The sequence below is a fragment of the Gossypium arboreum genome, chromosome 3, assembly GCF_025698485.1.
Source record: "Gossypium arboreum isolate Shixiya-1 chromosome 3, ASM2569848v2, whole genome shotgun sequence".
In the NCBI taxonomy this organism is placed as follows: Eukaryota; Viridiplantae; Streptophyta; class Magnoliopsida; order Malvales; family Malvaceae; genus Gossypium; species Gossypium arboreum.
The window spans coordinates 802,622-931,886 of record NC_069072.1 but is presented as its reverse complement, the minus strand read 5'-3'; the positions used below and the strand labels follow the sequence as shown (position 1 = coordinate 931,886).

The 129,265-nt window shown below is 33.2% G+C and overlaps 23 protein-coding genes, 1 long non-coding RNA gene and 4 pseudogenes across 25 annotated transcripts; 16 read left to right on the top strand and 12 right to left on the bottom strand.

Moving 5' to 3' along the window:
- The first annotated feature begins 10,503 nt into the window (after positions 1–10,503).
- On the top strand, positions 10,504–13,852 carry LOC108476283 (probable protein phosphatase 2C 60). The gene is made up of 6 exons (XM_017778452.2): positions 10,504–10,874; positions 11,053–11,110; positions 11,247–11,677; positions 11,757–12,124; positions 12,930–13,166; positions 13,349–13,852. Exons 3-6 carry the CDS (start codon positions 11,359–11,361, stop codon positions 13,616–13,618), a joined length of 1,194 nt encoding a protein of 397 aa, XP_017633941.1. The 5' UTR covers positions 10,504–10,874; positions 11,053–11,110; positions 11,247–11,358; the 3' UTR covers positions 13,619–13,852.
- A 769-nt stretch (positions 13,853–14,621) lies between these two features.
- LOC128290486 (transportin-1-like) lies at positions 14,622–16,034 on the top strand. The gene is made up of 3 exons (XM_053026133.1): positions 14,622–15,014; positions 15,510–15,797; positions 15,921–16,034. Exons 1-3 carry the CDS (start codon positions 14,820–14,822, stop codon positions 16,032–16,034), a joined length of 597 nt encoding a protein of 198 aa, XP_052882093.1. The 5' UTR covers positions 14,622–14,819.
- Positions 16,035–16,414: 380 nt separating this feature from the next.
- On the top strand, positions 16,415–25,433 carry LOC108474948 (transportin-1). The gene is made up of 30 exons (XM_053026132.1): positions 16,415–16,686; positions 17,187–17,474; positions 17,598–17,687; positions 17,777–17,854; positions 17,944–18,024; positions 18,370–18,420; positions 18,549–18,634; positions 18,850–18,916; positions 19,023–19,079; positions 19,181–19,210; positions 19,320–19,352; positions 19,485–19,598; positions 19,918–20,031; positions 20,114–20,212; positions 20,439–20,564; positions 20,647–20,721; positions 20,888–20,959; positions 21,361–21,471; positions 22,313–22,402; positions 22,621–22,713; positions 22,971–23,072; positions 23,264–23,326; positions 23,400–23,474; positions 23,548–23,619; positions 23,730–23,854; positions 23,939–23,990; positions 24,075–24,143; positions 24,298–24,357; positions 24,477–24,694; positions 24,783–25,433. The coding sequence occupies exons 1-29, from the start codon at positions 16,492–16,494 to the stop codon at positions 24,558–24,560; spliced, it is 2,652 nt and encodes an 883-aa protein (XP_052882092.1). The 5' UTR covers positions 16,415–16,491; the 3' UTR covers positions 24,561–24,694; positions 24,783–25,433.
- LOC108474428 (uncharacterized) lies at positions 25,151–27,803 on the bottom strand. Of its 2 annotated transcripts, XM_053025352.1 has the most exons (7): positions 27,660–27,803; positions 27,272–27,337; positions 26,544–26,644; positions 26,303–26,442; positions 25,632–25,713; positions 25,403–25,522; positions 25,151–25,285 (listed from the first exon to the last, which is right to left on the bottom strand). In XM_053025352.1, exons 2-6 carry the CDS (start codon positions 27,306–27,308, stop codon positions 25,406–25,408), a joined length of 477 nt encoding a protein of 158 aa, XP_052881312.1. In that variant the 5' UTR covers positions 27,309–27,337; positions 27,660–27,803; the 3' UTR covers positions 25,151–25,285; positions 25,403–25,405. The 2 variants fall into 2 exon arrangements, with proteins under 2 accessions (XP_052881312.1, XP_017631830.1); XM_017776341.2 differs by having other exon boundaries at positions 25,151–25,522.
- A 919-nt stretch (positions 27,804–28,722) lies between these two features.
- LOC108475617 (uncharacterized) lies at positions 28,723–29,791 on the top strand. Its single transcript, XM_017777600.2, has one exon. It carries the CDS (start codon positions 29,020–29,022, stop codon positions 29,527–29,529), a length of 510 nt encoding a protein of 169 aa, XP_017633089.1. The 5' UTR covers positions 28,723–29,019; the 3' UTR covers positions 29,530–29,791.
- A 14,157-nt stretch (positions 29,792–43,948) lies between these two features.
- Positions 43,949–51,778, top strand: LOC108476402 (uncharacterized). Its single transcript, XM_017778616.2, has 14 exons — positions 43,949–44,223; positions 48,502–48,613; positions 49,403–49,515; positions 49,640–49,762; positions 49,836–50,044; positions 50,132–50,207; positions 50,299–50,385; positions 50,457–50,537; positions 50,640–50,672; positions 50,776–50,829; positions 50,922–50,963; positions 51,041–51,119; positions 51,387–51,457; positions 51,560–51,778. The coding sequence occupies exons 1-14, from the start codon at positions 44,056–44,058 to the stop codon at positions 51,644–51,646; spliced, it is 1,335 nt and encodes a 444-aa protein (XP_017634105.1). The 5' UTR covers positions 43,949–44,055; the 3' UTR covers positions 51,647–51,778.
- LOC108476401 (uncharacterized) lies at positions 51,585–55,297 on the bottom strand. Its single transcript, XM_017778615.2, has 5 exons — positions 54,945–55,297; positions 53,984–54,235; positions 53,700–53,840; positions 52,741–53,454; positions 51,585–52,562 (listed from the first exon to the last, which is right to left on the bottom strand). Exons 1-5 carry the CDS (start codon positions 55,056–55,058, stop codon positions 52,020–52,022), a joined length of 1,764 nt encoding a protein of 587 aa, XP_017634104.1. The 5' UTR covers positions 55,059–55,297; the 3' UTR covers positions 51,585–52,019.
- Positions 55,298–56,243: 946 nt separating this feature from the next.
- LOC108474696 (pentatricopeptide repeat-containing protein At2g17033) lies at positions 56,244–58,409 on the top strand. The gene is made up of 2 exons (XM_017776697.2): positions 56,244–56,593; positions 57,088–58,409. The coding sequence occupies exons 1-2, from the start codon at positions 56,294–56,296 to the stop codon at positions 58,162–58,164; spliced, it is 1,377 nt and encodes a 458-aa protein (XP_017632186.1). The 5' UTR covers positions 56,244–56,293; the 3' UTR covers positions 58,165–58,409.
- A 1,433-nt stretch (positions 58,410–59,842) lies between these two features.
- Positions 59,843–61,279, top strand: LOC108475717 (F-box protein SKIP23-like). Its single transcript, XM_017777700.2, has one exon. The coding sequence runs from the start codon at positions 59,935–59,937 to the stop codon at positions 61,114–61,116; it is 1,182 nt and encodes a 393-aa protein (XP_017633189.1). The 5' UTR covers positions 59,843–59,934; the 3' UTR covers positions 61,117–61,279.
- A 427-nt stretch (positions 61,280–61,706) lies between these two features.
- On the bottom strand, positions 61,707–65,927 carry LOC108476323 (rop guanine nucleotide exchange factor 1-like). The gene is made up of 5 exons (XM_017778504.2): positions 64,970–65,927; positions 64,360–64,476; positions 63,714–64,252; positions 62,675–63,028; positions 61,707–62,366 (listed from the first exon to the last, which is right to left on the bottom strand). Exons 1-5 carry the CDS (start codon positions 65,241–65,243, stop codon positions 61,935–61,937), a joined length of 1,716 nt encoding a protein of 571 aa, XP_017633993.1. The 5' UTR covers positions 65,244–65,927; the 3' UTR covers positions 61,707–61,934.
- Positions 65,928–72,419: 6,492 nt separating this feature from the next.
- On the top strand, positions 72,420–73,349 carry LOC128279273 (uncharacterized; annotated as a pseudogene).
- Positions 72,858–76,917, top strand: LOC108476155 (signal recognition particle 43 kDa protein, chloroplastic). The gene is made up of 2 exons (XM_053025351.1): positions 72,858–72,963; positions 73,356–76,917. Exon 2 carries the CDS (start codon positions 75,288–75,290, stop codon positions 76,533–76,535), a length of 1,248 nt encoding a protein of 415 aa, XP_052881311.1. The 5' UTR covers positions 72,858–72,963; positions 73,356–75,287; the 3' UTR covers positions 76,536–76,917.
- Positions 76,918–78,445: 1,528 nt separating this feature from the next.
- LOC108476153 (uncharacterized) lies at positions 78,446–81,052 on the top strand. Its single transcript, XM_017778271.2, has 3 exons — positions 78,446–79,095; positions 79,234–79,419; positions 80,646–81,052. Exons 1-3 carry the CDS (start codon positions 78,640–78,642, stop codon positions 80,931–80,933), a joined length of 930 nt encoding a protein of 309 aa, XP_017633760.1. The 5' UTR covers positions 78,446–78,639; the 3' UTR covers positions 80,934–81,052.
- A 947-nt stretch (positions 81,053–81,999) lies between these two features.
- LOC108474950 (lysine histidine transporter-like 8) lies at positions 82,000–88,650 on the bottom strand (annotated as a pseudogene).
- A 2,161-nt stretch (positions 88,651–90,811) lies between these two features.
- LOC108475820 (auxin-responsive protein SAUR67-like) lies at positions 90,812–91,846 on the top strand. Its single transcript, XM_017777795.2, has 2 exons — positions 90,812–91,070; positions 91,488–91,846. The coding sequence occupies exons 1-2, from the start codon at positions 90,927–90,929 to the stop codon at positions 91,761–91,763; spliced, it is 420 nt and encodes a 139-aa protein (XP_017633284.1). The 5' UTR covers positions 90,812–90,926; the 3' UTR covers positions 91,764–91,846.
- Positions 91,847–93,192: 1,346 nt separating this feature from the next.
- LOC108475802 (auxin-responsive protein SAUR62-like) lies at positions 93,193–93,863 on the top strand (annotated as a pseudogene).
- A 1,053-nt stretch (positions 93,864–94,916) lies between these two features.
- On the top strand, positions 94,917–95,547 carry LOC108475821 (auxin-responsive protein SAUR67-like). Its single transcript, XM_017777796.2, has one exon. It carries the CDS (start codon positions 95,049–95,051, stop codon positions 95,460–95,462), a length of 414 nt encoding a protein of 137 aa, XP_017633285.1. The 5' UTR covers positions 94,917–95,048; the 3' UTR covers positions 95,463–95,547.
- A 4,113-nt stretch (positions 95,548–99,660) lies between these two features.
- Positions 99,661–100,331, top strand: LOC108475789 (auxin-responsive protein SAUR62-like). The gene has a single exon (XM_017777770.2). The coding sequence runs from the start codon at positions 99,797–99,799 to the stop codon at positions 100,238–100,240; it is 444 nt and encodes a 147-aa protein (XP_017633259.1). The 5' UTR covers positions 99,661–99,796; the 3' UTR covers positions 100,241–100,331.
- A 4,907-nt stretch (positions 100,332–105,238) lies between these two features.
- LOC128290272 (uncharacterized) lies at positions 105,239–106,710 on the bottom strand. Its single transcript, XR_008279957.1, has 2 exons — positions 106,390–106,710; positions 105,239–105,980 (listed from the first exon to the last, which is right to left on the bottom strand). It is a non-coding gene; the product is annotated as an uncharacterized LOC128290272 (long non-coding RNA).
- Positions 106,711–106,788: 78 nt separating this feature from the next.
- LOC108475675 (auxin-responsive protein SAUR64-like) lies at positions 106,789–107,470 on the top strand. The gene has a single exon (XM_017777660.2). The coding sequence runs from the start codon at positions 106,964–106,966 to the stop codon at positions 107,384–107,386; it is 423 nt and encodes a 140-aa protein (XP_017633149.2). The 5' UTR covers positions 106,789–106,963; the 3' UTR covers positions 107,387–107,470.
- An 875-nt stretch (positions 107,471–108,345) lies between these two features.
- LOC108475808 (auxin-responsive protein SAUR62-like) lies at positions 108,346–109,148 on the bottom strand. The gene has a single exon (XM_017777782.2). It carries the CDS (start codon positions 109,131–109,133, stop codon positions 108,435–108,437), a length of 699 nt encoding a protein of 232 aa, XP_017633271.2. The 5' UTR covers positions 109,134–109,148; the 3' UTR covers positions 108,346–108,434.
- An 827-nt stretch (positions 109,149–109,975) lies between these two features.
- On the bottom strand, positions 109,976–110,790 carry LOC108475756 (auxin-responsive protein SAUR62-like). The gene has a single exon (XM_017777745.2). The coding sequence runs from the start codon at positions 110,506–110,508 to the stop codon at positions 110,065–110,067; it is 444 nt and encodes a 147-aa protein (XP_017633234.1). The 5' UTR covers positions 110,509–110,790; the 3' UTR covers positions 109,976–110,064.
- Positions 110,791–111,729: 939 nt separating this feature from the next.
- On the bottom strand, positions 111,730–112,632 carry LOC108475775 (auxin-responsive protein SAUR62-like). The gene has a single exon (XM_017777761.2). It carries the CDS (start codon positions 112,361–112,363, stop codon positions 111,920–111,922), a length of 444 nt encoding a protein of 147 aa, XP_017633250.1. The 5' UTR covers positions 112,364–112,632; the 3' UTR covers positions 111,730–111,919.
- A 1,969-nt stretch (positions 112,633–114,601) lies between these two features.
- LOC108474951 (auxin-responsive protein SAUR66-like) lies at positions 114,602–115,039 on the bottom strand. The gene has a single exon (XM_017776977.1). The coding sequence runs from the start codon at positions 115,037–115,039 to the stop codon at positions 114,602–114,604; it is 438 nt and encodes a 145-aa protein (XP_017632466.1).
- A 1,121-nt stretch (positions 115,040–116,160) lies between these two features.
- On the bottom strand, positions 116,161–116,640 carry LOC108474952 (auxin-responsive protein SAUR64-like). Its single transcript, XM_017776978.2, has one exon. The coding sequence runs from the start codon at positions 116,638–116,640 to the stop codon at positions 116,236–116,238; it is 405 nt and encodes a 134-aa protein (XP_017632467.1). The 3' UTR covers positions 116,161–116,235.
- Positions 116,641–118,921: 2,281 nt separating this feature from the next.
- On the bottom strand, positions 118,922–120,036 carry LOC108475758 (auxin-responsive protein SAUR67-like; annotated as a pseudogene).
- Positions 120,037–121,218: 1,182 nt separating this feature from the next.
- On the bottom strand, positions 121,219–122,027 carry LOC108475768 (auxin-responsive protein SAUR67-like). The gene has a single exon (XM_017777756.2). The coding sequence runs from the start codon at positions 121,726–121,728 to the stop codon at positions 121,315–121,317; it is 414 nt and encodes a 137-aa protein (XP_017633245.1). The 5' UTR covers positions 121,729–122,027; the 3' UTR covers positions 121,219–121,314.
- Positions 122,028–125,401: 3,374 nt separating this feature from the next.
- LOC108474953 (uncharacterized) lies at positions 125,402–126,364 on the top strand. Its single transcript, XM_017776980.1, has one exon. The coding sequence runs from the start codon at positions 125,402–125,404 to the stop codon at positions 126,362–126,364; it is 963 nt and encodes a 320-aa protein (XP_017632469.1).
- Positions 126,365–129,265: the final 2,901 nt, after the last annotated feature.

The window sequence follows — 129,265 nt, the reverse complement described above, 5'->3', positions numbered from 1 at the left end:
CAATTTGAATTAAAATGGAACGAGGTGGGGTGGGGATGATTGTATTCAACATCCATAGAGATGGTAGTAATTTTCAATATTATGCATCCATAATGTAATTGGATGAGTGGTGAAGCAAAACGTGCCAATTGGGGAACAATGGTGAATTTAACAATATTTACCCTCGCCCCATTCCATTGTCATCCTTGATTTTGCCAACTAGATATTAGATTAGTGTTAGGAGCAATGTCAGAAAATTGATTTAGGGGCAGAGATCAATCATAATTTTTTTGAGAGCCAAAGTACAAATTTACTATTATTCTAACTTGTAATTTGTTTAAAATTTAAAAAGACTACAGGGTAATTTTATCATTTTGGGAGACAAGGCCACCGCCTCTTGCTTAGTGTAATCATTGATGATGCAAATTTTGAAAATTACGGGTTTGAGTGAACTTAAATGTTTAACAGCTTCCTAATCCAAGCGTATAATACTAATTAGACCCACTTTTGGGAGGGACTCAGGATTAGATTTTTTATTCTTGGCTCGACTAAACCTAGTTCATTTTATTGTTTAAAAACATAATAATTAATATTTATATAAATAAATTTAGATATAGGTTTGTTATTTTTTAAATAAAAATTATTATTATTATTATTAGAATTGATTGAATTAAATTCAAATTTAAATTTTTTTTAAAATTAAATACTCATAGTTCCTCTCCGACTCTTAAATAAAAAGATAATACGTTTCAATATACTCAAACTCATGTCCTCTTAACTATACCAATTAAATTAAAATTCAATCTTACAAATTCTAAAATTATATTAGGTTTTTTCAATCTTCCATATCAAATGTAAAAAAAGACGGTCCAATATGGCATAAATGTTGCATAACATAAACTAAGCACAATATTGTTTTAAGAGACATGACATCGTTCAATGTTGTGATTTAACATTATCTGAATTGTCCCTATCTGTTTTCTAGTGTTTAAGATAAGGCCTCAATGAACACGACTGCATGTTTCAGAATATTATTTTATATATATCTTTGATTATATATGGACCCTTCATTCATGGGATATATCTTCTTATCGTAAGGTTTGTAAGATTTGGCATCTGGTTTTAATAATGACTTGCTACCCTCCGCAACTTTGACCATATATAAGAAGTCGGCCAAACTCTTAAGAGGTGATATTGTTTTTTATTGTGGTTTATTTTTCGATTTTGTGAAGAGTTCGAGTGTTTAATATTACTTGAAAAAGTGACGGATTCAATAGAGTGAGAATGCATGGTTGAAATGAACCATATGTGGTGTACAACCACATACAAAGGAAATGTGAGCAATTACTCTTAGTCGGCTTTGAGTCTTTGTCCTACAACATATAAAGGACACTCGTGGATAGGGGCAAAGCTATTTATTATTGAAAATTTAGCATTTGGAGGGGCTACACTATTATTTTACCATATATTAACTTAAGATTTTATAATTTATTGGAATTTAAAGAAATAAATTTTCAATTTAGGGGTGGCCCCTGCTTGTGAAAGCTCTTCACAGAATTGAGAGACAAAACCTCGAGTAATGATAATACTAATTCATTGAGGTGTTTATTAGCCTTAAATAGACGGAACTTCGAAAACTTATTCCAGAGGAGTCAACCTCCATCCCCCTCTATAATGTGCACATATATTTGGATTAAAGTACTTAAGAGGTCCCTATAACACAGAAATTTATCAAATTAATCCATGTACTATTAAAATTAATTAAATAAATTCAAATTTAATAAAATTAACATTTACTATATAAAAATTCACCCATATCTCAACCTTACTATTTAATGAAATCAGTAGTTATATTATTCATATCTATTTGTACTATTTTGCATTTATGAAGGAAAGAACAAGTTGGGCTTCGTGTAGGACCCCAATTGAATTGAGAGCCTGAATTAAATTCCAAGCTGTTGGGCTTTCATTTTTTGTTTTATTTTTTTCTCACTTCATAATTTCATATTATTATCCAATCTTATTTATTTTCGGGGTACAATTATCCAAAATTTGTGTGCCACTTGTTTAGACAGTGGAGCTAGAAATTTTTTAAAGGATCGGAATTAAATTATATGGTTTTACGATAGTAAAAATTCAGTTTTATTATTTTAGTAGTCTACATCATTATAATAATTAAAGGATTCAGTTAAACTTTTACTATTTTTAGAGGGGTCAAAGTACAATTTTATCATTACTAATCTAAAATTTGATAAATTATAAAGGACCTTGTCCATGCCCTTGGCTCCACCACTGAATTTAAATTTTATTTGATAATTTTTTTTCAAAATCGTTTTATTTTTAAATTTTATTTAAAATTTACATTATTTTAATGGTTTTAATATTTTATGAAAAAAGATTGAAGTTTATAAATACTTAACAATAACATAAGGGTTGGATGTAGTGGTAAAATTAATGATTTTGAATTGGATTGGATTGGTCAATTGAATAAATTATTAAAAAATAAAAATAGAAAAATTAATTCAAATTTCGACTCTTAGTCCAATAGGTTTGTTTGGTTTAATTGAACAAATTATTAAAAAATAAAAATATTAAAATAAAGAAAATCAATTTAACATCCGGCTCAATTAATTCGCAAGTCAACCATCCAATCGTTTATTTCAAACTAATATGTTGATTAATTTCTAATCCGACTAATTCAATCGACCTATCTGATCTAGTTCCGAAAACAATGATTCACATTTAAAATTTTCGATTAAAAAATGAAATAAGCATTAAGAATCAAAATAAATAACATTGACATACTTAGCCCCTATAATTATGATTTTAGGTAAATTGAATAAAGTAAAAAAAAAAAGTGAAATCCATTTTCTAATAAATTACGATACTTAGCAAACAGCTAGATAGACATTGAACAAAATTAGAAACACATCCAATCAAATAGATTGGACCGTCCTTTTTAATGTATTTAATTTTAATTTTATTTTACATGTTAGGTGAAGGGACAAATCTCTTTTCTTTCTTTCTTTCTTTTTTTTTTTTCCTTTTATCCAAACATTGTCTCTATCACTCTCCCAATTTTTTCCTCTCCATGCAATTCACGATACAATTCTGTTATATAAATTCAAAATAAGCAATAAAATAAAATAATTATGAAATATTATTTTCAACATATATTAATAATTTGTAATAATTGGAATGTGACACATTCGGGGAAGGTCTTTTCCAAATGTGATGAATCATCAAATCAGCATTAATTACAACTATAATATAAATATAAATTTGATAGAAACATTTATAATTGAAAAATATATTGCTTTCTTATTTTTAACAATATTCCCACTATTACGATAGTCTATAAGCTAAATTAACTCCTGTTTTACGGTCCAGTTTAGGATTCATAGTTACTCCTCTTAATAATGTCATTTCTAGTATCTGAATTTAAATTTTTTTTTTAAGGGTGTAACGTATCTTACCATTACACTCAACCACTTATTGATTAAATTAAAAGAATTTATCGAGTTTATCTTTTAGTATTATAATTAAAATTTATTTGGAATCATATTATAATAGTTATTGAGAGAACTCATTAGAGATATTCATAGATCAGCAACTTTAACTTTTATATATATATATATATATATATATATTTATCCTAAATCAATTTAGTCCATTTTGTTATTTGAAGACAGTAAAAATATGAAAAGTTTATATTGATATTTATGTAATTTTATAATTAAATTAAATTTTTTTATTTTTCAAATAATAAGACAAGTTATTTTGGCAACCTTAACAAGTAGGGCTCGAGCTCGAATATGATTTTTCTTAATCAAGTCTCAATTCATACATAATGAAATTTGGAATTTAAGATAAAATAATATTAATGACAATCCACATATAATTTATGCAAAGCGATATCAAAGTTCCAAGATTTAACATTGTTACCGAATTTCAGACTTATTGAAGGTTAGTCTTTAAAAATGACTTGCATGAAATAATTTAAGAATGGGTATATCAAAACGCTTTTTATGCAAATTATATTAACTCGTGCAACTAATCGTTAAACTTGGATCTCTCATAACTAGTGAAGTCGATTTTCAATTGGGTTAATTTTGATTAGGTCAATTCGAGTTTATAAATTTTAAAGTCCTTTCTTAGGATTGTGTCAGTTCTTAAGTTCATGTCGTATAAGATCTATTTCATTATAGATTTAGGTCATTCTAATATAAGGTTCAAATCATTACAAAATTAATCATCGACGGTACTTCATGTTAGGATCATTTTAGTTTCAAACTATTTCAAAATTGAATCATTGGATTCGAGCTAAATTCTCGTTCAAATCAATTCAAGTTCATATTAAACAAGTTTAAGTGGTTAACTTCTTCGTAATCAAATCTTAAAATCATTATAATTCACGTTTAACATCATATATCAGCAAAACTCAGAAGAGGTAAATAAATCAATAACAAAGCTCCACAAATTTACCTTCTAACAAGACACAAATACAATAAATGAAAGTTAAATGAACTCGAAATTTAAATTATTAATTTTTATAATCAAATCAGGTTAGATTGGAACTATTATTTTAACACCACAAACCATTATAAAGTTATACAAAGTTCATAAAAACATGACAATTTACCTGCCAACAAGACAAAATACAAGAAATGAAAGTGAAATGACAATATGACTATTTGTTTCCAAGTTTGAAATGTTATTGCATTTGTATTTTTCTTTTGTACTTTGAAATGTAAACATTCTTTATTTTTTAAGCAAATGCAATGAATATACATCATGAACATGGCTTTATCTTCATCCACAAGAAATGGTACGGAATACTTTTCATTTGCCATTTCCTCTAAATTTCTCACATTTTCTAACACAAAAACACAAAAATATTAATAATAAAAAAGCTTTTGCACAATAAAATTTAGCTCGATCGGTATCAATTTTATTGTTAGTGCAAGAGTGTGTAAAATTGAGTGCATTGAAACACGTTATGCTCTTATTTAATAGTTGAGAAGAGCTATGGGTAAACCGATTCATGGGTTTAACTATCCACTCAAGCCCAAATGCCCTGAAATTTGGAAGTGTTTGGGTAAAAATATTAGGTTCAAAAAATGAGTTTAGACAAAAAAAATAGGTTTGTTTAAAATACGGGTCAGACTCGAGCTTGAACTTTCAAGATCCAAGCCTAGCCCGACCTAGACCATTTTTAAGTTTATAATACTTTATGTTGTGTTATAAAAATTATGTAATTTAGAACACATTAAAAAAGCTTGTACTAAATATATAATGTTATTTTAATGTAAACATTAAAATTATGTTAATATGACTATACAAAAATTTCAATAAATAAAAATGTATAAAATTATTAAATATTAAAATAATATAATATAAATAATTTTTAAAAAATTAAAAATAATATGGACTAATCTAAAATAAACTTGAGTTAATTTTTATAAATATGGACGAGTATAGATAAAAATTTAGGCTCATATTTCGGTTTGGGATGGGCTTGAGCAAACATAAAATATATTAATATCATACTTAGACCCGAACCGACCCGATTTATAAATACCTTTACTATGAGTGATTCTAGGCATCGTACAAAAAACAAATACTATAAATCAAGATGCTAAACTCAAATTAAAAAAAAAAGTAAATGAAATATAAATAAATAAAAATACCTTTTTATTTCTCTGTTAGAAACATTTGACGTGCACTTCACCCTACTGTATTAATATGGATGCAGAAATTATTGTCTTGGTCTGGTACTCTTTGTCCTTGCTATTTACTTTTTCCAATGGTTAAATTTAGTTTTAAGTCCCTGTAGTTACACGTAAGTTGCAAATGTAACTAATTTAGTCTCTTTTTTTTTCAAATTTCAAAACTTTAATATTTATTTAAATAATAGAAATTAAATCCATTAAGTTAAATTTTATTATTAATATTATAGTTACGTATAATGAGAAATTTAATTTCTAATATTTGTTTTTTGCCAGTTTAATCATAATTCTTTTTTATCACTTTGATCCTTAATTTTAGAATTAAGTCCATTAAAATTTTAATGGCACTTATGTTGCAATTCGTGTTACCTACATATATTTCATAAAAAAATTAAAAGATAAAAAATTCAAAAAGTTTATAAAAATTAAAAACATATTTCATCAAGAATGTATTATGCATAAACTATCTCTTCAATATCTTTAAAATTTTAATAATTTAACTAACTTTTTTTTATAATGGACTAAATTTAAATGCTGATGAACAAAACGATAAAAAGAAAACTAAAATCGAAATGACAAAAACGAATAAACTTTAAGAGCTAAATCCATGATTCACCCTCTTTTCATATAAAATTATTACTTTATTTTTCATAATAAAAATATTTTAGGAAATTCTCTTTGAAATATGAAAATTTTGGGCTCAAGAGTAAAATAAAGAACCTGTATAAACTATCTTTTAAATTTTTTAATCACATCATTATGAATTTTTTAAAATTTATCACTAAACTAATTAAAATTGTTATTTTTATCTATTTTCGATAATTGCACTAACATAAATGTGACATGACAGTTGAAAAATTAGTTAGTACAATTAATTGAAATGAAAAAAAAAACAGACAAAAAAAACAATCTCCATCGATGCAATTAACGGAAATGGACCGAAAAAATAATTTCAATTAATTGAGGATCAAAATAAAAAAAAAACCCTATTCGTAATTTTGTGTGTTTTTCTTGGGCATTGAAACAAAGACCCAAAAGAACTTGTACGTTTTCAAAACCATGGTTGAAAACGTTACGTAAATTACATGTATTTTGTATTTCAACATTCTCTCAATACTTTCTAAATTGAGACTTAAATCAAAATCAAAACTAGTATATTATTTATTTATCTAAGTAAAAATAAAATATTTTATATAATTTAAAAAATAGTTATTCAACAATGATCATCAATAGAGTAGTAAATAAATTATGTTTAAATCGTGTTAATAGGAGTTCAATATCTGAATATATTAAAATTTAGTTGTTTTATTTAAAATTATATAAAAGTATGAAAATATAAAAACACCGTTATAAGTATATATATGCAATGAAAATAAAAACAATGGGGTAATAATTGAATTATAAATTATTAAAGGATCAAAAAGTAATTTCGTTATTATATTGAATTATAGTATTAAAAATTTTCAAAGGATGATAAAAGCAATTTTACGATTTTGAGGTGAGTAGACGGGGTTTTGTATTTGCTCATATTTCTTTAATTTGCTTGGTGATTGAAAACTTTAATTTTGGGACACAACAATGGAGTGTAATATTTTGAGATAATATAATATTTGAGTTTTGAGTTTTGAGTTTGGTAACTACACTTGCTTTGGTATTTTGAGATATATTTTGGTCTTTAAATTTAGATTTTATCAATATTTAATGATGTGACTAATGTTATCAAACATGATTAGATTGGTAGGTCAGATCGATCAAATCGAGAACTAACCGATATACTAGTTTGAATAAAGGGGTTGAACTGATTGAATTGGAAACAACTCGAAATCGATAAAGATTGAAAATTGAGACAAAAACCAGGTGTTGAATCGATTTAATACTTTTAAAATTTTTATGATTTTTTAATTATTTATTTAATTATTGTTGGTCTAACAGTTGGACTGATCAAACTAATGAATCAGAAATTAGTTGTTTGATCGGTTTAACCACTTGTTCGGTTATTAAAACATTATATGTGACATTCAAATATTGTACCATCTCATCAGCTAGGATTATATATATATATATATATATATATATATATATATTAATTTTAAGTAATGATGTGGCATAATCTCAAAGTGTCATGTTATCAAATATTTATGTTTTTCAAATTCAACGATCAAGATGTATCTAGTTGTCAAGTTTAAGTATCAAAGTGGATTAAAAATAAATAAAATTAAAGGTACCAAATTGGACTTAGTTGCCAAAAATTATATTATCCCTAATATTTTACATCAATATGGTTTTCGTTGAAATAAAGGTTTAATTCTAATTTTAGTCCCTTTACAATATTGGATTTCAAGAATTTAATTTCTCCATTACAATTTTGCATAACTGTATCCCTCTATTTAGTAATGTTATTTGCGGTTCAAATTAATAATATCGTTGTTGCGGTTATAACAATAGGATATATATTTTATTGTTATTTGATCATACAATTATAATCAATTAGCTTTGTTTTGTTTTCTAAATCATGTCATCATTTTAGTAGCAACACCATATGGTATTTTCAATTGATCAAATTATATTAAATTAAAGTAAAGAGATTAAATCTCAATTCCAACGTAATATAAAGATTACAATAAGATTGGACAGTTTACAAATACATTTCGAGTACAATTACAAATGTAAATTATAAGTAATACACATTCGAATAACCATTCTCGAAATTAACTATTACAAAGTACGATTAAAGTGATAAGCATAGGACCTAGACCATAATTAATCTAGAAAGAGCCTAGACATTATGAGACGAACAAAACATTCATGCATAGTCTTTATCAGTTAGGAATCGAACTAAAAGTACTATGAATGTCCTTATATTAAGCATTTTACTCCATTTACTGCAAAATTTGAGTAAATTAATCTATCTACATTAGATCAAAAAGTAAACTGGAACTTTTTATTAAAGATGTCATCCATTTTTACAATTAAAAAATAGCGTGACTGGTGAAATAACTAGATAATACCATGTGTACCTCATATAAACGGATAAAGACATATTTTTAACAGTAAAAAATAATTTAATTTTCAAAGGAAGGATCAAATTACTTATTAATTTAACATACAAATTTTCTAATACTTTAATTTTATCACAAAACCAACACTTATTGACATATTTAAAATAATAATATCATTAAATGTGATAATGGATGATTTTACACATTTTGTTACAAAGTGCTTTCATGACTTAGTTGCATCAATAAAACCATCAAATTAAATTATCAACTACTTCATTTAATGCAAGAGTATTTCTTTCTACAAATAGCATCTTAACTAATGTTATATAGGTATAGTATTAGTTAATAAATTCTTAATAAGGTGAAATTGTTTGTGGAATCCCTTTATTATAGAAATTAAATCAAATTAGTCCATTTATTAGTAAATAAATCAATTTAATCTATGTACTATTAAAAATAACCCAAATAAAAATAGTATTAGCAATTAATGTTTAAAAATATAATTTAAAGAAATTTTAAATAACATAAACAAACTTATTTATGAAGAAATTAATTAAATATAATTGATCTAATTTGAGAAAATACAAATTAACAAATATCAAAATATTAATAAATTATTATTTATTCTAGAATATTTTTCTTTCAAAAGTCCATGAGTGGTTAAACTACCAAAATTATCTAACTCTATCATTATTGTCCCCAATGACGAAAGTGCCCCTAAAATAAGCATCCTATTGGCTACTTCTCGAACCTACGGTAGCCAAACCCGTAGATAAGCAAAACCAGTTTTGGAGAGTTTTAGCAATGAATCAAGCAAGGTTTGACTCTCTTACTCGGTTTCTAACAGCAACCTGTAATAACGACCACCGCCCAGTGCATACAATTTCATACTGCTTTTCATAAACTAACACGTGTAGCGGCATAGTGGACCGAAGATGGAAACCACCTGTAATAATAAGGTTCGTGGCAAACAAATATGATGCCACGTGAGACCCCTATAGATCTTATTTCTTGGGTTACTTTGTTAACGTGGTGATGTCATTTAGCATAAACCCCTAAAATAATAAATCGATTGAATAAAAAAGGCAACAGTGGACTTTTCCATAAGTATTCCAATATTATTATTTGGGTACATTATTAATAAATTTTACTATGTAGTTATTTAATTTTAAAAAATTATAAAATAGTTATTAAATTATTTTAAAGTGTTTGATGGAAGTTCACATTTTTTGAAAAAAATAGCAATGGACTTCTTTTCATAAATATTTGAACAAAATTCATATTTTCGAGTAATTACTTATAGTCTCTTTTTAACTCATAAATAGGAGGATAATACACTTCAACATAGTCAAACCCACCTCTTCATGCATTGAGAACAATACCAATACCAATCGAACTAAGACTCAATAAATTTTTAAGTGATTATTAAATCTCTTATAAAGGGTTATATTAAATGATATTACCATGATAATATATTTATTATATAATATTTTAGAAATAATAAAATTGATTAAATTAGAGTAAAAATCTAATTTACAATTTATGCATAGTATAAATATAATAATAGAAAAAGTTTGATTTTTATACACTTTTGTGATTTTTTAATTAAACAACCATTATATATTTTAAAAATGCAAAAATATATATGTCATGTCACCACATCCCAATAATTCGAAGAGTAAAAAAATTAAATTATAAAAAGAGATTAAAGTACAGGGACTATATATAGAAATTGACATTTTATGGGGTTTTCTCTATGTTTTACCATAGGGGTATGTGGAGCCCAAACTGGACCTTTGCTTTGCTGGCTTCAAGTTCTCCATCGTTGGTCTTTTATGGGTCTTGTCTGCTGAGAAAAACAAGAGATATACAAAAGAAAGATAAGGGAAGCAGAAAAGGAAAGAGTTTTTATGTGTTTTTTTGGGGACCAAAACCAAAAACCTTTTACATAAATGGAACTTTTTTGAAGAAAAAAAAAAGAACTCATCCATTTTCATTTCTATTTTTTCTTCAATTATCTCATCACTTGTTGAAAACCAACCAAATCAAAAAAAAAAAAAAATTCTTTGATTTGATTGATCCATAGATCTACATGAAGTTTCTAGCTTTTTTCAATTCCCGGATCTTCTTTTTTTCAAGTATGAACCAAAGTTGTCAAATTTAAAAGGTAAGTTGCTGCTGCTGCCTTTTTTTTTTTTTTTTTGCTTGAATTATGATGATTAATGGGTTCTGTTTAAGGTTCTCAATGTGAAACATTAGACCTTAGAAAATTAGAAAAAAAAAAGGTCTTTGACTTATTCTCTTGTTTTTCCAAAAACCCTTTGAGTTATTATTGAATTTTTCAGCAAGGAGCAGGTACGGTGGTACGGTTATGACTTTTTAAGACAAGCTGAGAAAAACAAGGTGGTTCCTTGTACCTTGTAATTGATCTTTTATTAGTTATATTTGCAGCTTAAGTTTGCTTGCTTTGAGTTTATTTTTGAGCTGTTATGGTTCATTGAACTGCTGTGCTTTGTGCTTCTTCTTGTTGCTGCTGCAGTGTTTTTAGTGTTGTGTTGAAGCAAAAAAGGAGGATATTCGGTTCGGTTTTCGGTTTTTTAGGGTCTAGTTTTTAAATGAGAATTTGGAGGTTTTTGTGGATGAAATGAGGGATGTTATCAGGGTTAATGAATTTATTGAGGGCTTGTTTTTTACCGAGATCTGATAGACACGTTCACACGAGTTCCGAAAACGGAGGTCGACAAGATGGTCTTTTATGGTACAAAGATTCAGGGCAGCATTTCAATGGTGAGTTCTCAATGGCAGTGGTTCAAGCCAACAATTTGCTTGAAGACCAAAGCCAGCTCGAGTCTGGTTGTTTGAGTTTACACGAGTCAGGTCCGTATGGTACTTTTGTTGGTGTATATGATGGACATGGTGGCCCGGAAACGTCCCGGTACATCAACGATCATCTCTTTCAACATCTCAAACGTAAGCACAACGCCTTGCTCCTAGTCGAAACCGAGAAATATCTTTGTTATTTGTCTGTGCTCACTTTTGTTATGTTCAGGATTCACTTCGGAGCAACAAGGGATGTCGGCTGATGTGATACGTAAAGCATATCAAGCTACAGAAGACGGTTTTTTGTCACTCGTTACCAAACAATGGCCGATGAAACCACAAATTGCAGCTGTTGGATCTTGCTGTCTGGTCGGTGTTATCTGTAACGGAACTCTTTATGTTGCTAACCTTGGTGATTCTCGTGCTGTTTTGGGGAGAGCTGTAAAGGCAACAGGGGAGGTTCTAGCTATTCAGTTGTCGGCCGAGCATAATGTGTGTATAGAGTCTGTAAGACGAGAGATGCAATCATTGCATCCCGATGACTCACAAATTGTAGTATTGAAGCATAACGTATGGCGCGTAAAAGGTCTCATACAGGTATGCTTCACCATGTATATGTTTTTTTTTCCTTTTGTAGTAATTTAACTGCTAAGATGAGTAGGTAACAGCAGCTGTGATAAGTGGTTCGGGAAAAAAACCCGATGTAGGAACTGATGGAGCAGGTGCCACTTTCGTCATCGTGCAGAGCACCATAGAGCATGCTGTTTTTGAAATGTTCGAAAAGTTTGTTTTTAGAATTAAAAACTGAAAGAGGACTTCAATTTTTCCTGAGGCAAGGAGGTGTATCAGCTGCATGACTGTATATTCCGAGTGGGGAATTAATAAGCTCAGGGGTGATCTCGGAGTTGGTTATATTTTAACATAGGCTTTTTAGTTACCCTTGGGTTTACAGTTATGTGGTTTCTGGGTCTTATAGATAGTAAACGGCAAATTCTGGTTGCCTCATCATGACAACTATGGAAGACGGAGAGCTACCCCTTGACAAATATCTATCACCGAAGCATGTAGGGATGTAGTTGATGGCTCGAGATTGTAGAGATAGTTCATTTACCGCTGCCTGTAAAGTACTTATTTAAACATACTTTCCCGGCTTTCTAACTTTGGATTAAGATCTATATCTAGGCTATGAAACCTGACAGGACACTTCTCACTTTGAATTCCTTATTAACTGATGGTTTAAATCATGTTTCCGATGCTCGATCAAATTGGTCAAGCACCTAGAATTACAATTAAGTACATTCCACAAAAGTATGCAGTATGTTACTTTCTCTTGTTTTCTGTGGTTTGTTCTTGTGTCCCTTTTTTTTTTGAGTGTTTGCTGATAGAGTTCTTGATCTTACAGATTTCCAGATCGATCGGTGATGTATATTTGAAAAAGGCGGAGTTCAACAGGGAGCCTTTATATCCAAAATTCCGCCTTTGTGAACCTTTTAGAAAGCCGATATTGAGTGCAGATCCGTCAATATCAATGCACGAGCTGCAGCCACATGATCAGTTTGTGATATTTGCATCTGATGGGCTTTGGGAGCACCTAAGTAACCAAGAAGCTGTCAATATAGTTCAAAATCATCCACGGAGTGTAAGTTTATAACTCGATGTTAAATTTTTTTTGATCTTAATGTATGCATATACATGTCGACAAATGACATACGCTCGTATATCATACGAATACATGCTCATGCAGGTATGAGGGACAATATTAAAAATTAGGGTACCAAAATAACGTCGTATATAACCTTTCGGTTTTGGACTTTCATGCAGGGAAGTGCAAAGCGGCTCGTAAAAACCGCACTACAAGAAGCAGCAAAGAAGAGAGAAATGAGATATTCCGACTTGAAGAAGATTGACCGCGGTGTCCGCCGGCATTTCCACGACGATATCACAGTAATCGTGGTGTTTCTCGACTCAAACCTCATGAGCAGGGCTAGCTCAGCAAAGGGCCCTAATCTATCCATTAGAGGGGGCGGAGTTAACTTCCCTCCGAATATACTAGCCCCGTGTGCCACGCCAACCGAACCCGGCGGCACTTGATCATATATATATCTATGTCCTCGTGTTTTTTTTTTCTTTGTTGTATCATTTTCTTATGTGAATACCAGGTAGCTTCCGAAAAGCGATAAAAACCGGAACAAGCCTTCAATTCTTTGATGTACACCACCGTTACTTTTAACTGCAAAAACTAATACCTGCATTTAGTTTTCGTCTATGTCGAAAAACTCGAAACAAACCTAGAGAAATAGTACAAGGTGTTGATTGTTATAGTTATTTCTGGGATAGTTTTTTCTTGCTCTTTTATATATATATATATATAAATAATTTACACTCTCTTTTGTTCTTCAGTTAATGTAGTTTACTATTTTGCACCAATGTAGATAATATTCCATATAAATTTTATATATTTATTTTAATTTAATTTTATACCATATAAAATTAAAAAAAACTTAAAATTTAATATTCCGATAGCTTTTGAATTGTAATTGGATAATAAATTTCAATTAAATAAAATATAATTTCTCTGAATTTTTATAAGTTCTTTTTCTTAATTTTAATATATTCTTAATGAACATAAAAAATATCAAAATTGAAAAAAAGTTCATCCTACTAGAAGAGCTTCGCTTCTTCTAATCAATCCGATTTAAATTTATTTTGATTTTAATTTTAATTGAAATCTAAAATAATTTTATTTTAATTAGATTGTATTTTACTTTTTTACTTAAAACAATGCGTAAAATAATTATTGTACTTTCTGTTAAAATTTTCATTCAATTCCATTATTAAAATCCAACATTATTAGTAAAATAACTAAATAGTTATATTATGAATATCTTATAATGACGATATAAAAGCAAGTTTTAAACCACAAAAATGAACAGAATTTTTAGCGAAGGACCGTATGTCTCTGATTTAAGATGCAAAGATAAATAAGTAAAAATGTAATCTAACTTTTAATATAAGTGCTTGTACGGTATTTTTACCATTTCCAACTAATCAAGAAAGTTAACAACTTTGAAGTAGTTATTTTGGCCCCGCCAAAATAACAAGATCCCACTAAAAGCTCCTCTGCTTTTTCTTTTTCATGCTCTGCCATTTTCCCACCAAAATTCTCTCAACTTTGTCCATAACTCTGCTGAAACTCCTCAACCCAAAAAACCCCACCAAAACCCCATGGTTGCTACTCTTAAAAGTTAAAAACTTAGAGCCGTCACCAAAGAATTTGGAATCTGTTTAAAGAATGAGAAGGACGATAACTCGGCTTGGGCCATGGCAGCCACACGCAGAGGGGTTGAACCAAATAATTCTCCTGTTGCTGCTAGATAATTTGCCGTTTTCTACGGTTATTAGGACTCAGATTCGGATGCAGCTTCTGCATTTCTCTTTGTTCGGTGATTTCAACAACTATCTTGCTTTTATCCTTTCAAGAGCTAAGGTTTACTTCATTTTTTTACTTCCTTTTTTGCTTACTAATTATTTTAATGGTATCTTTTCTTTTTCTTGGTTGGATTTTAGTGTGTTTTTGAGGAATTGGATTATCGGTATTGATTGGATTATATGTTTGTGGAGAATTATTCTTTTGTGGAAGTCTTTTTCATTGGATTGTGTTTCTTTAGAGAATACTTTAGTCGTGGAGTTGACGAAGTTGATTGTATATTACTTTTGGGGTTAAACAAAGGTTTTAGTGGGAAATATTGGTCATGGCATTGCTTTTAATTTGGGATGTTTTATAAATCAGGTTGTTAGTTAGTGAATGGTAAGGCATATTGACTCCCAAAGTGAGAATTTTGGTTCAAACTTTGGAGTTGACATTATTGGGAAGGGCAGCCATGTAACTGTAGATGTGTAAGAAATTACCTTTAGATGTGTAATAATATATGTTTGCCTTCATATGGTAAGAAAATTGTTTTAATTTCGCAAATTTATGCAGGATGTACCTGTAGAGATTCGAAAAGTTGCTGGTCTGCTGCTGAAAAATGGGCTAATGGCTGTATACAATTTGATAGAGCCTGAACACCAACAATATATAAAATTACAACTGTTATATGGTTTAGGAGAAGCAGATCAACACATTAGGTCAACTTGTGGGACGACTATATCAAATGTTATTCAACAAGGGGGAATTTTGGGATGGCCTGAGCTGTTTCATACTCTTCTACATTTCCTTAACAGTGGTGATCCAAATAGAAATGGAGGTGCTATGGATGCATTGTCAAAGGTATGAAATGAGTAATTTTCTAATTTCTACCATCATTGAATAGAAATCAACCATAAATCATAGATGTTAACTTTGTACTAATTTAGTTACATTTAACGCATCAACCATTCCTTTGTAAAACAGATCTCTGAGAATACACCCGAATTGTTGGATTCTGATGACGCTTGGTCAGGTCAAAGGCCCATCAACATATTCCTTCTTGAATTGTTTGAGGTGAAATGCATTTTCTTGTGTTAAAATTCCTTCATGCATATGTAAATTTGCTAATTATGTTTTCTTCTTCTTCTTTCCCTATGAGCAGTTTTTTCATTCGCCCCATGCTAATTTGAGAAAGCTTTCATTGCGTTTTGTAAACAAATACATTATCTCTATGCCTTCTGTAAGTTGCAAGTTTATATTCTTAATTTTAATGGATGTCATTTTGATACTTTTGGGCTATACTTCATGTTATACCAAGAAAGTTAACAACTTTGAAGTAGTTATTTTGGCCCCGCCAAAATAACAAGATCCCACTAAAAGCTCCTCTGCTTTTTCTTTTCATGCTCTGCCATTTTCCCACCAAAATTCTCTCAACTTTGTCCATAACTCTGCTGAAACTCCTCAACCCAAAAACCCCACCAAAACCCCATGGTTGCTACTCTTAAAAGTTAAAAACTTAGAGCCGTCACCAAAGAATTTGGAATCTGTTTAAAGAATGAGAAGGACGATAACTCGGCTTGGGCCATGGCAGCCACACGCAGAGGGGTTGAACCAAATAATTCTCCTGTTGCTGCTAGATAATTTGCCGTTTTCTACGGTTATTAGGACTCAGATTCGGATGCAGCTTCTGCATTTCTCTTTGTTCGGTGATTTCAACAACTATCTTGCTTTTATCCTTTCAAGAGCTAAGGTTTACTTCATTTTTTTTTACTTCCCTTTTTTTGCTTACTAATTATTTTAATGGTATCTTTTCTTTTTTCTTGGTTGGATTTTAGTGTGTTTTTGAGGAATTGGATTATCGGTATTGATTGGATTATATGTTTGTGGAGAATTATTCTTTTGTGGAAGTCTTTTTCATTGGATTGTGTTTCTTTAGAGAATACTTTAGTCGTGGAGTTGACGAAGTTGATTGTATATTACTTTTGGGGTTAAACAAAGGTTTTAGTGGGAAATATTGGTCATGGCATTGCTTTTAATTTGGGATGTTTTATAAATCAGGTTGTTAGTTAGTGAATGGTAAGGCATATTGACTCCCAAAGTGAGAATTTTGGTTCAAACTTTGGAGTTGACATTATTGGGAAGGGCAGCCATGTAACTGTAGATGTGTAAGAAATTACCTTTAGATGTGTAATAATATATGTTTGCCTTCATATGGTAAGAAAATTGTTTTAATTTCGCAAATTTATGCAGGATGTACCTGTAGAGATTCGAAAAGTTGCTGGTCTGCTGCTGAAAAATGGGCTAATGGCTGTATACAATTTGATAGAGCCTGAACACCAACAATATATAAAATTACAACTGTTATATGGTTTAGGAGAAGCAGATCAACACATTAGGTCAACTTGTGGGACGACTATATCAAATGTTATTCAACAAGGGGGAATTTTGGGATGGCCTGAGCTGTTTCATACTCTTCTACATTTCCTTAACAGTGGTGATCCAAATAGAAATGGAGGTGCTATGGATGCATTGTCAAAGGTATGAAATGAGTAATTTTCTAATTTCTACCATCATTGAATAGAAATCAACCATAAATCATAGATGTTAACTTTGTACTAATTTAGTTACATTTAACGCATCAACCATTCCTTTGTAAAACAGATCTCTGAGAATACACCCGAATTGTTGGATTCTGATGACGCTTGGTCAGGTCAAAGGCCCATCAACATATTCCTTCTTGAATTGTTTGAGGTGAAATGCATTTTCTTGTGTTAAAATTCCTTCATGCATATGTAAATTTGCTAATTATGTTTTTCTTCTTCTTCTTTCCCTATGAGCAGTTTTTTCATTCGCCCCATGCTAATTTGAGAAAGCTTTCATTGCGTTTTGTAAACAAATACATTATCTCTATGCCTTCTGTAAGTTGCAAGTTTATATTCTTAATTTTAATGGATGTCATTTTGATACTTTTGGGCTATACTTCATGTTATACATTATTTTCTTCCAGGGACTATACACATCCAAGAATAAATACCTTGATGGTTTGTTTCTCCTTGCCAACGAGCCAGATGCAGCAGTGCGGAAATTGGTTAATAGTTTCTCTTTTTCTATTGTTTTCTTATTTGTAATTATGATTTAGTCTCTGGCATGGAATACTCAATTGTTTAATAAAATTTTCCTAACCTTCCTTATCATTTACTGTTGATGCAACTATATAGAAGTTTGATATACTCTTTGGACACTGTAAATATATTTATCATGTAACTCGCATACTAAGAGAAAAATTGTTTCTATCTCCTAAAAAATTATTTTATACAGTATTTTCAAAATTTTAGTATTGTAAACTAGTGATGAATTGTAGAAAGCTATCATATTTGTTCCAAACTTGTGCATGTTCAGCTCAATGCTTTTTTTTCCCGGGCCAAATGATCAGGTTTGTACTGCATTGCTTCAGCTAGTTGAATTCCATCCATCTGTTCTAGAGGTGGGTATCAGATATGTTGTTACTTTTTCTTTAGTTTCTTTGTCATGCTCTTATTGCCTATTTAGGCCTTCTCAAAAGTCAAAACCACAGTTCTTTTCTTCCCTGATGCGACTTTCACTATTTCACAGCCCCGTTTGAAGGATGTAATTGAATGTATGTTACAACTCAATAAGGACAACAATGATGTAGTGGCACTTGAAGCGTGTGGATTTTGGTAACTTTCTTTCTGTGGTTTTCTAAAGCAATTGTTTTGATAACTTATGCAGAATGACAAGCTTCAAAATGCAATGTCTTGATTTCTTATATGTATATGTGCCTTCAACTCTATGTGTTATTATGTAGATTCATTTTCTTGCATCTAAGCATGGAGAGGGCCATGCATTTAACTTTACTAGCACTTTATGATTCATTGTAGATCATGATTGGCAGGTCTAAATATTGGGATGCACAGATACCATCTGAGAATTTGAGAGAATATTTGCCACGTTTAACTCTAGTATGCAATTTCAACCGTTTTAATTTTTCATTTTTTGCAGAGCCAGTTACAATATCTTTGTTAGTTTTTCACATATCCTTTTCTTTTTCTTTTTCTTTCTTTAAAGATTTTGTTGTCAAACATGGCTTACCCTAATGATGATGATTTACTTGCTGATGCTGAGGTTATTGATGCTAAGGTTATTTCTTGTCACCTTCTGCTTTCATATTATCTGAATTGCCAACTTTAATTCGTAATTTACTTGGAATTGATTCTATTTTGTAGGAAGACGAGTCTATTCCAGACAGATATCAGGTTAATATAATTTATTTTTGTTCCTAGTTTTCTGTAGTATATTCTAGTCAGTATTCTATTTTGCTGAATTTGGGTTTTGATATATTCTCTTATAACATTTCTTCTTCAGGATCTGAAACCTCAACTTCCTTGTTCTGATGAAGTAAGTAATCTTTTCTTTTTCTGTGTACGTCAATCAGAATCAACTAACATAGGGAAGCTCTATGTTTTTCTTAGTTTTGGAAAGATTGTTTTTTTAGTGGAATTTTTTTCCTAAGTGATCATTTTGGTACAGGATGATGACACTTGTACCATCTGTAACTTACGGAAATGCAGTGCCTCAGCTCTTGATGTTCTATCAAATGTGTTTGGAGCTAAAATTCTTCTTACATTTATGCCTATTATCGAGGTAACTTACCTGTTGGACGATGTCAAATTTGGATCAAGGAAATTGTATCTGTTTTGTTGTTGGTTCGATATGTATTTTGCATTATGAGTTCGTCTTAGCTAAAATATGTCAACTTTGATTGTTTCCACCGAGAACTTGAATCGTTTGCTATAAAATATATATGCTATTTTGGATCATAAAGGTTATTTCTGTTTATGCCAAATTTTTTATTCCCCATGTTCATAAACTTAATGAAAGAAAATTTAGATATTAAAAGTCATTTGAATTTTAATGACATATAATAGGAGTTAGATAAAAAAAGTTATTCGGATTTTTGCAGGCAAACTTATCTGCTACTGGTGATGAAGCCTGGAGGGACAAGGAAGCTGCTGTTTTGGCTCTTGGTGTAATCGCTAGAGGTTGCAACAATGGTCTTTATCCTCGTTTGTCTGAGGTAGTACTCGTTTGTCTGTTTTTGTTAAATCATGTTATGCTCCTAAATTGATCATTGTTGTTAAATATGTTTATGTGGGCAGATTGTGGCATCTCTAATTCCCCTTTTAGATCATAAGTTTACTCTCATAAGGAGTACTTCTTGTTGGACACTTTCTCAATTCAGCAAATACATTGTTCAGGTATGAATGAAAATTAGCCTTCCTTTAAATGCTGTGTGGCTGTCAATACCTTTTTCTAATTTAGTAATGAATGATTAATAACCCCTTTGACCAACAATATAGTTTATGCGTTTGCATCATATACCAATCATTTGTTGTTCTTGGTACATACCGCCGATAAACTTCTTTTATCTGTTTCTTTGGCATTGGATTTTATGTTGAGAATTCTCATGTTTCATCCATTCAGGATAGTGGTAATAAAAAAGGCTATGAGCAATTTGACATAGTTCTTACGGCTCTCCTGCAAAGAATATCGGATACTAACAAGCTGGTACAAGGGGCTGCCTGTTCTGCTCTTGCAATACTTGAAGAGGTTGTAAACTTGCTGTATGTCCAGTTACATTTTTGGGATTTAAATTCTTACAAGTTTCAACCTTTGCCTTATTCATTTACAGGAGGCTGCCGAAAAGTTGGCACCGAGGTTGAAAGAAATATTACAGCATCTTATGCATCCTTTGGGCGAGTATCAGGTTGTTTTTATGCCCTTTACATTGTAATAAGCTCTTTTAGCGTTGCAATTATGACTTACTAGACCTGGAGGTTGTCGGTTCTTACCTTTACTGTTATTTAGTATTCTGCTTCATTTTCATCACTGTATGAACTTTTTTTTTTATCATTTATGTAAAACCATTACAGAAACGGAACCTGAGAATTATTTGTGATGCTATCGGAACTCTAGTAGATGCTGTTGGAGAGGAATTGGATCAGGTATCAGCATGCTAAGGACAATAATATTTCTTACACTTTTGTCTCTTCATTTTTTCGAATACTAGTTTATTGTACCTAAAATTTACCTGTCAATTGGGCCTGTTGGGTTGGTTTTGGATCAAGTCAATCTGGGTTTTAAAAATTTTTGGGTTATTTCAGGTCTGAAACAGTTGGATTTTTCCTATCAGTTCAACTCGGATATGGGTCATTTGGCTTACTTCTTTGAGTCATTTTGGGTTTGGATTATTTTAGGTTGAGATTGGTTTGGATTTAGATGTGTAGAATTGTGTTTTTGGATTTGGGTCAGAATTGACAGGTCTACCGAAAAGCCATTGCACTTGTGTGGTGTGTTTGTTATAATAAAGATGGTTCTCTCCGCTAATTGGTTTTATCATTTGCAGCCTGTTTATGTTGAAATTCTGATTCCACCACTCCTTCAAAAGTGGCAAAATTTTTCAATTTTTGACAAAGATCTCTTAACACTTCTTGAGTGCTTCACATCCATCGTGCAGGTTACTGAATTGTTATTCTTTGACCTTTTTATTTATTTATGGAGGGGGAGATATGGTCATGTTCTGTTTTAACCTTGATCTAGTCATTTATGGACATGCTTTCTATACTATTGACCGAGTGAGGTGTGAAATTCAAAAAAGCCATGTCTGTTCTTTTCTAGTTGCATCTATTGATTAGTTTTATCTGCTCATTTAACATCTTAAACAGGTCTCCCATAAGTAAAAGTACTATAGAGGCTCCTGTACTAGTAGTTGAATTGTATTTTGTCCCCTCTACTCAAAAAATAGTAAAAATTAGATTAAAGAGCGAACCGATCCTTCTATTAAAAATTTATCCATTCAATTCTACTGTTAAAAATTGGTCATTGTACATCAGCATAAGGTACAACTGACACTTTCTAGTTATTCCGTCAATCACGCTAGTTTTTAATAGTACAAATAAATAAAATTTTTAATAGAAACGACAAATTTACCTTTTAATTTAACTTACAAGGGCTAATTTGCCCCTTTTATGAGTAGAGGGGAACTAGGGGACTCCATGGTACTTTTGCTGTCTCCCTTCAGAATGTGGTTATTCGCTGTAATGGATTATTGAAGTGCTCAGAAACAACTATCTCTTATTAACCTCAGAGCTAAGGCAGTCCACATTGCTTAATTTGTTAACTATATGTTTCTTAAACATTTCACTACTAGAATAAATCGATCCAGTTTCGTGCATTTCTGACTTTTATTCATTTCTATCCTCATATTAGTTGTTTGTTCTATATGTTTCGATAAGATGATGCCTGTACACAATTTTAGTAGAGTTACCACGAGGATTAATGTTTTCTTAACTTTTCAGGCATTGGGTAGCATCGAATTCTCTGAGTTTACTGAGCATTTATTCAGTAGGTGCATAACTATCATCGAGGCTCAACAACGGTTGGCCAAGGTTTTGATAGATTCAACTTTTAATTCTCTAGTAATCAACAATTGATCTCTTCGATAAAGCAGTATATAGTATGCTAACGATACTCTTCACTGCTTGATTTTTAATGCAATTTGCTTTCTATTTGTATGCTAATGTTGCTCCATCTACTATCGTTTTTATGACATATAAAGATACATAGTTAAGTTTTTTTGAAGACATTGATGGGAAATTTTTTGCAGGCTCATCCTTTTTCAGATAAGGACTTCATTACATGCTCGCTTGATTTTCTATCTGGACTAACAGGGTGCTTTGATAGTGGAATAGAGAGTTTGGTACTTGCTTTATCTTTTGCTCGAGAGATGTGATCCCAGAGCATTGCTTTTGGCCTCTATGGGATGTTTTTATTTAGTGTAAAATTCATATTCTTAGAAACTTTCTTACACCATGTCATGATACCTAGGTGATGACTTGTCCGTTTTGTTCCGGATATTGGTGCTGTGAACTGGCTATCCCCATTAATTATTAAATTTATGGTTACATAAACATGTTCATAACATTTTGACCTGGCAAATTTTTCTATTATATGTAGGTTTTACAGAGCAATTTGAGGGACATGCTTCTGAAATGTTGCAGGGATGGTGCTCCTGATGTTCGACAAAGTGCCTTTGGTCTTCTAGGGGACCTAGCAAGAGTAAGTCAAAAATGAACTTAAAATTTCACCTTCCCTCTTTCGCCAGTAAGAGGGATTCCGGGGACATGAAGCTTGTAACATGAATAAGCCTCGAGCATGGGCGCTGGTGATATACTCGAAACTTCTTATTGTATTCTTATGGTGTTTGAGTAATTTACTTTTAACTTAATTCGAATGTTGACTTTGATTAGGTTTGTCCTATTTATTTGCATCCTCGTGTACCTGAGTTCCTTTATCTAGCGGTGAAGCAATTGGTACGGACTCATTTTGGTATTCCAGATCTCAGTTTGCCATGTTTATTTTATTACGTGGTATATGTCCATGCAGAAGATTCCCAAGTTAGAGAAAACCATTTCAGTAGCAAACAATGCATGTTGGGCTATCGGAGAGCTAGCTGTTCAGGTATACGAGCTCTTCATTCTGCATTTTGATGAAATAGAATAGTTATACCATTTTATTCATTTGTGAATTTCAGGTTCCTCAAGAAACTTCTCCGTTTGTCACAACAGTGATCTCGTGTTTGATTCCAATCCTTCATCAATCAGAGGTTATTCCATTTTTGTTGGCATGAATTCCCCTATAAGCATTACAATGTGTTAGTACATTACTTCCTGTAAAAGTCATTTTGATGCAAACTCATCTGTGTCTGTACGGCAGGGGGTGGAGAAGTCAATGGTTGAAAATAGTGCCATTACTCTAGGGAGGCTTGCATTTGTCTGTCCAGATCTTGTGTCGCCACACATGGAGAAGTGCATGCAACCATGGTGCATTTCTTTATCTACGTAAGTATAATTTATAGTTAACCCGCCAGAATCGTCAGGTGCATTTTCTTTCTCTGTACTCATCTAACAAACAATTTGTGGCAGTACACGTGACGGTATCGAGAAAGAAGATGCCTTCAAAGGTCTTTGTGCAATGGTATGCATCTGTTTTTGTTATAATCTTTAGTAACACTGAATCATTTATCTAATTTATGCTTTGGATGATACTACACCTTTCCAGGTCAAGGCAAATCCTTCAGTTGCTCAGAGTTCGCTTGTTTACGTATGCAAAGCTATTGCAAGCTGGAAAGTAAGGATGCTGTTATTTATTGTTTCCAAGGGTCGTATATGTTGAAGTTTGAGCTTACGACTTTCTTTTTCCGCGGAAAATATGATGCTGTTATTTATTGTTTCCAAGGGTCGTATATGTTGAAGTTTGAGCTTACGACTTTCTTTTTCCGCAGAAAATATGGAGCACAGAACTGAATACAGAAGTTTGCAAGGTCATGCATGATTATCAACAGGTTAGGCACTAGAGCAGTTGTCCCTCACTGGTTTTTCATCTGTTGAACAATTACCTAAATGATTACAACTCGGAAGCATTTATTATTTTCACTGAGTTAGTCGATAAATGTTCTTGCAGATGCTTACTAACGAGGCATGGGACAAATTTATGTCCGATTTGGATCCACTCGTGAAGGCTAATATTGCGAAGTATCTAGTTTAAGATCTTTGTAATCCATGATTGTCATTGTTCACCAGTATCCATGGTTTCTTCAAAGATATCTTCTATCAGCATCAATACTGTTGTCTATTTCGCGCATCATCCATCGGAGCTGCGATCGATATAAGAAAATGTTGGTATGTGCCAATGATTCTTTTCCCAAGGCAAAGTATCCATTCCTAAAAGCTTGAAACAAGCTAACTTTGTTCCCCATTGTGCATCTAGGAATGCAGCCCTCCAAAGCTTCAAGAGGTTGTTTTTTTTTTTTTTGGCGTTTTAGTTGAAGGATCGGTGAGGTATCGGGTTAAAGCATTGCGGAATTTTCTCTTATTGAGTTTTGGTCTGTTATTTCCATAGATTTTTGTTCAAGTGCTTTAGATGTGGATGACTGATAGCTTTTAGGTGTCACTTATGTAATCATTAAGGTTCATGCCGCAGCAATGAGATTGGGGTTATAAAGGGATAATGTAACTATTAGTCCCTGGAGATTTCATGAATTCATGCAAACCGTGTATCATTTGTTTTCTACATACGCGTTTTACCGTCTATAAAAATTGATTTTTTGAGGTTCATAGCTGCCCCTCCGAAGGATATTATTTTCAAAGTTTGAACCTTATTTCAAAAAGAGAAACTACATTAAACAAGAAAGTTACTGTCGGATCAAAGACAAATTTCCGGTGCAGTTCATCCTTTACCGAGAAAACCTGCTGTTCTTCCACACATGAAACCTGAGGTACATATTATCCGAAAAGTAACTCTAGATAATCTTATGCAACATTCAAGGAATACATATATATATATCCATATATTATATATACATCTAAGGTGTTCTTTTGAGGGTGTACCAATTATGATGGGGTTTTTCTAAGTAACAAAGCTAAAATATAGCAGAGGATGGAGTCAACTGATGACAGTGCAACAATGAGCCCGGCTACGAGAACAAGAGTTAAAATCGCAGTCTTCAGCTACAAAAAAAAACCGAAGATGAAAATGCGTAAGTTTGGGCATACAAATTGGTTATCTGAACAAAAAATTCTTCGACTTCCAAGTGCAACTTAGTTTTTCAATACTTACCGTGCTTACAAAGCTTGGCCATTCTATGTATTTCAGTTGACTAGGTTGCTCAACCAGAAACACAAACAAAGATCTTAAGCCCCTAAAAGCATCAAGCACCAGTTACTCAACAAAGGCAACATATATATGCGCGCGCGCACACGCACACACTTGTACATTGATGATAAAAGTACCATGAAGGCCCCAGAACTAAGAGTCAGATTACATTTTGCCCCTTTTACTTAAAAAATGAGCAAATTAGTCCCTGTATGCTAGATCAAAAAGTAAAATAATCTTTTCAGGTAAAATTTTCGTCAATTTCTACTGCTAAAAAGTAACAGAATAAGTAGACAATTACACGTGGTGTGCCACGTGTACCTTATGCCGACGTACAAGAACCTATTTTTAGCCGTAGAAATAGATGAAAATTTTAAGAAAAAGACCAGTTTTTCCTTTAATCTAATGTACCGAGACTAATTTGCCCATTTTTTGAGTAGAGGGGGCAAAATGCAATCCGACTCTTTGTAAAAGGGCTTCTATGATACTTTTACTTATATCAATCGATTAATATGCTTATATCATCAAGCAGAAGCAGCATTATCGCGAGCCTCTTAAAGTGCAAGATGCTACAAAAACAGGGTAAGGGAGGGAAGCTATAATAAGGAAAAAGAGAGCAGTCTTCGGTGAATTACCATATGGTTTCTCTAACCAGACTTAGCCAGAAAGGTTCCTCGGGTAATTCATCATCAAAACTCAATTGATGCCTGTTACTTCCTACAGACACGACATGCCTGCTCGTACGAGGCTTCCTAAGAGAACTTCCTCTACAAAGCTATAAGAATATAAAGAAGGATTCAAGAATTGAATAAGCAATACTGCCTAACATGGTGATCATATACAGGGATTTGAGACAATATAACAGATAAATATTACCTTTCCATAAAATGGTTGATTAGGATTATAACAATCAAATCTAGTTCTTTGGTACCTGTTAAGCTGAACAGATAGCTTATGATAACTAGGATAAAGCAAACCTACAAAAGTAGAATAGAAAGAAAAAAAATGAAAAGCATAATCCAAAGCATTATAAGATATTAAAAAGGTTAAATTCTACTATTAGCTCCTGTACCATGCAAAGATTGTGAATTTAGTCCTTGTATCTAATTTGATCATTTTTTGTCCTTGTATTTTTCAAATTTTGAATTTTTTAGGCCTAACTAAATGGTAATCATTAAGTTCATTAAGTTTTGCTATTTCTAAAATCTAATATGGCAAACATATTATCACATGTATAATGACATGTTAGCTTGCTATTTTCACAAGATACTAGAAAAAAACTTGTTAATTGATTTAATGCTCGCTGTTTGAGTCAAGATTGAAGTTTTAAAATGCCAACAGTATGGGGACTAAAACCTGACCAAATTGGAGAGCATGGATTAAATTCATGGACTTTTGCAAAGTAGAAAACTAATAGAAGAATTTTAACAAACAAATTTAACTTGCTAATTAAAAAAGTATAGGGATTAAACGTGACTAATTCGAAAGGTATAGGGACTGGAATTGATCAAATTAGAGTGCATGGATGAAATCCATAACTTAGCATACTATAAGGACTAATAGCAGAATTTAACCCCCAAAAAAACTAAGTCCAGAACTAAAACCTGAACAATTTGCTGGCAATCTAGAAGCAATCACCATTGCGCCGTTGGTTGCTATTATAATCTTGCCTATCAAGCACGAAATAGAAGAAACATACAGAAGATAATTTCATATATATTGCTATAAATTAACCTACAAATAACAAATACCCAGATAGCAAAACCATGTTAAATCCACTTCTATCATTTCAATTTCCCTTTCCACACGTGCTAACCGTTCTAGAAAAACTTTAAATTTAATGTAAACTCCCAAATGTAAATCTTTCACCCTACTTTTGTTTTTGTTTTTGTTTTTTGTTTTTTTTTTTTGGTGCAAAGAAAAGAACCAGAAAAGAACAACAAAAGGAAAAAGAAACCCAGAAAGTGAAGCACACAGTGAATTAGATGGTACCGTTTGATTGGAGAGGAAGATCAATGAAGCTCAGCTGTAGGTTGTCTTCAAAAACCCAGTCGCAAAGTGAGAGGTTTTAGCCATTAGAGATGATTTTTCCATGACCAAATCTAAGATATAGCATATTCAGGGCATTGCATTAGGCCCATGAAATGAGCCCATACAACATCTTTGTCTAATCCGAAATGAAAGAAAATAAAACGATAAATTGCATCTAAGGTCACTAAACTATTTGTAAGTTTAATTTTTAGTTACTTAACTTTAAAAATTACAAAATGGTATTTAACTATTTGAAAATTTTCATTTAACTTCAATAAATTGCAAAATAAATTATTAAATATTGAATTAATAACCTTGTAATTAAGCATTCTTGCAATTACTTTATAGTGTCCAAACGAACTCTAAGTAGGTCAACTGAGCAAGTCGAGTTACTTTTCAATTATCTATTTTATAATTAAGTCTATTTTTATCCCTAAATTTAAAAATCATAAAAGTTTGATGATATAGCCACATCATCATTTAAAAATTTAAAAAATTATATAAATTTTGAGGTCATGATGTGATACAATCTTAAAGTGTCACATTCAGTATTTTAATTACTAAACTAATGGTTGGACATGTCAAACCAACAATTCTTGATGAAACTAGTTCGATTGGTCTGAATGCTAAACCAATAATAATTAAATAAAAAATATTAAACAATTCAACCTATTCAACTGTCGATTTTTGTCCTGATTTTAGATTTTTCCCTCAAGCAGTTTCTAAGTCAATTGACTCAACGCCTTTGTTTAGACTGTTATATCATTCAATTCTCTATCCGATCATTATAGTGACATTGGTCACATCATCAAATCTTAATAGTATTCAAGTTCAGGATCAAAATAGATCTAATTGTCAAGTTAAAGAATCAAAGTAGATAAAAAATATATATGAATAGCAAAATGAACCTAATTGTCAAGTTGAGGGACCTTAAATTATATTATCCCTTTTATTTAATCAACTCAACCCACCGGCCCAATCCGTTAAAAATAATACTCTTTATTTTCCCTCAATAATCACTTCTAACAGAGACAACCAACAACCTTAAAAACTGGAGTTCCCTGAAACTTCCTCAAGATCAGTCACTGCACAAGCAAAAGAAATTCTTCTCTCTTTTTCTTTTTTTCTTTTTATGTTAGATCAGTATTAAGCGTGTGTGTGTGTATGTATATACACACACACATATATATATATTAAGCATATGGAAAGACAGCCACTTAAACAAAAACCTCCATTGTTAAAAGCTTGACTTAAAAAATTCCCCTCCAAATATAGAAATTAACGATTTATTTCGATTCAAAAATCATTCCTTTTCTGATTCATGGATATACCCAGTATTGAAAAACCAAAAAAGAATCTCGATCAACCCTCAATAAACTCTCATTCACCGGCTTTTCTCTTACACAACAACGGTTTCAGTTCATGTTTAGACATTGAGATGATCGCCGTGAAATCAGTTTCTTACATCAGTTTGAAAGACTTGATGCCGGCGGCGTCATCTTCATCGCAGTCGTCTCCGCCACAGCAAGCGGCAGCAGCGGTTAGTTCTCCGATAAAGAGTAGTAATTCGAGCTGGAACGAAATACCCATCAAGAACCCGCTGGTGAAACAGGCTGCTTTGGCTTACTTGCAGCCTATGTCGAGCCCATCGCCGGCCGGAGAAAAGGGTTTGTTGGAGAAAATCAAAGACAAGTGTTGCGGTGAATGCGGGTGTGTTTCGTGGATATACGATGTCGTTTGGAGGAACATCAAGGAAGTGTTTTGGGAAAGTAGAGAAGATTTTAATGGCGATTATTATGATGACGATGAAGACGATGATAAAGTTGACTGAAACTGAGATCGCAGGGGTCTTTTTTCCAGGCAGGTTGAGGTTTGACCGGTAGATATTGGTTTAATTTGTAAATAGAGAATTTCTTTTTCTATTTTCATATACTTTTTTGACTTTTTGCATGTGCAAGTATAGTGGAAAAAAATAGAAGAAATTATTGAAAAATTCAATGTTCAAAGCTTCTTGAAGGAGAATCTGTAGGGGTTTTTAATTAAGAACTCAGTCCCTAGTCCCTATTTTAATAAAAATTTGATTTTTGTATCTAGTTATTACTAAACATATAAAATTGAATTGCTTAGTTGATTTTTTGCTAATTAAATGCATACAAATTACTAAAATGTTAAGGCTTAGTGGTGCCAAATTGGACTAATTTGATAAATTAAAGTGGAGGGATTATAGGGGTGAAGTTAGAAATTTTATTTGGGGAGAGATAAAATTATAAAATATTGAAGGGGGAAAAGTTTAAAATTTTGTGTTAAAATGTTTAAATTATATTATAATTTTTTTTGGAGGGTTTAAAATGCAGATTTTCCATTTATTCAAAAGTTGAAGGACTTAATTTGAATAATTTATATTATGGGAGGGGCTTATTGGATATTATTCCATTTAATCCAGAGGGCCAAGGCCCCCTTCGGCTTCGTCGGTAGGGATTTAACTACGTAGGAGAGCCGTAGTTAAAACCCTTTATTGACACCTTAATTAAATTATCAGGGTTCAAATATGCAATTCCTCCACTTTGTACCAAATTCATAAAGTATTTTAGTCTAATTCTTTGAATGGCAGTAATTACAACATAAATCAGTAAACCCCTCAGCAAATGTTCAATATTTGGGTTTAGTCCTATTATTGTTACTTAACTATTAAGTTTGGTGAATTCCATTATATGTCTTGTTTTGCATTTTAAATTAATTATTTCTTGTTACATTTTATATCTTATTATTTAAGAAAGTGAGGGGAATAATATTATTTGCATTATGATATTTTAAACTATTATAACCGCTCCTTATCCACTATTTAAAATAAAAAAATTCACCTTACCCCGCATTCACTTTTCAAACAAAAAATATTTACTCCATTCGGAGCGGAGCAGTTCGGAATCTATGAGATTTGTTCGGGTTTTGTCATCACCAACCTCAATAGTGGCAAGCTTGAGCTTGAATTGAAATTCGAGACTCAATACTCGACTTGAGCTTGAACGAACATCAACTTCTAAGCTGAGACACAACTAAAGACATAAACAAGTTACTCGCAAGTTACTCGAGTTTGATTAAACTTGTTTGTCAAATTTCATACTCAAACTAGAATTCGAGCTTAGTTAAGTTCATTTGTAATCAAACTCGAACTTGTTCACACTTAAGCTTTTTCTACATAATAAAGGTAAATTTTAATTTCACAATATAGAAATGTATTAAAATGAAAAGCTTGATTTGGATAGCGAATCATTTGAATTAAGAAATAAGGTGCTTGAATTCGATTTGTGCGATAGCTCAAGTTGCTCGAGCTTGAGTTCAGCTCGATAATTATTCATAATTTCATTTTAAATTGAGTTAAATTATTTTTTAGGGTTTGAACTTGACAACAATTTTCACATTGGGGTCTAAACTGTTTTTTTATCCAAATTAACTTTTGAACTTAGTAATGGTTCCCATGTTAAGGCTTGAACTAGACAAATGTTCGCATATAAAGGCTTAAACTATTTTTTTGTCTAAGTTAATTTCTGAATTTAACAATTGTTCCCACATTAGGACGTAAACTTAAAGTTTAAAAAAATACCGGAACTAATTGCCAAATTTATGCTCAAAAAGTGAATTAAGTCTTTCAAATTTGTGGAGTTTCTTAAGAGTGGTTAAAGTATGTTGGGGGAAGGAAGGGTTGGTCGACACCAATCCAACCCTTTTGACTGTGACACCAATTTTTTCTCTAACATATAATATTACATGGATCTTTCTACACTATTTGGTCATGGCCAAATTTGCTTCACGTGTGTTAACGTGGCTTGAAACAAAAAAGAAAAAAAATGTGATTAATTTGGATGGATATAGAGATGAATTTAGAAAATTTTTTGAGTCGGAAATTAAATTTTATATTTTTACAATAATAAAATGTAATTCTATTATTTAATGACTTATATTTTATAATTTTTAAAGAATTAAATTAATTTTTATTATTTTTCGAGACCAAAGTATAATTTTAACTATTATTAATTTAAAATTTTATAAATTATAAAATATTTAAATAAACAAAAAATCATTTCAGGGAGTGAGACCTCTGCCATCCCTAGATCAATTTTTGATGGATATAAAATTAAAATTCACCGTCAACTTTTGCATTTTTATTATGAAAAATACAATAATTTAAATTTTTTTTGTTATATCTCACTTTTCGAGATTAATATTTTTATTTACACTTTTTCAAATTTCAGATAAATGTTTGAATTTTAAAAATCAAGGAAGATTTTTTCATTAGTTATCTGTTAGTATAAGAAAATTGATAAAATTTATTTCATTCTTGACAGTGTAATATAATCTTCACTTCGAGTAAAAAGTTTAATATCTTTTAAATAAAATTTCGAACTTTTTTATTCAATATCGTGTAGTATTATGATTTTTTATTTTAGTTTTTGATATAATGTTTAGAATTTCTTATTGTCTCTCCCTGAACTTTAAATAAGAAAATAATACATTTCAGCACACTCGAACCCACATCCTCTTATAAGCAACAGTATCAATGTTAATTGAATTAAAAACTCAATCCAAAAATAAAATTACGAATTTAATAATTATGAATAAAATTCCTCCCAACCTTTGTTTATGGACCCACAAATATAAAATAATTTTTTTGAAAGTTAAGTGGATGAGGTGCATGTGGAATAAAATAACTTGGTTTGGCTTTTGATTTGGTGTTATATAAACCTTTAGCTTTTCTTTTTTTTTTTTTTATGCTTTACCAAAATGTTAAAACGTCATACAAAGGAAAAAGAATGTTCATCATTATTTCGAAGTGAGCTTAGGTGTTTGTCTTTGAAACAAAATTGTGTTCTTTAAAACATCATTGTCTGTGTTTCTTTTGGTAAATTATATTTGAAGTCATTAAATAATTAATAAATTTATATTTTGGTCATTTAATTTTTAAAAATTATAAAATAATCATTGAATCACTTGAAAATTTTCATTTAAGTTATTGAGCTGTTAAAATCGTTGTTATATGGTATTTTTTGTTCGTACCATTAGCAATAATCGAAAGCTCTCATTCCCCTTCTCTTATACAGTTTAATTTTTTTTCATGAAATAGTTTTGAACATCACGAATTTACAAATTAAAATCCAAATATTTTTCTTCTCTGATCTTTGAAACTGATCGTCAAATCAACTTGAATTTAAGGTATGTTCTCCTATTCACTGGCGGGTATTGATTCACTGGACTTATCATTGAATCGTTGCTTGGAGGTACTAGCTAAACCTTTTTTATTATTAAATAATAGCCCAATAACTTAAATAAAAACTTAAGAATAGTTCAGTGATTTAAATGAAAACTTTCGAATAGTTTAATGACTATTTTGTAACTTTTTAAAGTTGAGTGGCCAAAAACTAAACTTACTAATAGTTTAGGGACTTTCAGAACAGTTTAGCCTTTTATAGGAAAAATGAGAGTGACGTAAATGTAGTCGGTTGAAAAATACAAACGCAAAATCATTATCTTAATTTCGCCGCGTAATCGACACTACTTCCTTATTTTAGTATTTTATTACTTATCAGTGGGTTTTATATTATTCATTTTAATAAACCTTAAATTTTATAGAAAATGATGAAGGGTTAATGTACCAATTAGTACTTGAATTTTGTTCTAATATTCAATTTGGTACTTAGATTTTGTTTTGTATGTAAGTTCGGGTTCAATATTCAATTTGGTACCTAGATCAAATAATATCATTTGAACGAATGAATATTTGACACATATGCTTTACTAAAAACAACATAGGTAGTTAATTAGGACAAAAAATTTCAGGTACTAAATTAATCATTGAAGCTAAACTTAGATACTTAATTAAGACAAAATAAATTCAATTATCAAATTGGAAGAACTCAAGCACCAATTTGACTATTGAAGTCAAACTCGGGTACTAAATTGGAACGAAAAACTTAAATACTAAATTGAATATTAAAACTAAACTCAGATACGAAATAGTATATTAACCCTTTTTTCATTAAATTTGCATGCAAGAAAAGCAATTTAGCCTTTTTAAGCCCGTATTTATTTTGCGGGAAAGAAATCACCAACTGCACTATTGTTGGATCTTTGATTCACGTATTAAAAAAAATGCACTATTATTTGAAATTTTCGGGTCTAATGATGGGAATATTTAATCTATTAAGGTAAAATTTGGGATTCATCCTCTACTTTAATCTAGCATAATTTGATATTTTATTTTATTTTTATCATGTTATTAGTGAATACAAATTGATAACATTATTAGTTGATATCGTGAAATTGATAATGTATATTTTAATTTTATTGTTATTTAATCACAAAATTAAATCAAATAATGTCAATAAAAATTTAAACTTGTTTTTTTTTAAAAAATCACACCATGCCACTTTAACAAGTGAGTAAATCTATTTAGATATACTAATAACATTTAAAAATGATAGAAAAAAAATGTCCATTGAATTTTAGTTCGATTGGTATGGATATTGTTATTAATGCAAGCATATTATTCTCCTATTTATGGGTTCGGGAAGGGTTATGCGTAATTCTAACCATTGGGTCAAAAAAAGTAGATCTAATCAAAACTTATAATGAAATTATTTTTGTCGAATGTTTTTTTTATTGCCAACAAATAATTCATTGAATTGGAAATCATTACAATAAGATGAGTCGTAAGATCTTAGAACATCAAAGAGAAAGTCCAAAGAAATACAAATAATAGAAAAATTATGAACGTTTGACTGAAACTTAAGTCATACTAGAAGATTGTCCGACTTTAAAAAAAAAAGTTGACATTATAAATACAAGTCACTTCGTGGGTGCTACATCTTATTTTGAACTTCAATTAATATAAATAACTATCATGAATTGATATGTTATATCTGTGACCGATAATATTGTGATATTTATTTAATCATGTCAAACGTTATAGAACCCTAAATACATCAAAACGAGTCGATTTAAACTTGAGAATCCAAGTTGCCATGAACTCGATCGAGAAGATAGAGTTAGTGCAAACTCGAGAAACTCGAGCTCTTACCCCCTCGAAAAACCTCTCTCCTAGGACTAGAAACCCTAAGCATAATTATTATTCCGTGAAAAACAAGGCCTCTCGATACGGAAAAAAGGAAGGGCGACCGGCGAAAGAAGTGGCAAAGCAAGTGTCGGCGAGGGGGGAGGGCGAAGGAGATGGATGAAAGGAAAGAAGGGTGGGGAGGAAAGACATGAGCTAGGTAACAAAATTAAATCAATAACAAATCAATTTGGGTTTTTAAGAAAAAAATATGATTTTTTTATCACTATTCTTTATGTTTTTTTTTTTTTTTAAAACTAAAATCTTCATTCCTCAGGAATGCTTTGAAGCTCAGGGCTCCAACAATGGCGGCTCTTCTTTTTAATTGCATTAGACCTTAAAAGCTGCTTCTTTCGCAAAAGATTCAAGCGTTCTTCAACAGAAATCGAAGGTGGTGATGATTGGTAATAATAATTATTATTATTCTTACCAGTACCACCATTGATTATCCCCAACATTTGCCTCAAATCTTGCTTCTTCACTACAATCTTCACCCTCAAAGCACCATTTTCGTGGATATGAGAGACGACACCACCTCCACGATTGTTGCTAGCATTCGCAATGGCTTCCAGCAAGTAAGCATTATTACTACTTCTTGTTAGAGATTTCTGGTTTCGACTTTTTGATTGTTTGAAATCTCTCTTCGGTGATGCTTTTCCTTCCATTTCTTTTTTCAATATCGAAGAATTAACGTTTAATGCTTATGGTGTTTATATACTTATCCGCCATGGAAACAAACATGTATAGATGCAAGGTTGGCAAATTAATAAAGACTTTAAAAATTGAGGGTATAAAGTAGTTGATCATTGCTGGTAGAGTACCAAAATTGTCTTATTTTAAAGCTTAGCTGAGGAACATTTGCATGTGCCATTCTATCTCAAAGTCAAAATCAACATACTGGTACTCTCCTTAAATATTCTTTTATATTCTTTTATCATATATAGTATTTTTTTTATGTAATGTTTAAAACTACTCATAGGTTCTCCTAACCTTTAAATAAGATAATAATGAATTTTAGCGCACTTAAACTCACATCCTCCTACACTGACAACAATACCGATACCAATCGAATTAAGACTCAATCGGTCAAATACCCTTTATTTATTAATTTGTTGTGTTAATTGTACCTTATATCTTTAAATTATTATCTGAATTTTGAATTAGACTCAAATTTTATTCGGATTAATATCTATGCATGGTATCAATACCTTGTTGTCCTAATCTTGTCCCGTCTAAAATATTGACCTTAAATTTTACCTAAATATATTCATATTTATAAATGACTAACTCAAACCCATTTAAAATTATTTATGTTATTTTTATTTTTAAGATATAGTTTTTATTTAATATTTATTAATTGTATATATCTTTTACTATAATTATATATTTATTATTTTATTAAAGTTTTTAACATAAACAACTTAATATATATTCTAATATTTTACATTATTTAATGTATATAGCATTTTTTCTTATGATATAACTTACATAGCTTATAAAAATAAAAAAATATTATAAATTTAAAATGATGGGGCTCAGGTTGAATATTTAAACTTGAGCTCGAGCTACATTTTAAATAAGTTCGACCTTTTTTTTTTTTCTTAAGTCTATTTTCTAGGCTTAATATATTTGTCCAAATTAAGGGTAACAATTTGGATTGCAAATTTGAATATATGTGAATGCCTGATTCAGATATCATGGATTAGAATTTTAAAATTACTATCCATTGTAGATTAGGAGCGAACGTAGACAGGTATATTGAATATTTATCATACAAACTTGAATTATTACTTCCTTGGATAAGAGATAAGTATTCATATTCAAATATCTAAATCCACTGATTAATTATCTATACTATTATTTAAACTCTAGACTTAGTTGGTGTCATGAGTCAATTGAGTATCAACTCGATTAGAAATTTACGGGAATGCCCTTTTGTAATTAAAATAAGTAATATTATTTGAGGGTATTTTAGTCTTTTCACTTTAAAAAACAACAAATATATATATATATGACGGGATTCAAACCCACGTCAACTGTATTAGTAAAACATTTGATTTACTACAACTAAAGATTTAGTTTGATATTTTTTACATTTTTATTTTTATTATGTACACTTTATTATCTTCATCAATTGTATATATCTATACTATTATTTAAACTCCTGACTGAGTTAGTGTCACAAGTCAACCGAACACCAACTCGGTTAAGAAATTACAAGAATGCCTTTATATAATTAAAATAAGTGATATTATTTGATTGAGTTGTTGTCATAAGTTAACTCGACATTGACTCAAGATTGATGACAACACCATGATAAACAACTTAATCTATTTTTTAATTTTAATAATGTACATATTTCATATATTATTATTAATTAGTTTCAAACCATAAGTTTCATTAGTTATTGTATGTTATCACACATTTGTATATACATTAAAAAGGGAATTTTAGAAGATTCGATTCATATGTTTGCAAATTTGGATACCAAATGATAATTAAAATTTTTAAATTTTTTTTTTTGCGAATTTAAATATCCGATGGATAGTAATGTTCGGATAATTTACAGATAATAAATGGATTTGGATTTTTAGGCATATTTGGATATTCATATAATTAAAAAAAAAAGAAAAAAAGAAGAAGCAAATATTCGACCGCTATCATTCCTAATTGAAACCCTCCTAATTTTGGGCAGGTTTTTGGCCTAAACAGGTAGCCTTTTGAACAAGTCTAGCTTTAATTAAGTTCTTAAAGATTAGTATTACATCAAGTAAGTCTTTCCATCAACCTAGTCTTTGGCTTGATGTTAAATGTCAATTTAGATCTACGTGAAGCATAACTAAAACATGGATCAAATTATAAATATCTGTATACTTGTTACATGGACACATTAGATTTGATGTGTTAAAAAAATAACTCTCCTAAATTTTAAGGATATTGTTCATCTTTTTAACACATCTTATGCAAGCTATCCATATGGTTGGTAGAGGCGATTCTAAGGGGGCTGGCATGGGCCCTGGCTCCCCTAAAATGAAAAATTATCATTTAGGCCCTCTAATTTTTTTAAAAATTTTAAATTAGTAAATATAAAATTATAAAAAATTAATTTAATCTTTTAAAAATTATAAAGATATAGACTATAAAAAATTAAAATTTCATTGGTCCCCTAAAAAGTTGTTCTAACTTCGCCCTTGATTGTCGGTACAAATTTGTTTACAATTTTATTGATGTGTTCAAATATATCCATATATCATATTCGACTGGACATTTTAATACTTAAATTAACAGATAAACTGATGAAAATACTTGATCGATAAATTGAATATTGATACTTTGATGATTCAATTAAAATATTTTAAAATTTAAAAATCAATTTATAAACTACAAAGTAGCTTACGGGCATTTGGTGCAATTAACCCTTTATTCATTGACAGCTTGACAATAAACGTAGCGAAATGCAGCCGACTGTTTACATGCAAAAATAAATAAAAATAAAACCTTGTTTGTTGAGCTGGAAAATGCTCAACTCGTTTACGTTAAGGGAAGGGGTGCTTAGGCCTTTATAATATAATGAATCACCAATGTTATGAAATAAATATTATTTTGGAATTCTAGAATTCGAATTTCATTATTTTATTTTTGTGCCTTTTTTGGTATTAAAAAAAAAAAAGAGAGTAAAGGTGGGGATGGCATTTTTTAGGACAAAAGATAAGGTGGGTGACCATATTATTTTTCGAAGGAATGTTTAAGATAGGAATTAATATAGGTCATTGAAAATGGTCAAATGGGGTTGAGCTGTATAATAGCTGTGTGTGTGTGGTCAGTTATTCTTATCTCAGCTAACACGATATATATTGAAAATTATAATGTACATGAATTCTTGTTTTTGTCTTAGAAATGGAATGTGATGGAATCTCGTCTGTTGCAATGGTGAGAATGGTGAGAATGTTGATTGTGAGTTCGAGTTATGTTAGTCATGTTGCCATTAAGGTTTTAAATTCTTTTTTTATAATTAAAGAAAATGGAATAAGATGATCACCACTTATAAAATCAATTATCATTCTTTTTTTATTTGAAATTTGGGTTCTTCTTTTTATTGTTTAATTACTACTTTTGAAAATGAATGTTGTTAATAGAGTTGTTGATGGATCAGGTTATCCATCTAAGTTCGAAGAGTCCGTTCAAAAATTTGAAGGATTTAGGTAAAAATATTGAGCTTGAATAATGGATTTGGACAAAAAAATTATACTGATTTAAAATATGAGTCGAGCTCGAGCTTAAATATTCAAGCCCGAGCTCGATTCGACCATTTTTTTTTCAATTTGTAAGGTTTTATATTATGTTTTTCTTTTACATATTATGTAATTTATAACAATAATACTACTATAATGTAAACATTAAAAAAGTTAAGATAACTATATATAAAATATTAATTAATATAATATATAAAATTATTAAATATCAAATTAAAAATAATATATTTTTTTATTTTTTTAAAATGATATGGGCAGGCCTAAAATGGTTTGATTTAGCTATTTACAAATATAGACGGGTTTGGACAAAACTTTGAGCTCATATTTTGGATTAAATTAGGCTTGGGGAAGTATAAAGTGTGTTAATTCATGCATAGACCTAGCCCAAATCTAACCTAGCCCATGAACAGCTTTACTTGCTAATACAAAAATGAAGTTATGGTGTTGGTTCACTCGAAGGGTTCAGAGCGATTGGGAAGATTGAAAAAATATGAGTATTCACGGAGGATTGAAGAGAAAAAAAAAAGGATGAGAGAGAGTTGAAAGTATTAGAGTATAGAGAATGCCATGAGCTTTTAGCTAAATGCTCCTGGGCTTTTAAACAGTTGTCTCTGATCATTCTCAATGTGTCACGTATTCTCACGTATTAATTTTTGACTCCCTAAGGATTTAGCTTACGTATTGATATCTTTCCATTATAGGTATGATCATTTTGAAATGTTTGACCTTTATGCAAGCAATCCTTAAAAGGTTGGGACTTAATTTGAGCATTTAGCATGAAAAATATGTTAAGTTGTCTAAATTTAAAAATTTCTTAGAAAACCATTTTAAATATTAAATTAAAAATAATATGTATTTTTTTTAAATATGGGTGGCCTAAAACGAGTTTGAGTTAATCATTTACAAATACGAAAAATTTTATGCAAAATTTTAGGATAATATTTCACATAAACTTGGCAACTATTCCCATATTGGAGCTTGAACTCTTTTTAGTCCAAGTTAGACCTTGAACTTGATGATTATTGTCACATTGGGCCTTGAAATTTTTTTTCTCCAAGTTAGGCCTAAACTTGACAATTTTTCCCCATTGGGGCTTGAATTTTTTTTCCAAGTTAATTCTTGATATTTTTTTAAAATCCTAAAATTTATGCTCCAATATGAAAATAATTGTTAAGTTTAGAGATTAACCTAAACAAAAAACAAAGTTTAAGCTCCAATGTGAGAACAGTTGTCTAGTTCAGGCCCTAATGTGAAAATAATTATCAAGTTTAAGGCCTAACTTGGATAAAAAAAAGTTCATATCTCAATGTGAGAAAGTTTATCAAATTTAAGCCTCAAATAATAATTTAACCCTAGATAATATAGGTTAATAAATATAGGAAAAGCATTGTGAGCGCAACTTCTACAACATTATTCGATTCCACTATTTATCTAATGACATGCTTGGTGGCGATATGAACAAAAGGTTACGAAGCCCAAAGCAAATAATAAAATTAAAAAGAAAAAGGGGGCATTTTCTAATTTTCTATTCAATCCAACTTCACTTTATTGCCTAACAAAATGTAACCCACAAAACACGTGCACTCCAAACATTCTTCTTACTTATTTTTCACTCACTTTCTCGGGAAAAATGTTGAAAGTAACTGAAACAGAAGTGGAGATGCCATGTAAAAAGGTGGTCATGCTTTGAGTAAGAACTAAGAAAAGCATAATTGGAGTTGCTGTTAGTTTATGTATGTTAATGTATTTTTTTAATAAAAATTGGTAAAAGTATTATGGAGGCCTCTGTATTAAGAATTAGATTATATTTTGTCACTTCTACTCAAAAAATAGATAAATTAGTCTTTATACATTAGATTAAAGAATAAATTAGTCATTCTATAAAAAATTACATCTAGTTTCACTGATAAAAATTGGTCATTGTACGTCAACATAAATTACACGTCTCCTTCTAGTTATTTCGTTAGCTATGTCAATTTTTAACTGTACAAGTGAATGAATTTTTTTAATAAAAATGATCGATTTGCCCTTTAATTTAACGTGAAGAGACTAATTTGTTTATTTTTTTAGTAGAAGAGTAAAATGTAATTTAAATCTTAGTATAGGGTCCTCTATGATACTTTTACCTATAAAAATGATGAATCGTATATAATTGAAATCATCCTAGATAAAATTACATTCGATAAAAGTTTACTTTTGAAAATATGAGGCCTATTGGTCAAGTTAATTTTTTTCAGGAATTGTTTGAGTTTGAATCAGAAGAATGTTGTTCGTATGTAGTGTGTGAGTTGTACAAAAAAATAATTTCAAAAGTAAATCAATTTATGCTATTAGTTTCGGTACAAAAGTTGTTGATTTAGTCAATATATCTTAATTTGATTTTTTAGTCCTTATAATTAATATTTTTGAAAGCAGATTAAACAAAATATTGTTGCTAAAAAGCAACAAATAAAAAGACAATCAAGAAAAAAAATGAAATTTCTATTAAACACAAATTCAGATAAATAAAAATATATATTAATTATTTGTTCAACAATTGATCTCACCTTATGTAAATTTCAAATTTTAATCAACATGTACTTCACTCAAGAAATATTTTTGGGGTCGAATTAAATTATATATTTTTATGATAGTAAAAATATAATTTTATCATTTTAATAATTTATATTTTATAATTTTTAAATAATTAAATCAAATTTTTATTATTTTAATAAATTAATATTTAATTTTATTATTACTAATTTAAAATTTTGTAAATTATAAATAACTTTCTCATTTTAGGTGGCGATGACGCACTGGTTCCTTAGTGGCTCCGCCACTGTCTTCACTCTAAATTAGTTGAAAAATATCTTCCGTTAATTAATTTTATTGACTTATGGGAAGCACACCGATGATTTTGTTGACGTGGTGAAGGTTGAGTAAATTATTTGAAAATAATCTCTTTTAGTTGGGATAACAAATTTTATGGGCCATTAATTCGAATAACAATTAAATTTTTATAAACAATAATTAAACAAATTATAAATAAATGTTTTTACTATTTTTAGATATAAAACAATTAAACATAAATATTAATAAGGTATAATAATAAATTTAGTCTTCAATGTTTATAATTTTATTAATTTGATCATTTTTATGCTAAATTTAACCATTAATTTTTTAAAATAGCCAAAATTGCTATTTATTAACTGAAGTGCTGACTAGAATATTAATTTTAACCTATAAAAGATTAAATTAAATTATTAAAATTATTAAAAGAATGAGAAAATATTAAAATTATTATTTTGAAGGTCAAAGTATAATTTTACTTTTACTAATTTAATTTTTTAAAAATTAAAAGGCCTAAATAGTAATTTTCTATTTTATGGGGCCGAGGCTACTATTAACCCCTCTAGATTCACCTCTGAATAGAATGATAATGTGCTTCGATGCACTTGAAACCAAGTCCTCCTGCATTAGTAACAATATTCATATTAATCGAGTCAAGACTTAATCTACAATAAGTTTTAATGTAATATTTTGTTTTTGTACTAATTATTATAATCTTATTAAACCTATAAATTAATGTTTTTTATTGGGATATTTATCATATGAATGCATATAATTGTTAGTCAAATACAAATATAGTTGGGAGGGAGACCTTTTTTGCATCTTCCGTTAATTGTCAATTTTAAAGAATAAAAAAAAAATCGAAAGAGAAACAAAATATCCAACGTGACGTCATGAATGTCTCTCCCTCTATGCCTTTATTATTTTAAGGTTTAATTTTTCCTTCAGTCCCTATACTTTTAGGATTTCTGAAAATTAGTCAAATCTTTTTTTAATTTTAGGAATTTATTCCATCTATTTTTCTGAGTTAAAATTAATTTCTAATTGATAACATATTAATTGACTCGTGTTAAATTTAAATTTATGTTATCTATTGAATTTTAATTTTAAATCAGAAATATGAATATTAAAACATCACATATTCATATTTAAGAGAAATTCATTGACAGTGTTATTAATTATACTTTAATCTTCAAATCTAACAAGTAGAGAGTAGGGTTGGAGCCAAAAATTTCATGTTGGGGTTCAAGATAAAAAAAAAATTAAGAGGGTCCATTGGTAAAAAATGTTGTTAAAATGGATTAAATTAAAGTATTTATTTTTGGAGGGCCAAATGAAAAATATTGTTTAGCTAAAGTTGGAAAAAGGATTGAATTGAACTATTTATACTTAGTAGGAATTAAAAGTGAAACTATACCATTTAGCTACTGGAAGCCAAGGCCCATCTCTCTCGGCGTGGTCCCTGGTAGGAGGCTAAATTAGTGGAAGAAAAGGATAAACTAATATTTAGTCCCTCAACTTGCTTACCTGAGTGGCAAATTTTTTTTTGGTTCGCATTAATCTTGGAATTTAGTATCTTTTCTCGATTTAGTTCTTGAATTTGGATTTTGCTAAGTATGATAACGTGACACTCTAAGATTATGTCAAGTCATCTCTTGAGTTTTTTTTTTTTAATTTTTAATAGTTTTTGGTATTTTTATAGATTTTAGATATATACAATTTTAATTTCAAGGTGATGACGCGATACAATATCATAGTATTACATCATTATACCATGATAGAATCCAAGTTCAGTGACCAAATTGAAAGAAAATTTCCAAGTTCCGAGACTAATATGGACCAAAAAAAAAGTTTAAAGACCAAGTTGAAGGACTAAATGTTATTTTATCCCTAAAAAGCCTAATTATAAAAGTTTAAAGAATACGAGGATTGATACCATAATTAAACCTTAATTTTAAATATAACATGAAGGACTAAATGTTATTTTATCCCTAAAAAGCCTAATTATAAAAGTTTAAAGAATACGAAGATTGATACCATAATTAAACCTTAATTTTAAATATAACAGTACCAGAGTAGTGTTGCTCAGCACTATATAGGAGACTTCACTTTTTTTCATTAAATCCAAAGAAAGAAAAAGAAACAACGAGAGGAAAAGAGAGAGAGAGAAATGGAGAAGAAGGTGAAAGCTTTAAGTCATCTATACGTGACGGTGTTCTTGTCGGGTTTTGCGAGCTTTATAGTGGTTCCGGCCATAACCGACGTCACCATGTTCGCACTTTGCCCCGGCACCGATGAATGCTCCCTCGCCATTTACCTCTCTGGTTTCCAGCAAGCTGTACGTTTTCTTCTTCGTCTTCGTATTATTTAACCTAATTTTTTAAATTTTCCCTTCAATTTCACACCTCAAATTTCTGCGAAATTGCAGTTTTTTTCTTAAATATATATGTTTTCTGCGTTCATAAGTTTAATCTTCTTCCTCTCGGTAAAATTACAACGAAGATCCCTATATTAGGAGTGAAATTATATTTTGCCTTCCTTACTTAAAAATAGATAACTTATTCTTTGAAAATGGGTAAATTAATCTTTTGTACATTAAATCAATGAGGAAGTTGGTTCTTTCTGTTAAAAATTAGTCCTTACACTAGTTTTTAACAGCAAAAATAGATGTAATTGTTAACCAATGGCCAATTTACTTTCTAATCTAATGTACATAAATTAATTTATCTATTTTTAAGTAAGAGTCTCCTTATTATTTTTACCTCTTCCTCTCTTTTCTTAAAAGCATAAAAACTTCATTACGGTTTAATCGTAAATTTTATCTCTCAACTTTTTAAAATTGAGAAATTAATCCTTTTATATCTAATTTGGTATTATCGTTAAATTAATGATTAATTTCTTTTTCCAATTTTTGTGAAGACTAAATTTTAATAGAAAAATTAATGAATTTTTACAAAAATGGATTAATTTACTTTTTAATTTAAAGTAGGTAAATTATTTTATCTATTTTTAGTAGAATAGACAAAATACATTTGAGTTTTAGTATAAGGACTTTCATGGTATTTTTACCTCTTCCTCCAATAAAAGCATAAAAGGAGATTTAGGTTTAATCATGAATTTCATCTCTCAACTTTTGGAAAAGTAAGAAACTAATCCTTCTATTTTAATTTATCTAATTTTGGTATTATCGTTAAATTGCACATAAAGAAATCAGTAATTTAATAATTTATACGAAGCAAATTGGTTAAAAATAACAGTTCTACACTAGTTTCTTAGTGTTGCAAAAGTATAACAACCAAATTTTAACAAATTAAAATAAAATGGTTAATTTTTAAATTTTTTGTAAAATTAAGGGATGAAACTTCAAAATTAGCCAGTTTTATACATAATCTACAGTTATGCTCGAACATGTGAGGTCGTTGTACACGCCAAGTTCCCACCATAAATCCACGTGTCGCATTCCACTGGTACTAGTTTAAATTTAGCGCCCGGGTTCCTGGATATTTCCATAATCCAGACAAATGATTTTTCAATTTTTTTCTTTTTCTTTTGTAGATATATTTTATTTAACTTCATTTATTTTTAATTATTATGTGATACATTGAAAATGCAATTTTATTAACTTCATAAATTGAATTAAAATTTTTAGGTGCTTCATTTATTTATTATCTTTTAAAATATAAATTAAGGATATACGAGAAATTGATAATTTTCTAATTTTGTTTGTGAAATATTAGTTTTATAGATAAAATGACACAATTTAGTGAATTAAAAATAAATATATTTTTAAAATTTTATTTATAATTATTATTCTAAAATATTGCTTTTCTTTTACTCAAATGGGTTTATGAATTTTAATATTTTAAAAATGTTATTTTACTAATTTTCGCTTATGTAATATTTAAATTTTATGGATTCTAAATTATAATTCATATTTTAAAAGAACGAAAATAAATAAATTTTATATAATATTTCCTTTCAAAGTTTTTTTTAATTTTATTTTATAAAAAACTCAGTTTCGTAAAGTAAATTCCAATCTCTTTAATTTAGTTTGTGTGTTTAGCTAAATTCCAACCTCTTTAAATTTGTTTTATCAAATATTTGACGGGATATTAGTTTTCACGGAATTAATGCTGAAGTTGTCCCTTGTAAACAAACAGATTCCCAATTTTGCAAGGTTCCATTTGGGAAAATTGAAATGTGAGTGCGACTTTTATATATGCAAACAGAGGCATGCATGCATCATTATCACCATCCAACAAAAATCTCTTTTGCTCACTCCACTAGTCCTCCCTCACTATCATACACGCATGTACTTAAAACATATACATTTATTTTTCGCACTTTTATTTCTATAAATTTATTTACTTAATAGATTTTAAAATTTAAGTTAAATTGATAATATAATTAAATTTATTTTACTAAATTTGTTGGTATGACGTTTTGGAAAAATAAAAATTTCACATAGTAGCATTGTAACAAAAGAAATGACATTGGAAAAAATCTGAATTCAATAAAAGAAGTTTAACGCAAGTAGGGGTGAAGTTAGGAAATTGTTTTAGGGGGCAAAATTGATTTTTTCTTGGAGGGGTTAAAGTGAAATTTACCACTATACTACTTTGTGATTTTCTAAAACCTAAAGGACTAGATAAATATATTGTTTTTTTGAGGGACAAGGCCAAAGCTAAAAAATTAAGGGAAAAAATGAATTATAAATTTAGGAGGGATTAAACTGCATTTCTATCATTATACTAACTTGTAATTTAACAAATTTTGAAGAATTAAATGAGAAATTACCATTTTGGGACCTACACCTTTATTACAATTAGACTTAAAGTACAGGGACTTAGAATGTTTGTTGCGTGACATTTGAGAAGCATGGGAACCATCCCGAAAGCTTAATTATTAGATACAAACAACTTGTGACAACTTTGCCAATAGGGACCATTTTCATGTTTTGTCATTTATTGTTTAGTTCAATTTAACAAATTTTGGAGTTTCTTTCAAGCTGAACCAATGAGTCTTTGATTTTGATAAGATACCCTGCTCCACATTTGTGTGTTTGTCGGTAGATACAGTTTATTACAGCATTCTAGTATAAATGTATATGTCAAATTGTGACTTTGGTCCTTTTACTATGTTCAAACTTGGAATTTAGTCATTGTTTTTCTAAGTTTCTACATAATTTAGTCTCTTTGTTTTTAAGTTAAAATATGATCCGAGTCTTCATATTATTTATATATTTGGAATTTGGTGAAGGTACTTGAGAGATCTCTATATTACAGGGACTAGATCAAATTAGTCTCTCTATAATTAAATGGATCAATTTAATCCCTTTACTATTAAAAAGAATCAAATAAGTTCAAATTGGAATTGAGTTAACATATACTGTAAATGAAATCTTCTATTTGTAATTGAACTACAATTGAAAAGAATAATTTTCAAGACATGTTTTTTATATATTAAATGTTAACTTGTTAGAATTTGGACTTATTTGATTTTTTTTTAATTGTATAAGGACTAAGTTGAGCTATTTAATGATAGAGGGATTGATTTGATCCGGTTCTTATGATACAGGGACCTCCCAAAAACTTTAACATTTAGAATTTCTTCTATCTACTTTTCGAATTTAAAATTTAGTCTTTGTTTTTAAGTTTTTGACATAATTTGATCTCTTTTATTTTTATTTTATCATTAGTTTATACAATGTGTCAATACCTTAAGCTATTCTAGCTATATTGATGTGATTTTTTCTTCTTAAAACACATAATGTTGACAATAATTTTTAAAATTGGCAATGGTAATTTTAAGAAAATGAAAGTTAATGGTGTTAATAATGACATTGGAAAAACAAAGTGCTCAAATTATGTAAATTAAAGTATATAAAGATCAAATCTTAAATTTGACTAAAGTAGAGGATCAAAACAAAATAAAACCAAATGGGTCTGAAAAAGATATGTTTTAGAAATGTAAATAATTTACTTTAAAAATAGATATCATACACGTATATATCTAGAAAAATAAAAGTGGTTTAATCAAAAGAATCTATTACCTTGTTTGATCTATTAGAAAAACAAAAATATTAATAGAATTTTTAAATATTTTCATCCAATCTCATCCGATAAAAATATATGAAACAGATATATTATTAATTTCTAATAGTTTTATAAAAAATTATCAATAATTTTTAAAATTAATAAATTATAAAAAATATAAAAACTTTTGTCGCCCACTATCTTTATAAAAACTTTTATTTTTTTTTCCTAAAATTTTATTTATTTATTTTTCAAAATATAGTAATTGATAAATCTAGTATATCACACGTCACATAGAGAGCATGAAATAATTGAGCTCACAACACAAGGTCCTTGTGAGTACATCCACGTTCATATTTGCTCTATAATGGCATCATTAAAAAATAATAATAAATTAAAAATCACTATTCTATTTTAATAAAATATAAAAAAATTATGGTTTATCGAGTTAACTTAGTAAATTAATATTTAATTTTGAGTTTAATCAGAATCAAATAGTTGGAATTAAAAAAAAATTGTCTCGACTTATTTCGCTTAATTGTCATTTTATATGTGATTCTAATGTGATGTGACGCATGCAGGTGATAGGAGTTGGGACCGCTCTAATGATGCCACTTATTGGAAATTTGTCGGATCAATACGGAAGAAAATCACTTCTTACATTACCTATGACTTTGTCAATTATCCCTTATGGTATGTATGCCAAACATGAACACACATTTCATTGCTTTCATTGTCTCAATAGTAACCAATTGCTATTTCATCACCACTTCGTGTGTGTATATATATATATTTTCATATTCATAAACGAATAGGTATTGAATATGAATATTTAGAGTAAAATGGACCCTCTTGATAACGTAATGTCTCGTAAAGTATGCTTAAGTGGGTTGTGCATGTTAGTGCCATTTCTTTTACTATAACCTTATGCCATAAACATTTTTAAGATATTACACTAGCACAAGTGATTTAACAAGGGACATGAGAATTGTCATGTGTAGTCTTATTTAATGATTCCAACTCTTTAATTTTATTAATCTCGAAAGTAATTTCATCTATCCTACTGCTCATGATATAAGGTCAAATTCAACCCACATCTTAAATTTAATCTACGATCCAGCGTGAGAATGGACTATCTCAAACAAGAATTTATCTATAAAAGCCTACAGATAAGAACCACCTGCAAAAACTCTACTTTGACAACCTCTGGAAAACCACCCTTCACCAAGATTAACGACTCTCCACACCTCTGTGGCTAGAACTAAAACTTCTGATATCACCCTTACCTTGCTCTATATGTAAGCTTTCCGCACTTCTCTCCCATGAACTACATCCATCACAACTTCTTTTCACACCCTTTACGATGTAAACTGTCACTACAAGACACCCACATCCTTAAAAATCTAGCAAATCAAAGAGTTCTATTATTTTTAAGACAAAAAGATTGATACGTTATGTAATATGTCTTATTTTTTCATGCAGCTGTATTGGCATGCAGTACAACAACCAATTATTTTTATGCCTATTACACCCTCAGGACACTCACTGCCATGATCTCCGAAGGCAGCATTAACTGCCTTGCTCTTGCTTATCTGGTATTAACCTCTAAATCATCATTAATTGCTTTGTAATTTTGGTACCAATGCACATATTCACAAGCTGTTTAATGATGAAAAGCCAAATATATAATATCTTTAACACGATTACGACGTATTGCAGGCAGATAACATATCCGATACCCAAAGAGCATCTGCATTCGGTATTCTTGCAGGTATAAGCTCAGGTGCATTTGTATTTGCAACACTCGCAGCTCGTTTCCTCTCCGCCGGTTCTACATTTCAGGTTGTTTTTTCCCTTCTCTACAACCTCTAAACTTCACCTTTCCTCATTGTTGAATCTGAAATTTTCTTTTCAGGTTGCTACATTTGTATCAATGCTTGCAGTAGTTTACATGAGAATATTCCTCGAGGAAAGTATACCAGATCGAAACGACGGTATGACACAACCGATCTTGAAAGAAACCGAAGGTGTGATTCAAAAAGATGGCGATGTTGATACAAGAAAGATGCCTGTATTCAAGACCATTCCATCCTTGAAAGACATTATTCGCTTGATAAAGAGCAGGTATCTGTCTTCGAATGAACTCTTGAGATATTGTTTAAATTATATCAATGTCAGCAGAAAATGACCGATCAATGTTTGTAATTTCAGTCCATCATTTTCTCAAGCAGCAATTGTTGCTTTCTTCCAGAGTCTTGCAGAAGGTGGAATGATATGTTCGATAATGGTATATGCCCTTCGTTTTCGGTAATTTGTACCTAAGCTAACATTTCTTGTAAATAAAGACTCATATAGCTCGAAAATTCATGATCCTGCAGTACTATTTAAAGGCTCGTTTCCACTTTAACAAGAATCAGTTTGCTGATTTGATGTTAATTGCCGGAATTATATCGACCGTTTCACAGGTTCGAACGTTGTCAATACATTTCGCATAACTATTTTCGATTCTTATATGTTTTGAATCGTATTTTTGCAGTTGTTTATCATGCCCTTATTGGTATCTCCTATAGGAGATGGAAGATTGCTTTCAATAGGACTCTTAGTTAGCTGTCTAAATGTAAGAGTTGTTGTTTTTTTTTTCAATATTTTATAACATTGTTGTCATTTCTTGGAAGACAAGCAACTAATGAATTTTTACCTGGTTTTTTTTTTCTTGCAGTCCATTCTTAACAGCTTGGCCTGGTCAGCTTGGGTAATTTCAAAACCCGGAGTTTAACTTAATCGGATCATACAGTGATTCCCATTCATCCGTATTTATACATCATTTACTTCGAATGATTCGATATTTGCTGCAGGTTCCTTATGCCGCTACTGCATTATCTATTGTAATGGTCTTTACAACACCATCTGTAAGTTTCTTTTTGCCATTTCATGGTGAAGCTTTTGTTCTATTACTTGAAAGCAATGGCTATTGATTGAATCTTAATCATGAATCATACAGTTACGTAGCATCGTTTCGAAACAAGTCGGCACCACGGAACAGGTAATTGGATCGGATCTGTCCTGTTTCTGAATCCTTTTTCTTCATGCATGAACTTTTAACTGGTTTTTGTAAATCAGGGGAAAGCTCAAGGATGCATATCAGGTGTGACTTCCTTGGCCAACATCATTGCTCCATTAATATTTAGTCCTCTTACAGGTTTGTAAAGAATGGTATTTTCCGAAAAATTTATAGTATTTTCCGAAAAATTTATAGTTTTTTTGGGTTAATATAACTTTTAGTCCCTGAACTAAACAATTAGATCCACTTTGGTATCAACTTAAGGAACCAGAATAGACCTAATTACCAAGTTTAGTATCAAAGTAGACCTAATTGCCAAATTCAAGGACTAAAAGTTTTATTAACCCTTCTTTTAACTGTTGAACCTCAATTAACCATTGAACATTTCCTTTATGTTCATCCCAGCATTGTTCCTATCTGAAGAGGCACCATTTCATTTCCCTGGGTTTAGTATCTTGTGCATTGCCATCACATCGGTATGAACTTTTTTTACTTGGTAAAAAAGTAAATAAAGTGTTTTTTTACCACTGTAAATTTGGTCTTATGTAACTAAAACAACTTTTTTTTTCATTCAACAGATGATTGCCTTCATTCAGAGTTTGACAATAGGGAAGACTCCTTCGAATTCAAGGGATGAAAACTGCAGCAATAGTTTGGAGGTTTAGACAGGAGAAAGCTATAGAAAAATGTATTATTCCTTTACATAAATATGTAAATACACGAGGAAAAAACTCGAATACGAAAACCCTAATGTTGAACGTAAAAGCTGTTTGTTATGTACAAGTATAGTTACGAAACAGGTTGCTACCGCATTATGATTCAACTAAATAAGTCCTCCGGACCGGAGACATTTCCTCCATTGTCCGAAGAAGCATCACTGTTGATGTTGAAAGTCAACATTAGATCCATAAGTTCTTGCCTTTCGGATTGCCATGAAAGTAACTGCAACATCAGGTCTTGGAGTGAAGTTATTCGGTTCACCCGGCCACTAGATTTCGATTTCAACTGGAGACTGAAAATGCAAAATTACAATCATCATTAATCATTAGCATCATTATAACTGGAAAGATTACTTTGTGCATCGTCATTGCTATCATCGCCATCATTGTCATCATCACCGTCATTATCATCATTGGACCAGGTCAGGTTCAAGTTGAGTTTTCGATTTCGGGGCAGAATTGACAACTCTGCCACTGGCGCATCATTGTCCTCATTGTCGTCATCACCATCATCATCAATAGCTTTACAAAGATGATCATCGTCGTCGTCATCATCATCTTCTTCTTCACCGTTCGACCAATCTAAGGAGAACAAACAACAGGAAGCTCGTTTTCGAACCTTTTGCAAAGAAGTAATAGCTGAGAGATCATCAGACCAGGTCAGGGTCGAGTTGACGTTTCGATTTCGGGGCAGAATTGACAACTCTGCAACTGGCGCATCATTGTCCACATTGTCGTCATCACCATCATCATCAATAGCTTTAAAAAGATCATCGTCATCGTCGTCATCATCATCATCATCATCTTCTTCACCGTTTGACCAATCTAAGGAGAACAAACGACGGGAAGCTCGTTTTCGAACCTTTTGCAAAGAAGTAATAGCAGAGAGATCAGCTCCTTTGCTTCTCATACATCTTTAGAATGGAATTGTGGATATTGCCGACAAATCCGTGAGAAAATTAAGCTATCTTATTTATTACTAAAGTAGTAATGCCAGTTATATTATTCTTCTTTCAATAAGAGATAAGGATGAGGCATACCTGTCCGATGTTTGTCGGAAGAACAGCTTTTTCGATGGCCTTCGGAGTCCATATTTTGATATCACGCTCGATTCCACAGCTAGCAAGAACTGTGGTATGAGGATGAGATTCGATACAGTTGACCACATGCTTATCTGCTTCCATAACACGAACTAGCTCTCCGCCTTTCTTCTTCCAAATAAATATTCGGCCACAGTCTGATCCACTAACCACATACTCGGATTTTGGTCCAAAGAAGTTCACACCTTTCACTGTCTGACAGTTTCTATGTCCCTTATAAACTTGCGGATCAGCATCCATAGCAGCAAGTTCTATTTCACTTGCTTCACTACATGCAGACGAAGATGATGGGACTGGATTTTGCTCCAATCCCATATCTCGCATAAAGAGATAGATGAACTCGTTATTGTAGGAAACTAGAAGCTCGCTCTGATCTGAAAAGGCCAAGCCTGTTATTCCAACTTGATACTCACCGATCAAATGCCGAGGACAAAAACGATCAAAAGGTAGACCAAAATCAGTTGAGCCATCCGACTTATATTTACGTAGATCATAAAGGCGAGTATACTCATCGGATCCTCCAACTGCAAAGAGATTTGGGTTCCTTGGATTAATCGTGATAGCATTGAGGTTGATAACTCGCGTGTAAACCCTGCTATCATCAATTGGACAGCATATGAAAAGTTCGGTAGCTGTTGCAGTTCGGAGATCGATCTGAAATGCAAGTGATAGCGTAATAGAGCCATATAAGTTGACTATATTAAAATCCAGACAAAAAAATCAGGCTATTAGAACAAATGTCATCATAGAACAAAAAGGAAAGAGAACAACGACAAGAGAGTGCAGCATTGAAATTATGTTCTTCCATTGAAGAAACCGCTTTATCTGCCGAACAGCCATGGATAAGAAAATAGGTAAAGAAAACATAGGAAATGATTTTGCAGTTAAAAATAACTCACATGCTGCACTAATCCGTCTTCGCCGCAAGTATAAAATATATGAGGGCTTCCTGGTTCGATGGCCAATTTATAAGCTTGTCCCTGATGTTGAGCCAGCACCCTAGTTTCGACTCCACGTTCCAAAATTTGAGCATGTCGAACCTGCAATTAAGTAACAGCTTCATAAATTCACTGTATCAAGGCCTTTGATTAAGCACACGATGCATGTTATCTGCATTGCACCCAAATTTGCGCATAACGGGACAAGATTCAAGTAGCAAATTGATCCTAAATAAGAAATTCACCTCCCCATCTGCAGCACAGGTAACCAAGCTGCGATCATCCGTGTAAGGCATGAATTTTGCTTGCAAAACATCGTTGAGATGACCTGACAGGAAAGAAAGCTTGGTATGCCCGGTTTCCCAATCCCATAAAATAACCTGCGTGTCATCGGAGCCTGAGACTAAAACATTGCCATCAGCATTAAAGCTCACAGTGTTGACACAACCTTGGTGCTTGTCAAGTTTCTTGTAAATGTCAAGCCGGAGCACAAGATCCTGGAGCATAAACCAACTAACAAATCAATACCTAACTTTGCTATGCATTTGCTTGCCGGTCTATTGGACTTGGACTAGTACTATGAACATATTATCAATCCAAAACAATGTAACAAGCAGTAAAAGTACCATTGAAGTCCCTATAGTAGAAATCAAAATGCATTTGCCCCTTCTACTAAAAATATGGGCAAATTAGTCCCTATTTGTTAAATCAAAGAGCAAACTTGTCCTTCTATTAAAAATTCTATATTTTCTGATTATTAAGTTAATCAAACCCGTTTTAAAAATAGATGAAATTTTTAGCATAACAGACCAGCTCATTGATAACGGTGATAAACAACAAATGCAACAAATGACAGTAACAATGCGCATTGAAATGGCCAGTGCAATTACTAAAAGAAAATTTGCTCACTTCCAAGAAAATTTTGAAAGAAAAAGGATAAAAATTTTCTGATACAATCCATGAAAAAGAAGACCATTTTATTACTAATCATCATGATTCGGCAGTCATCATTTACTTTTACAACCCCAAAGCAATAACAGTTTATAAATCAATAAGATCAACTAAAATTTCCCCTAAATTACATTCACACATTATCAGTTACATAAACAAAAATCTCCCCAAATCATTCATTCGTTGAAAACAAAATTGAAAAGACACCACAAAATAAATAAAGAACAAGAAATATGAAAAAGGGGCATATTAGACCTCAGAAGCAGCAAGGCGTTTGACGAAATTCCTAGCCGAGATTTCCCCTACTTCACGTTGCCAAACATCAACCACCGCCTTGTCTAAGCTGATCCTTGCTCTTTTATTGCTCATTATCGATTAAAAGCAAAAGGAAAAAAAGCAATTTTTTGAGGAAATATTTTTTTCTTATTAAAGAAAAGATAATAAAAGTACTAAATTTTATCTACTTTTTTTTTTTCTTTTCTCCAAAAGCCAATTTGTTGATTTTGCTCCCTAGGAAAGTGGCTTAAGATCCAATTGCTTTCTTGGGAAAAGATGCCTTGTATCTTTCTTATAAGAGCAAGGACATTTTCGTGAATAGCTTTAACTGTCTTTAAACTGTTAGATTAAATTACAACCTTGACCTCGCCTCTTCGTTGGATGAATTTTAGGTCGTCAAGAATACCCAAAGTTCCACATTGAGGATCGAGCAATTACCTAGTTATTTGTTGTAGTCTAGGATCCACTCTCCATTTCTATCTAGCAGCACTCCTATTGCAGTTACAGCCCTTGAGTCCACTTGAACGGCGTCATCTATGTTAAGATAAGTCTACTCTCCTGCCAAATGGTTCTCCACGAGTCGATTCGATTTCAACTTCCGCAACTTGTCTACTTGCCAAAGAGAAGTACTTGGCCCAAAACACCGAGGTTTTAATTATCTCTTCCGGACTTCACGGTTTTCCTTTTTCAGTTACAATTCTTCCATAGGCACAAAGCCAATAGTCCTAAGAGGCACGCCCAACTAGTTTCCCCACCATGGGAATTTGGGTTGATCTATAGATTAAAAGAACTATTCGTACAAAGTGTTAGAAAAAAAAGTTAAACTGTTGAGTTCTCGTGATTACATGTTTCGACACTTCTTTAGTAAAAGTGTAGTCTCGGATGACGTATAAGATATCCTCATTCCAATGTCAACAGCTAAAGCACTTTAAAAAATCTTTACTTTTCCTTTTTACTTTATGTGTAATGAATATATACTATCAAGAATCTTAACTTTTATCTTTATAATTATGTAATATGGTGAATTATTAAAATTTACACCGTAACTATTTTTGTTGTTTTCCATCGTCTCCTCTATCTATACAAGGAGATATTTTCTATCTTGCAAAATTATCGAATTTTCTATCTAATAAAATATTATTTTATATATGACTTTCTAAAATTCTCTCACTTTCTCTTTGAATTTCCTTCTACACGAGAATGAATGCTCAATATTAATTATGACGTGTACTGGTTTCAGTTTGACACGTGGTGTTATTTCAATGGTAAAATTTTGGTACTAAAAAGGAAAGCTTTTTACAAGGTGAACGGATTTTGGAGAGGATTAGATGGTCGTAGGAATCTTAACGTTAACTATTCCCTCGTCATGGAACCACCACCGCCGCCACTGCCTCCGCCCAACTCAACCCCTAATCAAATGTGAAAGCGGAGGAGTGCCACTAACAAAGCAAGCTCACCGCTTCTTCTCTTCTTTAACATCCACGGCTGCCGTCGACGACCCCGCCACCGCTAACCGGTTGATAAAGAAATTCGTAGCGTCATCTCCAAAGTCAATAGCTTTGAACGCCCTCTCTCATCTTCTCTCTCCCCGTAATTCTCACCCTCACCTCTCCGCCATTGCCTTCCCTGTAAGTCCGCCGTAAGTTCCACCACTGCAAATTTCATTTTTTTTTCTTAATTCTAACATGGGATCGTTTTTTTTGTGATAAAAAGACCTTTTTGATCTTTCAATTTCGAAATTTAGCAGATTGATACATTTCAGAAAAAATTAAAGCAATTGAGAAGTGAAACAATTAATCACCAAGATATTAATGTTTTGCTTTGTACATTGTTTTTATTGGTATACATATATGTTCACGCTAAATTTGTCGAATTTTTGAATTTATTAGAATTAAGGTTAAAATGATAAAATATGTAAGTATCAAAGGTTAAATTTGATATTATATTAATTAAAATTACGTACTACTGATGGAAAACATTAAGTGCTTAATTGTCCTTAGTTGTTTTCTTTTGAAATAGAAAGATCAAATTGTTTCAATTTTTTTAGAGGGATTAATTTTGCTTAATTTCGAATTTGAGAGATACTAGAAAGGTTCTTTTATCTTTCTTTTCTCTTTAACAGTTGTATACTAAAATAAGTGAAGCATCATGGTACAATTGGAACCCAAAGCTAGTTGCAGATTTAGTTCCATTGCTTGATATACAAGGTAAGCACGATGAATCCCAAGCTTTAAATTCTCAAGTTGTTTCAAAACTCAAGTTTAAAGAGCGAGATCTTGTTCAATTCTATTGCAATTTGATCGAGTCTTGTTCCAAACATGAATCAAAACAAGGGTTTAATGATGCTTATGGTTTCTTGTCTGAGCTTGTTAACAATTCTTCATCAATGTATGTGAAAAAACAAGGTTTTAAATCAATGGTTAGTAGCTTATGTGAAATGGGTCAACCTAATGAAGCTGAGAATGTAGTTGAAGATATGATAAAAAATGGGGTTAAGCCTTCATTGTTTGAACTTAGGTTTGTTTTGTATGGATATGGAAAAATGGGGTTTTTTGAAGATATGGAAAGAATGGTTAAAAAAATGGAGATTGAAGGATTTGGGGTGGATACAATTAGCTCAAATATGATTCTTTCATCATATGGGGCTTATAATGCACTACCAAAGATGGTTCCTTGGTTGCAAAAAATGAAGGCATTGGAGATTCCTTTCTCAATAAGGACTTACAATTGTGTGTTGAACTCATGTCCTATGATCATGTCATTTGTTCGAGGCTCGGGTGGTTTCCCTGTTTCAGTTTCAGAATTGGTTAATGTTTTGGATGAAGCTGAAGCATTGTTGGTAAAGGAATTGGTTGAATCATCTTCAGTGTTGGATGAGGCAATGGAGTGGGATGATTTAGAGTTGAAATTGGACTTGCACGGTATGCATTCAGGTTCGGCTTACTTGATAATGTTACAATGGATTGAGGAGATGAAATCGCGGTTCAGAGTCGAAGAATGTGTGGTTCCAGCACAAATTACGGTTGTTTGTGGAACTGGGAAACATAGTAGTGTTAGAGGAGAATCACCCGTGAAAACATTGATTAAAGCAATGATGGTTCAAATGAAGAGTCCAATGAGAATTGATAGGAAGAACATTGGTCGTTTTATAGCCAAAGGACAAGTTGTTAGGAATTGGTTAATCCAAAGCTTGGATTAATAACATCTGCTATTTGTTTTTAGTTTTTTGGTTGGTTTTGATTTTGTTTTGATCTTTGCTGATGCTGGTTTAGGGTTTAGCACGTTCATGAAAATAAAATGGCATGTGTTAAGATCGGGTAGAAGCACATGGAGTGCCTTGTTTTAGATTGCATTTTGTTTTTTTTTTTATTATTTATTTAAAAAATAAGTAAATTAGTCCCTGTGCGTTAGATCAAAGAATAAACTCGTCTTTTTTGTTAAAAATTTTATTTATTTCTACTGTTAAAAACTAACGTAGCTGATGAAATAATCAGATAGTTACATGTGACGTGCCATGTGTATTTCATGTAAATAGATAGAATTTTTAACGAAATGATCAGTTTGTTCTTTAATCTAACGTGTAGAAAATTAATTTGCTTATTTTTTAAGTAAAGGGTACAAATATAATTCGATTCCTGATCTTTCATGATACTTTTACCGTGTTTCAAATGACACATATGTAAATTCATGAATGAATAACATACATCTAGTAACTTTGAGGCTATACATCCAACATTATAGGTAAATTCTATGCATGAAAACACATACATACAGGTTTCTTTAATGCCAGACATAAAAAATCAACTATCAGAATGGTTAACAAGAATGAGCTGTGTTCGGGTGGTACTTGTTATGAGTTTGGTCTTTATTTGTTTTCTTTGTAACATCTTTAAAGGTTTTTATATGAAATAAAATTTAGGTGAAAATATACCATAAGTCCTTATATTCTTCAAAATTTTGGAATTTAGTTCCTATATTTTATTTTTAAAATTTCGTCTCTCTACTTTTTATATTTCAAAATTCAAATCTAAATGTTAACACTATTAAATTCTTATGTTAAATTTATGTTAATCACAACATTTTTTAATTACATCATTGTCAAGTGAGTTTTTTATTATGATTTCAAAATATCACAGCAATAAATTTACAGTGTTAACAATTAAGCTAGAATTTTGATATCTAAAAAGTAGATCGACTAAATTAGAGAAATAGAAGTATAAGGACTAAATTTCAATTTTTGAAAAAGTAAAAAGACTTCATATCTTAATCTAAATTTTACTTTTACTGAGCTCCAAAAAAATCTATTATCACTTATCTTTATTACAAAAATTAATTTATTTTTTTATACAACACCTAGAATTATTTACACGACAATAATATTAGTATCGATTAGCTAAGATTTAATTGGTATTTCAATATATATATATATATATATATTAGCATATCACATTATTTAATATAATCTTAGAATACACGTATTCTAATGCATTTAAAGCATGAGCCCGACCTAATCTATTTTCTATTTTGTAATATATAGTATGTAATTTATTACACATAAAATTAAATTTACGATAATATATACTATTATAGTGTAAATAATAAAAGCCAAGATACCTATATATAATATTATAATAAATAAAAAATAAATAATAAAAATATTTTGTTAAATTTAGATTTATTATAACATACTTTTTAGTTATATGTGAGTATTTTTAATTTTAAAATGGTACATCATTAAATTTAAAAAAAATAGCAATGTTAATAATTGAACTTAAATCTTAAAATTTATAAAATAGAGGACTAATTTCTAAATTTGTTACGAGTAAGTACTTGTGATATATTTTAAACTTTAATTTATTATAGTCTAACAAGAAGTTTAAAAAGCTAAAGACAATTTTTTTTTATAACAAAAAAGCTAAAGACAATTGTTGTTACTACAAAAGGCACGTCCAACTGTTTGTCCATTTTAATGGCATATTGGTCTGAACTCCCGCCAGAGCTTCTAACTCTAATAGCCCAACGTCTCGAAACCCAGTTCGACGTTCTACGATTCCGATCAATCTGCCGTTCATGGCGTTCTTCTTTTCTACCAAAGCTTTACCCTTTACCCAAACGCCTCCCTTCATCAAAAAAAACCAAAGCTGGATGCCCATTCTCCCTCAATCAAATCACCATAGCCACCTTGTTCCTCGTTAGATTGCCGCCGGCCACTGAGAATCGAAGTAACCAAACCGACCCTTCTTGTTGGCTGATCAAAGTCAGTGATGGGAAACCGTTGAATCCGCTTACAGATTCTGGGTTGAACGCAAATTTACCAAAGGTATTGGATTTGATAAATTTTCAAGTCATTGAATTGGGTCATGGATATGTAGGTCGATATAGTGTTCATATCAATTATCGCTTCCGGGGACTATATCGAAATTACATAGAGAAAGTAGAGATTTTGCGATTAAGTCCCGACAGCGATGATTTCATGGTGGTCGGGTTGTTTAGCCACGGTGTGGAGTACTTGGCTTTGTTGAAATCAGGAGAAAATGAATGGACTGTACTTGAAAATATGCATGGTATTCAAGATATTGTCACATTCAATAATAAATTCTACGCCATTGAACAAAGTGGAAGAACTATCATCGTTGACCAATTTTTCAGCGTTGGTTTCATACAGCATGCTGTTGGCTCTCCCAGTAACAGGAAATTCTTGGTTGAATCTAGTGGGAATTTATTGATTGTGGAAATGATTTTCCTGGAAAATTCAGAATCCAATGCTGGTTTTAGAATTTTCAAGTTAGATGAAGAAAATCAGAAGTGGGATGAGATTAAAAGCTTGGGGGATCAAATTTTAATTCTGGGTTTGCATCAAGTGGTTTCAGTATCAGCTTATGAATTTCACTGGGGTGATCAAGGGAACCTTATATTCTATTCCATAGATGGTAGTGTTGAAGATAGAGTTACGTATGTGTTTGATTTAGAAAAGGGTATTTCAATTCCTTTAGAGAATTGTCCTGTTTATTGTAACTTGTTTTGGCCATTGCCTGTGTGGTTTAATTCTCCAGAATCAGTGGTTTCTTCTTCAATGGAAGCTACACCAGGAACTGAAATTGCAAATTTAGGAATATGTGAAGATGTTGGTAGTAGTTTTTCAAGTTCATAGTGCTGGTTCTGATTTTTGTTGTTTTAAACTTGTGTAGTTCCAAATTCAAAGGCCACTTTTAGAACCGACTTTTTTTTTAAATTGGGTTGATGACGTTTCATTGCAGTGGTTTATTTGTGATAGTTTTTTCTCCTCAGTACAGTAACTTATTTGTGTGGCATAATCATTGGCTAGTTAGGAGTTAGGACAGTTGATGGTCCCTACAGGTGATTCAAACCAGTTGGAAAATTTGGGAACTGGTATATTGGTCTGGATAAAAGAATTGAATCTGCTTTTCAGCGAATAGTTCGACAACAATAAAAAAACAAAAGCTGAGATTAAAAAACTCACGGATGAAGCGGTTTATAATTTTTTAGTAATTTTTATAAATTATTTACTAATTATTGAACTAATGATCAAACTAGTTAAATCAAAATTAATGATATGACCAATTCAACGACTATTTTAATTTTTAAACAGGGTCTTGATTAAACAAATTAGTGATTTAGTAATCCTGTCAATTTAATTAGAACCAAATCTTGAGATGCAAACCAATTTCGGAATTGGGTTAAATGACTTAGTTTGATCGTGTTTTTTATGATCAAATTAAATTAGATCAAATTGAAATTTAAGTTAATTGAATCAAACTTTTAGGTTCGGGATAGAGAGACATGTCAAACCGATCGATACTAGCTTCGACTCCACTCGAAAAATAGGACTAATCTTCCTAATGCAAAGAAATATACAAATACTAGATATACCAATATTTCTTAACCAGTCAGACACCCAACTAAACTGAGTTACTTCCATTTATAGAACTTTATCATGAATCTTTGATTTCAGTCTCTCTCCGGAGCATTTTCTGAAACCCTTCTCGCGCTCAGGCTACCTGTATACGACCACACCTTCTCAAATTCACTCGCGAACGGTTTTTCAAATTTCCGGTCAGGTTCTTCCTTAATATCATTTCTCTTCAAAGAGGAAGCTGCTCGTCGTGGACTTCCGGTGAGTGGGGTTGGAGAACAAAAGGTGGGTGTTGCGAAAGGAGAGGCATAAGGAGTGTGTTGAATTGAGAAGGGACTAGGAGACAATCGCCTTTGGATTGGACGACCACTGAAACCGCTCCTGCTGAAAAGAGAAACTGTTTCTGCCGCAGCACGTTGCTTTATAGCATCATCAACATAAAGAACATCATCTATCCTTGCCATAATGTTGAAAGCCAAACTCTCCATCACCCTCGAGTAGCTTTCAAGAATTGACTGCCCAACATCCTGCAATTATACGGTAAGATCGATTCAAACAACAATGGGAACCACAGTTCAAGAAAGATTGCCATATTTGTAAATTCACTCAATATAGGTCCTATTACCCCCATTAAAAAGCTGTGGTCCCAAAGATCATGGATGGTACAAATTTGTAAAAAGATACAAGGAAGCAACATAAGTTGGCTCTATCCTTCCTAAGGAACTACCAAACCACATTTATTAGGCCACATGGTTAGATAGATACATGCTACCAAATCCATACTGGTGTTTCTTGTTTTGTTTATATTGCCATAAAGAGAATTGGTGCAAAATACCTTATTGTATTGAATTTTGTTCATATCCAATGCTGTTTGTGGAAGGCCGGGGAATCGAACCCTCAAGCTATGTAAAAGGGCCTCGGCTCTTTGTGATAAAAAATTGTTCTTCTCACTGTCGGACACAAGGCCCTTGACCTTTCCTCCCCATGACGAGCGCTTCCCTTTGGTGTGATTTGTGTGTTTCCTCTGATCTTTCTGCTTCCAAACATGTACTGCTGCCTCAATCCTGTTAGCTATTTCCAGAGTTTGATGTTCTGTTGACAGATCAAGGCAATCAAGGAGACATTCCGGCGAGAACTGATCGGCTGTAATGTAGCGGTAAATGATATCACCCAAACAATCTTTTCCATTCTGATGACAAGGAAAATGTGTCAACCATTAAAGCAGATATAAGAAAAGTATGCTAGATTATATCACCCAAACAATCTTTTCCATTCTGATGACAAGGAAAATGTGTCAACCATTAAAGCAGATATAAGAAAAGTAATTGGTACGCAATAACAGTCACTAGTCCATTTTCAACTATCATTCAATGCTACATCAAAATGCACCTCTCTTCTAGACTTCTGCATGAAATTGTCAATCATACTTTAAGCACCTTGCTTAATAAACAGGTTTCTTGATAGAGATGCTCATTAAGAAATTTACTAATACCCGAAATGACATAGAAAATATGTTAACCCTTAAGTAAATGTAAGAAAAGCTATGCTAAATAAACAATAGGTTCGCAACCATCAACAAGCTTATTTTCAACTATTATTCAATGCTACATAAAACGCACCCGTTTTCTAGACTTTTCAATGGGAGAAACCTAATCATGCAAGGACTTTTCAATCATAATTTAAGCAACTTGCTTAATTAACAGGTTTCTTGAGAGTGATGCTCATTAAAAAATATTAACACCCAAATTGACAATAAACTTTGAGTACCTAATACGAACAATCACGAATTCATAAGCAAGGAAAAAATACATGACAGTTGATACGGCTTTCAGCAAGACAGCACAAATGTCACTACTTGAGAAACAGTGACAGACCTTTGGTAATGTTTCCAAGTAAGCAGTAGGAATCTCCATCTCAGCGAGCACGCTGTTATTGATCGCCATGGCAGCCTTTAGTACTTGGTTTGTGCTATCCCTACATTGTTGCAGCTTCTTCCTTGCATCTTCAGACAAACCATTCGGTGGAACTTTCGGACACGGCAACCACCACTTCTCTTCCTGCCTAATTGAGGGTCTCCCTCCAGAAACAGACGATGAATAAGCACCACAGTCACCACCATCACCCACAACTATACCCCGATCAACATACCAAAACTCCGTCTCACTAAAACCATCAAGCATGGTAATCAAAATTGCATCAAGCTTCTTAAGGGCCGGAAGGTTCATATATAAATCTAACCGTGGCCTTGTCACCATGACTTCATAAGTGCCTCCTCCAGGGAATTCTTGTATGGATGGTACAAGCTCAACAATCGAATCACTCACACACAAGAGCCATTCCATTTCCCTCTTCCACATTTCTTTCTTCTGTGGTGCTAATGGTTCTAATCTCCACAATTCACCAAAGACAGTAGCTGGCCGTTACAACAAAGAGTACCCATTTAGCTTAAAAGAAAACTACATAACATACACACACATATATATGCATGGTACAAGAAATTATAAGCAAAATCAAACAAACCAGAGAGATTTGTGATTGCATTCGAAATGGCAAGTGCGGTACACACTCCTTTTCCACCTCCAGACATGTCTTCTCCTAAAAGAAGCTTTGCAAATCTCTCCTTCATCATCTCAATTCCTACATAATATAAAATAATAATAAAAAACAATACAAAACCAGTTAAAAAATCACCATATGATGTATAAAACACCGTAAATAGTAATAAAACCAAGCATATAAGCTCACTGAACACTAAAATGGAACACTTAAAGAGCAAGAACCTGCAGTTTTTTTTTTTGCAAAATGCTATAGCAGAGAACAAAAGATTGAAACAAGAAACCAATCTTCCTCAGTTAAATGCTTAATTAACCAAAAATTCCTTTAAAAAAAAGTAAAATTAATACTTAATTAGATGAAAATAGGAAACAAATCCTTGATTTTGCTTCCATACTTGGATTTTTTTTGTTCTTTTTTCACCTTCATTATATTTTTGCAACAAAAATGGAAACAAGCAAAAACTCGTTGCTCAGAGATATATATATTAGACCGTAAATCTCGTCTCTATCAAATTTCTACCGAAAATTGCGGAAGATTTTATTCTAAATATAATGAAAAAAAAACCGCGAAATACCGGACAAATCGGCGTCGCGTTTCTCAGTCTTCTCATCATCCCAAATCACGACATCCTTCCCTCCGATCACCGGCAACTGAAAACCGAACCCTCCTCCGGCCGCCATTAACCTCGGTGATGACGTCATCGAACTCGAACAACCTTCTCCATCGAAACGCCGACACGAGAAACTACTGCAACTCTCTGACTCGCTGACGTCAGCACTCAAACTGTAGCTCCCGCAGCGCTCGCTCTGCTGATCGGAGCCATCGTCGTCGGAATACACACTCGCCATGTGATCTCTTTATAGATCAAGCAAGAAAAAAAAACAAAAACCCAACGGCCACCTCAGCCGCACATTAGGTAAACAACTAGAACTAAAAAAAAAAAAAAACACAACTGGGTCTCCCTCTCTCTCTCTCTCTCTCCTGTTTGTAGCAGTGAAGTGAAATGTGGGGAATTTGGAATTTAGAATTTAGAAAGAAAAAATCAACGAAGACGAAGAAGAAGACGAAAAATAAAGTGAAAAAGAGATGAGAAGTGCTTCACATTCTATCGTATAACAAGGTATCATTCATTCATTTTTTTTTTTTGGTTCACCTTTTTTTTCTCTCTCTCTCTCTCTCTATAAGTACTGAAACTTTATCTTTGGGTTTTCTCTATCTCTTAACAATGTTTTTACAGTGAATGTGTGTGTGTGTGCAAAAAGCTAAAGTGACGGAGTTTGACAGTGCTTTTATCTTTCCGTCAAAGCTCAGCCATGGCTGTACCCACCCCCCGACAGGTGACCTTTTTCTTTGGAGTTTTGGCCCCCACTCCACCCGGTTTCCTCCTCTCTTTTTTTCTTTTTCCCTCGTTCCTCAAATGCCGTGGTGGAATTTATTGATGATGGGCTAGTTTTCTAGTATTATTTGAATCAGATCAGAACTGGTTGAAGTATTAGTAGATATGCACAAATCAATTAGTAAACTGTTCATCAAACTAAAATTGATTAAACTAATTGTTTTTTTTTTAGGTATTTACTTAATTGACTTTAAAGAACCAATTGAACAAAGAAACTAATAATGTGATCAATTCGATCACTTATCAAACTCTGAAATTTTTAATTTATATTTTCCAAAATAGCAGTTCTTCTACCTAGTTAAGCTCCAATTTTTTGAAATCATTGCATGATTAGTTCTATCAATAAATGTTTCAATTTTCTTGTATAAAATTATATTATGTGATATGCGGATCTATAATATTTTTATGTATTTTTATGTTTGATTATCATGGATATTGTTATACCCCTCACAACACAATGAGCCACTAAAATTAGTCTTTTTTACCCCTAGTCTGATCCTTTTGACCCCTTGCTCACGTGACAAAGCCACTCGCTCAACAAGCCATCTTATTAACCACCCACTTTTTAGAATGACAAGTAGGCCACACTAAAAATTAACAATCTTGTAATGCTTAAGACCACTACATTTGTATCCCACGTACATTGTCAGCACGTATGCCATAATAGTCAGCTACATTACATTACATGAAAAGAGAACTTTGCCTATAAATGTTTTCCTAACAATGAAGAATGGATCGATCTTTCAATTGGATCATTACTTTAAGCAATCAACCTATTCTCCTATATATCTTTGTCTTTCTAGATTAATCGGCCCCTCAACACTACTTTATTCTCTTATTTATCTTTGCCCTATCTCCTTCCCTTATTGTTCAATGTATCAAGATATATTTTATTTTTCAAAATATTAATCAAATACAAGTATTGGTTTTTAACCTCATAAAATTAGAAAGAAAAAATCCACTTCTAATGTATTAAATAAAAGGTGAATATTTAGTATTTAGTATACTTCTAGTGTATTATTTTAGTCCACAAGCAACATTAAAAAATTGACACATCTTTTTTAAATGTATATATTTTATTATCTTGTTATAAGATATTTATCAATTCCCAACCTTGCTTATAGAGTCTAAAACTTTCTTGCTAGTCTATAAATAATTTCCTCAAATATTTTTATTATAATTAAATGTCATAAATCGTATTAAAAACTTTATTTAATTTGCTTTTAAATTTTATAATTTCGTTATCAACATATTTGATAATAACATTTAAAGATAATATTCTATAATAATTATCAACAACAATTTATTTCTTTGTTCTTATCTATATTAATTTTGAACTTTTAATTGTGTTAGTGATACATAAGTTAATCAAATTTCAAAAATATTTAAAAAGCATTTGTTTTACATAATTATATTGTTGTGAAATTAATTTTTATTTTTAAGATATTCTAATATAAATTATATAATATTATACAGAAGGACATTTAAAATTAAGATATCAAAATTTTAAATATTTAATTTTTATATAATTTTAATGATATATTTGTTGCATAATTTTTTTCTCTTTTTGTGAAAACCATTACAATTAGTTTTCTATTTATTTTTAACCTTGAAAAGTGAAAACTATAATAAAAATTTATATAAAATTAAATTATTTACAATATATTGATGAATTAGATGACCTCACCTGCCCACCTTGGCATTCCAGTTTGTAGATGACATGGCGCGAATTTTATTTTCGTGTGAAAAAGACCAAACGGCGGTTAGTTATTTTACCGGAAGGGTGTGAGGGTTTTTAAGCGGACGTTTATACTTTCAATAATATGAGCTCGCATCTCTATGGCGTTCGATTGATTAAGAAAATAATTGACAGAAATGCAATTAATGTGGGTTTGGGAGTTTAAGGGGGTGATGATTAAATGCAATCTGAACCGTTAAAAATAGTGGGACCCCTTTTTTTTTAACGATCAGGATGTGAGGAACGGAAGGAATCTTTAGCGGCTAAAAGCCTGGCTTGTGCGGACGTGAAGTAATTGATGTCGGATATGGTTGCTACGTGTTCAAATATTGACACGTCATATAATAGATTAATTGCATCCTAACACCCATGCTTGTGTAAGCTGGACCAATTAGATTGGAAAGTTGTGGTGAAAAAAGGCATAGTTAATTTAAAATTAATATAAATTGATTGAATCGAAAATTTTTAATTTTAATATTTTTTTATAAATTTTAATAATTTATTTAATTTAATCATATGCAAGATTAATTAGCTTTAATTTTGTTAATTTAACCGATTCGATTATGAAAACTTTAAAACATTCTTAAATTAATGTTTAATTTTTTATAAGATTAGTTTAAAATTTAAATTAATTCATGCATTTTAAAATATATTAATAGAATCTTTTAAAGTATTTAATGTATCAATCAAATCATATATAAGCATAGTTATCAAATTACGTATTTAATGCAATTTGATCAATAAATTTTGAGTGTAATGATGAGTTACACTGTAATTCTAAAGGAATAATTTATATTCGAATCTTGAAAATAACGTTGTTTGAAGGGATAACTACAAATCCTGAAATGATTAGTCTTCATGAATTGTAATATGTACATAAAAGATACATTGGTTGAAAAAAAAAAGCATTTTGAATTTAATATGGAGCATGCTTAAAACATGTATGTATTGACCACATTGATAGCTTAGATACGACATCGTAAAATATCATGCAATATTATTACAATTCAAGAGTCATACAGTAGATATACACGTATTTACAATATAACATGCATATTTTAATATATATCCCACATTAGTTTCAATATGATATTTAACGTTCAATCTCATGACTATACTAATGAAAGGACTTGATTGGTATATTGATATCGTAAAAGCTAAATCAATACGTTTTTAAGGTTAATGATTACTTTAAAATCAATGCGATAATTTGATACACTATTGTTTACAAATTGATCCATGTGGTTAAAATATGCCATATGTGATATATGATCTGCCTTGGCTAATTCTCAATATGATATAATTTTAGTTTAACCTCTTTAAAAGTTTATAATACCAATATTACATGGACTTAAATAAAATAATTTAAAATTTTGAGACCAATTTAAAATCCAAATCATAGTTTGAGGACTATTGATGCAATTTATACACATCAGCATCCGCTACCAACCAAAAATCAGCTGATCTTACTCGTGTGTCTGATTTCGTAGCAGCATATTGTTACTTTTGGCGTTTATTTTAAATGAAACAGATCTGACGGTTGAGATGAGAAGCATCATCAATGTAGGACCCGCGTGATTAAGAACATAGGGTGAAATTATATTGTCCCTTAGTGATTGGGGACCACGTTGATAGCTATAATTAAAAATAAATAATAATAATAACACGCACATATTTATAACGGTAGAGTTTGATGCACGTGATCAGAATTTGTGAGATAAGGGCATAGAAAAAACATCATAGGTCGGCTGGTCGGATATACTATAATGGAATTTGAGCTTTTTGACTACTTAGCTCTAAATATGAAATAAAGCAAACCAATATAGGAAAAAAATATTATTCACTCAAAAATTAAATTGATTTTGAAAAAAAACCAATAATTGTAAGAGTTAATAATAATTATAATTAATTTAGGAAAGTTTGGAATTTTAGTTAGGGAGGATCAAAATGGTAAATTTTTAATTTAAGTTTTTATAATTTATAAAAATTTAAATTAGTAATGGTAAAATTGTACTTTAGCCTCTCAAAATGATAAAATTTTAATTTAAACTTTTAAAATTATAAAGATATAAACTATTATAATAAAGAAATTACATTTTATTATCGTAAAAATATACAATTTAATTATGGCCTCCTAAAAAAAATTAAACTTTGCCACTATCAACAAATATAAACACATCTAAAAATATTAATTCACGTACTTTTTTTTTCTCTCAAGGTATCTACTGAAACGAGTCTAATAATTAATCCTTCATATTCTGTAGGTCTATTAAAGAGAAAAATGTCATCCACAAATTTTAAAATTACTCCATATCTAGGGAATGGTCGAAACCTCGACCATAGAAACCCTTAACATATCAATTTACGTATTTTAAATATACTTATATTAAATTCAAGCTAATATTTAATATTGAAGCTGAATAATGGAGTGATTAAATTAATATAACTCAACCAAACGATTTGAATGGTGCTAACTTAAAATATAGACCATGCTTTAGCAATGTATAGTGACTTTAATCGTTTAAATAATATATGCGTATACCCACCAAACTACAATCATAAGTATAATATATATAAATATATGTTCAAGAGTAATTATAACGTGATAAGTGATAAAAGTATTATAGTAGTGATTATATTAAAGTTTAATTTATATTTTGTTGTATTTATTAAAAAAGATAAATTAATCATTATACGTCATAACAAATAATAAATTAGTTTTTATTAAAAATTAATTTAATTATACTTATTAAAATTTAATTTGAGTAACATATAGATCTAACGTATACTAATTTTTAATAGTATAAACGAAAGAAAATTTTAATAAAATGATCGGTTTGCTATTTCATCTAATATATAGAGATTAAATTGCTCATTTTTTGAGTTTGATTCTTAGTACAAAGGCATCAGTGGTATTTTTATTCAATTAAGCTGATATAAAACACAAATAAGCAAAAAAAAACAGAATATAATTTAAAAAAGAAAGTAATAGAGTGAAGTTAAAACTATAATGATGCATAATAATGGCATATAACGAGATCAAAGACTCGCATATAAAACTGTACATGATAAAACTCAAATATAAATGTTGAATGATAAAAAAATTTAATCTTTATCGATAATATTAGGTTCTCATCGGTGAATAAATGATGATCGTTTTTGATAGGTTAGATGATGGTTGACTTTACCATGTCGAGGCTTTTAATTAAGGGGTAATTAATAAAATGTTAGTTGGGATTATTGGAATGGGGAGTAGGTGGTGCCACTGATTACAATATATTTTATTATGTTAATAAATCCCGATGATACGCGTGGGGATGATGCCCACACATGTTTGCAATTGGTTTGGTGATGACATTTTAAAAAGAAAATTGTAATTTTAGATACTATTTAATACAATGCATTTAGTACGACATTGTAGATTAAGAATAATTATTTTTAAATAAAATTATATTATTTTAGGGATAAATATTAAAATTTTTATATAAATTTTGATTTAATGTGTAATAGTATACGTGAATTTTAATTTTGTATGATTTTATACATAAAATTTTAATTTGATTTAATTTTCACAAATAATTAATAATATTATCGAATTAATATTATTTTATTGTTATATTAAACTTATATAAAAATAAATATATATATTTATTTACTTAAATGTGCACAGTTAAATTAAAATTAAAATTTACGTATATATATAAACTTCAATTTAACTTATATATAATTATATATTAACTCAAAATTCACATATAAATTTAATATTTATGTGGAAACTAAAACATTTAAGATTAATAGCTTTACAAGCATGAAGTCATGCAGGCCCAAGCACGTTAGCGAGCTGAGTCCAACTCGGACAAGACTCGGCTAAAATATTAATGCAAGAACGTTGTATAAGCCCAAACATGTTTTTCCTATAATTTTATTTAACAATATTGAGAAAATTGAGTAATAACTAAATGGTCTAACTTTAAATTTCGTCCCTCAACATTGTAAAACTAAAAATTTAGATCATTTATTTAAATTTGTTACAATTTAATGTTTATATTTTCTGAAAACTAAAAATTAATCCAAACATTGGTAAATACATAAACTTAAATTTCGATTCTTCTATTGACTTTCTGAATGTAAGTTTCAAATTATTCATTTTCTTGACTTATTGTATATATATAATTATTGAATTAATGATTTCTATAGGTAAAAGTATATCATAAGTCCCTATATTTTTCATAAATTTAAAATTTAGTCTTTGTATTTTTATTTTTATGAATTTAGTCTCTCTATTTTTAGATTTTAAAATTCAAGTTCAATTATTAACATTTTTAATTTATTTTGTTAAATTCAAGTTCATAATAGCACTATTTTTAAGTTACATAGTTACCAATTGAGTATTCTTTTTATTTGAAATGTGTCACCAAAAATTTAACAAAAAATTAATGGTGTTAATAATTGGATTTGAATTTTAAAATATAAAAAGTAAAAGAACTAAATTTTTAGAAATAAAAGTATAGGAAGTAAATTTTGAATTTGTGAAGAGTAGAAGGACTTAATTTTGAATTTGTGAAGAGTAGAAGGACTTATATCAGATTTTAACCATTTTAATATAGAGTTGATTTGACATATTATTTAAATGGACTAATTTTTAAACTTTCAATAAAACATAGGATTAAATGGAAAAGATTAATTTTTTAAAATTTTATTAAATAGGAGGATGAAATTTAAGCGCCAACTTTAACCGCTATTTTGACAAGTAAAGCGCTAAATCATATCGAATATTCTCTCTTTTTTCTAACTGACCTTAGGTAGAATTATATTATTATTAATTAATTAAATTTTCAATAACATTTTTTTTTAAAAAAGAAGAAGAATATCAAGGAAATCGACGACAAGATGCCGAAGAAGATGAGCGTATATAGCAAAGCCGAGGCGGCTCGTGCGCGGAAGTGCGCCACTGAAGCCGATCGGAAGGAGCTGGAAGCGCGGGAGAAAGAGGAGCAATACTTTTCACCCAAACAAAAGAGGAGCAGTACTGGCGCGAAGCCGAGGGTACGAAATCCAAAGCCGCGGCTCGCCGTGCTGAGGTGTGTCGCTAGGCCTATATGGAGGAGGAAGAGATCGATAAAGCAATGAAGAAACTATACAAGACGGCGAACTGCGTTGCGGTTCCGGTGACCAAGGTCACGGAAGCGGAGCTGAGGAAGAGGAGGGAGTAGAAGCAAGCAGAGATGGCGACGAAAGCGGAGGAGGTCAAGAAGAGGTAGAGTAAACGGCGGCGGAAGAAGAGGATGAAAGGATGATGTCGATGTCGAACACGAATAGGGATGATTTGGTGATTGAAGCGAGAAGAGCATAGGCAGCAATTGCGCATATGTCCGTGACCGATAACCTTCCCGCCGATAGCCACCCCGAGAGGCGGGTTAAGGCCTCTTTCAAGGTACATTAAACACCTCGTCTTATTGGTTTTTCAGTGATTACCATTGTTTATTGTCTTAATATTTAGCTTAGCGCGTATCATTAGTTGTATTAGTTGGTATTATCAATGTACATAAGCATTTGAAGGAGCTGAGCTTCCCAAGCTTAAAGAAGAAAAGCCTGGTCTTACTCACACTCAATACAAGGATATGATATGGAAGCTATGGAAGAAATCTCCTGGCAATCCTCTAAATCAGCAAAGTTTATAGCCAAGTTTGAACCATTTCTTTGTGTATTTCCCTTTGCTGACTTCGTATGATCTGATGGGTTGATTTGGTTAAGGTTTCTCCTCTACCAATGAACCATTGCTTCTTGTTTTTGATGCATAACTCAATTTTTGTTGTGTGTGTTCAGGTTGCTGCTGAGTGATCACAATATGTTACTATGGGCAGAGATGCATTTGTGGTATATATGAACTTGTGTGGATTTCTGCCCTACTATATGTGCAGAGTCTTCTCAGTGCTTAAAACTGAATGAAAATAGTTTTATTACTGTTCAAGATCCTACCTCTTTTGTTTAGCTTTTAGCTACGGTTCGTTGCCATCCATTCTTTTGATTTCGCTAAGGGTGGAAAAGATTGATGTACACGTAGAGAGATATAACTCATAGTACTTGGTGTGGAAGAACTACGGATTAAGTCGCAAAGATAAGATAGATCTTTTGGAAGGTTTACATTTCTCTACTTGTGGATTGAGGAAGATTGTTACATGATATGCATGTGTGACTAAAACAATAACTTTAGGCTTGCTTTTGAACTCTCTACTGCACGCTATTTAAAGTTTTGAAGTCAATATAATGCCGTTAGACAGATTGTTATTGCTTATTAACGTGAAAGTCTACTAGCCCTGGGATGAAGATAATGGCTTTTGCAGAGAATGTTGTTTCAATGACTGTAAAGGGTCTGAGGAAGCTTGCTTACTGCAATTTCGATGCAGTAAGTTGATGAAATGTATTCATCTTGAAGTGTAGGGATTATATCCTCTTTCATCTATTTAATCTTCTGTGTCTTTTGGTTAAATGCTGAACATCATAAAAGCATGTTGGAATGGGCTTATTTGAAGATGCTTTACTTTGAAATACCATTTGGTTCTGTCAGTTAGAGAATATGGTGCTCATCGAACACCATTGTTTCAGTAGGCTAAGTCCAATTGTGGTTGAATGACCCTCGTTATTTCTTAGTGTGCATTGACTGCTTTCTTTTAATGACGATTCCATGTTGATGGTTAATTTCTTACTTGTGACTGATGGAAAAGTGGGCACGGCTTCCTTTTTTAACTTCTAGGGATGAACTGAACAACAAGGCTCCTTCCATCAGCAAATTGATGTTCTCATGATGTGACATTCAGCAATTCAGTGGATTTTCATATGATGCAATAACTATTGTTTTATGGTACTAGAAATCCGCTCTTCTTTATGATATAATTGACTGATTCTCAGGTCAGGTGGTAAGATATAGTAATTGTTTTAAACATGCATTGTCTTCAAAATTTCAGCGAATCTTGTGACTTCTAGTCAAGCATAATTGCTGGAAGGAATATTGTTCATTGTTGATATTGTGATTTCTTGTACAGGAGGCGAAACCCCAAAGGGATTCTAAGCAGATCAAACCCTAAATCTGACCTTATAGTTTAAGCCCACAGGTAAGTTTGTTTTGAGTTGGATTAATTTATATAAAACTAAATTCAGATTTTAAAATTTTGTGTCATTTTCATTTGGATCAATTTTCGATTCACGTTGTTGAGGGTTCTAAGTGTTTCCAATTTAAGTTGTTTTGAACTCAAGTCATTCGCTTTTGAGTTTTGAAATTTGAGGTTCAAGATTTTAGGATTGTATCATTATAAGTTCAAATCAGGTTCTAGTTATTGTAAGTTTGGATTTATCTTGATAGGTAGTCTTGAGTTTAGTCAGTTGATTTTTTAAAATTACAATTATACTTATCCCTTTTACCATCTGAGATAAATATTAATTAAGTCGAGGTGGTATTTAAGTAAAATCCTCATTAATTTTGAGTTAATTTTATTAATTTATTAGTATAAAATCAAATTTGATTGGATTTAAATTTATATTTATCATGTCGGGTTTCATATTTGGGTCAAAATGGATGAGGCAGTTTGTGAAATTGCCCCTTCATTTGAAACTAGTCTAGTTCTATATTCCTCAGCCAAAAGAAAATAAAAAGACTAATAAAACAATTTTGGTGGACAAGATCAAAGACACCAATATTATTGTCCTAACCCACAAGGCCTAAAAACCACAAAAAAAAAAAACAAAAAAAAAACAAAAAGGATGGCGTTTCTTATCCCAAAATCTCCCATCCTCAAGATTACACTCACTGTGGACCATGCTTGTGCCACTTCACATTTCCTTCAACTCTCCAAACTCACTTCCCTTTCACCACACGGTCTCTCAAACATGGAAACTCTCCTCTTAAACCAAACACTATGCCGTCTCGACCTTTCCCCTAAACCAAAACGCCCACTGTGTATTGCTCCTCAGATCTTCCACTTCAAACCCAACAAAAGCTTTGCCCTCTTTGCTGTCCAAAATCAAGAAAGGGACTTCCAAGAAACAGGGAACACACTCCAAGCGGACGTCAGCGATGAATCCTTCAGTGAAGTCAGTAAAATCATCGGCAGCAGAGCAGTCCCCGGCGGGAAAGCCATGGAGTATTTAATAGAATGGAAAGATGGTCACGCTCCTTCATGGGTTCCACAAGATTTTATAGCTAAAGACGTGGTGGCGGAATACGAAACCCCATGGTGGACAGCGGCCAAAAAAGCCGACGACAAGGCGTTGGCTGAACTTTTAGCAGTGGAGGATGATTGGCGCGACGTGGATGCTGTAGACCCAGATGGTAGAACAGCTCTTCTGTTTGTATCCGGTCTTGGGTCAGAACCGTGTGTTAAGGTCTTAGCTGACGCCGGAGCTGATATTAACCACCGTGATAACGCCGGTGGGTTAACAGCTCTTCATATGGCAGCCGGGTATATAAAACCCGGTGTAGCTAAACTGTTGTTGGATTTCGGGGCGGATCCCGAAATCGAAGACGACAGAGGTTTAACACCTTTAGCTTTAGCTAAAGAGATTCTAAAAGTAACACCCAAAGGAAATCCAATGCAGTTCGCTAGAAGATTGGGGCTTGAAAGTGTGGTAAAAACATTAGAGGAATCGATATTTGAATACGCTGAGGTTGAAGAAATAATGGAGAAGAGAGGGAAAGGTGAGAACTTGGAGTACTTGGTGAAATGGAAAGATGGTGGTGATAATGAATGGGTTAAAGCTAAGTTTGTGGCGGAGGATTTGGTGGCGGATTTCGAGGCGGGGTTGGAGTACGCGGTGGCGGAAGGGGTGGTGGGGAAGAGGATGGGGGATGATGGGAAGAATGAGTATTTGGTTAAATGGATTGATATGGAACAACCTACATGGGAGCCTGAGGAGAATGTGGATCCTGAATTGATAAAGGAATTTGATGATGCAAGTCAAGGGAATGGTGGGGTTGTGAAGAACAATGGGGAATCAAGTGATGTTTCATGAAAATTTCTCATCATATAGTGTTTATATAGCATTTTTGTGTTTGTAATTTTTGTTTTTGTCAATGAGGAGGTTTATTATGTGTTGATTGGAAGTGTAAAAGTTCAAAACTTTGATCACTTGAGCTTAAAATGATTAACTGCATTGGTTCTCACCAAAAAATAGTGACAACATTTGAAATATCATAGTTTGGTCCAGCATCACGAATGATAAAATTGAAGTTTAAATCTTCAACTTTGGGCTGTGAGTAAGTGTTATTTTGTACATCCTCTTTTGTTCATGATGTAGTTTACATCTTGTGTTATTATTGTATCGATTGTTTATATTTGACGAGTTTAAGAGAAGAAAGTAATATTTATATAATAGCTACGTGTTAGATTTAAAATTCTCTTTATATTTAAAATTTAATTTGATTATGTATGAATTTTCAATTTTATTATGTAGAACTACGATGTGCTTATACTGTATATGAGTTTTGTTCAAATTATTTTTGATTTTATCCCCTTTTTTCTGATTCTTTATATGTTGTGTTTTGTATTGATTTGATTTTTCATTATAATTGTTTGAATGTGTATTTGTATGTGTAAACATACTCATTGAGAGGGTTTGACTCTTTTGAAGAAGTTTTTGAAGTGTCATCTATTGGCCAGCTAGTCGTGCCTTTAATAATGTTAGATATTGTCTCATTCGAAAGAGATATTCAAAGTGTCATCTATTGGATAGTTAGTTGGACCTTTAACAATGTTAGGTATTGTCCTCTGATAGAGAATTTGTTCCACATATTTTGTTGAGAGCTAGCTAGGGGTGAATTCAGAAATTTTTAAAGGAACCAGAATTGAATTGAATTTAATTTTTTGTGCGGTTAAAGTGTAACTTTATCTTGTATTCACTTATGATTTTATTACTTAAATAGAAATTTTTTAATTTTAAAGGAGGTCAAAATGTAATTTTATTACATAGTAACTTTTAATTTTATCATTTATTAGGGACTAAAAATAATTTTTCTATTCGAGGGCCAAAACTCTTACTTGTCCCTCTAAATTCTATTTAAGGCTTGATTCATGGTACTATGAATATCTCGATTCATGAAAATATAACTTATAATACTTATAAAATAGATGTTAATATTGTACAAAATAATAATTATATAAATTCCTTAAGCTACGCACGAAAGAAGAGACTTAAAATATCAAGTTAAAACTTATAAGACACTTGTAATTATGGTACAACTTGTGTTAGGTGGTCCATATTTTAACTCAAGATGGCTTTTGGAGAAACAAAATGACTTGCTAAATAGAAGAGGTTTTGGATTGTGCGAGGTTGGCGGTTCTGAAAAATCGGTGATGGGTTGACTCGTCGAATTTATTGCTCGTGGGGCTTCAAATGACGGAAGGTTAATAATTCTTCAAGCTCTTAGTTACTATTCTTTTTGATTGGGTTTATTCGACACTATGATGGTGAAGATATTTTTGTTTTCGTCTCTAGAGTTTTTAAAGGTGACTCATTGTTAATGTTTTTAAATTAGATAAGTAGTTGAGTAATTTATTGGTTTAATAGTTCAATTGATTCAATTAAAAATTAAAAAATTAATTTAATATTGAATTCAATTAATTTTTTACTCAATTTAATTAATCTATTCTAATTCTTAAATTCTACTGTTTAAAATTTCTATTTAAATGATTATCTAATTAATTTTCAATTCAATTAATCCAATCAATCTCCATACCGATTAAAAAAAGATTGTTAATGTGTTTGCGGTTTTCTTTGGTTTTGTACCATTTATTTGTTTGATTGTTTGGTTGTGTTTCCATGACTTAAGAATGACAGTTATTTTGATTAAAAATAATAATAATATTTTCCATTTTTTCTCATTATTTCCATTTTTAAAGAAAAATATTATAGAAAACAGAGACAGAAATGGAACCATCCCTGTATGTCTCGTGACTCGAGAAACAATTTAGAAACTCAAAAAACACAAACAAGGCAACAATTCCTTCACTCTTCTCTTTCCCTTTTTGCTCAGCAAAAAAGATAAAGTCCCAAACTTGATTTCAAAACCCATAAACTTCAATCTTACTGTTGATCTCAGAGCATTAAACCCACAAAAATGCATGCAAAAACTGATTCAGAAGCGACGAGTATCGACACTTCATGGCCACCAAGGTCACCACCACGAAGGCCGGTTTACTATGTTCAGAGTCCTTCAAACCACGACGTTGAGAAAATGTCGTATGGGTCGAGCCCAACTGGTTCACCAACTCACCAGTATTACCATTGCTCCCCTATTCACCATTCCAGGGAGTCTTCCACGTCGAGATTCTCGGCTTCTCTTAAGAACCCGAGGAGTCTTTCGGGTTGGAAGCATGTCAAGGTTGGTCAAGGCGGCGATGATGTGGAAGAAGACGACGACAATGGTGGTGAAATGGACGGTCGTGATGAATGCAAAGCTAATAACTTCAGGCTTTATATTTGTCTTGTTTTATTGTTTTCCTTGCTGTTTACGGTTTTCTCTTTGATCTTGTGGGGTGCTAGTAAGAGTTACAAGCCTAAAGTCTTCATTAAGGTCAGTGTTTTTTTCCTCTCTGCAAATTTGGTTCTTTTGCGACTCAGTTGCGAGTCAACTCAGTGACTCATTTCACGAGTCCCCAAACCCCCTTTTTAAATATAGTATTGTTAATTGTGTAAATTATGATGTGTGCAGCACATTGTGTTCGAGAGCATCTATTACCAGGCAGGAAATGATCAATCAGGGGTGCCTACTGATATGATTTCACTGAATTCAACGGTTCTGATCTCATATAGAAATCCAGCTACTTTCTATGCCGTCCATGTTGCCTCTACTCCATGGGAGCTTCACCATTTCCAGCTCAAAATTGCCTCTGGACAGGTTCCTGTATAACCTTTTTTTTTTTTGCCTTCTGTTTTCTAGTCTTTGTTTCTTGGTTTTCAATTAGTAGTAAAAAATATGGGTCAAAAATGGAGCATTTGGAGTTAGCTGTTAGCACTTAGCAGCCTAGGGAAGTGGGAAAGCTTTAGTATGGGAAAAGACTGCACCTAACATAGTTCAATGGGGGTCCCCCACAAATGAAACCTGAAAGTGAAACCTTATGAATATATAGCCGTTTGCTTTGCAAGCTTTATCAATGTGCCTTTTGGTACAAGACATTAGGATGTTGTTTGCTGTTTAGCTGTCCTTTTTTCCGGGCTTGGGGACAGAACATAGTTCAAAACTTAGCCCCTGGTATACCTATGCAAGAATGTTACAAAGTTTTAAAAACTGAGTGTCTTGCCACTTGTGAGGCTTGATTAAAAGATTTTTGGTTTGGCTAATGGCTACTGTATTGATGTTTATATATACTCAGGGTGTATTTGGCTTTAGCATAGTTTTTGGCTGTCCAAAAGCATTTTTTGACCGCAAAAGCGATGTTAATAAAAACTTTTTTTCCATTAAACTGGTTGGCAATGTTGTCAAGGGTGCAAGGCGTATTATAGGTGCTAGAACCTTTATATTGCCTCTGGTGCAAGGTGCAAAAAAGCACTAGCCTGAGGTAAAGCGCAATAGGTATGTATGAGTTTTTGCAAGTCTGTGTGTATATGTAATATATAAATCTTAAGAGATTACTAAACTCTAAAGTTTGGTCTAGTTTATCTACAAAACATTCAATGTTTTTATTGGTCGATATGCATGATTTCTTATGGTCAATGTCTGTTATTGAATGCTCAATGTTGAAAGTATGGAGGCTGATATGATCCCTTTCTTACTAGTCCGGGTGTATAAAATGAAAACGAAAAATATTAAGGGGAAATTCAATCAAGTGGGCTTTGTTTTTGCCTATCGCCTTACAAAAAAGCATGCCTATGTGCAGGCCTTGACAACACTTCTGGTTGGTAGATACTTTTCAATAACGCTTTTCAATTGTATTTTTTGAAAGCACTTTTCAATAGCAACAAAAATGCCAAACTAGCGCTCGATTTTCTTTCTTTTAACCCAATTGGATTGTCATTGAAGATGAAAAGTTGGTTTTTTCATTGCAAAAGAAGAAGATGCATGGTGTTGAACATAATGGTTTGTGTTTAACTGATATAAGCTCTGCTATTTAATATATGAAATAGATGAAGAAGTTTACACAATCAAGGAAAAGTGGGAGGAAAGTAGTGACAATTGTGAAAGGGTATCAAGTTCCATTATATGGTGGGATACCTGTTCTTGGAAACACAAGAGAGCACAAAGAAAGCATAGCAGTGCCACTGAACCTGACATTTGTAATGAGGTCAAGGGGTTACATTTTGGGCAGATTGGTGAAGACCAAGTTTTATGGGAAAATCAGATGCTTTGTTACTCTCAAGGGAAATAAGCTTGGGAAGCCTCTTAATTTGACAGATTCATGTATTTATCAGTGAATTCTCTCCTCTTTTCTTTATAGTTTTAGGGTATCTGATATGACTGATCTTGATTTAGTAACATAGTTTACTTTTTGGAACCTTCATTTCCCAATGGTTGAAATCTGAGTTAGTGTTCATTGATGGTTTGAGATTTGGTGGTGGAGTATGTTTGGTAAGCTCCATTTTTTCTGCAAGTTGATATTTTCAGGTTTTTCATGGTTGCCGGACATGTTGGATTGGAAATTAGTCAGGGTAATGGTACGGAAGAGGTATTAGATCGGTTGAACTGCCAATTGAGAACTGGTAAAATGTTTTTGGGCTAAAATTCTTGGCCCAAATTGAAAAAACCCAACCCTAAACCATTAACCAATCGGCCCAAATGCAACCCAAATCCCAAAAAAGGGAATGGAAAATGAAAAACCTAAATTAATAAATGTTTAACCTTAAACCTGCAAGCAGATTGTGAACCCGTAAAATGTTTTTGGGTCAAAATTCTTGGCCCAAACAGGCACAGTTTCTCAACTCTAAGCCACTAACTAATTGGGCCAGATGCAGCCTAAATTTAAAAAAAATGAATAAAAAATATTTAATGAGTAAATTTTCTTTTTAATAATTTTATTATGGTTTCTGATCATATCTGACTATTTTTGATATAATGCCTAAAATTAGTCATAGCCTCTCCCCAAATCTTAAATAGGAGGATAATGAGCTTCAACATGTTTGAACCTGCATTCTCCTATACTGACAACAATACTCATGCCAATCGAGTTAAGACTTAATCAACATGAGTAAAAGCAACCTTAAATTCACTAGCCAGTCCAATTTTTTTTTTAAAAAAAACTAGACTTTTTAAATCCACTAAAATATTATTGTTATTTAAATGCATTTATGTTTATTTAAATATTTTTTGCTGAAAATTTAAGACTTTTTTTTCGATTTTTCTCAGTTTTTCCTTTTTTTTAATAGTGAACGACTGAATTAACAATAATATTAATTAAACTTATCAAATTAAAAACTAATGATTTGATCGATTCAATCATTGACTACTTCTGATAAAACATTCAATTGCTTTATTAGTTAATAATTACCGAGGATCGAAGAAACTAACTTCAACACCTGTATCAATAATAACATAAATCCTAGCTGCCACTAAAACCCCACTTAGAGCCATCCCTAAGAGACCCAACACCCAATTTAGGCACCAAATTGGTGTAAAAGCCTTTGGTTTTTTAACCTTAAGCCACATGAAACATGGATAAGCTAAGGTGACTGGTAATGCTATGCCACCAACTAGACCAGCCAAGCTTGCTAAGAATGGGATTGCCACCGCCACGAAGAAGCATCCGTACCCGAACATTGCTCGAAGAATTGCTCGGAACCACCATGGCAATGCCTTCTTCTTCTTCTTAACATATACGGATTCCATGTCGTCGAAAGTTGGCATGCCGTTTATTTGGAATGAGCTTAGCGCATTGATTATGACGAATAAACTTGTTAGTCCTAGGATGAATTGGGAGGTGTCTTTGCCATGAAATACAAACAAGGCTGTTAGCATGCCCCCGTTTTCCGGGATCTGTTCAGTGATGAATAAACGTTTTAAAAATGATTGCATGAACAAACCCGAAATTAAATTCGAAGATATATAGTACCCTTTGACCATAAGCCCAATAGCCTCCGATTGCAAGAGGGAATAAGCACATTGCAACGAGTGTGTACGCAATCTTGACTCCCTTCCACATCAGGACTGATGAGGGATGTTTCTCGTCGGACGGCATTGTTGCCTGCAAAAGAAACAACAACTGCTTAAAAAATTTGGCCATTTTTAATTGCTAATTTAATCATATTTTTCATATGTGAAGTTACTTGGATCTCAAGTATGAGATTGTGGCCTCTGAAAGCAAAAGAAACGATCCCAAGTGTGTTGAAAACATCGAAAATGCGAGTGACTTCGGTGCTTCCTCGTACTGGATTGTACGATACACCTTCTGTTCTTCCCTCAATGACTGAGACAACCCAAATCAGGGTACAGTACCCGAAAGCTGTGATGGCTCCGATTAGTGACACCCCGGCTATCGAGTTCAAGTTAGGCAGCTGAGATAGAAGGACCGCAGCTGTAGTGAATATCAAGAACCATTCCACGATGGTTGGTGGCTGAGCGGTGCACGTTCCGCCACATATGACATCGAAGAACATCTTACAAGTTTGGCCCCCGATGATGATCAAGGCCACGCATGTTCCTCCCGATAGGTACATGATGGGAAATAGAGCCAACCATTTTGCTAACTTCTCACCTACGACATTCATGGATCACAACTCGCATTAACTCGAATCCAAATACGTAATTCATGTCATTTAACTTGATCTTGTTTCATATGGTTTCATTACCGAACGTTGCACTGCAAAGCTGCATGTATCGACTGTAACGCATCCCAGTTTCGGTAGATTCGTGGAGTTGCACCAGTAAGTATAGGGTGTAAAGCTGCCATAAGAAGGCTAAAGTCAAGGTTATGATCCCCCAAGTCCTGTAAAAGAATTGTGACTACTTACCACCCAAGATGTTAGAATTAAGTGACCCAAATTCTTATTTAAATAAAATACGATGGAAAATAAAATAAAAGTAAAATCCATATAGAACTAGACTTCTTTATTTTATTTTAGAATAAGGTTTTAAACCTTATTAAACTCCATCTATTTTATATTGATTAGATAAGGTGTTTCAATCCTACTAGAATATGGCTTTGCAAGCCTATAAATAGACATAGTCTATTCCTCTTGTATTTGAGTAAAATTTTTCGACATAGTGAATTTTCTTCTTCTCTGCCTGTGGTTTTTTTCCGAAAGGGTTTCCACGTAAAATTTATGTGTTCTTTATTTTATTTATTTTATTCTATTTTATTTTTCACAAATTGGTATCGAGCTTCCGGTTATTCATCTCGATCACGGTAATGGCGTCTTTGAAGTATGAAATTTATTGTTGGATCGCAACACCGATTTGCGTTGTGGCAAATTAAGATGCAAGCGCTTCTTGCACAGATGGATCTAGAGGATGCCCTGCTAGGATAGATAAGATGCCTTCGACATTAACAGATGAAGAGAAGAAGCGTAAGGATCGAAAGGCATTAACACAATTACATCTCGCATTTGTCCAACGAAATTTTGCGGGATGTGATGAAAGAGAAAACCGCATTGCATTATGGAAGAGGCTAGAACAAATATGTATGTCGAAAACTCTAACAAGCAAGTTGCATATTAAGCGGCGTCTTTATGCTCATCGTTTGGAGGAAGGTGCGTCAGTACACGAACACTTAACAAAGTGTTTAAAGAAATTCTCTCAAACTTGGAGGCCATGGAGGTTCAAGATGATAAGGAAGATCTAGGGTTGATTCTACTTTGTTCGTTGCCCGTCTTATTCAACCTTTAGAGACACGATTTTATATAGTCGCGAGTCTCTCACAGCTTGATGAGGTTTATGATTCTTTAACCTCGTATGATAAGATGAAGCATCTTGTGGTTAAACCCAACTCTCGGGAGAGGGTCTCATTGTTCGTGGGAGACAAGACCGAATGTTGATGATGATCGTGGTAGAACACGAACGGAATCCTCGTGGTAAATCTAAGGGTAGATCGAAATCTTCAAACAGAGGTAAAACTTGCAACTTCGCAAGAAGAAAGGGCACATTAAATCTGAGTGCTATAAGCTACAAAATAAGATTAAAAGGAGGCTGCGAATCAAAAGGAAAACAACGGAAAATTCGGTGAAGTCGATGTTGTAGAAGACTACGGCGATGGTGAACTTCTAGTTGCTTCATCAATGATTCTAAAGTAAGCGAGGAGTGGATACTTGATTCAGTGCACCTTCCACATGAGTCCCAATCGGGATTGGTTTACAACTTATGAAACAAAGATGTCTGAAGGTGTTGTTTTGATGGGAAATAATGCTTCATGTAAAATCGCAGTGTTGGAACAATTAAAGTTAAGATGTTTGATGGAGTTGTCGAACACTTAGTGACGTGCGGCATGTTCCGAATTGAAAAGAAATTTAATTTCGTTGAGTACTCTTGATTCAAAAGGGCACAGATACACACCGAAAGTGGGGTTTTAAAGATTTCAAAGGGTCCCTTGTTGTGATGAAAGGGCAAAGAAAGATTGCCAAGTTATATGTTTTGAGGGTCTCTTTATCATATCGGTGATGCAAATGTCGCTTCCTCTTCCTTGTCGATGATGATATTACTAAACTTTGGCATATGCGCCTAGGGCATATGAGTGAGAATGGCATGGCGAAATTAAGCAAAGAGGACTTCTTAATGGGCAAGGAATTTGCAAACCGAATTTCGTGAGCACTGTGTTTTGGGAAGCAAAGAGAGTTCGATTCACTAGAGGAATCCATAACACGAAGGAAACGTTGGAGTATATCCATTCGATCGTGGGGCCGTCCGAGTGCCTTCGAGAGGTGGAGCTAATTATATGCTAACCTTTATTGATGATTTTTCCGAAAAGTTTGGGCGTTCTTCCGAAGCGAGAAAAGCGATGTGTTTTCCACATTTAAGTCTTGGAAAATTATGATTGAAAAAGAGACGGAAAAGCAGATAAAATACCTCCGCATGCATAATGGCTTAGAGTTCGCTCGATGAGTTTAATAGATTGTGCAAGTCGAAGGATCATGAGACACTTGACGATTCGTCATACTCCACAAAAAAGCGGCGTTGCGAGCGAATGAACGAACGATCATGGAGAAGGTTCGATGTATGTTGTCAAATGCCAACTTACCAAGTCATTTTGGGCGAAGCGACCTCTCTCGCATGTTTTTGATCAACCGATCTCCATCCGCTGCCATTGAGAAAAGACTCCACAAGAGGTATGGTCCGTAATCCCGCTAATTATTCGATTTAAAGATTTTTGGGTGTCCTGCGTATGCTCATGTTGATAATGGAAAATTGGAACCGAGATCCATTAAATGCGTTTTTCTTGGTTATAAAGCTGGTGTAAAAGGCTATAAGTTATGGTGTCCTGAAAATAGAAAAGTTGTGATTAGCAGAGATGTTGTTTTTGATGAAACTGCTATGCTACCTAACTTATCTCTTAAAGACTCTTCCAATAAAGAAAACCAAAAGCAGGTGGAGCATCAGATTAATACAAAATCAACTCCTCAAGCCAGTACAAAAATTGAGAATAGAGTTGCTTCTTCACCGCAATACTCTATCGCCAAAAACAGGACAAGAAGAGAAATTAAACCTCCAAAGAAGTATGCCGAGGTTGATCTAGTTGCTTATGCTTTAAATGTGGCTGAAGATATAGATGCGAATCAAGAGCCATTTAATTATTCTGAGGCGATTAGCTGTGAAGACTCAGAAAAGTGGATGTTTGCTATGCAAGAGGAGATGGAATCACTCCACAAAAACAGAACATGGGATCTTGTAAAACTTCTTAAAGGTAAAAAGGCTGTTCGTTGTAAATGGGTGTTTAAAAAGAAAGAAGGGACTCCAGGAGTTGAAGAACCCAGATATAAAGCAAGGCTTGTTGCAAAGGGTTACAGTCAAATTCCAGGAGTGGACTTCACAGATGTGTTCTCTCCAGTTGTTAAGCATAGTTCGATTCGAGCTTTGCTTGGTATTGTGGCCATGCATGATTTGGAGCTTGAGCAGTTAGATGTAAAAACTGCATTTTTGCATGGAGAACTTGAGGAAGATATTTACATGCAACAACCAGAGGGTTTTATAGTCTCAGAAAAAGAGGACTATGTTTGCTTGTTGAAAAAGTCCCTTTACGGTTTGAAACAGTCACCAAGACAATGGGTACAAGAGGTTTGATTCCTTTATGACTTCTCATGATTTCAAAAGAAGTAGTTTTGACAGTTGTGTCTACTTTAAGAAAAAGCAGTGATGGTTCTTTTGTGTATCTACTTCTTTATGTTGATGACATGTTGATAGCAAAGAAAAGATAAAGAGAGATAAGAAAGGTTAAAGCCCAACTAAGTGAAGAATTTGAGATGAAAGATTTAGGACCAGCAAAGAAGATACTTGGTATGGAGATTCTCGAGATAGAAAAGCAAGTAAATTGTACCTAAGTCAAAGGGGTACATTGAGAAAGTTCTTTGCGAGTTCAATATGCAGAGTGCTAAGCTGTTAGTACTCCTTTAGCAACCCATTTCAGACTTTCATCGGCCTTATCTCCTCAATCAGATAATGAGATTGAGTACATGTCACATGTTCCATACTCTAGTGCAGTAGGATCTCTCATGTATGCTATGGTTTGTTCACGTCCGATTTATCATATGCGATCGGTGCGATTAGCGGATACATGGCGAATCTCGGTAAAGAACACCGGAAAGCGATTCAATGGATTTTAAGATACTTACGAGGCACTACTAATGTTTGCTTACAGTTTGGAAGAACTAAAGATGGAGTTATAGGGTATGTTGATGCTGATTTTGCTGGAGACCTTGATAGAAGAAGATCTCTCACAGTTACGTCTTTACAATCGGAGGTTGTGCAATTAGTTGGAAAGCCACTTTGCAAACTACATATCGCTTTGTCTACCACTCAAGCTGAGTACATGGCGATTCTTGAGGCTTGTAAAGAAGCTATTTGGTTGAAGGGACTATTTAGTGAACTCAATGAAGACCTTCAAATCAGCACGATATTTTGTGACAATCAGTGCCATCTTTCTTACAAAAGATCAAATGTTTCATGAGAGAACAAAACACATTGATATTCGGTATCATTTTGTTCGTGATATTATTGCTCGTGGTGATATTGTTGTGAGCAAAATTAGCACTCATGAAAATCCTGCAGATATGATGACTAAGTCACTTCCTATAACCAAGTTTGAGCATTGCTTAGACTTGGTTGGTGTTCATTGTTGAAGTTAAACCCTTAAGGGTTTTTTGGAAGAGGTGAAGAACTTGTTTATTGAAAGTTCGCGATGAAGAACTTGTTCATTGAGAATTTGTGTCAAGGTGGAGATTGTTAGAATTAAGTGACCCAAATTCTTATTTAAATAAAATACGATGGAAAATAAAATAAAAGTAAAATCCATATAGAACTAGACTTCTTTTATTTTATTTTAGAATAAGGTTTTAAACCTTATTAAACTCCATCTATTTTATATTGATTAGGATAAGGTGTTTCAATCCTACTAGAATATGGCTTTGCAAGCCTATAAATAGACATAGTCTATTCCTCTTGTATTTGAGTAAAAATTTTTCGACATAGTGAATTTTCTTCTCCTCTGCCCGTGGTTTTTTTCCCGAAAGGGTTTCCACGTAAAATTTATGTGTTCTTTATTTTTATTTATTTTATTCTATTTTATTTTTCACACAAGAAATGCGAAAAATCGAAACAGAAGTGTCATTGATTAGTGAAAAGTGATTACTTACCACCCAAGAATCGTGAAAGCAACAGGGAGCACGAGGGCTTGAATACCGATCCCAGAACAAAGAGTATGAAATGCAGCGTAATATGCATTCCCATTTCTTGACTCGGTGATCGGAAGCCAAGCATCGTGAGGATCGAGCCTAGTAAGCTGTAGAGCCCTCCTAATTGGACTCCCCAAAGGGGTAACAAACCTTGGAGTACTTATTCTAGGTGTTTTATTTGCAGGCTGTATATGATCATCCAAGGCAAGAAGTGGTGATCGAGAAAGAGAAGGAGAGTGAAACTGTGAAGGGGGGGCGATATAGGCGGTGTCGTTGCCACAGAAACCGCCTTGTTGGAACCTATTTCATAAACATCACCCATTTTTGTATACTATGTATGCACTTAAAAACGTTTTGCCTATATATATATATAGAGAGAGAGAGACCTTTGGGTGCAATGCATGGATTGTGCCTCGTGGTTTGGTCTGAAAGCTTTGAATAAAACATAATTTAATATTTGGTAATGGGGACAAGTTGATGTTAGAAATAGGGTATAAAAATGACTTGAAATTGTATTTAAAGCAAGCATTAAAAAAAGACAGTGGTAGCTAACCAGAACAACTTGTTCTTGTAATTGATTGATCTTTTTATACTTTGTGTTTCTTTTTTGGGATTTGACTTGGAATTTTGTGGTTAATGAAAGAATAACTAGCTTTGTTCTGTTGCTTGGCTACTCTCACCAACCAATATTACATGCATACATACATGCATGGCAATTCCATATGAAAATGGTGTAATAAACGCAGCTTATTGGGTATAATGAGTATACCCAAGAATCAAATACAAAGAGTCAAACTCTTGCAAATAAAGAAGTCAACAGAGCAAGGTAAAAAAGAACCTAATATCTTAGAGCAACTTATATTCCCATAGTCAACAAATTTGCTTCTATCATCATGAGTTTCACACTAAGTGGAGTTTCATGTTTATGCATTAGTTTGACTTTGAACATTATTATATTGTTCATATTTATACATAATTTCTTTGAAAATGCTAATTGCATATCTATTTTAATCACATGTGAAAGAATTACTAGAAAGTCATGGGGATTTGGTTGGTGATAATCCAAGTCATAGAGAAAAAAAAGGGTTTGAACCTAATTCCTCAATATCATAAATAACAAAACAAGTTATATTATAAAGGTCTAATTATGGTTTTAGTCCATTTATTATGTTGAAATTTTAGATTTAATCCTCTACTTTAATTTGGTAGAATTTGTTCTCTTTATTTTTATAATATTATTATTAGGTCCAGTTAATTGATAATACGGCTAGTTGCTATCATTAATGTGATGACACCGATTTGTAAAATTATTATTGGTTAAACATGATATTAGATTTCCATGTAACCTTGACTATATGATATAATAACAATAACAACAATTCATATCATCACTTTAACAACAATTTACAATGTTATCAATTTGAACCTACTAATAACATCATAAAAGTAGAAATACCAATCTATGCCAAATTAAAGTAAAAAGATTAAATTCCAAATTTCAGTAGAATAGAGGGACTAAAACCACCATTACATCCAAAGTCCAAGAGAAACTAACAGTACTGATTAACAATTTGGGTACTCTCTCGTATTGTCACATGGCTTTGGCTACCTAAAATCTGTATTGAGAACTACATGAAAGAGATTGTTCTCCACATGAAGACATGAAATAAATCTCATCTAAACAAGATCCTAAATATCTGTTGAAATCTGTGGTGAACTGATCATGAGTCAATCATACTGGACCTTATTGTTGCTCAGCTACTTGGATGATATATTACAATGTATTTATGCACTTTTATATATGCTCCACCTTGTTGGGTTAACCATCCATAAAAGCAAACATGCTCACCTTGCAGATTACGCCTCATATCTGCCTATCACATGTCTTTGTTTCCAATGGATACCAGCATTGTACTAATTCATTAAAGGGACTGTCTCTCACCTTGTAATTATATATACATCCCATTTCCATTGCCTCATATTCAGCATAACAACAGCATTCAGAAATTCAGTGTTTCAATACCTAGAATAACAACAGCATAACAACACCACATATCTGCCTATCACATGCCTTTGTTACCAGTGGATATCTGCATTGTACTATTCAACATCTTCATCAGTACAGAAAGTATGACATTCTGCTGTTAGTAATCACTTGGAGCCATTAACAGATTATGATAATAGATATCTGAAAGCATAACAGACTGGAAATAAAGACATCTCAAACTCCTGTTTAAGACTTGTATATAACCCATCAATCCAGGGTTCAGTAAATTAGAACCACATTTTTTTCTTATTAGGTTATATATTCAGAACATGTGGGGTATTACAATGCCTGGTCTTGCACTCCACTTTGCATACATTCCCAACTGGAAAGCTCTTAAATAATCAATCACGATTTATAACCACATGGTTTTGCTTCCTTTGAGTTTCTTCATTGGAAGGACTTCCCTTGGGACGTTTGTGTTTGTATATATACTCATCTAATCCCCATTTTCATCATTGCAGCACAAAAAAAGCTATTCCTAAGATCCTTTAGATTCTCTTCCTTCTCTTGTCCTACCAAACATTCTCCCTTGTTTTAGGAAAGCAAACAAGATGATCAGTGCAAGGAATCTTATTAAACTGGCAAGGAAATGGCAAAAAATGGCAGCAATTAAGAGAAAAAGAATCACATTCTCGACCACAGCATCAATGGTGGAGAAGGGTCACTTTGTGGTATATAGCGCTGATAAGAAGCGTGTTGGGGATTTTTGAAGCAGAGGAAGAAATACAGGACAGAACAAGGTAGTATTTTTACTTGCTCACAAATGTGCAGCAAGGGAGCTATGGCTTCAGCTCATTTAGCTCAATTTTTCAATAAGAAAAACAATACATATATAGTCAACTACATCACCTAAACATCCACCTAACACCAATAAGTAGCCTAGTAACTTGATAAACATTGCTTGTACACATCAATAAGCTGATTATCAGCTCAATCATCACCTAAAACCATCAAAACATCAACAACTAAGTTCATTTTCAACCAAACTAGACTACATTGCAACTAAATAGAAAATATATTGCTGCAACATGCACAATTGCTGCAGCATGCATACAAGCTGTATGCACTCAACAAAAACATAACAGCAGCATGGTTGGCCATTTTCAACAAAGCGCTTTATGCTTCCATTGGAATATCTGAAGAACGAAATGGTGATGGAGTTGTTCACCTTGGCAGAAGAAGAGTTTGGAATTCCAAGCAATGGACACCTGATTTTGCCCTTTGATTCAACCTTCATGGAATATACTATTGGATTGATCAAAAGGAAAGCAAGTAAAGAAGTGGAGAAAGCATTGATTATGTCTATAGTTAATGACCGTTGCTCATCATCATCATTGAATCTCTATCAGCAAGAAACAAGGCAACAGTTACCAATAAGGAGTTTCTAAAGCCAAATTTTGTTTTCAGTTTTGTAAACGATAACAGTTAACACCATTGTACATTAACATATATAATGAGAAAACCCACGATTTTTATTCCATATTTAGTTGTCTGCTTCCATGAAAGTTGCTCTTTTACCTCCACTACGACATGAACAACACAATCCTACGTATTCCCACGTGACTGCTGCACCGAATCCATTGTTTGGGCCTTTTCTGAGAAAACATAAGTCCCAAATTCACCTTGGTGGATATGGATGAAGCAACTAATGAACTTTTAAAACTGGGTTTCAATTGGATAAGAGCCTGGGATTCTTCCAGATTCTAGGCCGACAGGCAAAATGCCACCACCCCAAAGTCTTGTTTCGTTACCACTCATTTATATTTCAATGGAAGTAGTCACATGCTGTTGCATAGAGATTAACGACGCAATAAAAAATGCTTACAACTTGGTTTTTTGCTTCTCTTGTGCTTTATAAATACCCCCATCAATTACTTTCCATCCCAAAGCAGTGTTACGTCACCGAGGAGTACGAACCGAAGCATGGGCGCTGCCGATTGGCATATCCCAGCAAGAAAGCAACAAGGGCAAGAAAATTACAAGGCTGCAACTTTGTAATGAGCAAATATTAGTTGGTTGATTATTGTTTATGTTATGCCATTGGAAGTAAAATTTTGAATTATTTTATTGCTGTCCTGCACACTTGGTTACATAGTTTTGACCAAGACTTTGGCCTCACCTAGGATATAGTTTATCAAACAAAGTGATATGCCTCTTTCTTATCACTTGTTTTATACCCATGAGAAATCTTTGTAGTAATTATTTAACTCTAAACAAGTACTGCTGAACTCAAACTGTCATTTTTAGAATTAAAAAAGGAAGAGCATATAACCTTCCAAATTTCCCTTTAGTAAGTATTGATATTCGTCTTAGCTTTCATCTGAAGAATCATAGTTAGTTAAATAGGAAACAACCACATTGTGACGCAGAAGGATTGTTCCCTCTTGACATTCAAACTCCATGTGCTAATAGCAAAGTGAAACTAACAATACAGATCAACAATTTGGGCACTCTCTCGTACTGTCACATGGTTTTTCCTCCGTAAAATCTGTGTTGAGAACTACAAGAATGAGATTGTTTCTCCACATGGAGACATGAAATAAATCTCACTTAAACAAGACCCTAAATATCTGTGGTGATCTGATCATGAGTCAATAATGCTGGACCTTATTGTTGCTAAGCTATTTGGATGATATATTACAATGTATTTATGCACTTATATATGCCCCACCTTGTTGGGTTAATCATCCCATAAAAGCAAACATGCTCACCTTGCAGATTACGCCTCATATCTGCCTATCACATGTCTTTGTTTCCAATGGATACCAGCATTGTACTAATTCATTAAAGGGACTGTCTCTCACCTTGTGATTATATATACATCCCATTTCCATTGCCTCATATTCAGCATAACAACAGCATTCAGAAATTCAGTGTTTCAATGCCTAAATCTTCCCTCTTTTTCCTATCATCCCAGAGTCTCTCCTATTAACCTTAGAGTAAACAAGATGGTCAGTGCTAAGAAGCTTATCCAGTTAGCAAGAAAATGGCAAAGAATGGCTGCAATCAAGAGAAAAAGGATCACATTACCTACAGCCACCTTGGATACTGACACAAACAGTAGCAGCACATCCACAGTGGCTGAGAAGGGCCACTTTGTTGTATACAGTGTGGATCGGAGGCGCTTTGTGCTTCCTTTGGAATATCTCAAGAATGAAATAGTCATGGAACTATTCAACTTGGCAGAAGAAGAGTTTGGTGTACCAGGCAATGGACTTCTAATCTTGCCTTGTGATGCAACCTTTATGGAATATAATAGCTTTGATAAAAAAGAAACCAAGTAAAGATGTGGAGAAAGCATTGATCCTGTCGGTAGCCAGTAGTCGTTGCTCGTCGTCAAATCTTTATCAGCATGAAACGAGCCAACAGTTGCCAATATGGAGCTTCTGAAGCAAAATTTCTTTTTCTTTTCGCATCTTATAATTGATCCACACCTTTGTAGATTAAAGTATACAATGGAAAACATCAGAATTTTTGTTTCTCTACAACATTACATCAACAATTTCATTCCAAACTAAACAGTTATACCCAAATATATTTCAGAATTGAAATATAATAAAAAGATAACACACTAACGAGTTCTTCATTAGCCCTTTCTATATTTCCTGTTGATGGTTAGTCTTATTATCAAACAAACCAGCACTACACAAACACTTGTAATTATACCATTGTGTTACAGAAGGAGTGCAAACCAAAAATGTACAGGAACTCAAATGATCTGCCATGTATGATAGTATTACATGTTTTCTAAACAGGTGATAATTGAACTCCCATTTTACTCACCATAGAACCTGCTTCTAATACTTTCTAGGTGACATATGAATGTAAAAGTAGATTATGATATGAGATATTTGAAAGCATAACAGCCTGGAAATAAAGACATTTTACACTAAGTAGAGTCATTTGAGGGCAACTCCAGTTTCATACTTGCATAACCCATCAAGCCAGGGTTCACTAAACCAGAACCACAAAGGTAATATTATCCAGGACATGTAGGGTACTGCAATGCTTGGTCTTGCAGATGCCACAATTTATAACCACATGCATGGATTTGCTTCCCTTGAGTCCCCACATTGAGTTCCTTAATTCAAAGCACTTCCTTTGGGTCATTTTTGTGTCTAACCGAAGTAGATCCGCACAATTCAAAACCTTCAGTACTGCAAAGTAAACCTGAAGATCAGGACCACTGCTGTTTGCAATCTCTTCAAGCCATCAACAGACAAAACAATGTGAAGTAGATTTCTATATGATATATTAAAAACATAACAGCCTGGAGATAAAGACATTTCAATCTAAGTATAGTCCTTTGGGGGGGGGGGGGAGGGGGGCAACTCCTGTTCTAGAAATCATAAAAACCCATCAATCCAAATCTCCTTGTCATGTAATATGTCCAGAACATATGGGTCATTGGAGCACTTCCATTACCTTCCAGACATGCCCAACTGGCGACTTTCCAAGTGTTGGATCATAATTTCCAACTACATGGTTTTGCCATTGATTCATTAAAAGCATTGCTTTTGGAAATTTTGTGCATCTATATATATGTATTCACCCACTTTCAAATTTCATCATTGCAGCACAAGAAAAGCTTTTCAGTTCTCTAACATCTTTTACATTCTCTTCCTTCTCTTGTCCTACTAAATATTCTCCCTTTTTTTAAGAAAGCAAACAAAATGATCAGTGCAAGGAAGCTTATTAAACTGGCAAGGAAATGGCAAAAATTGGCAGCAATTAGGAGAAAAAGGATCACATTCTCGAGGACATCGTCAATGGTGGAGAAGGGTCACTTTGTTGTGTATAGCGCAGATGAGAAGCGCTTTTTGCTTCCTTTGGAATATCTGAAGAATGAAATGGTGATGGAGTTGTTCAACTTGGCAGAAGAAGAGTTCGGAATTCCAAGCAATGGGCACCTCATATTGCCCTTTGATTCAACCTTCATGGAATATGCAATTGGATTGATCAAAAGGAAAGCAAGTAAAGAAGTGGAGAAAGCATTGATCATGACTATAGTTAATGGCCGTTGCTCATCATCATCGAACCTCTATCAGCAAGAAACAAGCCAACAGTTACCAATATGGAGTTTCTGAAGCCATTTTTTTTCAGTTTTGTAAACTCTAATACCGATTTTGTACATTAAGATATACAATGAGAAAGCTCCCAATTTTTGTTTCATTTTTAGTTGTCTACTTCCATGGCAATTGTTCTTTTTAACTTCACTACGACATGAACAACACTATCCAAATAACCTCAAAGCGACTAATGAGTATTTGGATTGTTTGGGCCTTTACTGCGAACACAGAAGACCCAATCCACCCTGGTGGGTATAGATATGGGTCTAGGATTCATCCAGATTCTAAGCCATGCCTGCACAAATATCCTTTCCAACTTTCCCATGGGAACCTAGCATGAATTTTAGCCCTTTTGGTCAAAAGCCTATGCTTCTTAATACTTTAAACTATTTTGGGTGGCTACCTGCAGTTCCTTCGAATCCAAAACTTTGACAATTATTTATGGTTTTCTTTATTAATAAACCGTAAGTGCCTGGTTATACATTCATTTCAAGGGAAGTAATCACATGCTGTTGCATAGAGATTCACGACACAAGAAAAAAAAAAAGGCTTACAACTTAACGAGTTCTTTGTTTCTGTTGTGCTTTATAAATACCCCACCAGTTCCTTCACTTCAGCACCAAAAAGATACCCTTACTCTCTTCTGATTCATACAATTTGCATCCATTAGCCACTAAACAAACAAGTATGGTTAGCACAAAGATTTTTATCAGAATGGCAAGAAAGTGGAAGAAATTACTTCATCACTTGTTGATAATGGGCATTTTGTTATTTACACAATTGATCAAAAGCGATTTGTGATACCCTTGGCTTATCTAAGAAACACCATTTTCATGGAGCTCTTGAAGATGTCTGAAGAGGAGTTTGGATTGCCAAGCGATGGGCCGATAAGATTTCCTTGTGATTCAGTTGCCATGAATTACATTGTCTCATTACTACGAAGGAGTTTAGCTAAGGATTTGGAGAAAGCTGTGCTGAACTCTGTTGCAAGCTATCGTTGTTCATCAAATACTAGTTACTTCAATCGAGCACATACAGACCAACAATCACTTGTTTCTGGATTCTGAGGAAATTATTCTTTGTTATTGTAAATGCTTTATTATTTATGCTATAAGATCTTGTAAATGATGAAAACCACAGTTTATGAAATGTGATAGTCATTTTTTAAGGTTTATCATCAATAGTTACCACACTATATTTCCCCATGTTGTCGGGAAAATTTGATGCTCTCCAAGGTTCAAAGCTATAGTACATGATAAGCCAGTGGTTTAACTTCACCTATGCTTAATGATGAATAGGTAGAACATAACCAACTCTCGTAGAGACAGAAAAAGCTAAGAGACAAAGCCATTTACTTCATTGAATGTACTTGAGAGGTCCCTCTATTATAGGGACTTGATCAAATTAGTCTATCAATTTAGTCTTTGTACTATTAAAAATAATCAAATAAGGCCAAATTGCAATATAGTTAACATTTAGTGTATAAAAAATGTCATTTACTCTTTCACAATGATAGTATTTTTAAAGTTTTTATGATTCTGTAAATAAAACTTGATCCATTTAATAATAAAGAGATCCATTTAATAATAAAGAGACTAATTTGATTCAATCCCTATAATATAGCCACCTCCTAAATACTTTAACCCATTAACTTGCCAATGTTCTATGACTCTATCCTCTTTAGATTTGTATCTCCCTATTCTGATCATGGTTGCTAGAATGGGTCTCCATCAAGGCTGCAGCAGCTATGTTGCTTGGACTCTTTATTTATCTTAAAGAAAAATTAACCTACACCTATGTCCGACTCATATTCATGTTTTCATATGAGGGTATAATTCCACAATATAACCAACTTTGATAGGAACAGGATAAAGTAATGCATTTTATCAACCATGCTTAGAAAGTAACAGTGATAATTCCAAAATGTAACAGACTCTGATAGGGAACCTTCGAATGCTTTTACCCCCTTGTTCCACATGTCCTTTTGTTGTTCAATATCTTCATCTAACTAATTACAAGCTAGCATTGAATATGCCACCACAACAAAGCACATGGTTTTATCCGCAGGCTTTGGACTGCATCAAGTTACAGCATCAAGGCATGAATCCCGTACTCTTTACAATACTTTATAGGGTATTATAAAGTTCGTTATCTTCAAAATTTCACTCTTGGAATACCCTAATTGGTCATAACTAGCATCGAAAATCTCATGCAGAGTTGCAAACGTAAATTCCAATAGGAAGTGATTACAAGCTTCAGCATTGAAATGCACACAGCACAAGGAAAGCATCGCAAGGAATTATAGTTCTTCAGGAGTGACTTCTTCTTACGAAAAATCGAATACGAATCGACCTTCTTTTCATTTTCTTGCTTTAATATTTCTATCCACAACACATACACTAAGCAAGCGCGATTACTACAAGGAAGCTTATTGGAGTGGCTGGAAAATGGCAGAAGATAGCAGGCGTTGGAAGGAAAAGAATTACCTCAGCAAGGACTAATAGAAAGGTGGCTGCTGATGCTGTAAATCATTATGAAAAATAATCAGTGGTTGTTAAAGGATGCTTTGTTATCTTCACAACGGATAAGAGGCGCTTCGTGATTCCCTTGGCGTTTCTTAGCAACTGCATTTTCGGTGAACTCTTCAAGATGCCTGAAGAGGAGTTCGTACTGCCAAGTGATAGACCTATAACATTGCCGTGTGATTCAGTTTTCATGAACTACATTGTCTCCATTGTGAAACGAGGATTATCCAAAGGTTTGGAGAGAGCAGTGGTCAATTCCATTTCTACATATCGTTTCTCGTCAGATACTTATTTCAATCAAGGACATGAAGATACACAGTCACTTGTTTTTTGGATTGAGTGATCTGGCTATGAATCTTGTAAAGAACTATGATATACAAAAACATCTTTTCCCGGGTGTAAATTAGTCAGTATCATATTGTATTGCCAAAAGATGTTTCATTGTAAAATCATTCTAATTTTGCAAGTTGCAATTGTCATTGTTGAGAACTAATTTTCACCATATCTTTACTCATTTTCTGTATATAATGTTATGAAATCTCCTATTTCTGTTGCACATCATTACTCATTTTCCATATATAATCTTTATTTAACCAACAAGAGAGAATATGTCTAAGTAATCATGAAGCAGCGATACTGAGGAGTACTAACTAAAGATGGATACTGCAAATTCGCACATCTCAGCAAAGCAACAAGGACGAGAAGAGGACAATTCCCTGACCTTGTAATAAGCAAAATTAGTTGGTGGATCCTGGTTTATGGCCATCGGAAGTAAAATTTACAATATCTTGTCCTTGTTCTGCACTCTTGGTTACAAAGTTTTGACCAAGATTTTGGACTCACTAAAGACATAGTTTATCAAACAATGTGGTCTGCCCTTGTCTTATCACTTGTTTTTATACCAACAAGAACATCATTTTAGATACATATTTAACTCTGAACAAGTACTACCGAACTCAAACTCTGTCATTTTCAGAACAAAAAAAAAAAAAAAGGTTCATAACCTTCCAAATTTCCATATAGAAATTACTAATTTTCCTCTTAGTCTATATCTGAATAATCATAGTTAGTTAAATAGGAGTCTGTCCTCCAAAAATCTGTCTTTGTCTATAATGAATCACATGTTGGGTCCAGTAGTCATTGTTCTACTACCAAATATGTACAGAACAAGGATGACCCAGTCTGCCTACTTTTTCCAACTATCTTATTTTTATTTGGTTATCAATTTTTCTTAACTTCTATGGTGTATAAACATTGTTGGATGTTAGATTAGAACATGATAAGTTCAACAGATGCTGCTGTCTAACAAAGTAAACATCCCCATCTCACAAAAAGTACCTCTCCACCTCACAACTTTCAATTGCATGGCTTTGTTTCTCTTGTCCCCGTAAAGAAGTGACAGGATGGTCATGATATAAATATAATCTGAACAGGATCATAAATTTGCCTGCTGAAATTTGTGATTATGATCAACTGACCATGAGCCAATACTACTGGACCTTATTGTATATATAAAGATGTGTGTATGTACTTTTTTAAGTGCTCCACCTTGTCGATCTAATCATCCAATAAAAGCAAACATGCCCACCTAGCAGATTACACCTCATACCTGCCTACCACATGTCTTTGTTTCCAATAGATACCAGAATTGTACTAATTGATTAAAGGGACTGTCTCTCACCTTGTGATTATATATACATCCCATTTCCATTGCCTCATACCCAGCATAACAACTGCATTCAGAAATTCAGAGTTTCAATACCTAAATCTTCCCTATTTTTCTTCTCATCTCAGAATCTCTCCTATTAGCCTTAAGAGTAAAGCAAGATGGTCAGTGCTAAGAAGCTTGTCCAGTTAGCAAGAAAATGGCAAAAAATGGTTGCAATCCGGAGAAAAAGGATCACACTACCAACAGCAACCTTGGATAATGACACAAACAGTTGCAGCACATCGACAATGGTTGTGAAAGGTCATTTTGTTGTATACAGTGCAGATCAGAAGCGCTTTGTGCTTCCATTGGAATATCTAAAGAATGAAATAGTCATGGAAATATTCGACTTGGCTGAAGAAGAGTTTGGTGTACCAGGCAATGGACTTCTAATCTTGCCTTGTGATGCACCCTTTCTGGAATATGTAATAGATTTGATCAAAAGGAAACCAAGTAAAGATATAGAGAAAGCATTGATCCTGTCGGTAGCCAGTAGTCGTTGCTCGTCATCAAATCATTATCAGCATGAAACGAGCCAGCAGTTGCCAATACGGAGCTTCTGAAGCAAAATTTCTTTTTCTTTTCACATCTTGTAATTGATCTACACCTTTGTAGATTAAAATATACAATGCAAAACATCAGAATTTTTGTTTATCTTCAATATTACATCAACAACTTCATTCCAAACTAAACATTTTTACCGCAAATATATAATCAAAATTGGTATCTGTAAATATAATAAAAAGATTACACTCTAACAAGCTCTTCATTAGCCCTTCCTATATATCCCGCTGATGGTTAGTTTTATTTTCAAACCAGCATGCCACGGATCCTTGAAATTATATGGTTGTATTACCAAAGAAGAGTGCCCCAAATAATATATAGGAACTCAAATTATCTGCCATATTACAATAGTTTTATGTTACTCACCATAGAAGCTGCTTTATAATACATTTTTATACATTTTGATGAGCTTAGAAAATAGAAAGTGAAAAAGGCAGGGAAACAAATTGTGGGTTGTTACTTTGTTTATGAGTAATCTTGTCCAAGAAGTGGTGAAAATAAGATAACATCTCAGTCAGAAAGTGGATACTCTTTTCTTTTCAGCCTAAATACTTGCAATATTTATCAGCCGGTTAAAGCAGCTGGAGTTTTACAGGCAGGAAAGGATTAAGATGTAAAGTTATGCTAATTGAGCAGGGTGTACCATACACATATGCTTTGGAGCCTATGATCTGGGCATTGAAGTAAAATGATACCATACACAAACCCACAATTCAAAATCTTTATCAATACAGAAAGTATGAAAAATAAGCTGTTAGAAAATGTTGGAGCCATTAGCAGACAAATGAATGTGAAAGTAGATTATGATATGAGATATCCAAAAGCATAACAGCCTGGAAATAAAGACATTTTACACTAAGTAGAGTCATTTGGGGTCAACCCCTGTTTGGGGTTAAGTAAACTAGAACCACAATTTCTTGTTGTTTGGTAATATATCCAGAACATATTGTGGGGTACTACAATGCCTGCTCTTGCACTTGCAATGCCACAAATTATAACCACATGGTTTTGAAAGTTTTCAACGAAGCTTTTAATAAAACTGTTCTATATTTATTAACTAAAGAATTGAACTTAAATAGAGAAAAGAGTCCTAATACTAATTGGGAAAATAGTTCCTTATTCTAATAAACTACTAAAACATAAAAGAAAATAATTCTCTTATTCTAGTAAACTACTAAAAGTAAACTACTAAAAGATAAAATAAAAATATTTCTAGAATATGAATAAAACTTATCTACCTAAATAAGATTTATCTACCTAAAAAAATATATACATATTTCAATACCCTCCCTCAAGTTGGTGCATATATATCAATCATGCCCAACTTGCTTACTAGAAAATTAAAGCTTGTCTTAGAGAGTCCTTTGGTGAGTATGTCAGCAATCTGTTGTTTTGAAGGAACAAACGGTATGCACACTTGGCCTTCTTCAATCTTCTCCTTGATAAAGTGTCTATCAATCTCAACATGTTTAGTTCTGTCATGTTGGACTGGGTTGTGAGCAATACTAATGGCAGTTTTGCTATCACAGTACAACTTCATTGGTGAAGTTATTGGTTTACTCAGCTCTTCCATAATTCTTTTTAACCACATCATATCACAAATTCCTTGAGCCATTGATATAAACTCAGCCTCTGCACTACTTCTTGCTATAACACTTTGTTTTTTGCTTCGCTAAGTCACATGGTTTCCTCAAACAAATGTATAGTATCCTGATGTAGATCTTTTATCTATTATTGAGCCTGCCCAATCTGCATCTGTATAAGCTTCAATTCCTCTTTGTTTGGATTTCTTGAAGAATAAGCCATTTCCCGGTGAACTCTTTAAGTATCTTAGAATTCGAAACATTGCTTTTTCATGTTCCTCCATTGGGGAGTGCATAAATTGACTCACTAAGCTCACTGCAAAAGCTATGTCTGGCCTTGTATGTGATAAGTAAATTAACTTACCAACTAATCTTTGGTACTGCCTTTTATCAACTAATCGACCTTCTTTATTTCCGAATTTTACATTTGGATCAATTGATGTGTCAGCTGGGCGGCAACCACTCATTCCAGCCTCTTTTAAAAGATCAATCACATATTTTTTCTGAGAGACCACAAGACCCTTATTTGATCGAGCAACTTCCATTCCAAGAAAGTATTTCAAAGGACCCAAGTCTTTGATCTCAAACTCCAATGCTAGATGCTCCTTGAGATGCCTTATTTCATCCACATCATCTCCAGTAAGGATGATATCATCGATATAAACAATAATAACTACTATTCTACTTTTTTGTGAATGTCGATAGAACATTGTGTGATTAGCTTGCCCTTGTGAGTAACCTTATTTTTTAACAACTTGAATGAATCGTTCAAACCAAGCTCGAGGAGACTGCTTCAGATCATACAAAGATTTCTTGAGTTTACATACTCGAGTTCCAAATTTTTCTTCAAAACCTGGAGGAGGATCCATGTAAACTTCTTCTTCAAGTTTTCCATTTAGGAAAGCATTCTTCACATCTAACTGCTGTAAAGACCGATCAAGATTAACAGCATTTGATAAAAGAACTCTGACGGAATTTAATTTTGCCACTGGAGCAAACGTTTCAAGATAATCTATCTCGTATGTTTGAGTGTAACCTTTAGCCACCAACCGGGCTTTGTATCTATCTAAAGATCCATTTGATTTGAATTTGGTTATGAACACCCATTTACAACCCACTGTTTTTTTCCCTACAGGTAATTCCATTGTTTCCCATGTACCTGTTTTTTCAAGAGCGCGCATCTCCTCTAAAATAGCCTCCTTCCACTCAAGAACCTGTAAAGGATCTTTCACATTTTTGGGTATTTGTACAGTATCGAAACACGAAACAAAGGTTGAGAATGTCGAAGATAAGGCTTTATAGGATACAAAGTTAGACATGAGATATTTGACACTATTTCTAACACCTTTTCTTTTGGCAATTGGAATATCTAAATCAGAATATTCATTGGCTGGATTATGAGTTTTACTTGGACTTTTGACAGGATCTTGCGGGTCGTATTCTTGGTGATGAATCTAGTGGATTCCACTTTTTTGATTTTGATTTCTTCTGGAGTAAACAATTAACTCCTTTGTTTGTTCTTTATTCTCATGATCAGACTCTACACCTTCATCCTCCTTTTCATTAACATTAACATCATTAATTTCTGTGTTAATTAAAAATTCGCCTTCCCCATTATTAGAATCCCTATGTTGTATATTCCTAGTCTTTTCTTGATCAATTATAGAATCTTCCTTAATATAATTCCCTCCCTGAAGATTAGAATCAAAATAAGATTGTGTTTCAACAAATGTGACATCCATGGTAATAATAATCTTCCTATCAATTGGATCATAACATTTGTAACCCTTTTTATTAGAAGCATAACCAACAAAGACACATTTTTTTGCTCTAGGATCTAGTTTACCTTGATTGTGAAGATGAACAAAAACACTACACCCAAAAACTTGGAGGGATAAATCTGTAATCAATTTAGAGTTGGGAAAGTTATCTTTAAAGAGACGAAAAAGAGTTCTATAATTTAGAGTTTTACTGGGCATTCTATTAATAAGATATGTAGCTGTTAACAAGGCTTCGCCCCAAAGATAACGTGGTACCTGACTAGTGAACATCAAGGCTCTAGTTACTTCCAAAAGATGTCGATTTTTTCTTTCTGCAATCCCATTTTATTGTGGTGTATTTGTACAAGAACTTTGGTGGACTATTCCATGTTTGGTTAAGAAAACACCGAATTGGTCGTTAAAAAATTCTCCACCATTATCAGTCCGAAATACTTCTATTTTCACACCAAATTGTGTTTTCACCATAGCATAAAAAGACTGAAACACATTTTTAATTTCAGACTTATCTTTTAATAAAAACACCCAACAAAGTCGAGTATGATCATCAATAAAAGTGACAAACCAACATTTTCCTGAAAAAGTCGAGACTCTAGAAGGTCCCCAAACATCACTATGAATTAACGAAAAAGGTTTGGAGGCTTTATATTTTTGAGGTGGAAAGAATGACCGATGATGTTTAGCCAATTCACAAAATTCACAATGATATGAAGAAGGATTTTTTTTTTAAATAGATTAGGTAACAAATATGTTAGATAGTAAAAATTAGGATGTCCAAGCCTATAATGCCAAATCATAACCTTATCAAAATAAAAAACAGGATTTAAACATAAAGTAGTTATTGGTTGACTTAGATGGTCGTGTTCAAGAAAGTAAATTCCACCAAATTCTTTAGCATTACCAATCATCCTCCCCGAGACAATGTCCTGAAACTTACACATAGGGGAGTTAAATATAACATGACATTTGAGGACTGGGATAATTTACTGACCGATATGAGATTACAAGCTAGATTTGGCACATGTAAAACATCATGTAAAACCAAGGAAGATGAAATTTTAACAGTGTCTTTCCTGGCTATTGCCGAGAATGACCCATCTGCTACTTTGATCTTTTTGTTTCCTGCGCAAGGTGTGTAAGTTGAAAAAAAAAAAGACTACTAGTCATGTGATCACTAGCTCCAGAATCAACGATCCATGTGTTTGTTTTACAAGGCTTGACACTGAAAAAAACAGAAAAATCAGTACCTGATTGGGCAAAAGAGGAAGAAGGATTATTGGATGAGTTAGGAATAGAAGAATTCATCCGAAATTGTGGTGATTGAAAAAACTTGTGTAGATGCTCTAATTGTTCCTTAGTGAATGGAGACCCTTCCAGAGAACTTTGGCCCTCATAATTTCCATTAGTTGTTTGGAAAGCTCTGTTATCCCCTGATTGTGAACCACGACCATTGCCACTCTTTTTTCTTCCATTTTTTGGTTTCCCATGAAGTTTCCAACACGTTTCTCGAGTGTGCCAATATTTTTTGCAGTGATCGCACCAAAGTTTTTTCTTATCTCCAGTGAAGACTGTTTTAACCATGATGTTACTAGAGATTTTAACCTAGCTCAGATGCCATGAAAGTTTTCAAGAGAGCTTTTAATAAAACTGTTCTATATTTATTAACTAAAGAATTGAACTTAAATAGAAAAAAGAGTCCTAATCCTAATTGGGAAAATAGTTCCCTTATTCTAATAAACTACTAAAACATAAAAGAAAATAGTTCCCTTATTCTAGTAAACTACTAAAACATAAAATAAAAATATTTCTAGAATATGAATAAAACTTATCTACCTAAATAAGATTTATCTACCTAAAAAGATATATACATATTTCAACAGGTTTTGCTTCCCTTAAGTCCCTACATTGAGTTGCTTCATTCAAAGGACTTCCTTTGGGATGCCTGTTTGTGTGTATATATATTCATCCAATCCCCGTTTTCATCAGCTCAGCACCAACAAAAGCTTTTCAGTTTCCTAAGATCTTTACATTCACTTCCTCCTCTTGTCCTACTTAATATTCTCTCTCATTTTACAAAAGCAAACAAGATGATTAGTGCAAAGAAACTCATAAAGTTGGCAAGGAAATGGCAAAAAATTGCAGCCATTAAGAGAAAAAGAATCACCTTCTTAAGAACTAGTGGTGATGTTTTTGACACGACCAGTTGCAGCACATCATCAGAGGTCAAGAAAGGTCACTTTGTGGTATATAGACCCAAATCCTTGAAAAAAATCAAACAAATGAAAGCCTAAGTGATTCAGCTCCCAAATTGGCTTGGACTCATCTCATCTAGTCATCTTTGGAATTGGACAGATAGTTTGGAATTTCATTTTTCCTTCCTGAGATCATATAGTTAATTTGGAACAAAAGGATTAAAAATAATTTGAGTTGTTTTAAGACTGAATATAACTGTACATAATATTAAAGAAGAAACACCAGATAATATATAGCACCTGAACACATATTTATCTGCCATGTTAATCACAATAGAAGCTGCATTCTAAAACTTAGTTTATAAACCAACTTGTCCAAACAGTGGTGAAAGTCAGAGATGATTAAAAGCTTAGTTGCATAAAGATATTATCTCACTCAGAAGGTAGATATAATTTTTATGTCTATCCAATCATAATAGTTATCAACTAATGACAGCTAAAACAAATTGAAGCCTATTGTCTGGGAAGTGGATTGAATCCAAATGCTACAATATTTATCCCCACAATTCAAAGCCTTCGGTACAGAAAAGTATACCTGACGACCAGCATCACTGCTATTATCAATCTCTTGAAGTCATCATCAGACAGATCCATGTGAAGTAGATATCGATATGAGATATCTAAAAGCATAACAGCCTGGAGATAAAGACGTCTCAATCTAAGTAGACTCTTTTGGGGGTCAATCATGCTTAAGAAATTATAAAAACCCATCAATCCAGAGTTAAGTAAATTAGAACCACACTTTTTTTTTTTTTCCTTTTTACGTAATCTATCTATAACATGTGGGCCATTGGACCACTTCCATTACCTTCCAGACATGCCTAACTCGCCACTTTCCTAACCACATGGTTTTGTTCCCTACATGTAGTTGATTCATTCAAAGCACTGCTTTTGAACTTTGGTATATGTATCTATGTATGTATGTACGTGTATATATTCGTTTCCCAGATATCTTTTTTTTTTCATTGTTCTATATATATATATTCATCCATCTTCAGTTTTCATCAGTGCAGCACAAGAAACGCTTTTCAGTTCCCTAAGATCTTTTAGATTCACTTCCTCCTCCCGTCCTGCTGAATATTCTCCCTTGTTTTACAGAAGCAAACAAGATGATCAGTGCAAAGAAGCTTATCAAGTTGGCAAGGAAATGGCAAAAAAATGCAGCCATTAAGAGAAAAAGAATCACATTCTCGAGCACAGCATTAATGGTGGAGAAGGGTCACTTTGTGGTGTATAGCACTGATGAGAAGCGCTTTATGCTTCCTTTGGAATATCTGAAGAACGAAATAGTGATGGAGTTGTTCAACTTGGCAGAAGAAGAATTTGGAATTTCAAGCATTTATGGACACCTCACGTTGCCCTTTGATTCAACCTTCATGGAATATGCAATTGGATTGATCAAAAGGAAAGCAAGTAAAGAAGTGGAGAAAGCATTGATTATGTCTATAGTTAATGCCCGTTGCGCATCATCATCATCGTTGAATCTCTCTCAGCAAGAAACACGCCAACAGTTACCAATATGGAGTTTCTAAAGCATTTTCTTTTTCCAATTTTGTAAACGATAACATCATTCTACATTAAGATATATAATGAGAAAGCTCCCATTTTTTGTTTCATGTTTAGTTGTCTGCTTCCATGGCTACTACTCTTTTTAACTTTCACTACCCTATAACCTTAAAACGACTGCATGAATCTCTTGCTTGGTCCTTTCTGAGAAGCAGAAGACCCAAATCCACCTTGGTGGGTATGGACGAAGCAACAAATGGATATTCTAAAACTGGTTCATTTCGATAAGGGCCTCGGGTTCATCCCAGATTATTTCTATCTGCTCCACAGTGTATTAGATTACTTTAAACACGTCGATTCTGATCCAAACCCAAAAGCTCAATTGATTAATCTGAATTTGAATCTAACTCAATTCTACTTAATCATAAAATATAACAGTAAATTACACTATTAGTCACCGAATTATTAATAGGTTTTTGTTTTGGTCACTCAACTAAAAACAGTTATAATTTGTCACTAAATTACCAAAAGTTTTGATTGCACCAATCAAAAGTTTTCTTTTAAGTATTTTCCCTTGTGATTCAGCCTTTATGGAATATGCAATTTTTTTGATCAAAGGGCATGGGACTAGAGATATGAAGAAAGCATTGCTTATGTCCATTGTAATACTGTAGTCTTAGATTTAAAACATTCAAATCAATTATTTATTATCTTCACTTTGGCTTTCATTTGTTTGATTTTTTCAAGGATTTGGATCTTGTTTGAGAACAAGACCAATTTACTAGGAAAAAGGAAAGGCAGGCCAAATCAAGGACTAAAAGAGAAGGATTTCAATTTGAATCTTATATATAGTTTTCTTTTTGGGGTGGAACTGTTCAACAAGGTACTGTTTGACATGATAATTAGTCTTTAGTTGTATGAAATTGTGTGACTAATATTATACCAGAAGTTATTTCCATGTCAAGATTCAAGAAAACTAAACATGTGAAACAAGAATTCTGACTCTTTTGCATTATGTACTTTATCTACAATGGAATGTGTTGAATTACAAGATAAGAAAAAAAAGGTTTTGCTTCAGTAGCTGCATATTGGTAACTGCTGGCTTGTTTCTTGTTGATAAAGAAACGAAGATATGCAATGATCACTGGCTATAGAAAGAATCAGTGCTTGCTCCACATCTTTACTTGGTTTCCTTTTGATCAAAGCAATTACATATTCCATAAAGGTTGCATCACAAGGCACGATGAGAGCCCCATTGCTTGATAGACCAAACTCTTCTGCCAAGTCGAACAGCTCCATTACTATTTTGTTCTTCAAATATTCCAATGGAAGCACAAAGCGCTTCTCATCTGCGCTGTATACCACAAAGTGACCTTTCTTGACCGCTGATGATGTGCTGCAACTGGTTGTGTCAACAACATCACCACTAGTTCTTGAGAAGGTGATTCTTTTTCTCTTAATGGCTGCCATTTTTTGCCATTTCCTTGCTAATTTGATGAGTTTCTTTGCACTGATCATCTTGTTTGCTTTTGTAAAACAAGGGAGAATATTTAGTTGGACAAGAGGAGGAAGTGAATGAAAAGATCTTAGGAAACTGGAGAGCTTTCGTTGTGCTGAGCCGATGAAAACGGGGATTGGATGAATATATATACACACACACAAACTGGCATGCCAAAGGAAGTCTTTTGAATGAAGCAACTCATTGTAGGGACTCAATGGAAGCCACACCATGTGGTTATAAATTGTGGCATCTGCAAGTGCAACAGCAGGCATTGTAGTACCCCACAATATATTCTGGATATATTACCTAACAACAAGAAATTGTGGTGCTAGTTTACTGCAACCTGAATTGATGGATTGTACAAGTCTGAAACAGGAGTAGACCCCAAATGACTGTATTTAGTGCAAAATGTCTTTATTTCCAGGCTGTTATGCTTTCGGATATCTCATATCATTATCTACTTTCACATTCATCTGTCTGTTAATGGCTCCAACATGTTGCTAACAGCTGATTGTCATATTTTCTGTATTGATAAAAATTTTGAATTGTGGGCATGGGTATGGAATCATTTTACTTTAATGCGCCAAATTCTATGTGTATGGTACACACTGCTCAATTAGCATAACTTTACATCTTAATCCATTCCTACGTGTAAAACGTCAGCTGCTTTTACCGAATAATAAATATTGCAAATGCTTAGACCAAAAATAAAGTATCCACTTTCTGGCTGAGATGATATCTTATTTTCACCATTTCTTGGGCAAAGTTAATCATAAACAAAGTAACAAACCATAATTTGTTTCCCTGCCTTTTAAGTTTCTGTCTTCTAAGCTCATCAAAATGTATAACAAAGTATTAGAAAGCAGCTTCTATGGTGAGTAAAATAAAACTATTGTAACATGGTATACAATTTGAGTTCCTATATATTATTTCAAGGATTCGTGTTATGCTGGTTTGGAAATAAGACTAACTATCAGCAGGAAATATAGAACGGGCTAATGAAGAGATTATTATAGTGTAATATTTTTATTATATTTACAAATACCAATTTTGAGTATATATTTAGGGTAGAACTGTTTAGTTTGGAATGAAATTGTTGATGTAATATTGAAGATAAACAAAAATTTTGATGTTTTCCATTGTATACTTTAATCTACAAAGGTGTGGATCAATTACAAGATGCGAAAAGAAAAAAAAATTGCTTCAGAAGCTCCATATTGGCAACTGTTGCCTCGTTTCAAGCTGATAAAGATTTGATGAGGAGCAACGACTACTGGCTACAGACAGGATCAATGCTTTCTCCACATCTTTACTTGGTTTCCTTTTGATCAAAGCTATTACATATTCCATAAAGGTTGCATCACATGGCAAGATGAGAAGTCCATTGCCTGGTAGACCAAACTCTTCTTCTGCCAAGTTGAATAGTTCCATGACTATTTCATTCCTGAGATACTCCAAAGGAAGCACAAAGCGCTTCTTATCTGCACTGTATACAACAAAGTGGCCCTTCTCAACAGCTGTCGATGTGCTGCAGCTGTTTATGTCACTATCCAAGGTGGAACCTGATAAAGTGATCCTTTTTCTCCTGATTGCAGCCATTTTTTGCCATTTCCTTGCTAACTGAATAAGCTTCTTAGCACTGATCATCTTGCTTTACTCTAAGGTTAATAGGAGAGACTCTGAGATGAAAGAAAAAAAAGGGAAGATTTAGGTATTGAAACTCTGAATTTCTGAATGCAGTTGTTATGCTGAATATGAGGCTATGGAAATGGGATGAATATATAATCACAAGGTGAGAGACAGTGCCTTTAATGAATTTAGTACAATGCTGGTATCCATTGGAAACAAAGGCATGTGATAGGCAGATATTAGGTGTAATCTGCTAGGTGGACATGTTTGCTTTTATTGGATGATTAGATCGACAAGGTGGAGGATATAATGAAGTGTATACACACATCTTTTTATATACAATAAGGGCCAGTATTATTGACTCATGAGCAGTTGATCACAAATTTTAACAGGCATTTATGATCCTGTTTAGATTATATCTATATCATGACCATCCTGTCCCTTCTTTATGGGGACAAGAGAAACAAAGCCATGCAATTGGAAGTTGCGAGGGGAAGAGGTACTTTTTTGTGAGATGGGGATGTTTACTTTATTAGACAGAAGCATCTGTTGAACTTATCATGTTCTAATCTAACATCCAACAATCTTTATACACCATAGAATTTAATAAAAAATGATAATAATAATGAAAAGATGGTTGGAAAAAGCAAGCAAATTGGGACATCCTTGTTGTGTACGTATTTGGCAGTAGAACAATGACTACTGGACCCAACATGTGATTCATTATAGATGAAGATTTAACTAACTATGATTATTCAGATATAAACTAAGACGATATCAGTAATTCCAATGTCCACAACTAAAACAAGAATCCACCAACTAATTTTTCTGATTACAAGGTTAGGGCCTTGTACTTTTCTTTTTAAGTGACCGAATAATAAATATTGCAAGTGCTTAGACCAAAAATAAAGTATCCACTTTCTGACTGAGATGATATCTTATTTTCACTTCTTGGACAAGGTTAATCATAAACAAAGTAACAAACCATAATTTGTTTTCCTGCCTTTTAAGTTTCTGTCTTCTAAGCTCATCAAAATGTATAACAAAGTATTAGAAAGCAGCTTCTATGGTGAGTGAAATAAAACTATTGTAACATGGCAGATGATTTAAGTTCCTATATATTATTTCAAGGCTTCGTGTCATGCTGGCTTGAAAATAAGACTATCAGCAGGAAATATAGAACCGGCTAATGAAGAGATTGTTAGAGTGTAATAATTTCATTATATTTACAGATGCCAATTTTGAGTATATATTTAAGGTAGAACTGTTTAGTTTGCATTGTATACTTTAATCTATAAAGTTGTGGATCAATTACAAATTGTTGATGTAACATTGAAGATGAACAAAAATTCTGATGTTTTGCATTGTATACTTAAATCTATAAAGGTGTCGATCAATTACAAGATGCGAAAAGAAAATGAAAATTGCTTCAGAAGCTCCATATTGGCAACTGTTGGCTCGTTTCATGCTGATAAAGATTTGATGAGGAGCAACGACTACTGGCTACAGACAGGATCAATGCTTTCTCCACATCTTTACTTGGTTTCCTTTTGATCAAAGCTATTACATATTCCATAAAAGTTGCATCACATGGCAAGATGAGAAGTCCATTGCCTGGTACACCAAATTCTTCTTCAGCCAAGTTCAGTAGTTCCATAACTATTTCATTCTTGAGATATACCAATGGAAGCACAAAGCGTTTCTGATCCACACTGTATACAACAAAATAACCCTTCTCAATCACTGTCGATGTGCTGCAACTGTTTACATCAGTATCCAAGGTGACTCTTGGTAATGTGATCCTTTTTCTCCTGATTGCAGCCATTTTTCTCCATTTTCTTGCTAACTGGATAAGCTTCTTAGCACTGACCATCTTGCTTTACTATAGTCTTAACAGGAAAGACTCTGAGATGAAAGGAACAAGAGTGAAGATTTAGATCTTGAAACTCTGAATTTCAGAATGAATTTGTTATGCTGGATATGAGACAATGGAAATGGGATGAATATATAACCACAAGGAGAGAGGCAGTCCCTTTAATGAATAGTACAATGCAGGTATTCATTGGAAACAAAGACATGTGATAGGCAGATATGTGGTGTAATCTGCAAGGTGGGCATGTTTGGTTTTATTGGATGATTAACCCAACAAGGTGGAGCTTATATATAAGTGCATAAATACATTGTAATATATCTTCCAAGTGGCTTACCAACAATAAGGTGCAGTATTATTGACTCATTATCAGTTCACCACAGATTCCAACAGATATTTAGGTCTTGTTTAGTAGAGATTTATTTCATGTCTCCATGTGGAGAAACAATCTCTTCCATATAATTCTCAATAAAGATGTTAGGTAGGCAAAACCACGTGTCAGTACGAGAGAGTACCCAAATCATTGATCAGTACAGTTAGTTTCACTTTGCTATTAACACTTGGACTTTGAATGTAAAGAGAGAACAATCCTTTTGCATCACTATTAGAATATATCCCATACCTTGCCCATACCTTTCCCATACCTACCCATACCTTGGAAAGGTCAAAGTTATGGGCACCAAATATTTATTTAGTGTTGGGCATGGGATAATAGCAATTTTTGGTCCCTAAGTGAATAGGGAATTTGCAAGGTGGCCCTTAAACCTCAACTATAAATAGGCCAACCATTGCTCATTCTCATCATCCCACATTTGCCATTCTCTACTTAAGGCATTGTTCTCTCTCCCTATTTGTAAAGTTTCACTTGTATTTTGGAGTGAAATATAGTTGGTAGTGCCCGAGGACGTAGGCAAGATTTGCCGAACCTCGTTAAAATTCTGGTGTTCTTTACTATTTATTGTTCATATTTTGTGAATGTGATTGTAGTGATTTATTGTGCTATTAAATTACGATAGAGGGATATTCTGGCTAGGAAAGACTTGGTACTTAAGTGATCCTCGTGATCCACCTCTCTTTCCTGGGAATTGAACTTAGTGTGATTTTTTAGTACAATAATTTTACTCTTTCACACGCTTCCGCACAACAATCACAATGTGGTTGTCTCCTATTCAAGTAACTATGATTCTTCAGAAATAAACCAAGACGAATATCAAGAATTTATAAAGAAAAATTTGGAAGGTTACCTTTTTGCTTATTCTAAAAATGAAGGAGTTTGAGTTCAGTAGTATTTGTTCCTGAGTTAAATAATTACTACAAAGATTTCTTCTGGGTATATAAAACAAGTGATAATAAAGAGGCAAATCACATTGTTTGATAAACTATGTCTTTGGTGAGGCCAAAATCTTGGTCAAAACTATGTGACCAAGAGTGCAGGACAACAATAAAATATTCCAAATTTTACTTCCCATGGTCATAACATAAATAATAATCAACCAACTAATATTTGCTCGTTACAAAGTTACAGCCTTGTAATTTTCTTGTCCTTGTTGCTTTCTTGCTGAGATATGCCAATCCGCAGAATCTGTCTTTTGGTTAGTACTCCTCAGGGACGCAACACTGTTTTGTGATTACATTGACATATATTCTGTTTAGCATCTTGGCCACACACTTTATGTGTCCTGACAGCCGGTTTTTGGTAGGCCTTCTAGTTAGGGTAATGTACAGGTTCACCTACAGATTGTTGTTGCTGGTGCAAAACTATTAAAACTTAGTCATGAATTTGCATAACATTATCATTATATCAGATAGATAAATGAACTTCTAAATATTTTTATCACTGATGCTAGAAAAAATATAAAATCTATAAGGCCGTTGGATCTTTGGATACTGTTTCTAGAAGGTATTTTCAGTGCATCATAAAGCAAAAGAAAGTGGACTTCTTGAAATGTTGCAAAGAAACAACTGATTTCAGTTCTCAACAATGCCAATTGCTTTTACAAAATTAGAATGATTTTACAGTGAAACATCTTTTGGCAATACGATATGATACTGACTATTTTACACCTAGGAAGAGATGGTTTCGTGCAACAGAATTCTTTACAAGATTCATGACTAAATCACTCAGAATTCACAAACAAGTGACTTTGGATCTTCATGTCCTTGATTGAAATAAGTATCCGACGTGCAATGATATGTAGAAATGGAATTGACCACTGCTCTCTCCAAATCCTTGGATAATCCTCATTTCACAATGGAGACAATGTAGTTCATGAAAACTGAATCACATGGAAATGTTATAGCTCCATCACTTGGCAGTCCAAACTCCTCTTCAGACAACTTGAAGAGTTCACGGAAAATGCAGATGCTAAGAAATGCCAAGGGAATCAGGAAGCGTCTCTTATCCATTGTGAAGATAACAAAGCATCCTTTAACAACCTCTGATGATCTATTATAATCATTTGCAGCAGCAGCAGCTATCTTTGTACTAGTCCTTTCTGAGGCAATTCTTTTCTTTCCAATGGATGCTATCTTCTGCCACTTCCTTTCTTTCTGATAAGCTTCTTTGTTGTAATCATGCTTACATAGTTTACATGTTGTGGATGGAAATCTTAAAGCAAGAAAGTGACAAAGAAGGTTGATTGGTATTTGACGGTTAGTAATACTGGATGAAGAAGTCATTCAGCTATTTATATGCTTGCTATTCTGACGCTACTTGTGATGTGCATTTCAATGTCAAAGCTTGTAAGCTTCTCTATTGGATTCTACATTGGCAACTTTGCTTGAGATTCTTTCGATGCTAATTAAGACCAATTAGGGAATTCCAATAAAATTTGGAAGATAATGAAATTTATAATATCCTATAAAGTATTATACGAGTACGGAATTCATACCTTGATGCTGTAACTTGACAAACAAGAAACATAACCAAATCTTATGTCTTTTAGTCAATCCAAAGCTTGCAGGTAAAACCATGTGCTTTGTTGCTATGGAATAAACAATGCTAGATTGTAATTAGTTAGACGAAGATACTGAGTAACAAAAGGACATGGAAACCATCGAAACAAGGAAAAGGTTTGTAATTACAGTTAATTACTAAGCATGGTTGATAAAATGCAATACTTTATCCCTTCGGCATCAGAGTTGGTTATATTGTGGAATCATATACTTGTATGCATACCCGAATATGGGTTGGAAACAAGTTTAAGACAGTTATACTTTAGGAAAAATGAAAAGAGTCCGAGTAACATAACTGTGAAAGTCTTGGCGGAGACAGTCCTTTCCTGTCTTGTGGCTTAAGGACACTGATAGGACGAAACCGAACTTACCGAAGAAAGCTGAAGCACAAAAGGGAGTTTTGTCTCCTAATAAATACAAGTTGGTAATAACAAGCACAATATATCTTTCAATCAATACAAATCAACCGGAAATATTCACAAACAACAAATCAAGTGAGACACACAATTTACATAATTTTCACCATTGGGTCGGCATTGAACTATAGATTTGGACCCTTGAGAGCATTAAATTTGAGAATATGAGGAAAATATTGTGTGGAAACAATGTTAGTTGTAAGGCTTGAAACCTTACTATCCCTAAAGCACTAAGACAAACCTACCTGTATTTCATATGCAAAGTGATGTTACAACTCTAAGATTGAAGGTTTGAAATCTTAAAGAAGAAAAGAATTAAAGACTGTTGAATTTGATGCTGGAATCTGTGAAGAGACATCCATTATAAACAGTAAAAAAAACAAATAATAGTTAAATGATCTTTTTTAGTCATCAAAAAAGGCTATTGCATTTCATTAACTGTGGATTTCAACATTTACAAGATATTATTACATAAACCATTTACAATATCAAAGCATAATTTCCTCAGAATCCATAAACTAATGACTGTTGGTCTGTATGGGCTTGATGGCAATAACTAGCATTTGATGAACAGCGATAGCTTGCAACAGAGTTCAGTACAGCTTTCTCCAAATGCTTAGCTAAACTCCTTTGTAGTAATGAGAGAATGTAATTCATGGCAACTGAATCACAAGGTAATGTTATTGGTCCATCGCTTGGCAATCCAAACTCCTCTTCAGACATCTTCAAGAGCTCCACGAAAATGGTGTTTCTTAGATAAGCTAAGGGAATCACAAATCGCTTTTGATCAATTGTGTAGATCACAAAATGCCCTTTATCAACAAGTGATGAAGTAATTCTCCTTCTTCCAATGGCAGCCAATTTCTGCCACTTTCTTGCCTTTCTGATAAGAATCTTTGTGCTAACCATGCTTGTTTGCTCAGTGACTAATGGATGGAAACTGTATGAATTAGAAGAGAGAAAGGTTATTTTTTTTTGTGCTTAAGAGATGGAACTGATGGCGGTATTTATAAAGCACAACAGAAAAAAGGAACTCGTTAAGTTGTAAGCCTTTTTTTTCTTGTGTCGTAAATGTCTATGCAACAGCATGAGATTACTTCCAGTGATATAACTATTTGGATACATATGTTTGCATATGTTAGGCAACCAAACAAGACTTTGGGGTGGGGGCCTCTTTCTTCTTGTATGCCTTTTGGTTTAAAGGCACACCAAGTTCTACATGTAATCTAATACATTGTGGAGCAGGTAAAAGATATTTTTGCCTGCCAGGCCTAGAATTTGGAAGAATCCCAGGCCCTTAAGAAATCCATTAGTTTCTTCTTCCATACCCACCAAGGTGGAGTTGGGTCTTATATTTTCTCAGAAAAGGCCCAAACAATGGATTCGGTGCAGCAATCATATAGGAATCTGTCGGATTCTGTTGTTCATGTCGTAGTGCAGGTAAAAGAACAACTGCCATGGAAGCAGACAACTAAATATGAAACGAAAACTGTGAGTTTTCTCATTATGTATATTTGCTAACGTACAATGGTGTTAACTGCTATAGTATACAAAACTGAAAACAAAATTTGGCTTTAGAAACTCTAAATTGGTAACTGTTGGTGTTGCGCGGAAGCGTGTGAAATAGTAAAAATATTGTACTAAAAAATCACACTAAGTTCAATTCCTAGGAAAGAGAGGTAGATCACGAAGATCACTTAAATACCAAGTCTTTCCTAGCCAGAATATCCCTCTATCGTAATTTAATAGCACAATAAATCACTACAATCACATTCACAAAATATGCAAAATAAATAATAAAGAACACCAGAATTTTAACGAGGTTCAGCAAATTTTGTCTACGTCCTCGGGCACTACCAAATATATTTCACTCCAAAAATTACAAGTGAAATTTACAAATAGGAGAGAGAATAATGCCTTAAGTAGAGAATGGCAATTATGGGATGAAAAAAGTAAGAAATGGTTAGGCCTATTTATAGTTGAAGTTCAAGGATCAACTTGCAATGTCCCTATACAATTAGGGGCCAAAATTGCAATTATCCCATGCTAACTTTTAACCCAACTTGCCAACCAATCTTACTTTCTACTTTCGGTGCCCACCCTTTTTGACTTTTCAAACAATGGGTGGGTTCCAATAATCTCCACCTTGAAGATTTGATTAGGATAATCTTATCTTCACACAATTCTTTCTGCCTTTGACAACAATACTTGATAGTGCCTTCTTCAACTGTTAAACTTGTAGGATATTAATCAAGTTCAAACAATGTTCAAACTTGGTTATTATATCTGCGGGATTATCTGCAGTCTTGATCTTCTGAAGACAAATTTTCTCCTCATCAATAATTTCCCGCACAAAGTGGAAACGTACGTCATTATGCTTTGTACGTGCATGATAAACTTGATTCTTTGCTAAATGAATAGCACTTTGACTATCACAATACACGTTAATATGCTCCTGGACCAATCCTAAAGTTTTTAGTCATACCTTGTAACCAAGTTTGAACATTGTTTGAACTTGATTAATATCCTGCAAGTTTAACAGTTGAAGAAGGCACTATCAAGTATTGTTGTCAAAGGCAGAAAGAATTGTGTGAAGATAAGATTATCCTAATCAAATCTTCAAGGTGGAGATTATTGAAACCCACCCATTGTTTGAAAAGTCAAAAAGGGTGGGCACCGAAAGTAGAAAGTAAGATTGGTTGGCAAGTTGGGTTAAAAGTTGGCATGGGATAATTGCAATTTTGGTCCCTAATTGTATAGGGACATTGCAAGTTGATCCTTAAACCTCAACTATAAATAGGCCTAACAATTTCTTACTTTTTTCATCCCATAATTGCCATTCTCTACTTAAGGCATTATTCTCTCTCAATCCCAACTACTGTATACGTGAACAGTACTGTATACGTAAATAGTATCGTATACGTGAATAGTGCCGTAAATGGTCGTATTCCCCAAGTACGAATCTGACTCTGATACCAATTGTTGCGCGGAAGCGTGTGAAAGAGTAAAAATATTGTACTGAAAAATCACACTAAGTTCAATTCCCAAGAAAGAGAGGTAGATCACGAAGATCACTTAAATACCAAGTCTTTCCTAGCCAGAATATCCCTCTATCGTAATTTAATAGCACAATAAATCACTACAATCACATTCACAAAATATGCAAAATAAATAATAAAAAACACCAGAATTTTAATGAGGTTCAGCAAATTTTGCCTAAGTCCTCGGGCACTACCAAATATATTTCACTCCAAAAATTACAAGTGAAATTTACAAATAGGAGAGAGAATAATGCCTTAAGTAGAGAATGGCAATTTTGGGATGAAGAAAGTAAGAAATGGTTAGGTCTGTTTATAGTTGAGGTTCAAGGATCAACTTGCAATGTCAATATCCAATTAGGGACCAAAATTGCAATTATCCCATACCAACTTTTAACCCAACTTGCCAAGCATATCTTACTTCCTACTTTCGGTGCCATCCTTTTTGACTTTTCAAAAAATGGGTGGGTTCCAATAGTTGGTTTGTTTCTTGCTGATTGAGATTCAATGATGATGAGCAATGGCCGGTAACTATAGACATAATCAATGCTTTCTCCACTTCTTTACTTGCTTTCCTTTTGATCAATTCAATTGCATACTCCATGAAGGTTGAATCAAAGGGCAATTTAAGGTGTCCGTTGCTTGGAATTCCGAACTCTTCTTTTGCTAAGTTGAACAACTCCATCACTATTTCGTTCTTCAGATATTCCAAAGGAAGCATAAAGCGCTTCTCATCAGCGCTATCACCACAAAGTGACCCTTCTCCACCATTGATGATGTGCTCGAGAATGTGATCCTTTTTCTCTTAATTGCTGCCAATTTTTGCCATTTCCTTGCCAGTTTAATAAGCTTCCTTGCACTGATCATTTTGTTTGCTTTCTTAAACAAGGGAGAATGTTTAGTAGGACAAGAGAAGGAAGAGGATCTAAAAGATCTTAGGAAACTGAAAAAGCTTTTCTTGTGCTGGGCTGATGAAAATAGAAAATGGATGAAAACAGATATATAAATGCACAAAAGTTCCAAAAGCAGTACTTTGAATGAATCAACTAGATGTAGGAGGCAAAACCATGTGGTTGGAAAATATGATCCATCACTTGGGAAGTGGCCAGTTGGGCATGTCTGGAAGGTAAGGGAAGTGCTCCAATGACCGACATGTTCTGGATATATTACTTAACAAGAAAAGAAAAAAATGTGGTTCCAGTTTGCTTAACTCTGGATTGATAGGTTTTTATGATTTCTGGAACAGGATTTGCCCCCCAAAGAACTATACTTAGGTTGAAATGTCTTTATCTCCAGGCTGTTATGCTTTTAGATATATCATATAGAAATCTACTTCACATTGTTTTGTCTGTTGATGGCTTGAAGAGATTGCTAACAACAGTGGTCCTGGTCTTCAGGTTTACTTTGTAGTACTGAAGTTTTTGAATTGTGGGGCCAAATATGGGAGCATTTTACTTCAATCCACTGTCCAGACAATAAGCTTCCATCTACTTCAGCTGCTTTTACTTGATGACTACTGTGATTGGTTAGACACAAAAATGATCCAAAGGAGGTCCTTTGAATTAAGGAACTCAATGTAGGGACTCAAGGGAAGCCAAACCATGTGGTTATAAATTGTGGCATCTGCAAGTGCAAGACCAGGCATTGCAGTACCCTACATGTCCTGGATAATATTGCCTAATGAGAAAAAAATTTTTGGTCTAGTTTAGTGAACCCTGGATTGATGGGTTATGCAAGTCGAAACAGGAGTTGCTCCCAAATAACTCTACTTTGTGTAAATGTCTTTATTTCCAGGCTGTAAAACTTCAGCTACTTTTACTGGATAGATATTGCGAGTGCTTAGACATAAAAAAAGGTATCCAACTTCTGACTGAGATGATATCCTTTGCAACTAAGCTAATAAGAATCTTTGCGCTAACCATGCTTGTTTTCTCAGTGACTAATGGATGGAAGTTGTATAAATTAGAAGAGAGAAAGGGTATTGTTTTTGTGCTTAAGTGAAGGAACTGATGGGGGGTATTTATAAAGCACAACAGAAGCAAAAAAACTCATAAAGTTGTGAGCCTTTTTTCTTGTGCCGTTAATCTCTATGCAACAGCGTGTGATTAATTCCATTGATATAAATATTTGGATACACATGTTTGCATATGTTTGGCAACCAAACAAGACTTTGGGGTGGGGGCCTCTTTCTTCTTGTCTTCCTTTGGGTTTAAAGACATAACAAGTTCTATATGTACTCCCAGGGCCTAATCCAACGGAAACCCAGTTTCAGAAATCCATTAGTTGCTTCATCCATATCGACCAAGGTGGATTTGGGTCTTCTGTTTTCTCAGAAAAGGCCCAAACAATGGATTCGGTGCAGCAGTCATATAGGAATATGTAGGATTCTTGTTGTTCATGTCATAGTGCAGGTAAAAGAACAACTGCCATGGAAGCAGACAACTAAATATGAAAAGAAAACCGTGAGTTTTCTCATTATGTATATATGTTAATGTACAATGGTATTAACTGCTACAGTATACAAAACTGAAAACAAAATTTGGCTTTAGAAACTCCATATTGGTAACTGTTGGCTTGTTTCTTGCTGATAGAGATTCAATGATGATGAGCAATGGCCATTAACTATAGACATAATCAATGATTTCTCCACTTCTTTACTTGCTTTCCTTTTGATCAATTCAATTGCATACTCCATGAAGGTTGAATCAAAGGGCAATTTAAGATGCCTGTTGCTTGGAATTCCAAACTCTTCTTCTGCCAAGTTGAACAACTCCATCACTATTTCGTTCTTCAGATAGTCCAAAGGAAGCATAAAGCGCTTCTCATCAGCGCTATACACCACAAAGTGACCCTTCTCCACCATTGATGATGTGCTCGAGAATGTGATCCTTTTTCTCTTAATTGCTGCCAATTTTTGCCATTTCCTTGCCAGTTTAACAAGCTTCCTTGCACTGGTCATTTTGTTTGCTTTCTTAAACAAGGGAGAATGTTTAGTAGGACAAGAGAAGGAAGAGAATCTAAAAGATCTTAGGAAACTGAAAAAGCGGTTCTTGTGCTGGGCTGATGAAAATTGAAAATGGATGAAAACATTTATATGGATGCACAAAAGTTCCAAAGGCAGTGTTTTGAATGAATCAACTAGATGTAGGAGGCAAAACCATGTGGCTGGAAAATATGATCCATCACTTGGGAAGTGGCCAGTTGGGCATGTCTGGAAGGTAAAGGAAGTGCTCCAATGACCTACATGTTCTGGATATATTACATAAGTAGAAAAGAAAAAAATGCGGTTCTAGTTTACTTTAACTCTGGATTGATGGGTTTTTATGATTTCTGGAATAGGATTTGCCCCCCAAAGGAATATACTTAGGTTGAAATGTCTTTATCTCCAGGCTGTTATGCTTTTAGATATATCATATAGAAATCTACTTTGCATTCATTTGTCTGTCGATGGCTTCAAGAGATTTCTAACAGCAGTGGTCCTGGTCGTAATGTATACTTTGTAGTACTGAAGGTCTTGAATTGTGGGGTCAAATATGGTAGCATTTTACTTCAATCCACAACCCAGACCATAGGCTTCAATCTACTTCACCTGCTTTTACTTGATAACTACTGTAATTGGTTAGCCAAAAAAATGTCCCAAAGGAAGTCCTTTGAATTAAGGAACTCAATCTAGGGACTCACGGGAAGCGAAACCGTGTGGTTATAAATTGTGGCATCTACAAGTGCAAGACCAGGCATTGCAGTACCCCACATGTCCTGGATAATAATACCTAATGAGAAAAAGTTTGTGATTCTAGTTTAGTGAACCTTGGATTGATGGGTTATGCAAGTCTGAAACAGGAGTTGCTCCCAAATGACTTTACTTTGTGTAAATGTCTTTATTTCCAGGCTGTCATGCTTTTGAATACCTCATATGATAATCTACTTTCACATTCATCTATCTGTTAATGGCTCCAACATATTGCTAGCAACCGATTTTCGTACTTTCTGTACAGATGAAGATGTTCAATTGTGAGGTTGGATATGTTTGCGTTTTGCTTCAATGCCCATATCATAGGATCTAAAGCTTAAGTATACAGTACGTCCTGCTCAATTAATATTAACTTTGCACATTAATCCACTCCAGCCAGCAAATCGTCAGCTGCTTTACACATTAGTGAGTTGCACCTCGACTTTTCAGGCTGGATCAAACAGGATTCAGGTCACAAACATTATTTGGTGTGCTCTCCTTTGGTAATAAGATGATATAATTCCAAGGGTTCATGTTGTGCTGGTTTGAGGAAAAGACCAACCATCAGCAGGAAATACAGAAAGGGTCAGTGAAGAACTAGCTTATATTTACAGATTCCAATCTCAAATATATATTTGGGTATAACAGTTCTGTTCGGAGATAAATTATTGATGTGATATTGTAGATAAAAAAAAAAATCTGATGTTTTGCATTGTATACGTTAATCTACAAAGGTGTGGGTCAATTACAAGATGCTAAAAGAAAAAGAAATTTTGCTTCAGATGCTCCATAATGGCAACTGTAGGCTCGTTTCTTGCTGATAAAGATATGACGATGAGCAACGGCCACTAGCTACGGACAAGATCAATGCTTTCTCCACGTCTTTACTTGGTTTCCTTTTGATTAAAGCTATTACATATTCCATAAAGGTTGCATCACAAGGCAAGATGAGAGCTTTATTGCCTGATAGACCAAACTCTTATTCAGCCAAGTTGAATAGTTCCATGACTATTTCATTCTTGAGGTATTCCAATGGAAGCATAAAGCGTTTCTGATCCACACTGTATACAACAAAATGGCCCTGCTCAACTGCTGTCGACGTGCTGCAACTATTTGCGTCAGTATCTGAGGTGGCACTTCGTGATGTGATCCTCTTTCTCCTGATTGCAGCCATTTTTTGCCATTTTCTTGCTAACTTGATAAGTGATATGTTAATTTTTGCTGCATGTCTTTCTCTTTTGCATGTGTTCAATCTTACGATGAATTCTTTCGACAATTTATTCAACATTTGAGCCTTAAAACCTCATACTTAGTCGATTTAAGCAATTGGGCAAATTTCGAACTGAATGTTTAAGTATATAGATTGGTCGACATTTAGGTTTTAAAAATTGGACGAAAAGAGACAGAAGCTCTTAAACGTGCAAGTAAAACAGGAGTTGAGCTAGGACAAGGAATCCTAGAATCCGATGTTGAAAAGTTGAGCGAAGCAATACGTGCAGAGGCAATTCGACGTTGGAAACAAGTCGAAGAGGTTGAACCTGAGACCGAACCACTCTTTGAAATAAAAAACAACTTCGGTGAACTAGAAAGAATGGCAAACCGAACCATTCGTCAACTAGCCGCTGCTCCCAACGAGCAAACACCGTTATGCATCAACTATCCAACCAGAGGAACCCCTTTTGAATTGAAGTCGGGCTTGATTCACCTTTTGCCCACTTTTCGAGGCTTGAAGAACGAAAATCCACACATTCACTTGAGAGAATTCCACATGGTCTGCTCAAGCATGAAACCCCAGAGAGTACCCAAAGATGAGATCAAACTTCGGGCCTTTCCTTTTTCTTTAGTTGATACAGCAAAAGAATGGTTATTTTACTTACCCCCCGGTTCTATCACAACGTGGGATGACTTATCTCGTGTATTTCTTGACAGGTTCTTCCCAGCGTCACGAGCAGCTGAGCTTAAGAGGGACATAGTGGGAATTCGCCAATTGGAAAGTGAATCACTCTACGACTACTGGGAGCTGTACAAAAAACTGTGTGCGAGTTGTCCTCAACATGGGTTGACCGAACAATCACTTCTTCAATATTTCTACGAGGGTTTGCTCCCTATGGAAATGAAGATGATCGACGCTGCTAGCGGAGGAGCGCTTGTCAATATGACCCCTCAAAGGGCAAGAGAGCTAATATCCACCATGGCGACAAATTCTCAACAATATCGGCCAAATTCGGAACCGACAAGACGGGTTAATGGGGTAAACGTTTCAACTTTAGAAGATAAATTGGATAAGCGTACGAATATTGTTTAATCTTTGCTTACAGAAAAGAAGAGTTTGACCCCACTATGTGGAATTTGTACTACGTCTGAACACCCGATAGATTTGTGCCCAATCCTTAACGACAATTCAATGGCACATGTTGACGCTATCGGAGGTTTTCCAGGACCTCCGCAAAGACACTATGATCCTTTCTCTAACACCTACAATCCCGGGTGGAAGGATCATCCTAACCTGAATTACGGAGCTAATCCCCGATATAATCCACCATACCAACCGAGACCTCTGCAACCACCACCACAACACAAGTCGAGTACATCTCTAGAAGCTATCGTGGAAAGACTTGCTGCCGATGCTGCAAAATATCAACAGAGGACAGACGCATCAATACAAGAGTTAACTAATCAAGTTAGTAAAATCTCGATGGTAGTTAATCGCTTGGAGTCTCAAGGTAAACTACCTTCTCAAACAGAGCCGAACCCTCGGCAGAATGTCAGTGCAATAACTCTTGGTAGTGGAAAGGTTCTAGAAACAGTTCCAGCCAAAAATCATGGGCAAGAAAAGGAATGGGAAAAGTAGATCTCGGATCCAACAGCAAGGCCAAAATCGGAAGTTCAGAAACCAGTTGTGATGCCACCTCCTTTTCCAAGGAGGCTTGCAAGGGATAAGAAAGAGAAGGAGGAAAAAGAAATCCTCGAGACATTCAGGAAGGTGGAGGTAAATATCCCTTTACTCGACTCTATCAAACAGATCCCTCGTTATGCAAAATTCCTCAAGGAATTGTGTACTAGCAAAAGGAGGTTAATAGGTAACGAAAGAGTAAATGTAGGAGAAAATGTCTCTACAGTGTTGCAAAAGAAAGTTCCACCCAAATACAAGGACCAAGGTATGTTTGCTATTCCTTGTGAGATAGGCAATATAGGCATTAAGAAAGCCATGTGCGATTTAGGGGCTTCCATTAATGTTATGCCTTATTCTATTTATAAACTGATTAACGCGGGTCCTTTAAAAGAGACAGGAGTAATAATCCAGTTGGTGGACAGGACAGTTGTCTATCCTGAAGGGCTGCTTGAAGGCGTCCTTGTTAAAGTTAATGAATTAGTTTTCCCTGCAGATTTTTACATTATCGACATGGAGGATGACAATTTGGCTAATTCGTCTGACATAATTCTTGGGAGACCATTCTTGATTACTGCACGAACGAAAATTGATGTTTGGAATGGAACACTTACCATGGAATTTGACGGTGACGTGGTTAGGTTTAGTGTTTATGAGGATATGGGACACTCAAATGATAAGTTACAAATTGTGCCTTGCAGGAATATGGATCTCAATTTTAAGCAAGAGGAATTATCGATGATCCAAAAACCAATACATGAAGATGTGATGAAAGCCTCGAAATTGGAAATCAAACCGTTTCTAGAACATACAAGGATTCCAATAGAGGAAAATGTAAAGATGAATGAAGAAGATCAAATGATAGGAGAATCTGAGAAATGCTTCAAGGATAGTGGAAAAAGGTCGAAACCTTTCTGCAAGAACATCCAAGTGCACAAGATGGGAAAATTAATTCTCAATAAACCCAAAGGATAACATTTAAGGTCGTCGAGCTAACGACGTTAAACAAAAGTGCTTTTTGGGAGGCAACCCAAATTTATTTTCATTTATTTAATTTTGAGTTTTAGTAAGATTTAGGTTGTAAATAAATAAATTTTTATTTAATCTAGTGAATTTGCTATTTTCAGGAACGTAATGGAGATTTTGCAGAAGTCAGATAATGATGGTAGCGTGGGCACGCCGTGCTAAATGCTGACAATTATTTCCCAACACCGACAACATCAGTTGAAGCACTTGGGGAGTATTCTTAACCTTTCTCTTTGCTTGTTGTTTGAGTTACTAAACTTTATTGCATATAACACATGCTTGAGGACAAGCATCATTTAAGTGGGGGGGTTGGATTGATATGTCAATTTTTGCTGTATGTCTTTCTCCTTTGCATGTGTTCAATCTTACGATAAATTCTTTCGACAATTTATTCAACATTTGAGCCTTAAAACCTCATACTTAGTCGATTTAAGCAATTGGGCAAATTTCGAACCAAATGTTTAAGTATATAGATTGGTCGACATTTAGGTTTTAAAAACAGCAATCCCCACTTGGCACGCCAATGTGTTCACGGAAGACCAATTAGACAATCGATCCTTTCAGAATTCCAACTGTACGTCTAGCCACACTAACTCAAACGACGTCTTTTTTGATTTAGTATTGACTTGACTTTGTGAGTTGACGAAGTCATACTCTTAATCCGGAGAAATAATAAATATCGAAAGTTGGGAGTTAAACAGCTCGGGTTCGTAACTCACGGGTTTTTGACAGGGTTAACACTGGCTTAAAGCTGAAAGGGGTTTAGTGTGGCATGAATTTAATTATGCTTGAAGGTTATGGAAATGATAGAAATTATATGAAAAAGGTAGTGGAAATGGATAGGAAAAATATTTGCAAAGAGAATTAGACAAATTTTGTATAAAAGAAGACAAAATAATCTAATGCTCAATTGAATTAAGAAAAAGAAAAATAAGGTGGATAATGGAATTCCAAAATGAAATAGGAATGTAAAAACAATTGATTAATGGATGATTTTCTAAGAACTAAAACCCCCTATTTATATAGATAAGGTTTACTAAAAATAGCTTAAGAAAATTAATATAAAATCTAAAATAATAATAATTAAAAATAAATAAACTTAAAATAGAATTTCCTATTTTTGGCTTTTTACAAAGTCAAATTTATGACTAGTCCTTGGCTTGCTCCATCTTTTCGCTTTGGCCCATTCCAATAATTTTCTTCTAATTTGGCCCCTTTTCAGCTTGCTTTTGATCAATTGCATCCCTGACAAGAATTAAATCATAAAAACACTTAATTAGCAAGATTCAGTTCATCAATAAACCAAATTAAGCACAAAAAATATGCAATTTGACATGTTTATCAAATCCCCCTACTTAGCTCATGCTTTCCCTCAAGCATGTTGTTCTTTCAAACATTAGAATCAATTCCACAATTTATTAAAAATCGAGCCCCTTTTCCATATCCTCAATCAATGCAAACAACATAGGCAAAAAGAAATAAATGTTCAAAATATACATTTTAATCAACAAGTGTCATAAAATTGAAATATGTCAACTAAACAATTTCGCTAAATTGAGATTGAATCCCATAATTTGCACGGCATTATCAATTAACTCTGCATCAGAAAATTAATAGACAAGATCAAACCTTTTTACGCGAACTAGGATGACAACCCAAGCACCCTATCCCGGTTACTCAGTTCAAACAGTCTTTATTTATTATGTATTATTTTTTCTCACTTTTTTTATTTTATGGGGTATTCAGCTAGGTCCTAGCTCAACTCCTGTTTTACTTGCCCGTTTAAGAGCTTCTGTCTCTTTTCGTCGTGCTCGCGTCGATTTCTCGATCTCTGGGTCATATTCGAGATCTCCTGATGAAGATCTGGTCATGAAGACGATTTAAACAATTGTAAGTGTTGCCAATCCCCGGCAACGGCGCCAAAACTGATGGCTATCGATTCCACCAATATAAACCTACACCTAGTTTGCTAATTAAAGCAGTATAGGGAGTAGGGTCGATCCCACAGAGACTGGAATTACTGAAAATTGTTTGTTTCTTGACTAGATTAGTGTCAGGCGTTGTCGTGCCCATGACGTTTGGGGGGGGAAATAAAATATGAAACCTGAAATAAACACAAGAAAACGTAAAAAGTAAAAAGTAAAAGATGAAATAAAAATAAATAACAAAATAATTTAAAGGAAAATCAATAAAACTTAGCTCAGCCTTAAGCACGGGTTTTCCCGTCTTTGACCCGTTCCTCGAAATTAGGTGAACTCCTCTTTTTCGATAAGCTAGTTATAGCTACCAAGGACGCCTTGGACACCAACTCTTCCTTGTGTAAATTAGTTATGGAACGTCCTATAACTAACCCTTACCGATCGAACAACCTACGAAACGTTCGTGATTTAGAACTCCGGCAGCTTTGCGTTCTAGAAGAGCCTAGCTCGAACCAATGCCCTCAAACGTTGGGGCATTTAAATCCGGTTACTACTTCCCTTGACAGAACCAAACAGCAATTCCCACTTGGCACGCCAATGTGTTCACGGAAGACCAATTAGACAATCGATCCTTTCAGAATTCCAACTGTACGTCTAGCTACACTAACTCAAACGCCGTCTTTTTTGACTTAGTATTGACTTGACTTTGTGAGTTGACGAAGTCATACTCTTAATCCGGAGAAATAATAAATATCAAAATTTGGGAGTTAAACAGCTCGGGTTCGTAACTCACGGGTTTTTGACGGGGTTAACACCGGCTTAAAGCTGAAAGGGGTTTAGTGTGGCATGAATTTAATCATGCTTGAAGGTTATGGAAATGATAGAAATTATATGAAAAAGGTAGTGGAAATGGATAGGAAAAATATTTGCA

What these genes read in the sequence shown, in the direction of transcription:
- LOC108476323 (XM_017778504.2), bottom strand. Translation starts at nt 65,243, where the DNA reads ATGGCGAGTGTGTATTCCGACGACGATGGCTCCGATCAGCAGAGCGAG. An exon ending in ACGCGACGCCGATTTGTCCG is followed by an intron (nt 64,477 to 64,969) that starts GTATTTCGCGGT and finishes TATATTATGTAG; the next exon opens with GAATTGAGATGATGAAGGAG. An exon ending in ACAAAATTCAATACAATAAG is followed by an intron (nt 62,367 to 62,674) that starts GTATTTTGCACC and finishes GTATAATTGCAG; the next exon opens with GATGTTGGGCAGTCAATTCT.
- LOC108475775 (XM_017777761.2), bottom strand. Translation starts at nt 112,363, where the DNA reads ATGGTCAGTGCTAAGAAGCTTATCCAGTTAGCAAGAAAATGGAGAAAA.
- LOC108474953 (XM_017776980.1), top strand. Translation starts at nt 125,402, where the DNA reads ATGCCACCTCCTTTTCCAAGGAGGCTTGCAAGGGATAAGAAAGAGAAG.
- LOC108474952 (XM_017776978.2), bottom strand. Translation starts at nt 116,640, where the DNA reads ATGGTTAGCACAAAGATTCTTATCAGAAAGGCAAGAAAGTGGCAGAAA.
- LOC108475675 (XM_017777660.2), top strand. Translation starts at nt 106,964, where the DNA reads ATGATCAGTGCAAAGAAGCTTATCAAGTTGGCAAGGAAATGGCAAAAA.
- LOC108476155 (XM_053025351.1), top strand. Translation starts at nt 75,288, where the DNA reads ATGGCGTTTCTTATCCCAAAATCTCCCATCCTCAAGATTACACTCACT.
- LOC108474428 (XM_017776341.2), bottom strand. Translation starts at nt 27,308, where the DNA reads ATGGTGATTGCTTCTAGATTGCCAGCAAATTGTTCAG. An exon ending in ATTGCCAGCAAATTGTTCAG is followed by an intron (nt 26,645 to 27,271) that starts GTTTTAGTTCTG and finishes CTACTTTTGTAG; the next exon opens with GTTTGCTTTATCCTAGTTAT. An exon ending in ATCAACCATTTTATGGAAAG is followed by an intron (nt 26,443 to 26,543) that starts GTAATATTTATC and finishes ATATTCTTATAG; the next exon opens with CTTTGTAGAGGAAGTTCTCT.
- LOC108475789 (XM_017777770.2), top strand. Translation starts at nt 99,797, where the DNA reads ATGGTCAGTGCTAAGAAGCTTGTCCAGTTAGCAAGAAAATGGCAAAAA.
- LOC108475756 (XM_017777745.2), bottom strand. Translation starts at nt 110,508, where the DNA reads ATGATCAGTGCTAAGAAGCTTATTCAGTTAGCAAGGAAATGGCAAAAA.
- LOC108476283 (XM_017778452.2), top strand. Translation starts at nt 11,359, where the DNA reads ATGTTATCAGGGTTAATGAATTTATTGAGGGCTTGTTTTTTACCGAGA. An exon ending in TCTCTTTCAACATCTCAAAC is followed by an intron (nt 11,678 to 11,756) that starts GTAAGCACAACG and finishes TGTTATGTTCAG; the next exon opens with GATTCACTTCGGAGCAACAA. An exon ending in GCGTAAAAGGTCTCATACAG is followed by an intron (nt 12,125 to 12,929) that starts GTATGCTTCACC and finishes TTGATCTTACAG; the next exon opens with ATTTCCAGATCGATCGGTGA.
- LOC108474951 (XM_017776977.1), bottom strand. Translation starts at nt 115,039, where the DNA reads ATGACTTCTTCATCCAGTATTACTAACCGTCAAATACCAATCAACCTT.
- LOC108475821 (XM_017777796.2), top strand. Translation starts at nt 95,049, where the DNA reads ATGATCAGTGCAAGGAAGCTTATTAAACTGGCAAGGAAATGGCAAAAA.
- LOC108475617 (XM_017777600.2), top strand. Translation starts at nt 29,020, where the DNA reads ATGGATATACCCAGTATTGAAAAACCAAAAAAGAATCTCGATCAACCC.
- LOC108476401 (XM_017778615.2), bottom strand. Translation starts at nt 55,058, where the DNA reads ATGAGCAATAAAAGAGCAAGGATCAGCTTAGACAAGGCGGTGGTTGAT. An exon ending in AACGCCTTGCTGCTTCTGAG is followed by an intron (nt 54,236 to 54,944) that starts GTCTAATATGCC and finishes TTTATGCTCCAG; the next exon opens with GATCTTGTGCTCCGGCTTGA. An exon ending in CCTGTGCTGCAGATGGGGAG is followed by an intron (nt 53,841 to 53,983) that starts GTGAATTTCTTA and finishes ACTTAATTGCAG; the next exon opens with GTTCGACATGCTCAAATTTT.
- LOC108475768 (XM_017777756.2), bottom strand. Translation starts at nt 121,728, where the DNA reads ATGACCAGTGCAAGGAAGCTTGTTAAACTGGCAAGGAAATGGCAAAAA.
- LOC128290486 (XM_053026133.1), top strand. Translation starts at nt 14,820, where the DNA reads ATGAGAAGGACGATAACTCGGCTTGGGCCATGGCAGCCACACGCAGAG. An exon ending in TTATCCTTTCAAGAGCTAAG is followed by an intron (nt 15,015 to 15,509) that starts GTTTACTTCATT and finishes AAATTTATGCAG; the next exon opens with GATGTACCTGTAGAGATTCG. An exon ending in CTATGGATGCATTGTCAAAG is followed by an intron (nt 15,798 to 15,920) that starts GTATGAAATGAG and finishes TTTGTAAAACAG; the next exon opens with ATCTCTGAGAATACACCCGA.
- LOC108474696 (XM_017776697.2), top strand. Translation starts at nt 56,294, where the DNA reads ATGGTCGTAGGAATCTTAACGTTAACTATTCCCTCGTCATGGAACCAC. An exon ending in TCTCCGCCATTGCCTTCCCT is followed by an intron (nt 56,594 to 57,087) that starts GTAAGTCCGCCG and finishes TCTCTTTAACAG; the next exon opens with TTGTATACTAAAATAAGTGA.
- LOC108476153 (XM_017778271.2), top strand. Translation starts at nt 78,640, where the DNA reads ATGCATGCAAAAACTGATTCAGAAGCGACGAGTATCGACACTTCATGG. An exon ending in AGCCTAAAGTCTTCATTAAG is followed by an intron (nt 79,096 to 79,233) that starts GTCAGTGTTTTT and finishes TGATGTGTGCAG; the next exon opens with CACATTGTGTTCGAGAGCAT. An exon ending in TCAAAATTGCCTCTGGACAG is followed by an intron (nt 79,420 to 80,645) that starts GTTCCTGTATAA and finishes TATATGAAATAG; the next exon opens with ATGAAGAAGTTTACACAATC.
- LOC108475820 (XM_017777795.2), top strand. Translation starts at nt 90,927, where the DNA reads ATGATCAGTGCAAGGAATCTTATTAAACTGGCAAGGAAATGGCAAAAA. An exon ending in ATAGCGCTGATAAGAAGCGT is followed by an intron (nt 91,071 to 91,487) that starts GTTGGGGATTTT and finishes TTTTCAACAAAG; the next exon opens with CGCTTTATGCTTCCATTGGA.
- LOC108476402 (XM_017778616.2), top strand. Translation starts at nt 44,056, where the DNA reads ATGGAGAAGAAGGTGAAAGCTTTAAGTCATCTATACGTGACGGTGTTC. An exon ending in GAATGATATGTTCGATAATG is followed by an intron (nt 50,208 to 50,298) that starts GTATATGCCCTT and finishes ATGATCCTGCAG; the next exon opens with TACTATTTAAAGGCTCGTTT. An exon ending in TGTGCATTGCCATCACATCG is followed by an intron (nt 51,458 to 51,559) that starts GTATGAACTTTT and finishes TTCATTCAACAG; the next exon opens with ATGATTGCCTTCATTCAGAG.
- LOC108475717 (XM_017777700.2), top strand. Translation starts at nt 59,935, where the DNA reads ATGGCATATTGGTCTGAACTCCCGCCAGAGCTTCTAACTCTAATAGCC.
- LOC108474948 (XM_053026132.1), top strand. Translation starts at nt 16,492, where the DNA reads ATGAGAAGGACGATAACTCGGCTTGGGCCATGGCAGCCACACGCAGAG. An exon ending in CTATGGATGCATTGTCAAAG is followed by an intron (nt 17,475 to 17,597) that starts GTATGAAATGAG and finishes TTTGTAAAACAG; the next exon opens with ATCTCTGAGAATACACCCGA. An exon ending in ATGCAGCAGTGCGGAAATTG is followed by an intron (nt 18,025 to 18,369) that starts GTTAATAGTTTC and finishes CCAAATGATCAG; the next exon opens with GTTTGTACTGCATTGCTTCA.
- LOC108475808 (XM_017777782.2), bottom strand. Translation starts at nt 109,133, where the DNA reads ATGCCTGCTGTTGCACTTGCAGATGCCACAATTTATAACCACATGGTG.